This window comes from Python bivittatus, unplaced genomic scaffold (assembly GCF_059951505.1).
Source record: "Python bivittatus isolate LINGU-HERP-01145 unplaced genomic scaffold, Pbiv_v1 ctg000330_np1212, whole genome shotgun sequence".
Lineage (NCBI taxonomy): Eukaryota > Metazoa > Chordata > Lepidosauria > Squamata > Pythonidae > Python > Python bivittatus.
In genome coordinates this window covers 37,657,249-37,775,717 of record NW_028277058.1, presented here as the reverse complement: position 1 = coordinate 37,775,717, position 118,469 = coordinate 37,657,249, and the positions used below count along the sequence as shown (strand labels likewise).

Sequence of the window (118,469 nt, the reverse complement as noted above, 5' to 3'; positions counted from 1 at the left end):
ATGAGATCCTTGGGGAACCATTACTCAAAATTGCAAAATATCTACTTGTCATTATAGTGAAGCTTTTTAGACTTAAAAGGGAGAGAAAGAAACCATACCAGGCATTAGCCATGACTATGGCCAGGATAGTTATACTGCCAAGACAAAATAGGGGAAGGCAAGCCTTTCCCCATTTCCATCAAAACATGGGATAAATGTGCCCCAACACACCAGCATGATGTTTTCTGCTGTGTTCCTTATAGCAATGCCTTCAGCTCACCCCCACCCATACCTAAAGCAGTTTGAAATTGTCTTTAGCTGTTCCAGTGTTAAAATATTGTCCGCCCCCCCCCCCCCTTAAGCTGATAACAACAAGACATGGTAGTTTTGCTATGAGGAGAATCACACCACTTCACTGACCACTCAGTTGGTATCATAGACAGATGACCCACTAGGGGGTGGGATCAGCGTAGCATCTACTGATTGAACCACTTTAGGCTGGTGCGGATAAAACTCTTCCCCTCTGATCCTGGACAGTGTCTTCAGTCTGCTCTGAACATCAGGAGAGTCCAATTATTTCAAACTGGGCTGTCCCTCTGTACCCATCAGGTCTTCAGAGTGATCTGCAGACCTGGGTCAGTTTGAACAGTAGCTGACCAGCAATGGCAACTGAAGGTGGGGCAATGTGCAGTAGAAAAACAGAGCCTGCTCTCTCTCTCTCTGCTGCTTCATGCTATACATCTCTCACTACATATTTCAGCTTTTTTAAACATTGTGTTAGTGCTGGAATAGTGCTAGACCCTGTGAGAGGAAAAATGCGAGTAGCCTAAAACTTATTTTGATATAGATATATGTTGCTTAATCACATTTAATAATAAAAGCAAGGGCTAGCTTAGAGATGACCTGTGGGGGACTGACAGGAAATAATCCTTGCAAAACCAGAGCAAACTGTTAAATAAGCAGACTTGTTGATGGGAACAGATGTGACAGGGACAAAGGGAATGGGAAAGTGTGGTGAAATTAGCTCTGGGGACATCATGACAATCCTAAGAGTCATGATTGTGGTTTCCGGTTTTAAAGGATAAAAAGGATTGCAATTTGGGGGTCTGCACCCACACGGGTTAGGCTGTCCCAGTGACGGCCTGCTCCTGTCGGTCCACATTGCAGTGTGTATCTAAGTACTTACTTAGTACTTAGTATCAATACTTACTTAGTATCAATAACATACTAAGTACATACCTTGTATGTTATTGATTGCACTTTACTTTCTTGCTGAACTAACTTTTAATAAAGCTCTTAAGAAGAACTTAGAACTTTGAGGTGACTTGTTTTATGGTGTGTCTGTCTCCCGTGTTTAATGAGGTTTTTTCCCTGACAACCCTTACTCAGAATGAGTCCAACTATCAGCTGATAGTAAGGTTCCCTTTGGAGGTACCTGTACAAACCCAGAGTGAGTTTTGAAAGATGGCTAAACTATCCAACCTAGGCATTTGTTAAAATTTGTTTCCTCCAAACCTAAACTCCAGTCAATGTCAAGGAGATCAGTTGGTGGAAGGTGAGGGAAATCCCTGTCCTTAATATGCTCTATATACTATAGGTAAAGACTGCACCATTCATCAGCATTGTGCCTGTGACAGGACAGAGATTTCCAGTGGGGGCAGCACATTTTATGCCAGTCCAGTTTTCTCTAGCTCAAAATAATAATCCTTATGAGGGCTAAAAACAACTTGAGTGTAGCAGGAACAAACATCATAGGAAGTTTTCCTTGGCTCAGACCAACCAGTAGGCCTGTAGGCACACCTATTTAACAAAATTTCTCATTCCCACTCTCACATTTCATGCATAGTTTAATTTATATATTTGTGAATCATTTGTCCATAGTTTTGTAAAAAAAAAATCTAAGAGTTTGAAGGAAAGCTGTGCAAGGGAATTTCAATTGTTCAAAAATATAAATAAAAACACTGAAAACCCTTGAAGTTTCCCAGTTATTTTCCAAGCTCCTGTTGTTAATTCCAGCAATTTTGTATTTGGACACCTTTGTTATGGCGGATGAAATGGAAGATGGAAGTGGAGAGAAGGACTCACAGCTGAGAGATGAGGCACATGAAGATTCTCTCCAATGAGACTACAGACAAGGGATCACCTCTTGACCCACGACTGCTATATTGCTGTTTCTAAGCAGCATTTCCTAGTTCATAATAGAATTGCCCTGTGCCTGGATACAACAGCCCTGGCAATAGATATGATAAAATTGCAAACACCCAGTTATGATACTTGGTAATAAATGAGGGGGAAGCCCCCAGTACCCTGTTATAAGGATTGTACTTTCACCTAAGAAATGTTTATGTTTAGGCAATGTACAGGTAGTCCCCAGTTTAAGAACGAGTTCCGTTCCTAAGGACTGTCTTAAGTCAAATTTGTATGTAAGATGGAACAGTATTATTGTATAATACTGTATAAATAGTATTGTGTAATGAACTCAAATCATTGTGTATTTAAGTTGGATTTTGCTATAATAGGCCTCAAGACCTTCCCCAGTATACTTCAAGATTTTTGCCCCCCAGGAGGGCGGAGCTGGCGTCGCGGCGATACGGCGGGCGATCCTGGGCTCCCAGGATGGCAGCCGATATCTCCTCCCCCGGACGGTCCCGATGGACCTAAGCCGTCCCGTAGAGATGGCGATCGCAAAGGGCACGTCCCGCGGATCTCAGGGACGCCGCAAGTCCCAGATTGATCCGAGGAGAAGCTCTTGAAGCCGGCGGAGGAGAGCCAGCCAAAATGGCTGCGAAAGCCGGGGCAGCTCCAAAGGAAGAAGGAAGAGAAGGGTGTCAACTGGGTGAGATGGACTTTTACTATTTAACTATTCTTAGAGAACACCTTAAGTAACTTAAAGAGATTTTTAAAAGTGAAGAAAAGTGGAATAAGCGGCGAGATCGAGCCTTATAAAAAAAGGGGGGAATTTTTTTTTTCTTTTCAACTTTCCCTTTTTAGTGGAATTGGCAAGATGTTTTTTTCTTAAAAAAATATATATTTTTAACTGGATTGGCTTTTTCTTTTTAATACTCAATAACTCTTTATCTTAAGCCTTTTTTTTGACTAAGATTTCTTTATTGTTGTAAGAAATTTATACTTTTTGATTTTGAAATGGGGAAAGTGGAGTTAAGAGAAAGTAAATGAAAGAAAGTTACACTACCATCTAGAGGCTCAACATAGTGCTTTTCTTCTTCTATTGTGACGCATGCTCAAGGACCCTGTGCTTTCTAAAAAGATAGTGGGATGTGCATGTTTATACAGGTGCCATCCGTAACTATAAACAAGAAAGTGGAGTTGAAAGCGATTTTGAAAATATCAAGATGGAAAGTTTGAGCTAGTCACAAGAGCCCTGATTAGTGGCAGTAGCTCTTCTTTCTGCTAGAAGCTCTGCTTTGCTCTCCATTCCCCCCTCAGTTGGATTTTTTTTAAAGAGACTTAGTCTTTTCCCTCCTCTTCTTTTTTTTTTTTTCTCTTTTTTTTCTCTTGTTTTTTTTTCTCTTTTTTTTATTTTTGGCAAGAACAAAGATAAAGAATCCTTTGACTCAATGAAGGTTTATCAAGATAATAAACTATACGAGAAACACAATGCAGAAAAAGATCTTTAAACTATTGAGGATGACTATAAAAAACTGGAAGAAGAGCTGTAGAAATTCCCGCAAAAAAAAAAAAAAAAGATACTAAAGCTAAAATGGACTTAATTAAACATAAAACGGGATCAATGGAAAAGGAAGAAATAGTACAAGAAATCAGAAACATTAACCAGAATTATTGTGAGGCTTATAAACTGAGAATTAAAAGGGTTAATCAACTGATAAATGAAGAGGGACAGACTTGTTCTTGGCACTGAGGGTGAGAAAAAGATTATACAAGATTATAATGGAAAATCGTACTAAAAGAATGCACAAAAAGAAGAAGTAAAACAATATTGAAAGAAACTACTTCAGATGTTTAAAGAAAAAACGAGGGGAATACAACAATGATGGAACTGACAGAAGCTTCAAAAGCAGAATGTTTGAAAGGACATTTATTATTGCTTTCTCTTATCCAATAATATAGAAAAAGGAATAAACAGCTAGATATTTTGGGATATTGAATGAAAAGGGTGAACTCAAAATTATGCAAGCGCTGGAATAAAGTATAAATCTGAGATATATAGTTAAAAATTGTATTTGATTCTAAATGTTCTAAGAGATTAGACATTTATATATGGTTGAATATAGTAACATATAGATTTTAAACTAGAGATTTTTTTGTTGAAATATGTAGTGAAGAATCTGGTTAGAACTGTAACCCGGTTAGAACTGTAACTGATATTGTAACTGATACTGGTTAGAACTGTAACTTTTAAGAATTGGAAAAATTAAAAATTACTTATGCAGGAGGAAGTTATTGAAAATTATGAAATGTGCAGAGATGAGTTAAATTGAGATTTGAAATTAGAGTAAGAAGATAAGTAACTTGTTTTTATTAATGATTGGATGAGAAAATATAGTAATGTAATGGATTAGGAAACTTTATAATAGAAATTTGATATTAATTATTATATATATACACATATAATCGATAGATGAAAACGTATTACTAATCCTATTGAAAGTTAAAATTTCTTGTAATAAATGATTTTATAGATTAGCTATGAATGATTAATAATTGTTAATTGATAAGTATACAAGTATATTTTGAATAGATGATATGAGAATTTAAGATTATGAAAGGGGCACCAACGAGTTGGTAACTGGTTGACACACGCTATAAAATGGAAGATGCTTTTTTTTAATGCCTTTTTATGGTTTTGTTTGTCCATGTATGTTTTGTGTTTGTTGTAAAAATAAAAAAATATTAAATATTGAAGATTTTTGCCCCAGTAATATAGAACATGATGCTCAGCCTAGGATATAGAAAACGGATCGCTGATTCTTTCAAGATGTTTTGGATTACAACTCCCACAATCTTTTACTGGTGGTAATGTGGACTGAAGCTCAGATTACCTATGCTGCCTAGAAAAAGCTCAGCATGCAAAGCTTTTTAGCTGAGTTCCTACATTACTCTACTTGTACTTTGCTCAATTTGGCTAATCATGATATGTGTACCCTGCACTCTGATTTTTAAGTGATTATGACTGAAGCCAGCTATTGTGATATGGTCAGCAAACCAGGTTGAAACAAATCATGAACTTGGCAATGCTGTAGAGAACATCTGGATTAAAATAAATGGAGGAGCAAATAAACATAATCCTGCCATTGGGATCAATTAACACCCTCCCAAGTCCCAAGCAAGGAGGTGGGTTAGGGATAGCATCCTGCATGAATCCTGCCATTGTGAATTATCAGTCATAGTTCATTGCAGAAGTGTGTAACTTCTATCAGTTTGAGGGTCATGCCAGATTCAGCATAGCATTTTGAGTTTATATTACAGAAACGGCCAGGGCCAGGACTCAGCTGCATTCAGGTGTTTTAAAGGGTAACAGGATGCCTTAAACTTCTGTAAGGCTTAAGGCTCCCAATTTGCCCCTTAAGCCCACAATTTGTTTTTAAAAAGGGGTCAATAAAAAGGGTACACATTCACATGCGTTTTTGTACCTCTGTTTTACACCTCCAAACTCAACCAATTGTGGTTTAGTCAATACATCATGGATAAACCACCAATGACTCTACAATGTGTAAATCCTGCCAAAAATGGTGAAGAAATTTGGACCATACAGCTGAAAGGGAAAAAAACCCTAAATGTTTTCTTTTAGTACATATGACCCGCTTCCTCTTATTCAGTCATCCAAGTAATAGGCTTTCAAGTAATAATTCATCAGACTTTGATGATAATCCGTTTTAGAGGTGAAATGACATCTATATCCTGAGTTGCTGAAATGTACAAGAAGAGCATGGTTCTTTGCTGCCCCTAAAGTAAATGCCACAAAATAAGATTTCCAGTGTTTCTTTCAGCTGCTTCATCTAATTAACATGAAGACATTTTGCCTCTTGGTGGCTCATTGCTAAAAGCATAAAACTATTTTGTTTTGCAGCCTATTGTTTTCTAATTTTCTATTTAAATTTAGCCCATTGTAGGTTGGTTTATTTCTTTGTATGCCCTGTTTGAATGTAATATGTAGTTTCCAAAAACCATAGAAAATCTCAGTATTTTAGAACAATTATTTGGAGAAAATCATGTTTATTCACGTTAAAATTTTGACATAAGAGTCATCAGTGGGATTGCATTAAAGTACTCCTATTTTTTAATCCCAATGATTGCACTATATTCCTTGTCTCCTGAGGGTGCTCAGTCCCTTTTGACTAATTGGGGATTTCTCTCCAAAGATACCTCCCTTTTGTGTTTTGTACGTGTGTGTGTGCGCGTGCATGTCTGTCCATTTGTTGAGGGTGGGGGGAAGAGAATTTATGTGATATTTCTTTGGCAATATAAGGAGCCATAGTTGGAAAACAGAACGAAGGAACCAGTCCTTCATATACAGTGTTATGACTTCTCCTTCTCTGTGATATGGAGAACACTAACCAGGTAATAGCTGGATGTACACTTCTGTGCAACTATTAAATGAATAGAAGACATTTTCCTTTTTGTCATTTATATGAAGTCTCAGCTATAAATTGGCATGTATGTCTGAATTCCAGTAGCAATTGTAAGAATATTTTGCCACGTAGATTAGGTATTGAGGTGAAGAAAGTTGGAGGAAACCCCAACATGGAAGAAAGATTGTGCACTCACAACAAATTCCTATCCTGGATGTGCACTCAATTTTATATGCTGTTAGGAGGTGGCTACTATTTTTATTCTGAAATTGCCTTTTTGTTTTACTGTAGCTTTCTTAGGACTTATCATATCTGAGAGCTGTTTTCAACAGGCTACTGTTAAAATAAATAACATTATTGGTGCCCCAAATTAGTGTTTGCTTGACTAGCAATAAGCAGAGAAATTCCCAAAGAAAGAGTCCATGCCATAATTCTTGTTTAAAATATTTTTTAAACAATGATTGACAAAATACAAGGATCAAACCTGCATAATATGCTAAGCCAAAATCAAATCACTCATAGCTTACTAATTCGCAAGGACCTAGCTAAAGTTTTGCCATTAGTGGGGCTTAACTTTTTAACAGCCTATGATGTAGTCATTTACAATTTCTGAAATAATCTGTTTCCTAGTATTTCATCACAGAGATGCTTATTTTTCCTCTCTCCCTCCGTTATTGTAAGTTGCTTTAATACAGCAGGCTCTGGGTCAAGGTGACCCACTGCACACTTTACATGTCGGCTGTTCTCTGGCTGTTTCGATAGTGGAAAAGCCGTGTTTATATTAATTGCTACTAAGGATTTGGGATTGTTCTGTGTGAGCCCAAACAGCTGCATAGCCATAACAATTCTTTTGTCAGTTTTCAGATTCACGTGGTAAGACTGGTATGCTTTAACCTCTGAAAGCTTTCCCTGATCTGGTGCCACCCAGATGTGCTACAATTAGAAATCTTATCTTATAGCCATCTTTGCCCTTCCTTCATACTCAGATTTTTCTTGAACCTGTGCTGCTGCGTCTCTTGTTCTGGTTCTGATTTCAAGATGCTGTATATTCATGATGGTTTAGTTGCTAATACATTTTATAAATAGACCATCTGCCACTGGTCAATGCTCTCGGTCCTCTGCAGTTCTTATAATTTCTTCCAATTGTCATTAAAACCATCCAGACTCTGAGCAGTGGTGCAGCCATCCCTTCCTATACTCCAGGGGTGTCCATGGGAGCATGGTCAAAAAAAGTCAGGATGGCAGTCACAACAGTGTGATTAGAGCTCTACTTTTTTATGTGCATCACATGTCTCTTTTGAATCTGTATGCATATGTAAGTGCATGTTAGTATTTTTTAATCTGTGATGTGTTCATGGCTCCTCAGTTGACTACTTAAATTGGTTGTGTCAGTCTCATTATAGGATCTTTTAAAAAGATCCACATTCTGATTCTCATTTATCTGCAGGTTCATCAAATACACTTCCTCTACTGACTTTGGGCTTTTTCTCACCCAAGAGAGAGAGAGAGAGGTGTGTGTGATAAAAATCTAATAATAATAATAATCCTGCTATGCTTTTAATTGTGGCATTGTAAAAACTTCACCATTGCCTGCCATCCTTGACAGTCTTCGATCACTGGTGATACATCTCTCCCCAACAGTTAACCATTACAAAGATTAGTTTTGTAAAACATTGTAAAAATAGTTAGCCAAAAGAAACATTACATTGTAAACTGCCCAGAGTCGTTTAATGAGATGGGCGGTGACAAATTTGATAAATAAATAAATAAATAAAATTACTATTACAAGAAGTGATGCCCTGATGATTCTGGGTCATCAGGTTTTTGTTTTTGTGTTTTTAAGCCAGCTTAAACATACACAAAAACTGGGCTGGCTATTACCCTGCTGGTGATTCTGTGGGGCAGATCCAAAAACTACCCAGAACACTTATAGGCTCCAGATCTGAAAAAGAACCATGGATACAGTAATTGTGGCAGCACGTAACACTGTGGTGAGGAATGAAACACTTGGTGTTACTCCTACAATATTGTAGTTAGGATTGATTTTGAAATCAATAAACCAAGCAGTGACAGAGAACACGGTAAACAAAAATTAGAAAATTAGGGTTATGCCAAAACAGTGATGGAGATGGTCAAAAACTTTCCCTTTGGAAATTTGGAAGTTTTTTGGGGGGAAGGGATCAGAATCTCTGCCTAATTTACATTCTTTTTCTACCGTTTGAGGGAGGAACCTCAAAAACCAGGCTTTAGGGCAATCCCTTTATGCAGAGCTTCCTGTTTACAGCAGAGCTTAGCTAGGATGCAGAAGCAGACTTATTACAATTGTGATATTTCACCTCCCACCTCCAAGCCTGCCACTTGTGAACTAAAGTAAGGTTGGGATTACACATTATGTTAAACCATGAGATTTGCTTAATCCAGTATGAACCAGCCATACAATGTATGAATCCAGTCTAAGCTTCTATGTCTTAAGCAGCTTCCCACACTTTCAAATGAGCTTGAGAAGGAGATTCTTTGACAGAATCTCTTCCAAATCTTCATCTACTAAATTTTCAAATAGAGAGAGGTATAATAAGCAGACAATGCCAGTAGATGTATTTGTATACTATGATAAGAGAAAATGTGGTTTCCTCTTGGTTTAGCATATTGTGTGAACCCAGTTATCCATGGTTTATGGCTTAACATATTGGGTAAACTGAACAAACTATATCAATAAATTGTGTTTAAGTACATCACGGTATCATGCAATGCATAAACATACTATTATTGCCTCTTTCATCTATGCAACAAAACCCTCTAACGTATTCCAGCAAGTTTAAGTTTAAATGATATTGAGATATTCATAGGCATCCAATACAAGCTGTAACATAAAAATGACAAAACATACATCATGATGTCACAATACAAACCCCAGCCTTTTGTATGTGCATCCTACTGTCAGACACAACTACATATATCACATGGTTTGCGTTGTGATGTTGGGAAGTATATTTTATCATTCCCCCCTCCCCTCCATATGATTTTGGAGATGTTATATAATTCCTATTCTTTTCTTCAAACGATCAGAACAGCTTTTTACATGTTGCTCTGTCCCATTTACAACCTGATCAAACAAATTAAGAAGCAGTTCTCACTAAGAATTTCTTTGCCCCCATCAACTCCATTCTTTTCCAAATGCTGATGTTTACATGTTCCCAGCAAATGTATTAAAAGTCAAGAGTCCTTAATAATGGGTTTTCAATCACAAGCTAAAGGCAGGAAATTACATCAAGATTACAGCCTTTGAGCTCACAACCACAGGACACGATCACATTCTATTTCACTGCTGTTGATTCCAGTAAAGAAACAGCTCCAGGTTGAGACAAAAAGGGGCGGGGGGGGGGGGGGAGATAGAACTCAGCCTAAAGGCAGATAGGAATAAGTATCCCAAACTCATTCTGACAGTAAAACAGAATTTTATTGAAAAAATCAAATTCCTTCCCACCCTCCTTGTATAATGGAATAAAATTCATTGTATTCAGTGACAGCTCTAGCAAGGTCTGAGCCAATTCAGAACTAAACCATCCTCTGCTGAACATGATTCCCTTATCAAGCTGCTGCATTCAGGAAATCCAAGAAGTGTACCTCTCTTAAAGATATGCATCCAGTTACTTGTATCTGCCACAAACATTGTATATTTACCAAAAATAAAGTCATAAGAATGTACGAATCTCAAGAAACTAAAACAACCTTGGAATTCCAATGATGATGGAATGGCTACAGATTTCTTCCTTTTTAATTGCTGTTGGCTGGTTGGAGTCAAAACACACTGTTAGGACATAACAACAGCCTTGAGGGTTTTTTCTCTGATGAACTAGCACTTATTCAGCAAATTTATGGCTGCAGAAGAGTTTTTGAACTTCAGAGTAAGGGTTTTTCCCCCCCCATTTTGAACACCAGAATGAAAAGGCAGGCATTTCCCCATAAAAGATGCAGAATTTCCAAAACCTGCTCAGCCAAAGCCAAGTACAATGGCATCATTAAGAAAGCATCATCTGTTCAAAGTATTCATAGGCACTGGGGAAAAACTCTTCTCTCTGCCCATCTACATTATCCTAGATGTGGTTTGTGGCCTAATTTAACATAACTAACCATAATCAGAAATGACTACAATCCTCACATTCAACCCACTTCCTTTCCCAAGTGAGCAGTGAGACATATTTTGATTTAAAGCAGAATGACTTGTTACAGTACCTGAATCTGGCATGAGCTGTAAATCAACTTTATGTCCTTGTAAGAAGAAAAATGGCATATGAAAGTAAGCTAGTATGTCACCCAATGTAATCCACATTATTTTCCTCCTTTTTTTCTTCTGAAACAGATAATTTCAAGAACCAGTGATAAAAAGAAAGTGCCCCAAGGAAAGGGCACAATAAGAATATTCAGCTGATCATCGAGCAAGTAATTGCAGCACCCTAAAGGAATCACTCTTGGGCCCAACTCCTGCAAATGCCTTTTTATGCTGGCAGGCTAAGACATCCAAAGACTTTTAACTGCTCTTGCTCTGCCTCTTTAATATAAGTAATATAAGCAAGAGAAACTTGGGCAGAGAGTAGACATATTTACTACCAGCCTCTTTCTATGACCCAAAATGCAGGAAATAGAATTAGCATAAAGGAAGTTTCTGCCACTGAATGTTTTATGTATGTGCATGTGTGTACACATGTGTATGATATCCATAAAGTCTTTGTTTTTTCCCCCAGCAGTGGACATAGGCAGCATTGCTGGCCCTTCGGCCTTTTCTCCATTTGAAATATTCCCACCCTGCTTTTTTAAATCCATTGCCAACTAGGATACAGTTTGTCACCTTCTACAAAGGTTCATTGATGTGTTGCATAAATACTGGGTATTAAAAGCAGAGCAATTGCTAATAGCTGTCATTTCCCCAAATGCACTCAGAGCAGACTGAAGCAGCCACTTGCAGGACTTCAAAGATACTTCCTGAGGGCAGTGTCCTTAAAGAGGGGCAGCTCCACTACAGTTCCATTAGCTGACAGAAAGTTCCTGACTCTTAAACAAGAATACTGTAATGAAGATGCCCTTGAAGGCAGCACAGCAAAAATCCTTGTCCCAAAGAATGGATATTGAAGGTAGTCACTGATGTCCAATGGTCTCAGACGTTCAACATAGATACAGCAGGAAAAGGATGCTTGATACTGGCAACAACAACTCTGCAGTCCTGAAGTTGAGCCCCAGCTATCTTTTCTTCCAAGGCTTCTCCTTTGGTGTGAGAGGACAATAGAAAAGGCTGTTACCTCTGATCTATCTTCTGCTTCTGCAAGCTGAGTGAGGTGAAACTGGCTAAGAGGTCAGTAACTTCATCCACCTGCCAGGGAAACATATGAAATGATACAGAACCTGAAGGAAAAGGATCCAGCAAAGATGGGCAGCTTACAGCCCAACCCCTTTTTGCAGCAGCCGAAGTCCCCCAACCAAATTGTTCTGCTGAAATTCAGCAGCAGCAAACCTTCCAATAATGGCAATAGCAAATGGAATAAAATTGGCTCTTTAATTCCCATGTAGGCTTTTAGCACACCTGTAAAATGTAACTCACTCCACAAAAGGAAAAATGGGTTAAAAATCCTGTCTCCACTAGGGATGAAATAATGTAGCTATCTCACTTACTGAAACAGTCAAAATACAGTTAAAATAAGTACTGTCTTTAAAATCAGACACTCTCCAACAATACTGACGCATTCTGAATTTATGCTAAATTCAACTGATGTATTTTACCAGTAACTAAAAATATTTCATAGTGATGATATGAAACATAGTTTTGGGATCTCCCAGTTTCTCAAGTTGTAGAAGTGCTTTGCTCATCAAATATGCAAACTTTTCTTTGGTCACTCACCTGTTCTTTTGTGCTAGTCATCTGTAGCCTGGTGCAAAGGTCATCCAATTGTTCCCGCTGTTCATGACGCCCAAGACGGTCAAGATATTCCCGCAACATCTGGATGATCTAAAACAAACAGCATGGGAGATATGAGGTTTGCAGTGAACAATGAAGAAAATTCAGGCTTCTAGTTAAAAGACCAGTTTTGAAGCAAATCTGTAGAGCCACTATAAGCTTTTAATAAAGTGGAAGGACAGAGTCAACTGTAAATTAACTGACTGGGAGAAAAAAGTTAGAGCCGAAGCATAAACATAACCCTAAATGAACGGCAACTGATTTTTCACTGAGACTCAAGGTGCTTTGTTTTTTTTTAAAGCAATAGTGTTATTATTTATTTATTTGTTTGTTTGTTTGTTCAATTTATATAGCCACCCATCTCACATATGTGACTCTTGGCAGCTCACAAAGTTAAAACACAAAAAGCAATACAAAAAAATAACAAAATCATACAACAAAAAACATTAAAACAAATAAAAAACAATAAAAATGTTGGCCTACAACTCCCATCAACTCAATCAAAAATGACCAGTGATGAGCTCCAGGTAATCCAACAGCCTTCATGCCATAAAGGCAGCGGATTAGAAATGAGGTTAACCCACAGCCTTATCAGGGGCATTCAGGGGGCAGGGGTGGGGTGGGCAAAAAAGTTATAATAGTGACCACATTTCTGCAATCAAAGTCCCACCCATTTTTTTGCATGTAATCCATGTGTGATGTATATAGAAATCTATTGTTAGATCAGACTTCATCTCTATTTTATATGCATGTGGATGCTGACAACAGTAGCCAGAAAGCTACACTGCTACAGCAAACACTTCCAAATCCCATAACATTTGAGATCCACATGAATAGAAGACCCAAACTTTGCAATGACTGTTATACAAATCCACTTAGTGTGCTTATATCAGAATGTAATATTTCAAATACACTGCCATAAATTTTGGACTGCAGGTGGGAAGGACTATAATAGAAATGAGGCCTCAGTGTGACCAAATGCAGATTCTAAAGTTATTGTAGCTATAAAGACCTAGAAGGTAAATAAAATAAAAGGTAAATAAAAAACTGTGTATGTTTGTGATTAAATATATTTTTGGGAGTAGCTTGGCTCTCTCCAGTCTGGTGACTTCATGAAATTACCAGCAATATATCCTGAGACTTTCAGAGGCCCAAAAATTTAGAAGTGTATAGAAGAAAATACCCTATGCTGGCTGTAGAAGGCCACATGTCAGCAACAAGTAGTCACAGATAACATAGGGGAGGGGGGAATAATCCTTTCTTTTCTATCTGCCACCCTCTATACTTTCTCTCCTTTCTTTTTTCACAATCTGCCAGGAAAGTACAGAATGTACTTGCAAGAGAATTTCCAAAGATATCTGATAATTACCTCTTGACCTAAAACTAAAACTTCTCAAAGATTACATTCATTTTTGTTTGGAATCATCAAGACCTCTGTCATATATTATCCAACTGATCTGAGGGGCCAATTACATCTTAAATTGCAGTCCTCTAAGCCACAAGTGTTTTTCCCTTCCTAGTCTAGCTTGTGACTGAGGTTTACACACCTTTGCCTTTGTCTCAGAATCCACTGATACCAAACTCTCATGCCCACATACACTCTTCAGTCCCAACTGTCTTCTGTGGGGCCCAGAACCAACTGTTAAATATCAAACACCTGGCAGCTCCTCAAACCCAGAATAACTTTTGTGTACCTGCTTTACTTCAAGGCGCACAACTTCCAAGCTCTGTGAGAGGCCCTCCTGTAGGATGTTCAACTTCGACCTGGCCAAGTGCAGAGGGGTTCTTCCAGCTCGATCCAGGGCATCCACTCGAGCTCCTGAAATATGCCCATGCGGAGCAAGAAAAACATGTTGAAAGAGCACCACAGAAGAGAGGGCAGCTTTAGAGTTGCCAAAACAAAATGTTACCTCCACGGAGCAGCATGGTAATGACAGGAACATGGTTCGTGCAGGCAGCTGGGGAGGGGAAATATAAAACACAGAACTAAGTAGTGCTTTAGAGTAAAACTGTGAGGATACACTGTATCTGATCAGAATCACAACTTCACTAATACGGTAAAGACTGTATTTCCAACAAGATCCCTTTGCAAATGTACAAGTATATTATACTAGATAAGAATGCAAACTGAGAAATCTAATCTCATGTCAGCCTCACGTCATGCCATTAAACAAGTCAATGTAGTCTCAGCAAATCCTATCTGTGCTAGAAGAAATACTATAGTGTAAGTTAAGAATATTGTAGAACCTAAAAAAACTAAACAGAGTACCACAAGATGCTTTGGAGCAGGTGTGGGTACACTGTCAATGCCTCTTTAACTCAAAAGTATATTTTCTTGAGATTATGTGGCTACTCTGCAAGCTCAGGAACAGACGTAGCTTCTTTACGGAGGCATCCACGGGGCAGTGTGTGTACCTCAAGCCCACTTTGAAGCACCTTCTCTGACTACAGAGCCACAGCACATCATTTCTATTGTCCTGGGCCAGGAGCATGAAACCCTGTGCACCCTACTCAATTCAACATCAATCTGATGAAGGAGCACTTCTGAGTATGTTCTCAAGCCAACAAAGAGGTGCCATCTAGTTCAAATGTAACTATCTTGTTATTCAGAACATCATGAGGTCACGCAGTTTGCTAAAATCAAGATATGTCTGCAATATTTACTAAGGAAATTACCTGAGCACAAAAAAAGAAGAAAGAAAATTAACCTTATTGTTTTGAAGGTGCTTACAAACTTTATTATGATCTGCTCTAGAATATACTGAGGTATTAGTGCCTGACTGACTGGTTTAGGGCTTCCCTAACTTGTTACCTGCTATTGTTTTGCCATCTTCATCAAGCAGATAGCTGTTTTCTTTTTTTAATTTTAGCTTATCTAAAGAGGTTTTTCTTGTTTTTCTTAGTATCCTTTGCCAACCTCAGCCTATTCTGAAGTTTAGTTTTCCTGACATTATAGCTACAATACCATACTACCTGTCTGTCCCTTGGCCTTCTTTCTATCTCCTGTATTTCTACGGTATGTTTCTATTACATACATATGTTTTCAGATCTTCGCTAAGATAAGGTAGGCACATTGGTTTTTTTGCTGTCTAGCATTTTTTTCCTTACATGAATTGCATATGATTGTGCTTTAATATCCCAATTTAAGCTCTCTCACCTAGTTTGCATTCCTTTGCCCATTAGCATCTCTGGCTATGCAATCCTACTTATCCTTACAGGTAGTTCTTGGGTTACGACCATCGTTCAGTGACTGTTCAAAGTTACAACGGCACTGAACAAATGGTACTTACGAATGGTCCTCAAAGTTCGAGTCACTGCAGCACCCCAGCAGTCACATGATCACAATTTGAGTGCTTGGCAACCGGCTTGCACTTATGACAGTTGCAGCATACCAGTCATGTTATCACCATTTGCGACCTTCCCTGCCAGCTTCCCACAGGCAAAGTCAATGGGGAAGCTGGCAGCAAAGGTCACAAGTCACTCCCGTAAGTTGCTTCCCCCACTTTTTCTCCTAAGGAGTCCCGCTATGGAGTATGAAATCCCACCTGCCTGCACTCTGTAGCTCATACCTGCCTGCACTCTGTAGCACACACCTGCCTACAACAGTCCCTGCATGTGGCCCCCGCCGGCCCATCCGCAACCCCCACCAACCCACCTGCGGCCTCCACTGACTTGCTCGTGTTCCGTGGCACCCACCCACAGCATCCCCGACCTGCCCACGGCACCCCCACCCCTCTACAGCACCTGCACACACTCCCGCACTCCTTGCCTGGGACTTCCACCTCTTCCCGTTTAATGACCCACACGGTCCTGGTGTTAAAACAGCAGCCAGGACTGCCATCACTAAGCGGTGCAGTCACATGACATCATGCTTTATGACCACATCGCTTAGCAATGGCAATCCTGGTCCCCATTGCCATCATAACCCAAGGACTACCTGTATGCTGAGATTATTGAAATCCACTTTTTTGAAACACAAGATATGCAATTGCTTACACCCAGATATAATTTCCCTTAAAATAAAAAATTCTAGAATGCACTTATATAAATTACCACAGTAAACTTTATTCTAGACCTGAAAAGTAAGCATTATGCTTCCTGGATTGCAGACGTGGGCCTAGTTCCAAAGACAAAAGTTTGCATATGGCCACTCTCAGCTGAGGTGATATTTGAATGGGCAATTTCCTGGTTTATTCTTCATTTTCTTTTCTACTCCATGAATCCCAGGCTAATGCTGTCTGAAGTTGCAGGAAATCTAGTTTCAACAAATTTCTTCAGGAAAAAAAAAGACCACATTGACACATTCAGATGAATAATGCTTACCCAAATGCAAGGGAGTGTTCCCCAATCCATCTCGCTGGTTTGGATCAGCACCATGGTCTAAAAGCAACTGCACTAAAACACAAAGAGCAGTATCTCAAGTTTACTTTGAAAACCATATAGAAACATCCCACGTGTTAGCCCAGGGGTCATCTATTTTTACAGAATTCATTCATCTATAGCAACTCTTGGAGAGGGATAGCAATCGGTCCTACCCATGTCTCACCAAAATTGATCTCTTTTCCTAAGTGCTTTACTGGAACAGCTCTCTATAATAAGATATTGCCTTTATGTCCCTTGAAACAGTCAAGCTTGCACATGAAGTGCTACTGGATGGATCTCTGTGCCCCGTTGCCCCATGATCACATCACCAAAAATTGCCAGCAAAATGACTGAACTGCCACAGCACAATTTCAGCTAATCTTCCACTTTTGGGGGCTGTTCAAAAGTAAAGGGATGTCCACAGTGAGGGTCACTGGCTTCAAAATTGGTAGGCATGACCAGGTGATCAAAGCTCCACCCCCTTTTAACATGCATTGCATGCACTGTATACACATAAAAAGGGCCAAGGCTTTGCTTGCCTTGTAGTACCCGCCATTTTGAAACCACAACCATCACTGCAGACACCCCCAGAAGATAGTTTGCCAGTCAAAATATTACCTCTCTCATCTACCCCTTAATCACCCCAACTCCAAGAACATGCCAATAAAATTTAAGTATATCTTATCTAATAATATCACAGATTAATTCACTGGCATCCAGGGGCACTTTGGAAGGTAGGTAAAGTTGAGTTATAGACCCTCATATCTCAAACATTACCCATCTTTGAAGTCAAAAACCATCTTAGGCTTTGCTCAACTCTTGGTAGCCAAAATGACCAAGGCCAAATTGGGCTGATATTAGCTTAGCTGAATCTGTCCTATATCCAAGCCCTATTCAACCTAGGATGGGAGAGAAAAGTTTTAATTAAGGATGTTGGTGTCATCCTAATTTGCAGGTGCTATCTATGTTCTTGATTTTTTTCTATTCTTAATTTTTTAACCAAATATTTCAAGGGTCACACCTAAAGCTCATTTATAAAGCCACAGCACCTCCCTGAATTATTCTAGACATCTGGCAATCCTGTACAATCCTGTGTTTTAGAAAGTATGCTTCATAATGATATCTCCACTTCTAACTTCATGCTATCCTGTAATCATCTGTGTCCATTACTTATGCCCAGTTTCCTTCCATGTGCTAGGAGCAGTGGACTGCCCTGTTGAAATTTGCAAATAATAATGCTTTTGAAAATAATCATCGATGTCTCCCTGTGAACTGGCATCTAAAGGGAGAGTCCCCCATCATTTCAATTGGCTTACCAATACGATCATTTCCATTGCAAGAAGCAAAGTGCAGTGCTGTGCGACCTTTGTCATCAGCAGCACAGGGGTCTGCCCCATCTTCTAGAAGCTGCAACACTGGTGCCACCAAATAAGAAAGATAAGGCAGCATTAATAGCCCTGAAGGTTTAATTGGATAAAAGCCACCATCCGCATCCTAGCTTAAAATGCAATAAACTGTTGCACATCTTTCAAAGAATGTTACTTAATGCTGGAAGTTTATTTTAACATAAATAAATAAATAAATAAATAAGATACATGCACAAGCTCATTCAGATCTTTTCAATAGCCATTCTTGCCAAGCAATTAGCATCAGTAACAGTTACTTCCTTTCAAGCTTAAAGTGAAATAGCAAAATAAAGCATACATAAAGAGAATCTGTACGTACTAATTGTTTCTGGACAGAATATTTTTTTCCAAAAGCAACATTCTATATTTGTATTTAAATTTTTCATTAAAGAGGTATAAATGTGCATTTATATCTCTTTTAATGAAAACTTTAAATGCAAATTTTAATTCCATATCTGGACTTCAGTTAGTTAGGATATTGTTATCTCCCACAACTACACCTCTATTTACATTTTGCTTTCTTACTCTGAACATTCCTCAGCTGAAAGAAAAAAATGACACATGATGCCCACTGTTCAAATATATCTCACTGCACACCTCAGACAAAGTTAAGCCTAAAGATCTTCTGATTTCAAATAAGGTTTAGAGAGAGGAGGACATTTAATATAGGTTAGCAAGTTCCACAGAAACCGCATGAGATACAAATGTTTCATGTTCCTGGAATGCAGCCTTCTAGTAAATGTAGTCATCTGATAATCCTGACTGGCAATCAGAAATGGTATGCCAAGGAATGTGGTAGTGGCATACAGGCAAGTGAGAAGAGCACAGGTGGAGGGATAGCTAGCACAGCACTGAAATGTAGTCCTCCACATTTTTTCTAGCCAACATTTCCATAAACTAGTTACTTCGGGGGATTATTTACAAAGCTCCACCAGTGGATTCATCCCATGTACCAAGATGTTATGATAAAATAGAACTGGTTAGGGAAGACTTAACTGAAACTAGGAGACAACAGAAGATAACATCTGGGAAGAAAAAAAGCTCACACCTTACTACCAGACCCATTTTCAGGCCTACTTGAATTTCCTCCAAGCTAGTGAATTTTTTTTTGTAAAGCTTACATTCCAGTGGGATCCTCAAGAATGTAATACTCTATGTTGAACACTATCATCCAACATGTGCATCATTGTCTTTATCATGCAAAGAATTGTTCCTGTTTATAGCCTGTCATCTATTAAGACCCATATTTCTCCAACAGAGCCTATGTAGGGGGAAATACATGGACCTATACATTGAATTCTGACCAATGCACTCTTACCTGTTTCTAAATCATTTGAATTAGCAGCTTCTCTCAACCTTTTTAAAGCTGTGGAAAAAGAGAGAATTATTTCCTTCACAGTTTAATTTTATAAAAAAACAAAACAAACAAAAACCACATCAGGTTTGGTTAAACAATTTTTTTTTGTGACTCTTTTGTGCACAATCCACGCCTTCTCCTCAAGGCGGATCTTTTACTGGGGGAAGGCAGCATTGCTATAAGCACTCACAAGTGCAATATTTTATATCTAGGGAAGTGCGATATTACCTCTAGCTAGTGGACTCATAATTATTCAGGTGGCATGGACATTTAAGAATAAATGTCCTGCTTTATGATGCTGTATCTTTTCTACAAATTTTCAAAGACTTCTGTAGTTCACTTTCTGTAGGAATTTTTGTACCTCTTAAAATTTATTTTAGAAATGCAAACAGCAGCAAAGCAGATCTTCTCCTTCCCTTGGCATATAGGGTAGATAGTCTTTTCCAGGCAGGGCACCACAGGCTGGTTGGCCACAGGAGGCCTTTCAATGACGTTCCTGGATAGGGCAGAGCCAAATAATTTTGGCTTCTCTTTTCCATAATTTGAGGGTTTTGGCTGTTTTTGACTGAAAGGATTTTCCAAGAATTAATGATCCTTTATATATGGAAAGAGAAGAGCACCACTCTACAAGATTTTCCCAATTTGCTTCTCCTCAGGAATTTATAGTAAGGTGAACAAATTTTGTCCACATTTCTGCTGCTATTTATCCAGAATACATAAAACAGAACAGAACAAAAAAACCTTCTCAGGCTGCCAGTTATTTTCCTGGCAGCAAGCTGCAAGTAATACAGTTATACTGGACTGCTTTGGTCACATTTATTCATCACAATTCTGCTAATCCTTAACATATAACATGACAAAAGCCACCCCATTTTATTCACAACTTAAACAACTAGATGCATTCTTTTAATACAAAATCAGGAATTCTGGTCACTTCAGGTCTAACCAGTGCGATTATTTCAAATGTACGTCATTGAGCCACATTTGTATCTCATTTTTCTCTGCTTTCTTTCACACCATTTTAAGATCAACGGCAACCCAGACCAGTGCCTTCCAGATGTGTGGAATGATCACACTATTCAGGCCAGTACTATTCATTTATCTACAACATTTGTAAGCAATCCAATCAAACACACTCTGGGCAGCACGCAACAAAGAAAAACAACATGGTTAATCAGACCCCATTAAAACTAAACATAATCATACCATCCACAGTAGTACACTTAATCCCTCTATGAGCTTTGGCTTGTTGAAATAAGCCAAGCATCCCTCTGGGACAGTGTGTTCCAAAACATGGGAGCTCTTACCGAAAAATCCTGTCTTCCCACCTGACAATAAAGCATGTTGTTGAACAACTATTATAAACACAACTGGAATAGATCAGGTTGCGGAAGGCTGCCTTGGACTATCACATGAACAATAGTGAGTGTCCACGCCTAAGCGTGTTTACTTGAATGCTTAGTTCCTTATCCGCATCTGCTTGACAGCAAACTCCATTCCAGCCCGCTGTCTTTTCCTTCAGAGTACAGTAAAGCATGGAAGAGCTGCCAGTCCTGCTACCCAAATTCCTGACAAAGCCACAGACTGAGGCTTCCCCGTGCCCCCTCGGACTGCTGCTCCCAGACCATTTAGCCAGACGGTTCCTACGAGCGCAGGGTCTGGGGAGGAGAGCGAGGGCCGGTCTTCGGTCGCGCGCTAAGAGCAGAGGGCCCTCCCGCCTGGCCCCGCAGCCGGCCCCTCACCGTGAATCTCCTTGCCCAGCGGGCCCACCTTGCGGTGTAGCCGGGCGTCTCTGCGGCGGCGACTGATGATCTTGCACACGCGGTGTTCCCTCTGCCACGGCAGCTGCAAGTAGCCCAAGGCAGCCGGATCCGGGGGCTCGGGGACGGTCCGCAAGGCGACGCCAAGCCCCGCCAGGGAAAACAAGTTCGCGGCATCGGCGGGGCTGGCGTCCCCCGGACCGCCGCCTTCCATCGCTGCGGTCACCTCGCCTCCAAGCGTCCACTTAAGTGGGCCCAGAAATCGGCAGCTCGCTGACGGGAGGCGGGGAAATTCGCGTAACCATAGAAATGGAAGGAAGGGAACGAGGCCAGCAGCAGCCAATAAGAGTAGTCGGACGCTAAAAGCGACGGACTAAGAATGACGGGAAAGGAGTGCGCTCCCCCCACCCCCCGAAAAAGTTTCGTTCTCTTCCTTAAAGGCGAGAGCTCGGTCTGCAGCGAAGTGGTATAGTCCTCCGTGCGCGTTCATGGAAAGGGCGAAGGCGTTCTGCCTACAGTCAGCGAATGTTACTGGCCAAAGGTGATGTCCAGTCCAACACATCCGGAGGGCACCACGCTGGGGAGGTTATAAGCATTATAGACTAGAATAAAACGCATTTTCAAATATACATCCTTACATAGCCAAAACAGCACTACTTACAAGAGAGAGATGGTGGGGGGTGGGAGGCATCTGAATGTGGAAAAAGAAAAGGGAGAAGGGCAGGTGGACATCCCAAATAGAAGGAAAGAATGGTGCTACTCCTTCAGGGGAAGGAAGCGAAAGCATGTCCTGCAAAAGAGGGCCTTTAACTACCATCCTGAACAGAAGTGCAAAATGCATACCAACGTTTTGCTAGAAATCCCATTTTTGTAAACAGTAGGATAATACTACACTACTTGTGCAACTCTTGAGAAATGCAATAAGGTTAAATATACAATGCAATAAAAGTAGAAAATAAAGACAACATTTCAGAGGGCAAGATCATTGCTTACTTGACCGCAAAAATAAAACAACAGCAAAGCACACTGTCAAGGCTGTAAATTATACAAACCCATTTGCCAGGGATTAAATCTTGGTGATGAGAGGGGGCATTATTTCCAGACAGGTCTCCAGTTTAAATGAGGAGTAAGCCACGTGCTAGATTTTAATGTCTACACCTTGTCCAAACTAAAATAAAAGGATTATATAAGGATTCAAGGACAGTTTGTTGTTATAAATATAGTGTTAAGCATTGACAAGTAAATCCTACAGGACAGAAACTCAGTAGGTGTAACTTTTGGTGTTATGTCTTCTGTTAAATTTGCAGTATTACCTGTAGTTCTTTTTTCCTATCAAGAGTACTGGAGCATTCTCAGGAAGCAAGTATTCTGTAATCCTTTTGCTCCTCTTTGGTGGCAGAGAAAATGCTTTTATAGAAATAGTGCCACAAAAGTGCCTCAACTTTAGCTAAACTTTGTTTGTAGTGTGTATTTGTGTTTGTAGTGTGTATAATGATATCTTATGTATTTTCACCATTATTGCTTGGAAATGATGGATTTATTGAGCTGCAATTGTGAATCAGAAGCCTGTAACTTAGATCAACCAAAGGCTAGTTTCCTTTCATGATACCATATCTTATTGGATACCAAGAAGCATAGAAAAATTGATTTTGATTAAGTGCCATCTAGTTGTTGTCCGCTCCTAGCAACCACGTAAGTAGATTTTCTCCATGACAATTTGCCCCTAACCTGGTCTTTCAGGACTTCCAAAGTATAGAACTGATAGCCAGTTCATAGCCAATGATTATCCAGTCACCATTATTCCTTAAATCAGTGTATCTCGACCTTGGGAACTTTAAGATGTGGGGACTTCAACTCCCAGAATTCCCCAGCCAGCATGCATCTTAAAGTTCCCAAGGTTGAGAAATGCTGCCTTAAATTCTTATGGTTGCTCTGCTCTGGTGATAATGCAACTTTTGCCAAGGCTTGAGCGTAGTGATTTGAAAGCAGGGTAATAGTTACATGAAATTGTATGCATATATCTATACAGACCTCACCTCAAAAACACATAAAATCAAATTCCTAGTTAATTAAACAGCATTGATTGCACTTATTTAGGTGGATTAGCCAAATTTGTTTTATTATATAATGCATGTTTTATGAAAAGAAGATGGAAACTCCAGGTTTGGAGGCAATATTCTTGTGTAGTAGTTATTAACCCAGCTTTCAAACCTGGTGCTGTACACATTTGTCAAATCCCATCAATTCTTGCCACTAAGAACCAGGAGAAATTTATGGCACTCCTACCCGGCTTGCAGTCTTGCAACTGCGTGATCAATGTTGAAAGTCAGATATTGCTTTGGAAAGAGTCTTTTGATTTGATCTAACAGGTATCTGTTATTGAATACATTTATAGCCCGCATTTCTTCCATAACAGAATTAACAGTACCAAATACGGGTTTTCTAAGCATGGTTGCTGCAAGACGTATAACAGACGTACATTGGATGTAGCATGTTTACTTATTCATTGTAACGACAGATCAACACGGTCCCCCTTACCTCTACGCTATTTTAAGTTATCCGCCATAAACGGACCACTTATACCGGCGACTTCCGGTTTACGGGGGAAGTTCCGCAAATTTGGTGGCCGGAAGACTTTCTTTGACGCAACGCGCTCAGCCTCGTCGGCTGTTTGACGGTGTGCGTTTTCTGTTTTCGTGATCCAAAGCGCGCCATGTCCTATCCGATGGAAGATTACGATGAGGTACAAGCTTCGCGTATTTATTCACGGAGATCTTGATTGGCGCGTGGCAATTGGGACCTTTCTGGATGGTTTGCTTGGCGTTTTCGGATAAAGAAGAGGGGCGGGTGCCGCCGTTCAGTGGAAGGCGGGGGGGGGGGCGGCTAGGCCGTTCTCACTAAAAGCAAAACACAGGAGGGTCTGTTTCCCAGTCGGGTGGGTGTTCACATTTGAGGGGCCAACGATTAAGCATGTTGCATCGTGTTGTATGTGCCAGATTCAAGCCTCCCATTTCAACGCTCTCTTTTCGCAGGGCTCTTACGATCCATACGCTTATCCAGGGGATTATGATTTGCACACAGGTGAGTCCGTATACTCTCATGTTGATGGACGTGACACTGACAGCTTATCTTCCTGGAGGCAGAGGATACTATCATAAGTGTTTCTTGTGCTACATAAATGATGGCAGTACTGTTCAGAAGTGCTTTGAGTTCAGCTCACTTCTTTATCTAATTTCTACAAAAATAGAAAACTATGTACTTTATGAAAGTTTTGATATTTGTCTGTTACTGAAAGGAAGTACTTTGCTCTGTATTCAGTTTGGTAATTCATGCATACATTTTTAATTTTTCCCTGTTTGCTTCTTCATGAATTGCTTTTAATTTGTAGTCATTCATAGGCTAACATGTGAAAAAATTGATTGGAGACCAGATGTAATGGCAAAACCATTTCTTGAGGGCCTTTCGGAAGGCCTACTTTTGTTCTATTTTCTGGTTTAATTCTTTTTTTCTGACCTCTGTTGTCTTGTTTAGTAATATTCATCTTTGTTGGTGTCCACAGTAAACCCTAATGATACCAAAATGTTGACATGGGCTACGATGTTATCATGCAAATGCTGCCATTATGTATTTGCATCATGATATCTGATGCAAGTATGAAAATAACAGCATTGCATGGATGACATTATCATAAGTATGTTATCATTCCTCTTCTCCCTTCCTGGCATATGCCCACGTTCACATTTGAAGAACTTTAATAGGTAAAATTGATGTGAAGGGTTTAAAAATGGGGATTCTAAAACAGAGATGCATGCCTTTAAATGCTAGATGCAAAATGTTGCTATTCTGTATCTTCCTGATATTTTGCTTTGACAAGATAGTTGTTATATCTTGTATTTCATAGGAGATCCAAAACAGGATTTAGCCTATGAACGGCAATATGAACAGCAAACCTATCAGGTGATTCCAGAAGTGATAAAAAATTTTATCCAGTACTTCCATAAGACTGTTTCAGATCTGATTGACCAGAAAGTGTATGAGCTTCAGGCCAGTCGCATATCTAGTGATGTCATTGATCAGAAGGTGTATGAGATCCAAGACATCTATGAAAACAGGTATGATTTCATTTGCTGCAGAAAAGGGTGAGGATTACCAATGTGGCTGATTTTCATTATAGTCCGATCAATTACATTAAAAGAGAGATAAAATATTAATGAATAAGTGATACATAGCTGCACATTTGTGAATGTATCATGGGAAATAATTTGAGGATTATGCAGGTAGTTCTGTCAACGCAATGGCATATGCCACTGAAAAATCTTGTTCTTTAGCATCTTTCTTACACTTTTCTAGTAGAAATCTTTACATATGTAGACTTGGTAAAAAGTGAAAGGTCATATAAACTGTAGTAGTTTATTATATAAGTTTATTATACTCAGTCATGCCATTATTTTCTAAACATTGATGTGTGTTGCAGTTGGACCAAACTAACAGAAAGGTTCTTTAAAAACACTCCATGGCCAGAAGCAGAGGCTATCGCACCACAGGTTGGAAATGGTAAGAATTTTTAACAGAAACTTTAATTCTGACTTTTGTCCTGCATTGGAAGAGGTTTTTTTTTTTTTTGGAACCGGTACATTTTAAAGAAAACAGGTTGAGGATTGCATTGAACTCTCTTAATTCCAAATATTCCTTTAATCTAACAGGACTTGTCACGTGCGATCTGATTTGATCTACATTTCCAGCATTTATATGATAAGCCTAAAAATGAGTTTCAACAGAAGACTTTTTATTCTTTTTTATGATAGCAATACCTGACTTGTTTTTTTGTACTGAAATTGTGAGATTCATAACAAATTTAAGATAGAAGGAAGAGGTAGTATAAAAAAATCTTTTGTCCTCAAACTTTTGCCTCCTACCATACTGTAATGCAATCTTGATATCATCATAGTTTCAACAAGTTAGAGAGCATCTGTTGTCAGAAGAAATCCCCTGTCTTGACCATTTTCCCTGCTTGCATTTTTAACAATAACAGTTGATGCTTGAAGATTTTTATGGTATAGTACTGTAATTTTTAATAGATAATATGACTAGTTTTTCTGCCTTCTATCAAAATAAGAATAGCCTGTTTTTATTATAGTTGCAGTCCATGGGTCCCAATGGCAGTGTAGAACCAAAAATACGTTCTGGTGCCCTTGTGAAATGCACCAATACTGAGACATCTCAGATTGCTCAGTAGCAAGAGGGACTGTATTCAGATGAAAATGTGCTTGTAATATATTCTAGCATATTGTATTCATTAACTTTCAGACAGCATATGAAGTTTTATTTGCCGGAGCATCATGCTATTGATATACTTTTGTAGCATATTTTGTGACTTGTATTGTTCTTTATAGGAATTTTTGATATATTTAATTGTTTTAACCTGTGTCAAATACTTTGAAAGACCAACTGAATGGAAAAATCAGAGGCAAATACTTTAAATAAAATGATTTATAGCTTTTCTTTCATCGTAGATGCTGTGTTCCTGATTTTGTACAAGGAGTTGTATTACAGACACATCTATGCTAAAGTCAGCGTGAGTATCAGGTTTAGATTGTCCTTAATGAAAAGTACATTTACTTGTTCATTTGCTCTGTTTACTCAGAACTCTGAGATCATATACTTGTTCAGTTCATGAAAGCCAGACAACTATTTACTATTTCTGTTCTTTATTTATTGCAGGGTGGCCCAACCCTGGAACAAAGATTTGAGTCTTATTACAATTACTGCAATCTCTTCAACTATATTCTTAGTGAGTCCCTAAGATATAATCATATATGTATAATTCTTTGTGTTGTGGAAGGGATAATAAGAATATATATTCTATATTTAGAGTAAAATTTAGTCAGTTTAGTATCCTAGTATATAACCTTTCTTTCTCAAGTGTGCTTTTGGTTCTTGAAATCTTCTGAAGCTGACTCTTTTTGTTAGTATCCTTAAATCTTTGTTTGTTTGTTTTTAAAGAAAAATCCACTTTTCCTGTTCTGATTTTGTACAGCTCTCTTTGGCTTCTCCTCTTCCCTTTTGCATTTTGTTCTGCTAAGAACAGGGCCTTGTACAATGTGGTGTTTATTTAGGATGCCTAGAAAACAATACAAGTATGCTAAATTAAACCAAGAAGCAACAGTGCCTGCTGTAGTTAAATTGGTAAATATCTCATTTTCTTTAAGTAATGATGGGATCTACTTTGGATTAAAAGTAACTCTGTCCATTGGGAAATGCAAACAAGTTACTGATTTTTCTCTAAAAATTGGTAAATAAATTGCATTCTGAAGTGGGCCTTGGTGCAGTGCAAAATGGTATAAAGTTAGGCTTGTAACCTGACTTTGGAACTTTGCATAGTCAGTCCAATATTTCCTCTTTTCCTTATCCTCTTATTGATAACATGGGGTGGGAATGAAAACATATAGATTCCCTTTGTCAGGTACTATTAATTCTATACAAATGTTCCTCTCTAGATGCAGATGGCCCAGCTCCTCTAGAACTACCCAATCAGTGGCTCTGGGATATTATAGATGAATTTATCTATCAGGTATAAAAATATATTGTTCTCTTACGCCTATTCTGCATGACTTTTTTTTTTTTTTAACAGTGATGAAAATCCACAAGAAAGATTGCTAGAATCAGATACTAAGTGCACAGGCAGTATGCACAAAACTTCCCAAAGCAGTAGGACTTCCAATTGCTTTGCAGTTGGAACGTTTATATCTTGCTATTTGGGTCTTAGAACATTACAGATATCCAGTGATATATGTACATGGAACAAGGTGTTTATTTCTATATTGATATATAAGATTGCAATTTGTATAGAATTTTGTGTGTCTGATAGAATTTAAACTCTGTTTAGAGCCAGCTCTCTTTGAATAGACTGTAGATATTTTGGATAGGAAAATGCCTATTGTTTGGATAATATTTTTGCAATGAGTTGCAATTTTCGTCAGTGTTCTCACACTATTTGTCTTTCCTCCTATAGATTCTTACAGTTGCAGTTTGGTTTTTGGTTACCATTGAGAAAACTTGTGGGTGGTTTTTTTCCTTATTGGTGGGGAGTAGGCTTTCATTTGTAAAATAGTATATAGTTTGGTCTTATTGCAATACAGCATTAACATTTACACCCATTAATACATTGCTGTTCCTTTCTCTCTCCTGCCTTTTGGTAATTCCAATGTATTCAGTCATTCAATTTGATTCTGGTTGTGTAAAAAAAAAAAAGTATCCAGGGAGGAAAATAATACGAGCCTCATTTTCTCTTGCATCTTCTATATCCTTGTAAAGTTTCAGTCCTACAGTCAGTATCGCTGCAAGACTGCCAAGAAATCTGAAGAAGAAATTGATTTCTTGCGTTTAAATCCTAAGATCTGGAATGTGCACAGTGTTCTCAATGTGTTGTATTCCATAGTGGACAAATCCAACATCAACAGGCAACTGGAAGTCTATACTAGTGGAGGTAAGGAAGTAAATACTTAAAAACGAGTGGGCTTTTTGAGTTTCAGCCTGACTGCAGACTGAGCAAAAACGCAACGTAGGTCTCTGTGTATCTTTAGATATAATAATGAGGGGTGTGCAGTATAATACATAATAAAATGTTCTGACTGTGGAATGGCCTACTTGGAAGTTTCCTGAATACTCAAGACAGAATGGCATGCTTTGGGAATAATAATATTCTGTGATAAAAAATTTGAATATCCCTACAGTTAGCCCCAGTTTTAATGGCTTTATTGTGGCTTGGTTCCCTCTTAACAGAAAACCGGGACTATAAGATTAAGAGACGTAGTTCCTTGTTATCTGTGTGATATATGCAACTTAATCAAATGTTCTTGCTAGTTTTGTCCAGTTCACATTATTTACATAGGGCAAAATAATCTGAAGAGTAATGTTTGAGTTTAGCTGGTGGACAGAAGAAAATTTGCGGTATGAATATATTAATCTTCAAAATTATATATGGCTTATAATCATATGTTTATAAAGCAGTCTTTATTATATTTATTCAGAAATAAGATTTTTATGTGATTTACTTCCCATAAAATAGGCTCAAGACTGCAGCATTAAGCCATAATTTTTTGCATATACAGTTGAAGTTAAGTCCAACATAGGTCAGTCTATTAATTCTTTAACATGCATAGAAAAAGGATAGTATCAGGAAAATTTGGTAGTGTGATTGCACATTAGTATCTCAAGTAAAGGTTTTTAAATAAGAACAAAAAAGGGACAGTTACTTCATATTGATTAACGTGGGCAACATGGATGTTAATTTAGACTGGAAGAGCTGGTATTCTTGATATCTCAGTGAAATTAGTAATATCTTAAAATTTGTGGGCAAATTCCTGTAAGGGTCTTTGAGTCATTCTGGTTCCTGATCTAGTGTAGTTACACCAGGAGATTTTGTTTTCTGAAAGCAAACACAACATATAGTATCAGCAAAATCAGGATAAAAATTACAGTTTATGTACGGCATAATCTTTCAAGCAAAACAAGAAATTGATGATACGCAGAATGAATTTTGGAATGATAGGAAAACTGTATTATCACAGTTTCTTGCAAGATTGCCTCTAAAAACTTCTTAGATGTTGCCAAATGTATTTTGGTCTTTTTTTCCCCCAATGACTATCTACAAACTTGAGTCATAGTTCCAAGATCAGTCTGAAGAGTATAATATTTATTTGCTTAATCAATTTATATGGCTTCCCAACTTACAAATTATGATTCTGGATGGCTAATGTAGGATAAAAACCAGAAACATAAACCAACACAATTTTTTTAAACAACAGAGAATATGATATGACTAAGGCAAACCCACAATCATTCAGTATCCCAACTGTTACAGATTAGCTCATTCAGCACCATGACCCAGTGCCTGTGGGAAAAGCCAGGTCTTTTTAAGGCTTTATGGAAGACCAACAGGGCTGGGGCCATATGAAACTTGGGGGGCATGCTGTTCCAGAGGGCAGGCACCATGATTGAGAAGCATGCCTCCTGGGTCCCACCAAGTAATGCTGTTTTATGGAAGTAACCCAGAGCATTGTATTGTCGAAGGCTTTCTCTCTTTCAGAGAGAACTGCTCCTGTCTGTGCTCCTGCACTCTGAAGATGCCGGTCACAGGTGCTGGCGAAATGTTAGGAAACAAAACTGCCAGAACACGGCCACACAGCCCGGAAGACCCACACCAGTCATAACCCAGAGCATGCCTACCCTATTGAATCTTGTGAGACAAGAAGAGACAATAGGACAATATTTAAACTTACACTATCAGTGCTCAGTTTCTTAATTATTATAATAATTATCTAGTAATTTATTCATACGGAATGTCTAGCAATTTCATTCTGATTATGAGTCTCCAGCTATTTCATTCTGAACACAAATCAAGCTGGCAGATTGGAAATTGCATTTTTATTTGCTGTTCTGTTTAGAGTTCACATATATATTTTCAAATTCTTTTTTCCCTTAGGTGACCCTGAGAGTGTTGCTGGAGAATATGGTCGTCATTCTCTGTATAAGATGTTGGGCTATTTTAGTCTTGTGGGTCTGCTGCGCCTCCATTCACTGCTGGGTGATTACTATCAAGCCATCAAGGTTCTGGAAAACATTGAACTTAACAAGAAGGTAATAGAGCCACCTTTGTGTTAAGAAATGCTCTTTTTTTTTTTAAGGAAGGCCTTTATCTTCTGGAATATTTATTTATTTATTTACACTGATTTATATGGCCCTCCATCTCACCAATACAGCTCTGGGCAGCTATATTTATATAAATATTTATATGACTATTTATTTTTAGTAATGAAACTGGCTCTGGTTTTCAGAAATAATGTTACAGCTGATGAGATCCAGATTCTTGTTATATGTGCCAAGTACAGAATCTTTGTTCAGAAGGATGTTAAATGTTCTACAAAAAGATTTTTATGTAAACAGTGGATGTCAAGTCATTTGTCTTCAGTTCAGTTGAGCCTGGTGAATGTCTCAAAACTCTGTATGGTGAGAATTCCAGCTTATGTTTTCTTAGTACTGAAAAGAGATGTGTAGTCTCTTTAAAAGATTCTGTTGTTTTTCTGTTCTCAGGCATTTAAATACTAAGTCATACATTACTGTTCAGGTTTTGCATTTCATATGATATGGTACTTTTCAAGCTATAATCTATATTAACACTAATATAATATAATATAATTTAGAAGATTAAGGCATATTCCAATAATACGGTCTACAAATATGGCTTCTTTTCTTCTCTGGTATCTGTTAGCTGGGCTTGTCCCCTCATGTACTACCTTTTCCCAAACCTGCTATTGCCCCGATTCCAAATCAATCATATAGGTTGTGTATACAAAGAAGCTAATATGAAGAAAACCAGTAATATATAATCTATATTTGGGCTATGTTTTAGCTGAAAATAAACAACCCCTGTGATTTCACACAGGGTTGCCATAGTTCCTCTTGATAGCTACTTGCACCTTTAAACCACTCCTGTCAAGAGTCATATCACACATCTGGATAGTACAAAATTGGGGAAGGTTGTAATATGAAATCTCTACAATGGTGAAACTATTAATATTGTACCTTTTAACCACAGAAAAAAATATGTATCTTTCCTCTTTTGCAAGCTAGCTGAAAATATTATTTAAAAAACAAAACTATGATCAAGTTCGGGTTAAAATGCTGAATAAATTTGCTTTAAAAATCATACACTCGTTTAAATAGAGTAAAATAACATCTTGTTGCTCAAGTTTAAGGTACCCTGTATCTCTTCATTGTGTTTGCTGCAAGAAACTAATAGGCCTATCTCTCTGAAAGTTATAGGAATAAAATACTATGTTAAGGCTGAATAAGGATAATATGGAGGTGCTCTGCTGCAATGCTTCAGGGACACTATAGAGATTACCTTTGCTTCTACTCATGTGATCTTTCACTTATAGATTGAAGGAATTTAGAGCAAAGTTCTTACATCACAGCCTTTGGAATGAAGCTGTTTTCTCTTTGTAGTGACAAAAGTTCTTTCCTGACTCCTCATTTACTGTACAATGTTTCCTTTTTACCTTCTCTTCCTAGAGTATGTATTCACGAGTGCCTGAATGCCAAGTCACCACCTATTACTATGTTGGCTTTGCATACTTCATGATGCGACGTTACCAAGATGCAATCCGTGTCTTTGCTAATATTCTCCTGTATATTCAGCGGACCAAGAGTATGTTCCAGAGAACAACCTACAAATATGAAATGGTAAAATGCACTCAGGCTACTACCCTCCTTTCTAACAGCTGTTCTTGAAAATTCTTTCCTAACCTATTTGCTAACAGTGCCATTTCTTCCCAGACCTTTCAGCACAAATCTATCAGTATCTATTTCACTGATATCAAGGAGCATGTTGTGGACTACATTACCCATCTTTCAGCTTTCAGTGAAAGTCAATCTGTTTAAAAATTTGCAAGTGCTTTACAGTATAAATTGAGCCTTATTTACCTTCCTGGCACCAATAGCTCCCTCCAGATGCATCTAGTATGTAACTGATGAAATCTTTGAAGAGATTGTTTATCCTTTGTTCCTTTTCATTTGCCCTAGATATGTCAAACTTCAGCCTTCACTTTCAGACACCTTTGATAATTTGGTCTTGCCTATTTCCCTAGTCTGCTGTTGTACTGCTGATGTCTTCACTCCTTCCCACCCTTTCATGGAATTGATGCTCTTTTCAAAATTGGTTTCTACAAAACAGCCTCCTTATTATGAACTGTCCAAACCTTTGTATTCTTTGTTAATGTATCTTGTCTGGTGACCTTTCCACTCTGCTGTTTTGGCAGTGTATGCGTATGGTAGCATAATACTCAATTCCTCCTATTCTTGCTGCTGCTTTTTTAAATCTGGTCGTTTCAGGTCTGCTAGATTGTTTCCTTATTGGTTTGGTCTTCAAAATTAATTTTCAAAGAACTGGGCACTCTTTGGGATTTTGTTTTTGAGCATGAAAGATAATCTCTATATATATTGGTTTAAGGCATTGAAGAGATACTTTTCTGAGGCATTGTCTGCACTGTTTCTGGGCTGTTCTCTTAAGTTTTCACTGTACCATTTTCTTTGCTTGGTTTAATGTACCAATACTTTATTACCCATTTGCTTATTAAACATTTCACATACTGTGCCTCACATGCAGCCATATGAAGTAACTCATAGTATGTCAGTTTTGGAGCATTCTTGAAAGGAAATAAAGGGGCAAAAATAGGGAAGAGACTTAAAAATAGTGGCTTGTTTAAAGCCATCAAAAGCATATAGATTTCAAAGCACTTCTTAAAAAACATTTTCTTTATATGAATGAACAAGCTACTCCAGTTATCAAAAGGGCTTGGGCCATTCATCAAAGAAATGCAGAGATAGAATGATGCCACTGTCTGTGTTTAGGGAGCTTAATGGCTCAGGGCAGCTTTCACTTTCCAGTTGTGTGTCACTCTAATTTTTGCTTGTGTAGTTTTTGCTTACCAATGCTACCTATGAATTCATAACAGAAGTGAGAGTTCAATGATGTGACCTTTTTCCACCTGGTCAATAGCCACTGCACCATATATATTCTTACATGTAAAGAGAATTTATATTGAATGTTTCTCACAGGAATTGTTTATTTTTCAGATTAACAAGCAAAATGAGCAGATGCATGCTCTTCTGGCCATTGCTCTCGCCATGTATCCAATGCGTATTGATGAAAGCATTCACCTGCAGCTCAGGGAGAAGTATGGAGACAAGATGCTACGGATGCAAAAGGGAGACCCCCAGGTATACGAGGAGCTCTTCAGCTATGCTTGTCCCAAGTTTGTCTCGCCCGTGGTACCCAACTACGACAATGTGCATCCCAATTATCACAAGGAGCCATACCTGCAGCAGCTGAAGGTCTTTGCTGATGAAGTCCAGCAGCAAGCCCAGCTGTCCACCATCCGCAGTTTCCTAAAACTGTACACAACTATGCCTGTGACCAAACTGGCTGGCTTCCTGGACCTCACAGAGCAGGAATTCTGCATCCAGTTGCTGGTCTTCAAACACAAAATGAAAAACCTGGTCTGGACAAGTGGCATCTCTGCCTTGGATGGAGAGTTCCAGTCAGCTTCTGAGGTGGACTTCTACATCGACAAGGTCTGTCAATTGACTTTCTCCATCCCTTCTGGCAGTGGTACATAATATCTGACCTTGATGCTCTTTAGATGTACTGAGCTCCAGTCATCAGGATAGCTGGAATGCATCATCATCAAACTCATTCACATCTTGTTTTGGGTTGGAGTTGCTTTATACATTGGAGATGAATCTATGTTGGAAACTGATGTAAAAAGTAGATTTCCCACCCTTCCCTTGCCTTGAATATTTCTCAGGGGCTGTACAACAGTAGAGGTGGGGCCCAAGCCTTTCTCTGAAGCCCTTCCCTTATGAAACCAGATCACTAGGCCACCTCTCTGAGGGGCATGGGCTTCAGGTACGAACCCCCAAACAGGCTAAATCCAGCCTAAGAGAATAGCAGGTAACATGACAAGTCTGTTTTCATTTTCATGAGAGCAAGTTCTTATTATCTGGACAGGCATTCTCATGTTTTAGCATAATGCAGGGCAGTATGAAAATAAAACCCTAATCCCAGCCTAGAACAGACATACTGTAATGCCCAGCAGTTGTCTCCTAGCAAAGTCCTGATGTGTTACTAACTTTAACTTGTCTCTTGGCAGGACATGATCCATATTGCAGATACAAAAGTTGCTCGACGCTATGGGGATTTCTTCATCCGTCAGATTCATAAGTTTGAAGAGGTAAGTTAGTGGCTGAATGCGCAGGAGAAACTTATTAACAAATAAATGAAATAGCTTCCAAAAACCTGGTGGCTATGAAACTGTTGACTTATACTTTATTGCTCTAGCTTGGGCTTTTTTCCATATAGGGGTGGTCAAATATTAAAAGACCATCAGTTGTTCTAAACAGCATTTATATGCAACCCAGAAATGAAGAAATCACTGGTGTTGCTGCCCTCTTTCTGTGGGAGAAGGGAGATGTCCAAAAAGATCACATGCATCTTCCTCTGAATCCTGCTGCCCAATGAACATAATGTGGCTGCTTTAGCTTTCCTGAAGAGGTCACTGTATCACCCAGAAATCCATCCAAGGGGATTAAAGACTGTGTGTGTGTGTGTGCGCGCACTGTGAAATGGTCATCCCATGTTCCTCTTTTTTAAAATACTGAAATGGCTTGGTACCTCTGTACATGTCATTTAACATGGAATCATGATGGGAAAATTGAGGGAATGCTAGATGAGACAGATGAGCATCATGTAAAGCAGCCTTGTAATTAAGGCAAAGATTCTCAGACTGCTGGGAGTTGGCAAAGTCTCTTCTGGAGGGGGAGGAAAGCTTTTTTTCCAAACACCTGCTTTGTTTTTATTCTGGATAGAAGAGCAAGAATGGAGAGCTTCAACCCTTCTCTGCCATCTGAATGTTCACCGGCATTCAGTTCCTGATTACTTGCAACCACCAAATCATGTTAAATGCAAGGTTTACTCATTGTGTGGTGCACTTTATCATTATTACTTTAAAATATAACAATAAAGATACCAGCTGGCTTCATAAAAAGGTGTATGCGTACGAAGCATCAGTTAATAACTATGCTTTCCAGATGTCTCATTTAATCTTAGCCATAGTAGACATCAGATTGTTTTGAGTAAGCATAACAGTAATTATGTTGAAAAGTAGGGTTCAAGGGATCCCTAATGCACAAAGAGTTTGCCCTTATAAGAATGAAGAATCAGAGTCAGTGGAAGATGTTCTCCCAGACTGCAGCTTTTATGCAGGGACTTGCCAAAATTTGATCCAGCTTATATTACACATAATGCTGGGCAGATCTAATTTTGAACATGCTAATTTTGGGCTGTCTAATGGAGATCACACGATGACTCTTACAATAGCCAATCATTTTTCTGCAGTGGCAATCAGACAAAGGGCTTAGTCAGAAATGGCTGAATTATTCTGAATATATTGCCTATAGTTGAGCTATATTAAATATTTATGGTCTATTTTTCCTGTAATACATACTTTCTGTTCCATTTCATGTTGGTTTTCTTGATCACAAAAATCTTACTACTATATACATGCATGCCCATCAGGCTGTTCCCTTTCAGGGTAAACAGCATTGTGTAATGAGCAGAAGGGAATAAGAAATAATAAACCAAAGAAATTAAAGATCTAAAATAAGAGAAAGGAAGCAGCTGATTTTAATTTACACAACACCTTTACTGCATCTCTCCATACCTTTCTACACACTCTCAAACCATCCCTGTTTTCATCATACTTATACATTGCCTTTTGTTATTTAAACTTCTGATGTTTTTGGAAGATTTCATTAATTCCATCTCAGTCTTTCCCTTCCTCTTAATCAATTTGTTATTTTTCACCTATTCTGCAATTTGATCCTCATTCATTTTTTCTGTATGACTAAACCAACTCAACAAACTTCTTTCATATTGGTCACTTACAGTCTACCTTCTTTTTGTGTTCATTCGTTTCTCACTCCATTTCCTTGCTTTATCATATGCATTTAGGTTTGAAAACTGCAAGGACTCGTCCAAGCAGTCACTGTAGAGTCAGTAATGACTGAGTGCAGATTAAAAAAACAAACAAACATTCCCACTGTATTTAACTTTGTTTCTCTTGACATATCCAAATCTCACTTCCGTATAACAAAGTGGGCAGAAGCATGCTTTTATATTCTTGTTATTTCTGACAAACACAAACTCCTTGCAATAGATTACATATAACTCACTACCATTATCCCAGCATTCACACATCTTAAAATTTCTCCATCCATTTTCCTATGTAAGCATTTTATTAAGATACACAAATTCATCTACTTGTTCTAGTTTTTCCCCCCATTTATGTATAAAGTGTATATATATAATTTGCAATTGCTCACTGTTTTCCCTGTAAAATATTGCTTTCATTTAATTTTGCTGCACCGTACAATTTAACACTTAATGTAATTATTCAAGTTCTCAGCCAACAACGTGGCAATAGAAGTGTGTTTGTGTATTCATATATATTCCAAATCAACAACTCTCTAACATCACCACAAGCATTTCTTACACATTTATTTACAGATATATTAAACAATCAAGGGCAAATCACGCCCTTACTCCATGATACAAAACATACCGTAATTCAGGCCTTAGTCACTTTATTGGGCTTCTTTTCTAATATAACAGATGTGGAATAATCTTTCTTTCTCACCTTCATATATATCTCAATCACCTGCTTAAGTCTTTTTGGCACATCTCCTGTACAGTAGTTTCCTGCATCCCACCAACTAGGAGGTATATTGTAGTGTATCTACCCAGAATAAGTAAATTGACGTGGGGGGAGAATTGATGAAGGAGAGAATATGGAAGTACCTGGAAATGCATAATATAGAATAAAAGTTTGGAGAAATGGTACAGAAGATGAAATAATGTAGTGGTAATGAGGTTTCTGAAAGCAATCCCAAGAGCAAAAAGATTTGAGAGAACAATCTGGAGCAATGAATACAAATTCTGTGCAACCACTTTCCATCCTAGCTATGAACCTCCAAAATTCAACAACATGAATCTTCTTTTTCTGTTTTTTTTTTAAAAGGACATTGAATAGTCATTTTCCAGGAATGATGATTTCTAAGCAATTTTGTCAGTATAGACTTGGGACAAAATTGTTAAAGTCATTTGCAGCTTGTGTAATTTGCAGATGTCCGTCTGTTTTTGCAAACTTGTAGGTGGTCTGACCTCAAATCTCTCCACCTTAGTAAAGTCTGCATGTGGGCTAGATTTAATTTACTCACTCAGCTGTACTCAGCATTCTTGGTAGGGTGTGCAGACGCTTGGAAAATGTATAATTGGGGCAATGACACTGAAGTGCTTGACTGTGTGAGTATTTCTCCCCCCGCAAATTGTAATTAGATGTCTGTCTCTTTCAGTTGAATCGTACCCTGAAGAAGATGGGCCAGAGACCTTGAAACTCATCTTGAATCAGCTATTTGCCCTATTTTAAGAGGGCAAGCCTGGGAGAAATATGAGCTAAGAATTCTGGAATTTTCTGTAATCTCCGCAATTTACTTGGATAGCAGATGGCTATGCTCATGCAAAAAACTAGAAAGTCTAATTAAATAAATGAAATCCGTTTGTGTCTCCTGAGTTAGTTTATTTGTCCCTTTGGGGGAAAAGTAGCTAATCTTTGGCTTCGTTTGATTTGATTCTTTTGATTCTTGGTTTAGGCTGTGGGGCCTGCCCACTTTCATTCTGTGGGAAATGTTTCTGGATAACTGGCAGAGCGTATGCAAGGACTCAGGCACAGCTATTCACCCCTGTTTTGAAAGGTGATCTGTATATATGTTGATTTCAAAACAAAAATGTGAATCTGTCCTTTCTTCTATTGCTTTAGAATGTAAAAAAAGCACAATACCCTGCATTGCTGAAAGGAAAAGAGAATTTGCTATATGTCCAAATGATTTCTGTGAGAGCGTAGATTTCATCCCGCTAAGGTTGAGTGCCTTCAGAGTATCCTCCAGATCTTTATAATGCACTCTTTTTTTTTTTTTTTTTAATGTAAAGCACAGGTACAGTAAAGGTGAAGATTCTGAATCAGGCTCAGCTCTTGGTGACTTCAGAGACATACCCATGCATGATTTTTGACAAGATCTCTGCGTTCTGTTTTTTTTTTTAACGTCCCAAACTAGTGTACACCCCAGCAGATAGTGAAGTTGACATCACCTAGCATCCAATTTTTTTTTTCATTTATGATGAAAATTCTGTCCCTTTTTAAAAATTTGATATTGGAAAATACAGCAAACCAACCTTCAGAGTCTGTTTATATGAAATAGAAGAAATTATGGCTACAGTCCTGTGTTTGTTTGGAAAACATTCTCTTGAGCTTGGTAGTGTTCAGAAGGTATATATAGGATTGGGCTGCACAAAGGATAAGCCTGTCTGCTTACATTGCATCTTATGTTAGGAGTTTTCAGTGTGTGACTGAGAGCAGCACATGTTGTGGAATGCTTCTGACAGCAATGAAACAATATTGCTAAAAAAAATATCGACAATTTCTTTGTGCCAGACTCCTTCCAGCTTTCCTACTGAGGGTAAATACATGAAATTAGGACTGCCAATTCTTTCATCTGTACACTCAATGCGAAGCTAGCTAACGCCTTTTGGGAAATATTTGTGTCTTACAATAGGCATGTTGTGAAGTGCTGAGTTCATACAAAAACTACAAATCTGCAAACTTCTTCCTGATGAGGAGCCTGCTGCAAAGTAGCAAAACGGACTTACTCCACAGTTTGATATCCAGAGAATCTGTATCTTTTACTTCTCCTTTGAAACACTGCTATGGATTTATTGACTTTTCCGGTGGTGGTTTCATTGTGCTCTGCTCTCATTCTTAATACTTCTGTTTCTATATTTTAGTTTCTATATTTATTCTTGCCAGAAAAGGGGACGAAAATCAATAATAGAAAAACAATGTCTTATGAACAATGTTCTATAAAAAAATTATCAAACTTACTTTTGCTAAAACATAGTTGGAGAAGATGAAAACTTAGAGCATTTTGTAAAAGTCCTTGATGCAGGTGCATTAGACATTAGGCGGCTGGAGATTTGTGTATTATGGAAGTCCTGTTAACAAGAATACATAGACAAATTTCAAAAGTTTACATTTTTAGGACTTTGTAAATGTTAACATGATTCTCAAATATCAAAATGAGTTGTTCTAAAAAAAAGCTTTGTCAGCTGTTCATATTGGATCCAAAACATATGTTATGGGCCTCTGGTAGCATCCATTTGGAAGCAAACAAGAATCCTCCCTATTTTTTGTAAAAATGTTGAGGTGGAAAGGTAGAACCATGCTTCCTTGCTAGAGATTCCACCTTACAGAAAACATTGTGTTAACTGATTTTGGCAGCAGACAGTGTAACTTTCTTAGTCATAACAAGCTGAATATTTCCTAACTGTCTGAAAATAATATTGAAGAATTCTGTGCTTTGCAGTCTCATGTAGCCACACATATTTAAGTCCCTGAAATTTCAGTGGAACTTGTTTTGTTATAAATAGCAGTGGAATGTAGATGCACAATTCTAATAACTATATGTATTCAGAAGTCAGATGCACATATTTCAATGGAATCTGTAGCCTGGTCTTGACTTCTGGTGGAGGCATGGCGAGCTAAATGTGTCTCCATGGAGAATGGAGATGATGACTGTGGCAAAGACCGAAGAAACGGTGAGTATACTAGTTCTTTGGAACCTCTCTGGACAAGGAGAGGATGGGAGATCACCCACATGCTCTGGAGGGCTGCTCCTCACGAGGAGACCACAGGACAGCGGTCTCCCGCAGGTTCGAATGCTAGGAGATGAACGAATCAATCATCAAGCTCACAACCACAGTGGAGCCTTTTAAAGGGCACTAGGTTTGCTAACCTCCTCATTCTAATCACTTTAGGAAATTGCTTATCTAACCATATTAAAGGTATTAGAGATCTTCTGAATGACAAATTTAAAAAGCCACTAGGTGAGTCTATCTTCACTGCTGAACAAAAGAAAAATTAACTATAAGTTTAAGAACTTAAAGAATTTGAAATAAATGGCAAAATGCTAAATAAGATTTTGAACCAAGAAAGTTATAAATGAATTAAGGGTCCAGACAAATTTGGAATATTGAAATGTTTCCTGTAAAATTTTGGGACTAGCTATATAAAATAAACAACTTTTTGTGGGAACCAAAATTATTTTGTCTACTGTAAGTCATAACAGAGATTAGAGACTTTATGATTCAAATTGGACACTAGAGGGGACTAAAGATTCCAGGCAAAAAGCAAAAAAAGCCTGCCTTTGGTTTTGATTAGAATTGGGATCTATAGTATAAAACAAAACACTATAACATTTGAAATATTAAAGGAGATCTTTGAAGAATGGGGCTAGAAGGTAGTAGCCACAATATCAACAATATCATTAACAATGTCTGCTTCTATGGATAGACTATGTCTAAAGGATGTTAATGAAGGAGTGCCAGATGTGAAACAAATCTTGCTAGATGCAGAAATAGTAGAATCAGAAATATTGGATTAAAAAAAAGTGGATTTCAATGCAGAAAAGGCATTTAAAGTGGTAATACAAGTGGCAGGCTAAGAGAATTACCCAGATAAGGACTCTTTACTGGATATACAAAAGCTGGCTGAAGTTTTAAAAGTAAAGGGGAATACAAATGATAAATCAAGAGAATGACCTGCATAATTTTTTTATTGGGTTTATAAAAGAGGCTTGTTAAAGCCTCGAAGAAGCCTATGCGATGGGACAAAGAAGAATTGAAGAGAGATCAAATCCTACAACAGTATTTGAATGAACTAAAGAGTAAGATTTTCAGAAGTAAAAGGAAGGAATATAAAGTTGGTTTATTTGATCAAGGTTAAAATGAGACATGTTTTTATGAAATTCTGGCAACCCTTTATGGACTTTTTGCTGACATCAGGACTGAAAAGTTGATGTCTTAAGGATCTCCTTATAGATAAGGGATGGGTTATGGGAAGAAGAGATATCTATTTGTAACCTTATAGGGGCTTACCCCTATAAAGAGTTTATCCCTACAAGAGCTACCAAACTTGTTTATACTTCTTGTGATAAAGACTGGAAGTGACTTCTTTATATATTTTTCTTTTTCTTTATTTCTTTTTTTAATTTTTCCTTCCATTTTTTACTCTTTCCTTTCTCTCTCTAAGTTTAGTTTGTATTAGTTTTTATTACTGTAATTAAAATCTTCAATAAAAATTATATATAAAAAAAGGAATTTGAAGCCTGGTCTTGCATGTATTTACTTGGAAATAAAAAGCCTGATTTTACATATGCTTATATAGAAGCAATTGTTTTGTTCAGCGGAATTCTTCAGGAACAGAAATGCGGTTTTTAGGGGTTTTTTTGCAAAAGATCTTTGTCCAGCCACTTGTATGGAAATAAAATATATTATAATGAGGATTAGATGGCAAAGGCTTTAAGAGTAACCTGGCTGTGTATGATCTCAGTTCTAAGTGTATAAATTCTTCAATCTTTTGCAGCTTTTTTGTCACTGATAGTACTTTTACCAGTATATATTGTAGCATTGGGTATGGTATAGTGGATAGAACCTTGAACTTAAATTGGAAATCCCTGAATTCAAATATCTACTCAGCCATAAATCTTTATGGGTGATTTTTAGCTGGTCCCTATTTCTCAGTCTGTTTTACCTTTACCAGTCCTGTTTTAGCTTTGTTTTTGGATTAATATGAATTGTTATCCTTAACTGCTTTGAGGATGAATAAGACTTGTAGAATGCCATGGGCCCACTTTTATTAAAAGCTGTTGGTTATGTACCTCTTCAGAAATAAGAATCACTCTCTGCATCAGACAACAGGACTACCAAATCCAGATTTCTGTTCCCATGGTGGTCAACTAGATGGCTATTGGAAGTTCATGAGGATAACAGTATTCTTCCCCAGCAGTTAGTGTTAACAAGTACGCCATGTCTGATATTAGAGGAAAAACAAAGCCACTATAAATAGCTATTTTGATAAATTTATCTGCCATTAGTTCATCAAATCCTCTCTTAAAGCCAGCCAAGGTTGCAGTTATTTCTGTAGTTTAACTGTACACTGGGAAGTATTTTTCATGTCAGTGTCATGCTGTTCTTCAATTTTTTACCTATTCTGTCCACCTGTTTTAGTATTTTATAGATCTGTAGGTTTGCTTCAAACAGCCAGAAGATAAGAATCTCCCCAGGCGTTTTTTTGTTATCCAGATGCTTCCAGCGGCATTCTCAAATCCAGCCTAGGTTCAGAATTGTGCATTATCTTTTGGCAACCATGATCAAATAGTACAGGAAGCGGTCTTTGCATTTGCACCTGTTACCATTCCCTGCACAGTTCCTGAGAATGCAAATATCACGTGCTGCACATTTATGCCAGATCACACTTCGGTTAAGTGACAAAAGATGCGGGTGGATTCACTTCATCACAGTTGACCTTCTGAAAAGACCTTCTGGCCAGTTGCTCTTTGTAGCAAGAGCAAGGACAGGCTGTTTCAGTCTGTGCCTGGCACCAGCTGAACCTAAAAGAATTCAGAGCATGCAGCCACATCAACAGAGAGCCCAATTGTTGAAATGCTGGTGAAGTTTCTGTATAGCCACATTGTTTTTAAATCTTGGCTCCAGGCTCAACTGCCATAATAAATTCTGAGTTGATGTAGCTCAATGATAAAACACTCTCAGAACTCTAACTGCTGAAATCATGAAATAAACTTGGTTGCTACAAGTGATTAGTTTCACATTTCTTGACAGTTAGATACTGCTTTACACTGACCAGATCCAGTGTAAAGTTGGTGCTGACCAAGCAAAACGACCTATCTATACAACATACCATGATTTAAGTGGGCTCCTTGACCCATTTGCATCTAGTATTAATTTGCTATTGCGGTGAGTATTCTGGTCTTAGAGTCATGTCATGGAAGCACCTAATGAAAAATAGCTTTTTTCAAACAAGATGCCAAGCATACAGAATACTATGCTGATATATTTCTTGTACACAATGTTCTATTTCAGTTGACATAAAATCCTGTACATTTGATCAAAGGCATACTTCCTTATAGATGTGGCATCTCTAAAAGTCTCAGTATGAGGATATAGGCATCAATCTGGCTGTCAGCACCTCTCTCTGTGTACCAAGCTCTGCCCTATCCGATTTCAGGGTTTTTTTTTAAAAGAAAGATTCAATGTAAAAAATAAATGGGAAACTAATGATTGCGCAGCAAGGCAGTAACTCAAGCATAATTTGTATTTTCAACAATTCCTTTAGGTCTTACATAGTGCTCAGAGGCACTCATAAAATAAAGTGATAGATAATTTCAGCCTGATGCTTTGTTTGAAAGTGAGCCCACCTACCCAGAAAAAAGACAACATTAACTAAGAGTGGATGGCTTAGTATAGAGTAACCTCACCAGTTTGCTTTCTGGTGGATTTGCTTTCTGGTGGATTCTGGTGTTTTGTGATTAACAGCCATTATGGTAGCCATTCTGTGAGAGATTCCTCATTAATCCATGGTTATTTTAACCATAGTTTGTTGAAAAATCCATAATGGCTGGGTTCATACTGGCTGACAAATAGTAATGCCTGAGTTTACATTATAGGCTAAACCAAAGCCAGATAAGCCATGCTATAGATTGGCATTATGCAAAATCCTGGCCTGTGCATAGCTAGATTCAAAGTCAGTCAATAGATGGACTAAGTAGACCGTAAGCAATCCAGGAGCGGTTGTGCCTGTGTTTTCTCACTTCTGCTATTTGAAAAGGCAGGCGTTTTGTTTGCCATTTCTAACCTATTATGGGAGTTGTTTACCTTAGTTTGATTCTGAATGCTGCTGGCATCCCGCAGCTTTTGGAATCTCCAAACCTAGTCTTAACATGATTTCACCCTTCCCAATATTATTCTGCAGAGTAAAATGCCTTTGAAAATCTCCCTCTACCTTCTTTGCTAGCTTCAAGTAATGAGATTCATGACTAATTTAAAAATACTTTGGATTTTTAATGGATAGTTAAACTGGGCTTTGCTACCACCAGGTGCAACGAGAAACACCAATTTAGATGGTTTTGATGGGATTAGAAATAGACATGCGCAGGTGGTTATCAGTGCCTATTAGGCTTTATGATTATTTAGTACCAGTTTACTACTTTAGTAGCATGTGTTAAATACTACATGCTAGAAAACAACAAGTGAAGAGGGAAATCACTTCCTTTCTGCATTTGCAAACTTCCTGAATGCGTCTGGTTGGCCACAATCTGATACTGAGGGCTGGACTAGAAATGCTGTTGGTCTGATCCAGTATGACTCTTTTTTATCTTATTTTGAAGACAGTGGGCATTCAGCCAATTCAAAAAGGCCAAGCGAGCCTTGTAAGGCCAGGTGGAGAAGAGCAGTGCTATCCATGTGAAAAGGCTGTTCTGTCTACAGAACTCTGGTTCACGGAGATAAACATATTCTGAAGCCTGGCCAAGGTTTAGCTCACTTCAACAGGTTTGCCCATCTCCTCAGCCACCATGAAGGGTCAGACTAGAAATTTGCTTTTAAAATGAAAAACTTTCTATCTGTCATAGCCTGGAGACAAAAAGTTGTCTAAGATATTTTTCATAGAGACAGGATCGGAGTGTTTCAGCCTGAACCCTGACAATGAATTGCTATCTGACTTTGGCTGACTTGTAGACAAGTTTTCCATCTCTAACTTCAGACTTGTTTGCATTGGTGGCAACTCTCACCTGATAATTATGAAATACACAATACACTGTAATAATTCTGGCAATATTTCACAGAGCACAGCATATAGATTAGATGAGTATGGGGGGAGCAGAGGAATGCACAGGGCTTTGAAGCCTATTGTATGAATGTTTATCATCCGTTTTTGTTTTTCCAAGATTAGCGCAAGCCAAAAGAAATGGTGTGCTCTGTGCTACCATGCTCTTCGCACATCTCATCTCAAAATTATGCAGCATATGTTGTGTGTCTGAATAATATCCTTGATCAAACCTTGATCTTATTACAAACAGATTAAAAGTAAAGAGATAAAGTGAAGAACTTTCATTTTGTGTGATTTCCAGCATCTTCAGATAGTTAGGGAAAAAGACCATGCAGTGCTGCTTCTTCTGATTGGCTGCCTTTTCTTCCTTGTTAATGCTTTGCTCTTAGGGATTTATTTTTTTAATACCTCAATAAAACGGTACGCTTTCATGATAACTGAAAATAGATGAACTTCTTTTTCCCTCCTCCCAGCCATTTGTCATGTTCTTTTCCTGCCCAGCCCTAAAGTACAGCTGCAGCTGGAAAACATGTCTGCATTCAGTTTCTTCGTTTGCTGTTTTCCCATGCTCAGCATCAGAAGAGTTCACACCCTACAGCAACAGTTTAAGAAGTTTCATGGCTGAACAAAACCGAAACTGTCAATAAATGTTAATAACCTAATCAAAAATTATATGAATTAGCATACAGTAAGATTTAAAAATCGAGTCGTGATTTAGACAAAGGCCTAATGATAAAGGAATTTTATCCCACTACTGTAGCAGGGGAAAATAATATTACCAAAATTTACAGGCAGACCTGGGAGAGTGGGAACTTGACCGCCTCTAATCCACACTCAGGCAGCCTGTAGACATCTTAAGCAGCAGGAGCAGCCATTACAGCTGGAGGACCCCATGAATGGAAGTGAATCAGGAAGACGCTGTTTCCTCACTAATGAATTAAAGCGTCTTCCAACATTGGTCGATTCTTGCAGAGGTAGCTCTGCAGCTCTGTCCTAAGAGCTGTCCTAAATCCTGTTATTTCAGTACAATGATGTTACAAGTGGGGATCCTGCCAAAGGACAGCTTCCTGCCCTTACAGAATTCATAGCTAGATGGTACAGCAGGACTATGAGCTCAGGCAATGCAGCTCCGTGCCCTCCAAGGTCCCTCTCAATGCTCCTCGTTCTTAGGAAAGATCTACATGAAGAAGCTAAGAAAGGTCCTTCTGTGGAGTGTTTGGAATATGGAAACCAACTCCTGAGCTGAGGAAGCCACAAACTCTGAAAACATATGACAACTGCAAGCCTAACCAGAGCAAAGGGAAAAGCTCCTGCCATGGTCACAGCACAACATCTGCAACAACACCCTACAGAAGCTTGCGATATTCCGAATTCTTCAGAATATTATTTCTATTGTTTGGACCTTAGATGCCACCTGAAGCCATTCTATCTGATGGCTTTACAAGCTATTGCAATATTTGTAGCCGCTCCTGTAAAAATGGTTAATTGTAGCACTGCAAGGCAATTGATAGTTGAGAGCCAAACATTTCTGTGTGCATATGTAAAGGTAAAGTTGATGCTTTGCTTTGGCTAGAACAGCTCTAACAAAAATCACACCCATCCACAGCTACCTTGTGGAACTCATAATTCCAGTCTTCCTTGTTTGACTAGTCTATGCAGTTTGATAGTTTCAGGTAAAGTGTTTGATGTCCCAAACCACACAGAATTGCTACCACACTTTTATGGAAACTTTGGTGTAATTCTGTCCACCAGAGTCATGATAATGTATTGTTATTTGCTAATTTTTTTAAAACACACCTTCACTTTTAATGGGTTACAGTGACACTTATAATGAAGTCCCTGCTTTGAACAACACCCCCCCCACCTCCTTTTCAGTTGGTCCTGAGATACTCTCATCCTTGACATCCCAATACTGAACTTTTATACTGGAGGAAAAGCCTTCATAATACAGTGATTATTGGAGGAGACAAGGGATTACTACAAGGCAGTGCTTATTAAGAACCTTCCTTCCTGCCTCCACAATTTTCAGATGCAGGATATTCCTTCTTTCCTTCCTCCAGATCTATTATCTCTACAGGCTGGATCCTCAACCCTTTGTTCTTTTCCTTCTTGTCCAGCTGCCCTCCCACCCTTCCTGTTACAGATAGGCTGCTTTTCAGCCTCTTTCTTCTTTCCTGCTGAAAACAACACTAAGGCAACCAGTAACAACCCCCAAACCAATTCAAAACTTTCTAAGGCAAAGAAGAAGGCTTGCACAGAGCCTATACTGGGCTCAATCCCTTCCACAAAGCCTGCAGCAGCCCCATTGTCCTGTTAGCCCCTCCTGATTGCTCATTGCTATTCTCCAGTACTATTTAAATGCTGTTTCCTCAATGATTGCTAGATTCCCCTCTAATTTCTGTTGCCCATTCCTCTATTGAGTGCTTTATGTGAGAAAACCAGAACAGACAGTCAAGAGTGGATGGATACTAAATAAATGTAGACTGGATATAAGCATGTATGAGCAATGCAAAGGAAACCTGTTGAGGAGGTTTGGTCATATAGAGACTAAATGAGAATCAAATTCAGAAACTAGAAACCTAGAGCCTGAGTTCTAGGCCTCCCTTAGGGGAAGACAGCTGGGTGACTTTGGGCTCATCACTCTCTCCCAACCTAACCCCCTCACAAGGTTGTTGTTGTGGGGGAAATAGGAGGTGGGGTCATTAAGTATATTTGCCACCTTGAGTGTGTGTGTGTGTGTGATCAGTGTCTGCAGCAAAATTTCACAACTGACTGTAAGTAGTGTCATGACTGAGTTGGCAAAAGTATTTATTGGAAACTTTGCCAGAGGTTTGGATTTGAATGTCACAAGAACAGCTGGGACCATTAGGTTGAGAAGGTTTTGGAAGATGAGCAGGTTAAGATCTTATGGGACTTTAAAATCCAAACAGACAGGCATCTTGTTCATAACGTGCCTGATATAACAGTCATTGAAAAGAAGTAAGTCTGGTTCATTGATGTTGCTATACCGGGTGATGCGAGGATTAAGAAAAAGCAATCTGAAAAAATTATGAAATACCGGGACTTGCAGATCGAATTTGAATGCTTGTGGAAAAAGAAATCCGCGGTTATACCAATTGTGACTGGAGTCCTTGGAGCAATACCTAAAAGACTCCCTCAATATTTGGAAATTTTGAATTTATTGGACCTGAACACCCTAATTTTACAAAAAAGATACTCTGCTTGGAACTGCCTATATCCTCAGACGTCACCTTAATAATTCTTAGGTCCTTGGTTAGGACTTGAATTATTTTCACCAGTCTTTGACTGTGAACCTAATTGTAGATTACCCATAACAACAACAATAAATTGCATATAGGAAGGAAGGGGAAGAATGAGGAAATCACAGTTCAATTAATTGCAAAAGGCAGCTTTACTTGGAACAGCTTACATCCTGTGACGATACCTTGAACACCATCAAACAACAACATCTGCCTATCCCAGGTCCTTGGGGAGGACTCGATAGGTGAATAAAAATGCCAAATCCAGTCTAAACAGCTGGCTGACTGTGCGACCAACAATAATAATAAATTGCATGTAGGAAGGAAGGGGAAGAACGAGGAAATCATAGTTTGATGATATTGGGAAGATCCTGAAAAAACAGTGAGCTATTTAAAGAACAAAAGGCTTTGTATAAATCTGAATGGATGTGATGGCAGCAAAGATGGTTATAGGTATTTGCTATTGTTGAAATCCATATTTGCTCTATATGTGTAATTTTTTAATACTATTTAATATGCCAGTTCCTCTTGGAGACTTCCTGAAGGACAACCTACAGAATTAATAATAGGGACATCTGTTGTGGGGGGGGGGGAGATGCCAAAAAAAATCAAGATGGTGACTATATCTATGCAATCAAAGCCTCAGCTCTTTATGTGTGACATGTGTGGGGCATGTAAAAAAGCCATGACCACCATCTTGATTATTTTGACACCCTTCCCTGCATTCAGCTCTGATTAATATGATTGATACGTTTTTGAATCCATGCCATACAGTTGTGCTTAAAATATGGTAAAATGTGACCACACAGATTAGGGAACACCTGCAGAGGTATGCAAGCTTTTGGGGCAACTGAGTATCCCTTGATATTAAAGGGTTTACAAAAGTGTGCATTTCAAAAGGTGGGCAAGGGCAGAGGAAAGTTGCATTTTAATTATAATTAAATGCCTTAGTAGGCACACAAGTAATTATATATTTGTATTATATGATAGGGCTGCATCCAAAACATTAGAGGGTGCACATATTAGGTACCCCTGGATCTAGGGCGAAGAAAGCTTTGGAACCAATTCTGCAATTTGAATTTATAAATAGTAGTAATTTCCTTACTGCTCTTTTCATTCCCAAATCCTCAACAGCTGGGCATTTCCACCTGGGGAATTCTGTAACAGTTTGAAATACGGTTTAAAAAGTGAAAATGGTGATAGTATTGACGTGCCTGCAGTTTGAGAGCTATTTATTGTCTTGATTTCTGACTTGAAACGCTAAGAACTAGCAGTGAAAATTCCCAAGCTTTCCTGACTGGTTTCTCCTGCAGCAATAAACCCTTCTCAATTTCACTCCACGGAAGGGAGTGGCATGGTGCAAGCAATAAAATCCTCCCAAACCTGGTGTTTGCATGCACCTTCAACTGGCAAGGCAGGAAAAACAATGTCAATTTCACCCCATCTCTTTTTGCTTGGGCTACTGAGGGGAGCTGCATGGAAGTAACTAACTGTTTCAAAGTTGACTGCGGTCCTGGACCAGTACAGCATGGAAGCAAATATTCGTTTCAATGGGAAATAAGCATTACGTCTTAAAACAAACCAATAAAAATGTGTGTAGCACTTGTAATCAAAAGTGCTGATCGTTACAGATGAGCCAGAAATAAATCACCATAGCTCTTTGGTGACACTGCTGACGCGGAAACACAACTGGCTGCATTATGAATAGGATTGGGGGCACACTCCACTGTTTCCTATAGAGCCATTTCATTTCTTTCTAATGTCACTGCACATAATTCAACCTCTTTCTTAAAACTGTATGAAAACATGCCTATGTAAGCATGTACACACCCATCCACACCCTCTACCAAGTAATGATAACATTTCCTACTTTTCCCCTGGATAGCATAGTATTTAGTATGGATAGCATAGTATTTAGGAGTAACTGACAGTAAGTAGTCGAGAGATTGCCATTAATCTATGTGAAAACAGCAAAACCTCAAATTCAAGTGATCAATATTTCAGATTACTAGATTATTTAATAGAATAATTTAAATAACATGAAAGCATCAAAAGTGTTTGTCTGCCATTAGCACTTTTTACCCAGAACCCCTGCATAGTTTCCCCTTGTATCTGCAAGAAAAAAAAAGGATTTAGGGTTTATATTTATCTCAGATTAATCTAACCGTGTGTTTGTACATTTGATAGTGTGCACATTTTGTTCAGGGAAGGGCATCTTGGTGAGAGGTGGGAGCCAATATATAGATTTGGAATTTTAAAATTTTATCCATGGGTTCCCACCCAGTTATGCACAATGGGGAGATAACCTGGACTGAGTTTGGCCTGATGCTGCCTGCTCTGGTAGTGAATCTCTCTTGCTTGGATGCTGGGGATCTCCAGCCCTGAAAGTAAGAACAACCCCGTTTGCTGGACCAGGCCAAACGCCCTTTGGCACAGCACCCTGTTTCCGCGAAGGCCAAGAGCAGGAGATCAAGGTCGTCGTAGTTCCCCTACTGCTTCTGAACATGGAGGCTCCACTGAGCGACCGTAAAGGGCAGCCCCGAACTAGCGACCCCCGCAGCTTCGCGAGGCGGCCGCAGGGTGACTCTCCCCGGGCCTCCGTTCGCGCACGGCCGCCTTCGCCCGTCCCGGGGCTGGTCGATGACTAACAGCAACGTGCTGCGCGGGGATCATCATGGGCGGAGAAGGGACAGGTCTGAGCAGAGACCGACGGTGCTGCTGGGCGGGAGAGGAAGGAGGCGCCCCCCGGGGGTAGGAGGGGAGCGGGGAACCGCCAGAGAACCCGAGCGGGGAACGGCGGAGCTTAGCCTCTTCGCCCAGGCACCGGCCCGGGAGCCGCGCTAGCTCGGAGGCTCGGCCGCGCCACCTTCCGTTGGCTCGCCCCGGAGGCGCGCTCAGCCCGGGCAGCTCTCCGCTCCGTCCATGCCGCTTTCCCGGGCAGAGGCTCCCTGAGCCGGGCTCCCTCTTCTCTTCCGCCGCCCCGATGTCGGGCCCCCGCAGCGCCTTGCAGGCCTGGTGCCGCCGCCAGTGCGAGGGCTACCCCGGCGTGGAGATCCGAGACCTCAGCAGCTCCTTCCGGGATGGCCTGGCCTTTTGCGCCATCCTCCATAGGAACCGGCCTGATTTGCTGTGAGTACCGGGCGACCGCCTCTTGTTCCCCACCCCTTACTCTCCGCATACGTGCGGGAATAGGCCCAGCAGCCCCGAGCTCGCCTGGACCACCAGCCGCTCGAGGAGCAACTTCACCCCCGCTCCCTAGGGGGGAAACCAGCGCGTCCCTCCTGGGGATTTTAAGAGGGAGAAGGTGGGCTACTCCCTAGAAACCTCCGCTGGAAAGAGAAGCCCTCTCGACCTGAAGTCGTCCTAAAGTAGTACTTAGAGCCGTAGAGAGACCCCCACCCTGAGTAGAATAAGGGGCAACCCAGCTGTTCATACCTCCCATAGCAAAGGCACCAACTTGCACCCTTCTACTCCATAGCCCCTGGTCCTGAACAATGACTGTCTCCAACTCTGGGCAATCAGTAGTGCAATGCAATTGGGAATTCATTGTGTAAAAAGAGCTGGGGCCATTCAGATGTCTGGGGGGGGGAGGGGGGATCCACTCTCTAATTCTGAAATTTCCTGAAGTAGTGCGAATATTCAATTGTGAATACAGCTAAAAGGGTATAAAACCAGTTCCTGATTTTTTGGCTGAAAATTTGATGGTCCCCTTAATAAACATTTTCTTTCTGCTGCAAATCAAAGGATAACCAAAGCTCATATTTTAATAACTGTAATCTTATCTGTCTATAGTAATGAAATTGATGTGCCTGCTTTCATGACAAAAGTTCTATGAAGCTGAGTTTTACACTTTTCAGACTCATCCTCAAGTCAATTTCAGTCTTCCTCCTTGCTTCTGTATTTGAGATGGCTGGTGCCAAGAAATGGAAATCTCATCCTATAATAGAATGGTATTTTTAACAACACAGACTCTTTTACTCAGGCTGATCAATAACCTGGCCTGTGTCAAAATAGCCCACAGTCTTTATCACCAGAAAAATCAAGTGTAGAAGCAACTACAGCTATTCTCAGCCAGACCACAGGCAGGTTCAAACATGTCAGTAACACTATGGGAAGAGAAAGTAGTTTGACTATGGCAGCACAAGCTTGCAAGATAACATTACAAAAGAGAAGCATTAATGTTTGCATGCAGGAAATTCTCTTCCATATAGTCAAAAAGAAGGGGGTTCCCACATTCTTCTCTTATATATTATTTGGCCATATGTGCTAGAGTCTTACAGCAGACGCTCCAAAATCGTATTTCACAGAGCTTTATACAGTACACCCTGATGTGGACAATATCCATTGAAATGGAAGAAAAATGTGATCCAATTTGTGTCTGTATTGATTTCTGTGTTGTATATAATGGAGGTGGAGTTAAATTTGTTTATTTACTAGATATTTAAACCATTGCAATCGTATGACTCGGTTTATAGAGAATAAAACTTCCACAATACAACAGTATAATTATTATAAATATAACCATAAAACAACACTTAACATTTATTCAAAACTGGAGTAATATATAACAGTTCCTATGGTGCTATTCTAACTAGTTAAAAAAAGCCCTCCAGGAGAGCTCTGTTTTCATGTTGATTTTTTCTGATCAGAATAAGTGCTTGGGAGACAAAACTGGGGCAGTTTCTTTGGAAGACCTCCTCATCTTTAATTCTGAGAGCGTTCCTGGGAAATCATAATTAAGCCTGGGCTGCTTTCAAACAATATGAGTTAATGAATTAACCTATTTTCTTTATTTGTACAAGACATGGAACCATAAACTAAATTAATTGGGTGAGTTTATGCAACAAACCAGGCTAAAGAAATGAACTAAGCTTAAAACCAGCTTTGTACATTGTGCAAATGTCAACATCAAGTCCTTAGCTGATGGTTAAGTATATTGTGTAAATGCAGTTACTGAGTCCCCATCCAATTTATCTGTGGGGGAAAGAAAACACTGCAAATTATTTAGGGATATTTGTCTACCTTTCATATCTGTTAATATTTCTTCTCCTGTCTACCTACCCCTATGTAGTGCTATGATACAATTACAGAATTATAGAGTTAGAAAGCATAGTTAAAATCACCAAATTCAAGCTCTTGCTTAGTGCTTTTATCTTACAACTGGGTAATTTTTAAAAGTGTTACAAATTAGTAGTAGAAAGACCAATCAATAACTATCATCATCATCATCATCATCATCATCATCATCATCATCATCATCACATTTCTATGCCATCAGTTATTTCTAGAAGGTTTATAATTATTGGCTGTGATAGCTAAGAATAGAACTATATTTAGTACATTTATGCATCCATATGGAAGTACTGTGGTAGCAGCCTTTTTCAACCTGATGCCCTCCAGATACACTGGGACTGCAACTGCTAGAATTCTGGCAGGGAATTATTGAAGTCCAACACCTGGCGAACCACCAGATTGTGGAAAGCTAGACTAGATTAGTTTTGAAATTGATGAATAACTGATAGGTACCTGGTGATAGTCATTCAACAGTTTTAAAATATATGTGACAGATGTTGAGGGCCTATGAAGCAGCTGTCCAATAAGTACAAGGCCTGGTGTGGCCTTGAAGCAAGTTCCTCCAAAGAGATGGATTCAGCAGGGAGCCCATTAAGCGCAAGTTATTGCTCAGAAATATCCAAGCCATAAATCTCTGCTCTTGCAGATGGCCTAAGTAAGCACTTCTTAGTTAACAGGAGTGAACTGAGTTGCCAATTTGACACATAGGGCCTTACAAGGACATGGCATGTTAAGAAATGATTTTCCAAGGAACATCTGAAGGGAGTATTGAATCATTTTAACTACTTCAGCATGTCTTGATTTGGAAGCTAGAGGATCAAAGGATGGAAAGAAATGGTAAAAAAATCACTCCATTGGTAGATCAAAAGAAACCTTCTTTCACCTAAGCTTTATTTTATCAGAGTCTTCAGTGAGCTGGTCTGCGTAATAAAATCCTGCCTGATGCCGGCCATGGGAAGTCTTAGTCATACAACCCTTCTCCCTTCTGAGATTTGTGATTTATATGTTCTCAACTCTGAAGTAGAAATTTAATTTTCTTCAATGAAAAAGTAGGTTTTCAGGATGCTGAATTCTGCTTTCATGGACATTTTACTTTTTTTTTTTTTTTTAATGAACTCAGTCTTATTTGTGGTACTGAAACTCCCTATCTGTTATTTCGATTTTGGTTAGGGAGAGTATGTTGGATCCTCTTTGTTGCCAGAAGCGCTACCTCCTCTTTGTATGTGCTATGCAAAGATGGACAGAGGCCCACTCACTACCAGAAATTATCCTCGTCCTTTTTTGTTCAGAATAGCAAATTCTTCCTTGAGGACCAGTTTCTCAAACTTTAGGTCTGTGAGTCATATATTGGCTAGATTTGCCGCTTAAGCTGCCTAATGTATTGCTGTCTGCTATCAAATATTGGTACTGATTCCATTTTTGGTTCATTTAAATTTTCTTTGGAGCTTTCACAGTGATGCATCAGGTCTGCTGTGTTTGGATATACTTTTGCACTGAGTCACTTCTATATTTTGTGTACTTAAGTGGGGAATGAAGATGGATATGGAAATGATTTGTGTAAATTTGTAATATAGTCTATCTGAAGAATTATGCTTTAAAGTGCTGAGCTCAGCATAGTGGTTTCTAGTAAGAAGCCTGGATTCCTGTTGCCGATAAAAAGGCCAGAAATCTGTAAAAAATGAACTATAACAGTTTAGGAGTGTGGCTTGATATGTTAGATTACTGTCCCTTCTTCCCTCTTCAGAATGGCTTTCCAGGAAGACTTGTTGTGAATGGGTTGCAGTCAAATATAACCTACTTTTCCAATCTCTCAATGTACTGTATATTAATTCAGCTTTATGCCTAGCCCCTTCTTGGCTCCATGTTAAGTCTTTACCATTATGTGGAAATTTGACTTTATCCTGTGGGGGAAATCATACTGTAGGGATTCTACTGTAATAGAGTAATAGCAAAACTCTTAGAAGAAGGCTTCCAGGAAGCACACAGTGCTTACCACAGTGTGGCAAAGTATGTGATATAACTGGAATTATGGAGGAAAAAGCAGTGCTCAATTTAATTTGCCTTTTATTATATAATTGTAAGATTGTTTATATTCATACATAGCTAGCATAATTCACATAACTAGGTTCACATTGCTCTAATCCATGGTTTGTTTATCCATGGTTTATAGACTACCATATCTGAATTGTAGAACTACAGAAGACAACTACAAGTTGGCAGCAAAGAGATATGGAAAACATTAACTCTTTACTGATATCTACTAGTAATCTGGACTTTTGCTTACCAGCTATAATGGATTATTGCATAAAATCATAATACTTAGCCAGAACCAAAGAAAGCATGCTATGTGGATGTGGCCAGTGTTGACCATTCAATTGCTGCTGTACTTTGAGAAAACCTAGTGCTAATTGGAATTGCTTTAGTGGATTTATTGATCAAGTCACCTATTTTGTGAAGATTGTACATTCCTTAAACAGTGCCCCTTCTCAAGTCCTGTTATGTTGCCTAATTGTGGGAAGTTGTTCCTGGGAGGGATAAGTGAAAAACACTGGGAGTGTATGCCCAGAGTATATACTTCCAGGACGATCACCCAAGGAGTGACAGTCATCCCAATTGCCCAGTTAAAGTAAGCAGGGTACCTATATCAGGCAGCAAGTAGGAAGATGCTGGAGGTAGATAATCACTTTAGTGACAACGGCAAAAGCATTGTTTCATACTGCACAGGAGAAGGCAATAGTACAGCAAACCACTCCTGTATGTATCAAAAAACCCCACACAGACAATATAAAGTGATGGATGATATGGTGCCAGATGATGGGTCCTTCAAGTTGGATGGCTAGCCCCATAGTAGCCAGCTCTCCACAGCCTGATTTTCCATCTTCTTGGATCTTCCTTTTTTAGTATTGTTTTAAATTTTGGATGTATTATATGTTTTAGATATATTTATAGTTTTAATATTTTCTGTAAGTCACCCAGAGTCCCCTATTGTGGGGGAGATGAGCGGGGGAGAAATCCAATCATCATCATCATCATCATCATCATCATCTACTGAGGAAGAGCTGAGGATCTTTAGATGTACTAATAGTATTTGTGATACAGCTGCAATAAAGCCTTCAGGACATCTAGTTGCTGATGTTGCCATTCAGGAAAAGAAAATCTGAAGCTGTAAAGACAGAATTATAGTGGGAACATGCAACATAAGAAACATGAACATGTGAAAGCACAACACAATGAAAGATTAAATGAATCTACTACATGTTGACATCTGAGGCATCAGCAAATTGAAATGGACTAAAAATGGATACTTTCAATCAGAAAATCATACTGTTTACTACTCAGGACATAAACAAAGAAAGAATGGCATTGCTTTCATAGTCAGGAAGATATAGCAAAGACAGTACTTGGGTACAATGCAGTCAATGACTAAATAGTATCAGTTAGACTTTGTGGACAATCCTTTAATATGATAGTTATCCAAGTTTACATTTTAATCACTGATGCAGAAGAAAAGGAGATTCACAAGTTTTATGGTCAAAGTCAATCGAAATTGACAGAACGTGTGTCAGGACCAGCTCTAACTCCAGGGAATCTGAGGAGGTGTCTTAGAGCAGCAGGGAGACACCTGGGGCTGATTTGGCTACAGAGCATTCTGAGCAGCTGGAAGCAGCAGAGCATGAAGATCCTGATCTAGGATCTCCTCCTAGCCCTAAGGGTGAGTGAAGGGCAGAACAGATGAGATCTGCACAGTTCCTCGTGAGGTAAGGATGTTCCCACTGGTGATTGCTTCCACCTGGAGGAGGTTCTATTTTAGAGCCACTGCTAGCAAGCAATCCCTTGTTGGGAACAACCGCCTGGCTGCATCTTGTGAAAACCTGTGCCTTTGTATGTCAAGCTTTTGGATTGCCTTCTGATGATGACTCTGCACTCTGCTCTGGACTCATATGCTTGGACTTCCCCTCAGGCAAGCTGCTTAGAGAAGTCATGACTTGCATTTGAGTTATGCAAGTGATTACACACCCTGTTTGTGCTGCCTGTATTTCCCTTCCCAGTAAAACTGTTACAGCTTATTCTGTGCTGCTTGTCTTTGGAGACTGGAAAGCCAAAGTGGGAAATATTAAGGAGGAAAATATAGTTGAACTGCAGGGCCTAGGAAACTGAAATGAAGCAGGAGAACAACTTAATCGTTCCTGCCAATCCACTGATTTTATTTTCATTGCTACATAGTCTTTAGATAGCCAAAACAACACCCATATGCATGGACATCACCAGATAGAATACCCAGAAATCAAATTGACTATGTTATTGGTACAAGGAGATAGGAAAACTCAGTTAAAACAGCAAAGATGTGGTCAGGGGCTGATCATGGAACAAGTCATGAACTACTCATGTGAAAGTTCCAAGTCAAGCTAATGTAGAAGAGCAGAGTCAAACAGTTTCCACAAAATGATCTTGAATATATATGTCACCATTTTCAAGGAAAATATCAGGAATTTGAAGTCCTGAACCTTATTGATACAGAACCAGAGGAACTGTGTAGTGAAATCGAAGTTGTTAAGGGTGAATGAGAAAAGAGACTGCCATTGATCAAGAAACAGAAAGAAGCAAACTGGATGTCAGAAGAGATGGTGGAAATTGCCAAGAGAAGAGAAGCCAAAATCAAGGGGGGGAAAACACGATCTCATGAAGGAACTTAACAAAGAATTTCAGAAAGCTGTTAGAAAAGACAAACACAGTATTGCAAAGCTATTGAAGATGAAAACAGACATGGAGAAGCTGGGAAGGTCTTCCAAAAGATCTCTGAATGCAGAAGGAGACTTCAGCATTAAATTAGTATGCCATTGGATAGATAGTATCTTATTCCAAGAAGATCAGATAAGGATGGAAGGAATATACTGAAATTCTGTGCAGTAGATACGTTGGCATTTAATATATCTTAGAGGCTATTCCATACCTTACAAGGACTTCTAGTACTAGAAGATGAAGTTGGATAAGGACTCCAGTAATTACCAAGTGGAAGACTACAGGAATTGATGGACCATCTACAGAAATATGACATGCAACAGAAGAAAAATCAGTAAAGATTATAACCAAGCTATGCCAGAAATTTGAAGAATGACACAATGACCAAAACATTGGAAGAGGTGAGTCTATATACCAATGCCAAAGAAAAGAGACTTAACTGATTAGATTAAAGCCCTCCATGGAAAGGCAGATTTCAGACATTCAAATCTGGTTTTAGAAAAGGTCAAGGAACACGAGACATTATCGCTGATGCATACTGGATAATTGAGAAAGCCAAAGAATGCTGGTGATGTGTTCTTAATTTGGGGGGTGGTTGTTTTAACCTTGGATGATATAGATTATATTTTCTTGTTTTAGTTTTAATCTTTGTATGCTGTCCAGAGTCACTGTTGTGAGATGGGCAACTATATAAATCATATAAATAAATAGGAATATTTTTTAAAAGTAAATAATGTGCTTCATTAATTATAGAAAAGTCTTTGTATCAATCATGTCAAACTGTGGAATGTCCTTAAGAAAATGGGAATCCTAGGACATCTCATTGTCCTTATCCAAAAGCTATACACAGGTCAGGAAGCTACAATCTGGATGGAACATGGTGAAATAGACTGGTCCCAGGTTGGCAGTGGAGTGAGACAAGACTTTCTCCTTATTTATTCAACCTCTGTGCTGAATATATAGTGAAGGAGACTGGATTTGAAGAAGATAAGCATGGTTTTAAAATTGGAGGACGAAACATCAATAACCTGCGCTATAGTGATGATGTTGTTCTGATAAGTGTACATGTAAATGTTTTGGAAGTCTAATAATGAAAGTCAAGGAGCACAAGGAAGTAAGATTAAATATAAAGAAGGCCAAATAATGACTACAGATATAGGAACAAGCCTTAGAATTGACAATGAAGATATTGAAGTGGTAGATAGCTTCTGCCTTTTGGGATTGACAGTCAACAGTAAAGGAAATAGCAGTCAAAAATACGCTGCAGATTAGCACTTGGTACAGTAGCAATGAAGGCCTTGGGTATGCAGATGCCTTGACCATCTGTACCTACAAAGATCAGAATCTGTAAAAGAATTCAGAGATGACCTTGGGGTAAGTATGAAAGAACCAGTCTAGAGCTCTTACTCAAGGTACTAACAACAGGCTCAGATTATCATATTTTGAACACACTATGCAAAGATCCAGCTCTCTTGAGAAGTCCATAATGCTGGGAAATGTGGAAGGAAAGAGAAGGACAACCAATAGAGGGTGAATGGACTCAGTTACAGTGGCAATGGATGCTTTGTTAGAAGATCTGAAAGGCCAGGTTGGGGACAGATCATCCTGGGAGAAAGTATATCTGTGTGGTTACTAAGAGTTAACACTGACTAGAAAAGACATAATAAAATCAATCAGCAAGCAGTGCTGATCATAAACGCAGAGTGAAGTCATACCAAAGTCTAATATCGAGGCTAATTTCTGGGATCATAAAATAAGGCTTAAGGAAATATATGTTTTTACCCCTCCAGTTGTTAAGCTCTGCAGCATACCTATAAGAATGGTACAGATGCTGCAGTGTTGTGTGTAATGATCATTAGTAGATGCAGCCTCAAATTTAAGTTATTCTCACTAAGTTTCCATAATAAGTAAACACGATAAACAAATAAAAAGAAGATAAATGAAGTCTGATCCTGCATATGTGTGGGTGGGAAATAACCAACAAAAGTCACTTTCAACTATACATGCAACTATTATTTGATTTTCAGGTCCTGTTGCCTTCATTGTGTACATCCTAGCAAAATGAGATTTAATCAGCTTCCCCCTCTCCAAATATGTTGGGCTATAGTTGTCACCCCTGACCAACGTGACCATCTATTGGATTATTGCTCATAAACCCTCTCTTAACATGGCCTTGTTGATTAAACATTTAAGGGAAATTATATTCCAGCATTTCTGAGGAACATTTGGTGAGGGAGACTGACTTAAACTACAGACAAATATCATGTTAGCCAAGGAACAAAATCAAAATAAAATGTATGTACCCATGAATTAAATAAATTTTGCCTGAGTTCACATATTCATCCATACAGTACAAGGAAAGGTGACTTAGTTTCGTTCTTAACCAATCTGTGGTTTTCAACTTTACCTTGGTTTCAGATGTGCAGAGATGCTCAGTATAAATTTAAAAAAAAAAAAAAATCTCTGATCACTGAACAGATGATGCTACTGTAACCGATGAGGTGTATGCATAGCAACTCAGCTATTTGTAGACCATGTCCTAACTTGTAGATTTTCTTCTGTTGTAAATAACAACTGACTATTCCTGAACCTGTTAGTAAGTTCATAGAAGAGGAGGCAAAACTTTAGAGAAACATCTACTGGCAGGGCTGAAGAAAATTCATGGGATTCAGTCATGGTGTTGTCCCAAAGCAGACAGACAAGAAAAGCGTGTTTGTAAGATAGAAATTGATGGCATTGAAGATTTGCACTTTTGCATTAAAACATATGAATGAGATTGGTGCATTTCAAATGTAAATGTCACATGAATAGATACTGTCATGTGCTTATAATAATCTGCTTTTGTTCTCCCTCCCCCCTTTATTTTTCCAATTGTTTGTTGTTGAATGAGGAAGGAAATCTAGCCACAGGTTTTGCAGTAGCAAAACAAAAAACTAGGGATCATAAAGAGGGTATCAAATATGTGTTGAATTAAGAAGTATTTCCTCTTGACAGCATGGAGAGCATGCTTGAGATTCTGCTTTCTAGAAGCACAACTGCATAGAGATTTAGGAATGATAAAAAAACCCACTTGAGAATGTGTACATGCTGAGGTATTCTCTTATGTATCGCAAAAACATCTCTTTCATTTGTAAAAAAATTACACCGGTTGCATTCTGTTTTTCTTGAGTTTAGCTTCACTATCAGCACAACTTAACAATAACTATTCACACTTTCAGTGATTTTCTCACATAATGGGAACGCATGCAAGGAAACTATGTGCCAAAGAATTGAGAAAATGGGGTGTGTCAGTGTAACTTTGTTTTGAACCTAGATTTTGAGGTGAACCCATTGGGAACTTATTTTTGGCAAGTTGTAAAGACACAGAGCTGTAAAACAAAAGCATCCTGATTAGCAAACTTCATTTGCTAATCAGGATGCTTTTGTGCAAGATCCTTTTTTAAAAAGGCACTTTTATTGTGGTTGTTTTAAAGTTGGAGTTTCCTTTCTTCTGTGATTTTGAAAAGTCTACAATGTGAAACTTTTTCAACTGTATTATCAAGGAATGAGCTACAAAGGTTCTGTCCTCTGAAAATTTTACTTCACTAGTAGTCGTTGCTGAGAAATATTGCCACCCTGATCTATATAACATGGTGTGCTTGTTCTATGACATCTCTTTTATTTTCAATTTGCAGGGACTTTAATTCCCTCTCCAAAGAAAATGTGTATGAGAACAATCGTTTGGTAAGTCCTTGCCTCAGTCTTCATTGTTTCTTACTTGCTTTATAGTCCCTTTTTCTAACTGTAGTTGATATGTCAGCTGTGAAACTTAGGTATGCACACACCAGTTACATTAGATGAATGTCATGCATGCTATGTAATGACTCAGAAACCAGCTGGTGAAAAAAGCTATTTTTTTGTTAGGATGAATTCAGCCTTGTCTGACAGGGTGTTATCCAGATGTTTTGATTTATAACTCCCAATATTTCTAGATAGCATGGCTATTAACCAGTTCTGAAGTTGTAATTCCAATGAATCTGGAAATCATCACATTTGGGAAAGCTGCAGCAAAGACATTTTATAGGGGTGACAAAGGGAAAGAGTGCCTTTATGTTTTTTGAACCAAGGATAGAATCAGAGGCAATAAAGAGAGACTATATAAGAGAAACAGCAGGAATAAAGTGTCAGTTCTGAAAAGACGGGAGGAGAACATTCAATGTTGAGTTTTGTGTGTTATTTATTTCTACACTTTCATCAAATATTCATTAAGTGCAGACTTTTCCAATATGTATCTCTGCCAGTGACAGTACTTGATTGACTTTGTGCAGGCTCAGAAGCTAAGCAGGTCCTGGCTGGTCAGTTCCTGGCTGGGAGTTTTCCAGGGAATACCAGAGCTATGGACTTGACTGGGAAGTTGAAAAAAAAACTCTGGGAAAAAACAGTGGCAACACAGTTCCATATTGCTGCCAAGAAAACTACTTGGATATGTGCATGAAGTCCACTTGGAGTGGAACTCACCTTGAGAAGATTTTACCTTTTCCCAACCTGGTGCCCTCAGCTGGCTGTGCTTGATGGAAGTTACAAACCAACACTTAAATTGGCTTATTCTTGTTGACTTACATTTCTTTAATTTAAACCCTTTGGCTATTCTTATGTAAGCTTATTTCTAACTTTCATCACCACAACCTTATTAGAAGTTGGCATCAGGGAAGAGGGGTTAGGGTACTGATAGTTTTCCAGCAGGCCATTAGTCCATAGGTCATGGTAAGTCTCATCACTTCATAGTCCAGTTGTTCTGCTAGCAAGGATCTTCAATGGTTAGAATTTTTTTCCCTTAAAAAGAAATGTCTTTGCTTTCTAAAGGTGTTTAATCCTGTGCACAGTAGTAGTAGATTTTATATTTGTACAGCAAACTTGGCAGATGCAAGTCTGCAACTCAGTATAATGGGCTTGTCATGACAGTGAAAGAATGTACTTAGATTTTGCCTATGTGGCCTGTGTAAATTATCCAATGACTGTAAATAATAATTTACGCTAGGAAAAACAGTGCTGATGTAATTGTAAAGTTATGACTAGAAATAGGCTAGTTGAGATGTAATCCTTGGTGGTTCTAATCTGATGGAAAATGAGCGAGGAAAACAGTATTACCACTTTTTGAGTGTATAGATATGGATGCACACTTTTTCAAGACTTCAGTTAAGATATTGCTTTGTTTTTTCACATTACCAAGTTTATGGCATCAGGTTTTCACATCTTTTAACATTTTGTGTAAATGGTCATATATGGGCTCTTGATGGAAACATCTCCTAGTTATGCTTTTCTGTGTGATGGGCATTTTCATAGATGGAAATTATATGCATCTGTTTTTAAGGGTTTTTTTTTTACAGTTTAGTGCTGTCATTTTTAATTCATTGTAAGCTGTTTTGTCTCAGAAAAAGAAGGATAAAAATATCTGTAATTATAAAATAACCATAAATTATAAATACATCCCATTGTGAATTTTGTGTAAAAGCAGTTAAGCTTTGGCATTTTTAGATTGAGGAGCACTGATTGATTCAAGGTCACCAGTTACTGTGGTTCAGCTAAGAACTAGTCAACAGTCCAACCTTCTGTCTAGTGGATTATATTAGAAGCAAATACTATATCATCATTATCTCTTTTATTTCTGCTTCATTCATTGTCCCTGGCAATTGCTTATGACTGGAAATACTTACTTTGCCTTGGTAATTTTATTTGTCCATTAGGCTGGTATCACCATAACTTCTTTTTAATTAAAGCATGTTTATTTGTATATTTTCTGAAAGCAATTTTTTGTGTGCTCAACAATTAGAGGGGGGTTGAACAGGAATTTTTGTGCTGGAAAGGGAAGGGATATTGTAGTGTGTATAACAGCAGCTCAGAGGAGGCAAAAGAGCCTGCCACAAAATATACTAAAAGCAGAGCATACTGTCTTCCATCACTTTTTTGTTTTTGTTTGTTTTATCTATATTACCTTTTCATTCATTTATTTAATGCTTTTGTGTTCCATCAAGGCAGTATTTGTGATTTTCTCTCTCCATTTTATTCACGCTGAAATAAATCAGGCTGAAAGCAGATAACTTGCCCCAGGGTATATGATTAGCTTTGTAGCTGAATGGGAATTTGAAGCTGAGTCTTCTTAATCTTAACTTGATACACTATTACATCATTACTGTCTTTTTAATGTTGGGTCAGTCTCTTTCACTCCAACTACAGCAAAACATATGTGGAAACAGATATACTGTAAATGTACAATTCTGTGATATAACATGGACTAAAAAGGTGGTATAAGAACTAGGGTTGTGCAGAAGAACATTCCATTACAAAACATTCCACTCTCAAACACACTCCATTCTCAATATTCCATGAAGTTGTGATCCTAACATGGAGGGTTTGAGTTCATAACAGGCCATTTTGAATATTCTGGAATGGCATGACCTGTTCCTTGCTTACTAACAGGAAAAGTTGGAAGCTCCTCTCTTACACTGAAGTGATTTTTAAGATGATAAATCAGTGATGATTTATGGGCTTGGGAGTCTTATTTTGCCTATGAATAGTGTCCTTGGATCATACTCTAAATGTGATGGGGCTAGGATAAAATCAAGTTTGATTTAATTTAAGTGTAGTGAAAATTAAATTAATTATATGCAATCACCATTCCTCCCCGTATACTTAATATTTTTTTTCTAGTCACAGTAAAAATCCATTGGCAACTGTTGAAAGGGCTCCCAGGTCTGCACCCAAACCTTTGGGAGACATTGGGCTAGAAATAATGGGGAAGTAGAATCTGTAGAATTGGGAGTGATAGACATCCAAAAAGTGGGGGGGGGAGGTTAAGAGAACAGGAGCAGCAAGCTGGCACTTACCACTGTTCTTTGATGGCTAGAAGATTGTATCAGGATATCTTAGTTTTTGAGTCTGCAGTGGATGCTGAGTGCACATTCCTGCTAGATAATTAGGGGTAAAAAAGTTATTTTGAAACAAAGGACCAATAAAGTTTCTGAAGGAATGTGCACTAACCTGATATATTTGTCAAGAAAGACCTCTTCTATAGTGTACAAACAGTGGAAAAAAACAAGTGTAGTTCATTCTCTTCAGCCTCAGGTGCCACGTGGGTCATCCTTCTCACTGTAGTGGACATTTTTCTCTTCCTTTGTTCTCACCTCATGTTGACCCACTAGCATACACCTGCCTCTGTGTCAGCTTCCATTGACTAACTATTCTCCCTTGGTTGCTTTGGCAGGCATTTGAGGTGGCTGAACAGGAACTGGGGATCCCTGCCTTGCTGGATCCCAATGATATGGTCTCCATGAGAGTGCCTGACTGCCTCAGTATCATGACATATGTGTCCCAGTATTACAACCATTTTAACAACCCCAGTCAAGGTGAGAGCTTCAAAAGGACATTTATACCAGGGATAATTCTACATTGAGGAGGAAAAGCTCCTTTATTTCCTTTGATGTGGCAGAACTAGTTTCCTAACCCACCCTAGAAGCTATGGACTTTCCAGAAGTCCATAAAGATATTTGCCAATGGCAAGCATCCCTCAGTAAACAGGATGAAACTTTGAAAAGCTCTAGAGTTTGGGGTTTGGGTGTTTGTGTGGAGTGTGAGTAATAAGACCATAATCAACTGAATTTCCCCTCCGAAAAATTCCGTCAGTGACACTTCTTCCTTATGGCAATAAAAAATCATGAGTACATGTTCCAAAAACTTGGCTATCCTTTTATGACCTTGCCTAATGTTAGGGTTGGCTATGGGCAGTTTCAGGGAGGTCTTCCTTCCAAGTATGTCTGAAATACAGTGGACTATAGAAAGTCTCTGTCACCACTTTCCTTTGGACTTTGGCCCTAGAGTTGTAGGTAGAATATTGCTCTTGAACTCGTAATGCAACTTAAGTGTGCTCTGACCATTTTTAGATTTCACCCTTATCAGGGATCTCCAAATATTGCAATATTGCCACCAAGCTCTTTCCTTCACCCAATTCCCTTCACACAAGGCTTTTCAAAAGAGGCAGAAATTTCTTCATTTTTCTCAGTACACAGAGAAAGTAAAGCATTGTAGGAGAGAACTAAGTGCAAGTAAGGATTTAGAGAAAGGATGTGTGCTTCTGGATCATCAGAAGACATGGTATGCATGCCTCTGGCAAAATAATTTGTAGTTATACTGTATGTACTGGAGGATGTTTAAGGCAACTTCTCCAATCTAACTTAAAAATACCAGGAATTAGCCCAACTGACTAGAAAAAAGTTGCTCCATATTTTATCTTTTCTGATTCATCTGTTGCCTTCACAGATTAATTCCCTTTTTCTCTTATTTTTGCAGCCAGAGTCTCTATGCCTATGAAGCATCCAGCTGTTGTCTCCTCACCTACTGTGTCAGTTCACACACCTTTGGCTGTACTTGAAACTACATCTACATCCCAGGTACTCAGTCTGATCAAACTGGAAACTCCTTTAATCTCTTCCGTGTCTCCAGTCTGCTTCAAGCATTTGCTTCTGAATCAGTGTTCTTTAAGAAGGAGCAATTTGCAATGCCTGATTTAACAACATCCTCTTCTGTCTTTTTTACTGTTAAGGGTTTCTTGATCACCTGTAGTCTTTTTGTGGGTTTTATGATTATACTTACAGTCCTCCTTCATCACGCCATGTATGATGTACCAATAAGGGCTTGATAAATGCTTATGCTACCTGTCTGGGACTAGGGCTTCATGTGTTTGAGTTGCAATAACTGCCACTTAGCATACCTTAAAGTATTTACAAAATCTGTAACCCTATTTAATTTATTTCATCTTGAAATAACAATAAAACACTGATAAACATTCCTCTTTTTTTTGTGTGTGTGGTCCTGGAGCTGGGGTAAAAACGTTTGCCAGAGACAAATAGTAGCTATGTTGAGCTTGGTCTGTATGTTTTATACATTTCAAACCAGAATTCAGTTACATGCGGAGGTGCTGCATCAGACTGCCTCAAACTGGGGCTGCAGAATGATAATGTTCTTCATTGATTTGGCTATCTCCAGGAAGCAGTGCCTACAGGACCTACTGTTTCTTTTTTCCCCAATAAATCCTTGGTCTGAGACTTTCACCAGTAACAGTTCCATAGGACCAAGCCAGAGAGAAACACAAACGAGTCTGAAGCAGCCAGAAGAAGGAATGGATGTCTGTAAAGAAGCAGCCTTTTTAATAGTTTACATTATTAGTTTGGTTGCTTAGTCCCCATAGTTTGCTGCCCAGAGAAGCATGGTTTTTTAAAGAAATGTTCACTGAGTGAAATGTAATGACACCTGTGATTTAGAAATATGCTTAAGGGCTTCATGGTTGTGAAGAACATTGTATGTAAAGAAGCAGATATTGCTGTTATGTTGCATGCAGGAACCAAAAGTGGGATATAATGTTTGTGTATAGGATATCCCTAATTATTTTGCTTTCTTTTAAAAATGTAAAGTCACCTTTTTAGCGCAAAACATGTCCCAAGGTGACTGATACACACACAAAGAAACAAAGCATAAATCAAACCAACATTAATACTCACCAAGGTTAAAATGACAGAAAGTTAAAACTGCCATTCCAAAATGCTAAAAGCCCAGTTATCATTGGAACCCTGAACAAAATAGTCACTCTTGGCTGGGTAAATAAGTTTTGAGAGTTTTCTTAAAAGCTGCCATGATTGCCAGATGGCATCAAGTCATTTTATAAGTATTTTATAAGTGTCATTTTGAGGCCTTCTCCCATGCCTTTGCCAACCTAGCAGTTTTGAGAGAAGGTTAAAGAAAGATTGTTCTTTTTTGGTCTTTCATGTCCTTTAACCCAAAGGCCAGCTCTTGGTCTCAAGTGCATAAATCACAGTTCATGGAGACTTTCTTATCCCAATTCTTGTTATCTCAGGACAGTGTTACTGAAAGCCTGGCAGAGCATTCCTCGCAGACTACCCTTAGCAGCACTTGTGCAGCTTGCCAGCAGCACGTTCACCTGGTTCAGCGCTATTTGGCCGAGGGCAAACTTTACCACCGTCAGTGCTTCAGGTGAGCTTTTCCTATTGCAGTCCACTGAAAATGAATATTGTCACTCATCTGGAGTCCTATAGACAAAGTCTATAGTTTAGTTGTGCCAGGACAGTTTAGAATACCTCTTGGTTTTTTAATCATGAGCCCATGTTATCTTCATAGTTTGTTTTGTTACCATGTAATTTAGGAATATAAAGTGCAGTACTGTGAGATTTAATGGTGTCATTTCCAGCTTTATGAGACTGACTTGTTGAGTTGCAAACAGAAGGCCCATAATCCTCAGGCTTGACCTCTTTTAAGCCGTTGTGGGGTAGCACAGTGGTTAAGTAATTGAACTTAGACCGGAGAGTTCACTACTGACTGCGGACCAATTGTTCTCTCTCAGCCTGGTTCACATCACAGGATTGTTGTTGTGGGGATAAAATTAGGGGAAACATGCCAACGTACCCTCTTAACATCATCTTGAGCGGCAAGACATAAATGCAATACAGGGAATAAAATTTTAAAAGCTAGCTTTCCATGTTACTCATGTTGGGGAATAATTGTGGATTTTAATTTCTACAAGCGGGATTCTGCCTCTTCACCAAGAGCAGATACGGGAAGTTAGGGTGGGATGTGCTACTTCAGTAAAGAGAAGCTCTCAAGGAAGGGTGAGATGGAGGCTTACAGTATATCCATGCAAAGTATTTGGGTTTAAGAACAGAAATATTGTCACTGCTGTTAGTTGGTCTTAATGTGGGCATTGTTGGTGGTGGCAGTTTTGGATCTACTTTATGCAAAGATTTTCAGTCCTCCAGGCTGGGACCTGAATTTACAATAGCCTGGAGTTGGCATAGTTTTTTTTCTTTTACAGGTTTCAGTGGGATTGAACAATAGATAAAAATGAAACTTAGTTGGGAGGGGGAAGCAGCAAAATGCTGCCTGTTCCTGTGCTACTTGCATTGGAGTGTATGGCAAAATTTTTAACACCCACCTGCTCTTGTTGCTTAAAAGTGGGGATGATGGAACTGATAAAAATGATAGGTGATTTTGCCCAGAGTCTTAGAGTGAATCTATAGCAAAATTGTGGATTGAATTTTATTTTCCTTGGGTGCTCCTGTGATCAAAAGACTGTATCTTCTCTTTGCCTTCTCTTTCTGATTGTGGACTCACATCTCTGGCAGATGCAAGGAATGCTCCAGCACGTTGATTCCTGGATCCTACAAACCTGGACCTGAATTGGGCACATTTGTGTGTACCCAGCATCGTGGTAAGCTGGGCAAACTGAGTGGAAGGACTGAGCACCAGCTAACTCCAGAACTTCTGCTTGGAAAGGGAAGTACAGAAGCTGGGACAGTGAGTAATGAGATGGAAGAAGAGAATGGCATATCAGAAGGTCACTCATCAGCCATGGAAGAGATGGGCAAAATGGGGGAAAGAACTGTTGATGAAGTGGGCACAGAGCTTGAGATACCTTACACCCAACCAAAGAATGCAGTGCCCACTTCCACTTCCACTTCCGGCTCTTGCTTGCAGATGCCACCCAAGCCTCCTGTACCAACCAAGCCACCAACACTTATCCAAGAAAAAGTTAGCCTGCAACACGGACAGCTCAAAGAGCCTCGGCCTACCCCTGCTCCTCGGAGGAGCACAGACCCAGCAAGTTTGTCACCACCGAGCTCCCATCCTGTCCCAAGGCCCAGAGCCAATATGCAGAATGAGAATTCCAGTGAGCCACCATCTGGTTTGGTCAATGGTAAGGAAACATGGACACAGGAAGTAATTAAAACCATTTAACTGGACTCCTTGAAATCCTTTATGTTGAGGCCATGCCAAAGTAAGAAAAATGTGCATCTTTTATAGAAACAAATAATGCTGACCTGTATGTATATTTATGGATTTTTTTAGCAGCAGGAATTATATCAATATCTTACTATTTTTTTTCCTAAAAAGTCTTATGCTAGAATGCATCAGTGGTTCATTTGGTTTTGTATTGCTTGCTCCAGATACCCCGACTGGTGCCTTCCATGCATTTTGGGTAACAAATCCTAATATGATCATGCTGGTTTGGGATTATAAGAACAGTAATGCAACACATTTGAGAGAGACAGATTAGGGAAATCTGGCCTACTTTAGTATATAATAAATGTACTTTATTATATAATTAACATAACATAATTTAATAATTCTCTGCAGTCTGAAGTCCTAATGGAAAACCTGATGATGACTAGGAAAGCTTGATATATGAAATACGTAGAAAGATCACGGAGAAGACAGATGGCTATTCCTTGGGTATCCCTAATTTGGTGCCTTCCCATCAGTTGGACAAGAATGTCCATCATTCCCTACCAGCAGTGGCCATGCTGGCTGGGGTGATGTGCATTATAGTACTGTATCTCTGGATCTCTGGATAGGGCAGCATGTGCCAGAGAATTGTAGCAGAGTAGAGAAATAAGAGGATGTGCATCTTCCTCCTAAAAATCTTCCCCTTTAATATCTGTACCACAAAATGCTGAATAGATGCGTAGCCAAACTTTCATCCATAGGCATAAAGGCAAGACATAGATTGGTTTTGGAAGCGGCTTCTAGAGGGTAACACATAACTATGTCTTCTTCATTTCTGGATTAGGTAGACTTCCTGAGCCCAGCCCTCCAGTTCCAAAGCCCAGAGGCAGACCTACTTCCTCAGACAGGTATGTTCTTTTCTTGCAAATCACACTATGAGGGGGAAATAAACTTGCCTCGAATTTCCTTTTTTCTGCCTGTACAGAGTGATGAGTTTTTATACACAACAGAAGGGCTCATTCAAAACTCGTCTTCTGAGGAAGTGATTGCTATCTGTTGAGGAAGGAATTCTGGGGTATCTCATCAGTGGCTTCCCAATCAAGGCAATTCAAAATACCAATTATACAGGATAAATGACAGTATATGCAGTATTATTTTACAATATACTGTACTTGATCTTTTTTACTCCTTCCACACATACACCTAGTGTCCTAATTTCAGTGTACAGTTGTGTGACTCTCTTAAAAGCAATAAAAAGTTTGCATAATGTGGTGGATTGCCGCAGAGAGCAAGGCTATCAGAAAGGAGGGGGTGCATTCCAGGAAGGGAAAGGAGACCAAAGACAACACAGCCCGCAGCGGGAGTGTGGGAAGCATAAGAGCTTCAAGATAGCCACTCCCTAGAATCTCCCAGGGTATATCCACTAAGGTATTGGGTATTGGGTATAGGGTATTGCAGTAGTATAGATTTAGTCTGACAGGATTCTGTCTATATGGTGTAAGCAAATAAAGGAACTTAACTCAACTGGACTGTTTCACCATTGTTCTTGGGTTGGGCCTGACACATAATAATTTGCCTTGAAAATCCATAAGCTTCTTTTGTAATTTTTTAAAGCAACAATTAATAATTTTCCGTAGGGAATGAACAATGACAAGGCTGAGCTCTGTATCTTTAGTCTTTGGTGACTTGATTTGTTCCTTTCTTGCAGAGATGGAAAGACATTTCTCTGTCTTGATTTGTAGCAAGAGAATGCAAAAGTGTGGCCCAGCAGAAAGATGATGGATGGATGGATGGATGGATGGATGGATGGATGGATGGATGGATGGAAGGAATGCCAAGGTTGAACATATTCTTTACTGCAAGGGGGAAAGTCACTTTTTCCAATATGTATAAACTGTGCAAACTGAACAAATATATATTTAATTGCACCTTTGGTGGTAAAGTGTCTCACCCTGATTGGCTGTGCTGCTGTAATGACAGGGAATATTTATGTTATGGCCCTTCCTGATGAGATAGACTCTGAATTGGAGGACCAGAATTTGACAGGCTTTGCCATTGCAACTCAGATATCTGTAGTTGAGGCTCAGAAAGAATACAACTGTTGGAAGATGAGTCTACCAGTTCTGAGCAGGCAGGTAATCAGCTATTTAGTGCAGAAGGCCAAGTCACCTAATGTAGAGCCCAAGATGGCAAAAAATCTCAACTCTTGCACACGCAGAAAGCTCAAGCGAGTAGAACAGAGACATTCAGTGAGGCTCCTTGAAAAAAAGCATGATTTAGGAAACGAGGCACACCCAAGTGTTTAAGTGCTATAAAAGAAGGGCTGTGGAGTCTTGCATTCCTATGCTGATGAAAGATTTATAGCTGCCATGAAGAATTCTGACCTAAGTCTAACCTCTTGCATCTGAAATTAGTAGCACAGGACAATTTACTAGGGGCATATATAAAATGGAAAAAACATTTTGTTTTGCACTTGGAAGAAAACAGTCACATTTGGAGCAGCTTGATTGTTTCATGTTTCAGTGAAACAAAACTCAAAATGTTTCAGGTGTTTTGTCCGTAGGAAAGAATGGGAATCTAAAACAAATTCCTTCCTCCCTTGTTTTTCACTTGAGGGTCACAAGAATAGATAGACAATCCATGATGACTGCTACTGGCCAGCCAGCTTGCAGAACAATTGGCCAAAGAGATTGTTTTTAAACCATTTGTAAAAAAAAATTGTGAACTATATGGAAGCAATTTGTTTCCTATGCTGGTGTTCACAGAATCTATTCTTTGCAGTTGCTAACTGAAAGGATGTGAGAAGAGATTAGGCTCTGCGTTGTTGTTTTTATATATAATTTTTATTGAAGAAAAATTGTGTACAGAATTAAACACTACAGAAACATAAAGAGAAAATTAGAAAAGAGAAAAAGATACAAAAAGATAGAAGGAAAAGTGAAAAACAGTAAAAATCAAAGAAAAAGAAAAAAATAGAAAAAGAAAAATATTTTAAAAAGCAACTTCCGATCTTCTTTGCAGCAGTTACAAACATGGTTAATACCATATTCTCCCCCCCAGGTTACATAACATGATTACCTTCTTCCTATAAACAACCCTTTTTAATCAGTAAATCCTGAAATCATGAACTCATTTTTGTCCATTTTCAGCAAAACGACCATAAAGGGTTTCCAGGCTAAAAGTATTGTTCTTCCCCTAATCAAACAGGTCAATTTAGCCATTTCAGCAAGCTCTACCATCACAGTCCACTCCTCCATTGTGGGTATTTCTGTATTTTTCCATCTTTGTGCATATAGTAGCCTCACTGCATTACCATATATAAAACTAATCATTCAGGAGCCTTTTCTAGTTGGCTATCCATAAGTCCTACTAAAAATGGCTCTGGTTTCAACTAAATATTAAGTTTTAAAATTCTCTGCCTCATTGTATATATTTGTATCCAGTATTTTTTTCTGTGTTGTTTTAAGAGAAGATGCTTAGCTCCCATATTCCTTCCAATTCCTCTTGCAGGGCAGGGCCAGGGCAGGGCAGGGCGATTGCCTAAAAGTCAGACAGCAAGCAGAAAATTTCAGACAGCCTGGTGATACAAATGGGGGTTCTTTGAAAAATGTTTTAAAGGAAATCCATTAATGTAGACTGCTTAAGCCTTGCAGACAGTCATCAACATTAACAATTTTAACTTATTTATTTGAGGGGCTGCCAAAGCCAAAAAAAAAAAAAGGCTGCTGTTTCTTGTTGGTGAATTGAGCTTCATAAACTGAATACAACTTCAGAGAAGAGAGGTCCCACCAGGAAGACACAAAACCCTTCTCTGCCTGACTACATCCTAAAACAGTCAGCAGCAGAGAACAAAAAAACAATCATAAGCCACAAACACATCCTTGCTTAGCAAAAGAAATTTTATTTTTACAATTGGTCAAGTGGACAGAGCTGAAGCAAACACACCAAACAATGCATTCAAATGGTTTTGCTATAAAATGTTCTATACAAGAACATGAACAGAGTATATATATACCCACCAGTCAGCAAAACTGAATCTGATAGTACTTGACAGGTTGGCCATCACATTTTGACCTAGTGTTGCTGACCATGAAGGCACAGTTGAGGTTGAATATGCATATAGAGCCCCCTCAACTTTGTTGTTCATGGCTGCATTCACCTTTGAGCTACATCCAGCAGTTAAGCATAAAGCAGCCCCTAAATACGTCTGGATTCTGGGTTAGGGAATCTGCTGAAGCTTAGACTGGCAGATGACGCCTCATTCTTGTTCCACTATTAGTGCATGTTGTAGGAGTCATAAGACACCTCTACCTCACATAATTTCCATCACTCCCTCCCTATATCACTAATACAGGGAGTACCACCTGCCCGCTGAAGTAGTGAATGAAATATTTAGGGGTAATTGGTGGAATAGGCCTCCTTGTATGATAGGTTCTACCAACCTCAAAGGCTGCTCATCTGAGAACCATGATCTGCATGATAGCATATGTCAGATCTGATGCCTTTGGACCATCCTGCTACTTGCACCTAATGACTACCTTGGTCATTATAAAATTACCTGGCTCTGCTTAGAGAAGGTGCCAACAGCATAGGTTCCCTACTGCTGCTACAGATAAGGAGTAGATGATGCCTAAGTAGATGTTTGAGCATCCCCAAGGTCAAAAGATGTTCAGTAGACTTCATCTTGCTGATCCATGCCTTGAAGTGGTATGGACTGGATTAAAGAGAGAGACAGTCCTGCTTCTCTTGAGCCTCACTGTTAGGGAAGTGGGCTTATTTAAAGACAAAATTCTGTTTAAAATTAAAATAAAGAACTGTATGTGTATGTGCATAGCAAACCTCAGTGTACTATCATTAGTAGTGTGCACGCAACAGCTAATTAGAAGAATTAAATTCCCCCCTGTAAGCAAGCCAGCCTTACTTGGAGTGGGAAGAGGGGGAGGTTGGTGCTGGAAAATATGGGACACATTTAAAACTCAAAAATAGGTTGAATTGAAAAGCAAGGAGAAATGAGGTGAAGAAATCCTCGTGTCTTTCTCCTTCCCTTTAATATTCCCCCCTGCACTGCTGTAAAACTAAAAATTTTTAAAAATGCATACTTAAGCTAAAATGGGATGGAAGAAATAGGGAATACAAGCAGGCCAAATATATAGTCCTCAACAGTGAGAGCAATCCAGTTGCAAGTGCCTTGCAGCAATTCCTGTTTTTTCTCTCTAGTCTCTTGCCAGTAATAGTCAGTTCCAGAATGGTTCCTTTAGTGCACTGTGTGCTCCTTAAATGCTTGCAGTTTTGCTCCAAAATTCCACCAGATTTCTCCACCTACCTTGAACCAATAGCAGTAGATATATGATGCTGTACTTGCCCAGGCAGGGACATTTTAAAGGTAGCACTTAGTTGCAAAAGAACATTCCATTCATGTTACCTAGAACAGCATGCAACACCTGAAAAAATGCTGTTCCAAAAAAGGGGCATTTTGTTTTTTATTGAGAGAAAAACAGCATGTTTTAATCCATGCTTAAAACACTCAGAGCTTGTGTTTTGTTCCAAGCTCAAAACACTCAAAACAGCTGCCTCTAGATCAGAACAATTTGTGCCCGGAATATGCCCCTAAACTTTACTTGCTTACTGAACTAAACAATTTTCAGCTCAGGGAAAGAAAATTATTTAGCATTGGAGTTAAAACCTCACTTTAGACAGGTAATAGATTAAGAAATGGTCATAGAGCATAGAAAGGAAAAGATCCTTGAGGCTCAAGACAACGTAGAGAGAATCTGAAGGAAGTACTCACAGATTGAGTTCTGAGAAATGAAGAAATGTAGCTCTGAGGAGACTCAGAAAGCAGGGCTGTAAATTGTTGGCAGGAGACAAAGTGGCAAGAGGTTTGCTTTTGCAAATGATTCTAACTTTGGAACTGCATATGTTGTTGAACTATAGCATTCACCATCCTCAGTCAACTTCTCCAGTGGTCAGGGATGGTGAGTATTGTAGTTCACAACATCTGGAGATCCAAAGTTATGAAAGGCTGATCTAAACCCTGATAAGAGGTTCTGCTACTTGTACCCACACTACAGAATGGTTGAAGGCTAAAATCTGCAGGGACATGTGAGTGTTGAGCTTTATATACACATTTGAATTAACCAGGCAGTTATTTCACAGCAGGCTTTTAGTCTGAGCTACTTTACTGTCAAGTTCTTTGGCAGCTGCCTGAAACCAAAGTAATTCTTTCCAAGCAAGCTTCTCACAGAGTCTTCTTTAGCATGATTTATTGAGATGAAGGGGATAGGGTTACAAGATTTCAGCAACTGAACTATTTCCCATTTAGAAAACAGTTTATCCAGTAATACATTAAGGTGTAGACCTTTTTTTAGTTTCTTTCTAGCAGCCTTCCTGTTATTCTTTGGGAGCTGGGTTTTTTCATTGATCATGGGAAAGCTTGCAGCTGGCCATTTACATAACTGTCTACTGAATCTTTATCAATGTGGGAACTAACCATAACATTTACTTAAATTCATTTTGTTTCTATTACCTCTGAAGAAGAGTTAAAAGCATGCATAGATAGAGAAGAAATCCATTTTGTTCCTCTGAAACAATTACTACTGTTGTTGTTATCCATGCTTTTTAAAATGTGTACTTGCAACCTGCAGGATAAAAGCTTATAAAATAAAAATGAAAGCAAAAATAACATTGCAGGAATAATTATTTGTGTTTAGCTATTTCTCTGTTGCCTTTCTTTGGTAGCATAGCACACTTGCAGAATATATAGTCTTGTACATACCAGAAGGTGCATCTTGTTTTCTCCCAAGTGGACACAGGAACACATCTATCTATCCTCCCCCACTCAGGGAGAACTTTCTAGGTGCTGGGATTCTAGTCTTCCCTTTCATCCTTCCTTATGCTCTACCTTTTTTTCCCCCCCTCCAACCAGAGCTGGTGAATTGTTAAGGCCAAGAGACCCTCCATGGATTGCATTGGTCCAGGCAGAGCCCAAGAAGAAGCTGGCTCCTCTCCCACCAAGCAGTAGCAAGGAAAGCTCACCAGCGGCCTTGGAAGAGGATGAAGGTAGAGAAGAAGGAGGAAAAACACACGTCAGAGAAGACAGGCCTGTTCTGGAGGAGCCAAAGCCTTATAACCCCTTTGAAGATGAAGAGGATGAGAAGGAAGTTGTCATACCACAGAACATGCAAAAGCAAGAGCAAAGGGAGGGCAATGGTGGTTCCAAGCCTGCTCATCCCTGGTACGGCATTACTCCCACAAGCAGCCCCAAGACAAAGAAACGACCAGCTCCAAGAGCACCCAGTGCCTCCCCACTTGGTGAGTTTCTTCAGCTTGCTTTAGAATGGAAAAAATGCCTCTGGATATATATCCTGACTTATCCAGCATGTAAATGCCTTCTTCTTTTCACAATATGGGTCACAGATGATTTGACCTTTCAGTTGCATCCAAAACAAATGCAGTTATCTAGTCCTCCTCCAGTTATTTTTGAAGGACTAAGGAAATGGCAGAGAGCTCTTATTGAAAATTTTCTCCCCTCTCCTCCATTTCTGTTCTGATCCTTAGTGAAGGACCTTTAAGATGAGAGCTTCCCCTCCATCATTCAGTCTTGAAAATTTGTTTCCATTCTTCGCCTAAGGACAAGATGTTGGGTGCCATATTATCTCTGCTACATCCACTTTTTTCCTCCTATTTTTTTTAAAGGTGTGTTATGCATGAAGCCTGACTGATCTGCAGCTTGAAGACTGGGAAGGATTTGCCTAGATTTTTTTTCTAGGCATTTTTCTTTCTTCCCTCTTCCCTCTGCTTTTACACACTATAATTTGGATGGCACATAGCAGTGGTGCTTGACCTGAATCTCAGGATCCTGTGCAGTCTTCAAAAACCTGAGGGGAACCCTTCCAACATTGCTGCTGAAATGTAACGTTATGCAGTAGAAGAGGGAAATTATTACATATCTTAATAATAAAATTAACTGAATATAACACATTTAATTTAAATTAAGAATTTAAATCTTTCCACCAACTTTTTTGCCCAGGCCCCATCTACTTTTGGAATGGGGTTTCTGGAGCATAGTCTTTGTTTTGGAAAAGGTTGCACATCCTTGACTTAAGACCAGTGGGACAAAAGGGTGGGGGCTTGAGGCATGGTTCTCTTCTCTCACTAGGGTTTACACTACAGGACTTCCATTTTTAAATGGACCTGACTAGCCAAAAGGTTCTTCATACTACCTCCAAACTCTGTCTTTCCTATTACAGCTCACCATCCCATCTCCAGGCTTTCTCACTCAGAGCCATCTTCTTCCACGCCGTCCCCAGCCCTCAGCTTGGAGAGTATCACATCTGAGTGTTTGGCCAAGGCTGCTGATAACCTGGATGATGCCTCTGTGCCAAAGAGCTCCTCTGAGCCTACAGTCCATGCTCCAGCTGCTTCCATCCTTTCCCACTCGGACTCCCCACTTATCAGTGTCCCTTCTGGCGAGGGCCCTGCAGTTCTGCCCGGCTGTTCTACTGATTCCTCCTTATCATCATCCAGTGATTTGACTGGCTATGGCGATGAGGCACAAGGTGGACATTTACAGACTGCCAGAAGTTGCTCAGCTGGGAACTTGAAAACCAGCCCTGGGCAAGTCTCTCCTAAGCCTCCAGCTGGAGCTACTCCCACACCCATCCTCTTGGCATCAGATTTCAGCAGCGGGTCTGCCAGGAACTCTCCTTCACCCAAAGCACAGCCAAAGGTAGGTTGGAGGCATATGTGGAAGTTGTCTGTCCTTCCCTTCCCTTCCCTTCCCTTCCCTTCCCTTCCCTTCCCTTCCCTTCCCTTCCCTTCCCTTCCCTTCCCTTCCCTTCCCTTCCCTTCCCTTCCCTTCCCTTCCCTTCCCTTCCCTTCCCTTCCCTTCCCTTCCCTTCCCTTCCCTTCCTATCCCATCTGTTCCTCCCTACAAAAGCTGTACATCATCATGCATTTCTTTCCAGGAAACGTACGGGATTTGTTGTCTATAAAGCATTCAGTCAGTTCCATCTTCGTCCATGAAATACTTTTTTGGTCTCTTGACATCACTTAGTCAGGGTCAATGGTGTTTGGTTAGGAAGTTCTGTTCAGAGGTAGTTGTGAAGGATGTAGGTTCTAAATGTTTTATTAATTATGGCATAAATGACAAAACTGGCCATTTTTAAAATTCTTATTCTGTTTGCTTTTCATCACAAACTGGTTTTCTGCAGAGGATTAAGGAACTGGGCTGATTTGGAGAGTAAAATTTGGTCTCACTTAGATTGTTGAGGATACACTTGACACTGCCTTCACCAAGAAGTTCATTTTATTTGCTTCCAAATTATTTCCCCTAAATAATAATGGGACAAATTATGTAAACTAGAGGAGACAAAGTCTTCCCTACAGAGAAGGACCATAGCTCAATAGTGGAGCACATGCTTTGCATACTAAGGATTGTATTTTCTGGTAGGGCTGGGAAAATCCAACATAACACCTGGGAAAACCAGTCAGTGATAATAAAACTGAACTAGATGGACCAATGTTCCTGTAAGTAATGGTACTTTTAGGTCTTTGTGCAGTGATTCCATACCATCTTAAGAAAGAGTCTGTATCTCTTACTTAAGAGAAACAAACAAACCAAAGACATTGCTCAACCATTCAGTCCCGGAACCAAATTCTGCTGTCCAAATTCAATCTACCATTCAATTAAATGGGAGGGCTAGAAGAACTTTAGTCTTAAATTTTGATAAGAAGTTGCCAGTTAGATTGTAAAAGATGGATTAGACAAGTGCAACTTCCTACAATTGTTCTTGGTTCTTAATGGTGACAGAAAATGCTGTCTAATTCTTCAGTACGTCCACAGTGTTTGTGACTTCTTATATAGCACCTGATTTTCCTTTCTCAGAAATCTCATACTGATCTTGATGTAAAAAGACCTGGACAAGACACTCATTTGTGGCTAGTTGACCTGGAGGGAAGAATTCCTCACTTTTTGAAGGAGAGACACTCTTTGGCTATGCATTTGGAATGTTTCCATTAAAGAACGAAGGTGAAACACAGAATCATCCCTTGGCTCATAAGATGAGTTTTTATATACTGTTTTATGTGTTTGTACCTAGTCATCCTGTAAAGAGAATCCCTTCAACCGGAAGCCATCACCAGCTGCTTCCCCCTCTGTTAAGAAAGCTTCAAAGGGACCCAAACCAGCAAGGCCTCCTGCTCCTGGACATGGTTTCCCATTGATCAAACGGAAGGTAATTAGGATTGGGGAAAAATGGGGGAGTACTTCTGCATGGTGTTTTTTGAACTTCTATTTTTTACAGATGTTGGAGGAGGGTTACTAACCTCTAAAAGAGGGGTAGAATACTAAGGTAACTTTCCCCATCTTGGACATCCTTCAGATCATCTTCATTTCCCAGAATTTTCATCAATGGTCATTGTGGGTGGCAAATTTTGGGAGCTGAACTCCACACATCTGAAAGGGGCCCAGCATAAGAAGGCTGCTAAGAGATGCTGTAAGGAAGTGCTATTCCTATGTAATGATAGTGGCTTCTTCTGAAAGCTGCATTACAGTAAAAGTCACTGTCTCAGGTTCTAAAATTGTGGCCCTGGAACTTGGCTTGAAACATTCCAATCTCCAATTCCCTTTTTGTAATGATTTCCACATATTGTTATTGCCATAGTCAAAATTAGAGTTGCATGCATAAATTTAGGCATACTTGGTCAAATTGTATATTTCAGTGAATCCCTAAGTGAACAGAGGTTATATAGAGAGTAAGGAAGATGACCTTGATGGAGATGTGCAGGGTCTGTTGCCTTGACAAAAGGGGTTGAAACATTTTTAAAGCCAAAAATGAGATAACATCGGAAGCAGCTCAGGCAGACACCTCCCTGATTCACTGGAGTATAAGAAGGGGGAGGGAGAGAACAATCAGACTTGCAAGATTCCGGTATTATAGCCAATCTCAGTAAGCTTTAACTTTCTTGTGGAATTGATTTCCTGGTCTGGTCTACCTAGTGGCGCTGACAGGTTACCACAATCCCTACATGATTCATAGTTAAACATGATGTCTTTCTGAAAATGTGAATGCTTACTTACTATTTATGTACAGTTATTTACAGATGCAACATTTAAAAACAGTGAATATTACAGATATAGAAGTTTGGACACCCTTCCAGTTGATTCAGCATTATATTTTTAACTATAAAGTTGTTAGTAAAATCCCAAAGTTGATTGACTTGTAGGGCCTACTGTACAGTTGGCCAGATAAAGACAGGTGAACAAATACTTGAATCCTTCTAAACTCTCAGGTTGTGATTGCCTCTCTAAGCAGTTGTCTGAGTGTTTGAAAATAAAGATACAGTAATTCACTCTTACAAAGCTGGGAAAGACAGTTAAAAAAACAAGAACAATCGTATGAAATCACATCAATTTTATTACAGCCGTAAGGCCAGATACAATCAAAATATCTAATAATAGAAGTATAACCTTATTCTATTACATATTCTATAATAGAAAAACAATAGGTGTAATAGGTTCTAAAATAATTAAGAACAGATATACCAAAATAAATCAAATCAAATACTATTATAAGAAATTCCAAACCTAACTAATGGTGCAGCATATCTTACAGATAGTAGCACAAAACTGAGCAACTTGGGAGGATATTTTTGAGTCCTTGTCCAAAGGAAGTAACATTGAATAGAAATCACACTCCCTACCTGGAAATCACCACATGGGCATAACTGAAGGTGCATAGGGGTACCCTTAAAACATCCGAAAAGGACTACTGAGGGCAAAGCATCCAACCTGGCTAAGGTGAAATTTCAGAATTGCAATGTATGATGAATAGGAGGCTGGAACTAACCCTGTTGGAAGGAAATGATGGACCTAGGTGAGGCAAAGCCGGATAAAGAATTAACATTTACATCTAATGGGAAAAATTTGAAACGATGCTAAGTATGGTCTCATCTTAAATAGCAATAGTGGGATAGTAAACTGATTAAAAGATAGCAAAATCCACTTTTGGTTTTGAACAGTTGGAAGCCATTCAGTGGCACATAGATCTATCGGTCTGTATTGACAGTGAAGACGTTGCCCTAGGGAGGTTTCAGTTGCTCTCCTAGAATCCCAACGTCTAGTATTGAGACTGTTCAGGGAGATACCAAGAGCAGTCTGTTGTGTCTGAAGTGAATGGTTTAGCTTGCCGGGAATTTCGTATTTTGTATCCAGAAAGGTGTTAGCATATATAAAGTCACCACTATTTAGCTTGTCAGAGATAAGGATTTATTAATACAATCATTTGACAGTTGCACAGTTTTGTCAGTTTGTTTAACGACTTGCCCTTTATCAGAGCACATGCCGGGAATGTATTGCTTTGCTGGAGCTTCTGCATAAGCCTTATTGGGAATGGTAGGCCTGGCTTCGTATTTTTTGAACAAAAGCCTCAAAATCTTTTTTCAGCAAGTCCAGGTCATATTTTATAGCTGATAGCTGCATAAATAATGAGATAACAGTTTGTGCTGTAAGAAGGCATTGCTTTGCCATAAACTCCATTGAATTTTCCCATGGGAGCCTCTCCAAATTCTGATTTTTTATCTTATTTTTAAATATTTTTATTTCCCTTGAAGTTATCAGGTTAGCTAGCAAGTTGTTCTGGAGACATACAATGGGAGATCAGGAAGAAATCCAAATTTTTATTTAGCTCTTCTCTGACAGGTAGTGAGAGATCTAACAACTGTTGTTTTTCCAGTTTTGTTTGAAAGTCCCATTCAAGTGATTCAAGGGCTGCGAATTTGTTGGAGGTGGGAGGGAAATTCGTTTTACTTTCAGATTCCTTTTGTATAAAATGGTCTTACATCTTTGGTTGTTTAGCAGACTTTGATGAGGAGAGAGAGCCCAAACTGATGCCATGTCATTTCTTTCTTTTTCCCATGTTGTTCAAATCCACTTAGACTCTTTTGCTTGCACCTTTTGCCTCCATGATCGTCTCACCACAAAAAATTGTGAATACATTTAAAATAGTCTAATAAGTCCAGTAAAAATCTAATAAAATCTACAGAAACAATCATAATTCCCTTAGCAATTTCAATAGTGAGATAAATTGTTAAAAAATGGGAGTTACGTGTGCTATCAAGTTAGTTAGATAGTTCAACAAGTGATTTCTTCCATGGTCAGGAATGATGAAGCTGAGTTTATTAAAACTAGATATGAATAAAATAATATTTGCCTGGTAGTAGATTTGACTGACTTGAAAAAAGCAGAAAAAACTTTTAATAAAATCCACCAGCAGTATAGATATGTCAATTTAGCTAAATTAGCATTTTCCAAAGGATTTATAAAAATATATATGACCCCTAAAAATACAGTTGAGGTCAGTTTTTTTTAATCTATTTGTTTACTCTGTAAGGTATTAGAGATGTCCACTTTTTCCTCTAATTTTTGATATATGCTTAGAATCCTAAGCCTGTCCTATTAAACAGGATCCTATTATTTGTGGCTTTTTAAATATTTCATTAGAATTTTATTTTATGACCTCATATTTCGATTCTAGTCTTGATGCACTTGATTAAAGCATTTGGGCAAGTTGTAGGATACTCTTTTAATTGACCTGAACAGAGTTGATGCCAATAGGCAAGGATTTGTTTATCAACATCTTAAGAAGTTATAATTTTTGTACAGTATATGAACTGAATTTCTTAATAATTTAGCTATTCTTATTACATGTGATAATGATGAGTTTCTATAATTTCTACTTAAAGGATAATTATCATTTGCCTTTTGCCATATTTTGGCAATACTTAAAACTAGAACATTTGTTTATATTTTTATCAATAGTTTGAGCTTCAGAGACCCCTAAATAATTAGCACCAAATCTTATGAGACTAAAAAACCCACAATTAGACTTTATAGATACTTATTGATAAATTAGTTTGTTTTGCAAATAGTAAAGTCTGAATGAAACAAGGAATTGGAGATCCTCATTGTATCTAAGAGTGGGAGACTGTCTTAATGTCTGTATCAAAATATTCAATATACTACAGCTTATTCAACAACAACAACAACAAAAATCAGAATTATTAGGACTCCATTATGTTTGTAGAGAAAAGAGATGAGAAAATCCTACTGTTGGAGATACAGTGAGAATAATGCTTTAAAACGAACTTTTGCAGTATCCTAAAATTGTTTTACTCTGGAAACAAGTCATTGCACATATTATTCTGATTTTGAGACAGGTTTTATTATTTTTCGACATCCAGTATTTTTTTGGAATATCTAGTATTTTTTAATTACATGAAAATTGATGGCTGGACAACAGAAATTGATTCTCCGCACCTTTGTTATTGCTATAATTCTTCAATGTTAGAAAGATAAATTTGTGGCCCCAGTTACCCAGAAGATTGAAAACTTGATGTTATTTGCAACTTATGAATGAGTTGCTTACAGAGGTAGACTATACAGTATATGGTGATATTATGATTATTATTAAATATAGTTATCCTTTATCAAAACACGTGTGATATACACACGTGCACACATGCACACACACACACACGTAGTCTTCACTTAATACTACAATTGGGACCAGTAACTCTGTTGCTAAGTCACATAGTCATTAAGTGAAACATTACGTGACTGCACCTGCCTTATGACGTCAGTTCCACTGTGGTTGTTAAGTGAATCACCACAGGTTGTTAAGCACAATGTCATGTGACCACGCCTTGCGATTTACTGACAGCTTCCCTATTGACTTTGCTTGTTGGAAGCTGGCTGTGAAGGTCGCAAATGATGATCATGTGACCGTGAGATGCTGCAACAGTCATAAAGGTGCACTGGTTGCCAAGTGCCTGAATCGCGATCACGTAACTGTGGGGACAGTGGGACTGCCATAAGTTCGGTCGTAAACTTACTTTTTCAGTGCCATCGTAAATTTGAAGAGTCGCTACACAGGGCAATTGTTAATTGAGGACTACCTGTGTGTGTGTGTCTATTTGTGTGTATGTGTGTGTGTGTATGTGTAGGCATGCGTGTGTGCATGTGTGTCTATATATATATATATATATATATATATATATATACACACACACACACACACACACACACACACATACACATACATATACATATACATACATACATACATATATATATCCATCTACATATAGACAATGCCTGTTATTAGGCAAGAAGTCAGAAGGAATTTGGTATGGGGCATCTTCTGCCAAGTTCTGTCCTGCTTTTTGCCTCATTGTCAGTAACTGTATTTCCCTCTGCCTACTCTGGAACCAGCTGATACTTTCCATAAATCTTGTTTGGAATAAAATATATGCTTCCTTTTTCTTTCTTTTTTATAGGTTCAGTCAGACCAGTATGTTCCAGTGGAGGATATTTATGGTGAGATGGATAGCATTGAGCAGCAGCTGGATGAGTTAGAGCACCGAGGAGTTGAGCTGGAAAGAAAACTCCGTAGCATAGAGAATGGTAGGATAGCTGATGCTACTCATGAGGCTGGACAAGGAAAGGAAACGTGTCTTTCTGACCTCACTCTGTCCCTGTCTCTAACTGGCAGATGTCCCTGAAGATGGTTTACTGGTAGATTGGTTTAAGCTGATTCATGAGAAGCATATGCTGGTGCGTCGGGAGTCTGAACTTATCTATATGTGAGTACAAATAATTGACTTAAGCTGCAATCCCAAACATGCTTACTAATGAGCAAATCTACTGAGTTCAGTGAGATTTACTCTTGAATAAATATGCTATGAATTACATTTATTAGGTGGCAAGAAATCCAAAGGAGTCTGGTAGTACTTTTCCCAACTAATAAATTTTATTAAAAGTCATTAAGTATCCATAAGTTGCAGCTCACTTCATTTATGCATCTGATGATGTGAGCTGCAGCTCATGAAAGTTTATGTCGTAATAAAATTTATTAGTCAGAATAAATGCTACCACGTGCCTTTGGATTTTTTGCCACTATAGACTAATGTGACTCTCCTTCTACAGCGCCTACAGCGAGAAGCAATTTATTAGGTTGGTAGTTTGCTGCATATGGGGCACAGAACGGAAGCAAAATGGGCCAGCATTTTTTTTTTCATTTACTTATATTCCACAGATAGCCCTGGAAAATTCTGAAAGAACCTTTGAGAAATATAATCAGAAATAAAGTCAAATATAGTACAGAAATAGAAGTTACTTAACAGAATCAGGATGATTCAGGAAGCATTTCTTGTCTGGGCTCTTACCAAGATCTTCCGAGCTGAAAAAGTAGAACTGAACAATTTGATGCAATTTAGCCCATCACACCTGTACCTGATACTTTCTCAGCCCATGATGGAAGCACTCTTTCATTGTTAAGGAACTTTCCTGCCAAACTCCTTTGTGGCACCAGATATTGAATTGGCTTTCCCTTCTGTAGACAGTCCTGAAGGCTATTCCATACAAGTGAATGCTTGTCCACCAAATTCAGTATTGTTTCAAAGTGGTCAGTTGATTATCTGTGGGAAGCTCAGAAGCCCAGATATATGAGCATAAAACATTCAAAGTAGTTCTTTTGACCTTTGGAAAAGTGATCTACCTGAATTTCATTAAGTTCGCAATAGCAGCAAATTCTGTAATGACAGCAGAAGTGCAAATATGGGGACAGCTATAGCAGTATCTTTCTTACATAGCAGAATTTGTGTAAACATGCAGGGGGGGAAAGCATATTTTCTTTTACTGCAGGTTTGAGAGAGCTATGTTGGTCCTTAAAGATGGTATATCAGTTTTTACAATAATTAAGAAAATAATACATGCTCTGTTTCTTCTTTGAGTTTTAAGCAGCAGAACCTGGAGCAGCGTCAAGCTGATGTGGAGTATGAACTGCGATGTCTTCTCAATAAACCTGGCAAGTCTCAAAGGGCGTTGGCCTGCTGTTTGTTTTTTTAATTATCTTAAGTGAAACATGTTGTAGCTTTAGGAAATTATTTAAATCGTAAGCATCTGTTCTTTCACTGGGCTTGGCTCTTCCCTAATCCAGTATTGTCATGCATGGGCTCTGCTGGCTGGAGATGAGGAGAGTTATAGTTTAACACATCTGGGGGGAATTACATGGAGGAAGACTGAGCTGCACTTATGCTTTTTTGTGTTTTTTTGTTTCAACATATCTTGGCTGCCAGCAGGGAGTACTGTTCTATAAAAGGAGAGGCTCTGTTTCTACCAGCAGCTTTTGTGCATGCACTATATTCCTGTCCTAATAGCAAGAATCCAACAAAAGAGAAACTCCAAAAGTAGACTAAAAGTGTAATGACCTGTTGAAAGATGTCAGAACTTACTGATTCATGAATGGATTCAAATGTGTATTGATCCTTTAACAGAAATAATAATAATGATAACGATAATAATAATAATATCATCATCATCCAGTCTAAACATCTGGCTGACTGTGTGACCAACCATCATAATGCCCAAACAACAGAGGAACAAAAAATCGGCTTCTAACTGACAAGATGGTTTGGAAAACTGCAAGAGAAGGAAGACCAACTTGAATGTAGCTTGGATTGATTACAAGAAGGCATTTGACTCCCTGCCACATGATTGGAGAATCAAGTGCCTAGAAATAACAGGAGTCAATAGAAACATCAGAAACTTTGTGCAACGATCAGTGGCACAGTGGAAGACACAGTTGCTGGTCAATGGTGATAGACTGGGAAACATTAATATCAAGAGAAGAATTTTTCAAGGAGACTCACCACTACTGGTTGTCATTGTATTGATTCCTCTGCCAACAATACTGAACAAGTCAGGCCATGGCTAACAGCCATCAAAAACATCTGCCACGCTATCCCACCTCCTTTACGTGGACAATCTGAAGCTGTATGGAAAAACACCTTCTGAAATAGAATTGCTGCTCAACATTGTCTGAAAATGCAGCCAAGACATTGCAGTGGAGTTTGGACTAGACAAATGTGCCACCCTTACCATCAGCAGGGGAAAAAACAGTGAAAACTGAAGGAATCAAGATGCCCTATGGAAATAACATCAAGAGTCTGGATGAAAAAGATCACTACAAATACCTGGGCATCCTTCAAGCTGACAACATCAAGCACACTGAAGTCAAGAAGAAGGTTAGGAGTAAATACCTCCTGAAAGTGAAAAAGATCTTAAAGTCCAAACTCAGTGGAGGAAATACCATCCTCCAATTGCCTTAATTTACACCTGGGCAATTCCAGTCATTAGATACACAGCTGGAATAGTGGACTAGACTCAAGCAGAACTAGAAACCCTTGATAGGAAGACCAGAAAAATAATGACAATGAATCATGCCCTCCATCCATGAAGCAACATCAATAGACTCTACTTACCAAGGAGCATAGGTGGGAGTGGAATGTTGCAAGTACACCAGACAATTGAAGAAGAAAAAACGGCATTGGAAAAATATCTGAAGGCTAGTGAAGAAGATGCACTGAAACTAGTACACCATGAAGGCTTACTGAATATCAAAGAGACCAGACTGGCTTATAAGAAAGACCAAATGAAGAACAGAAGAGACATGGCAAGACAAAGTATTACATGGCCAGTACACAAAAAAACTAGCAGGCAAAGCAGATAACAACAAGACCTGCTAATAGCTACGAGCAGGAAAGTTGAAGAAAGAGAGAGAGGGGCTAATTCTGGCAGCATAAGACCAACCCTTAATAACAAATGCATGCAAAGTCAGAATCAAGAAGACAGCAACAAACAGCAAATGGCACCTCTGCAAAGAAGCTGAAGAAACAGTGGACCACTTAATCAGCTGCTGCAAAAAGATTGCACAGACTCACTACAAACAACAGCATGACAAAGTAGCAACAACGGTGCATTGGAATATCTGCAAGAAATACCATTTGCCTGCAAGCAAAAACTGGTGGGACCACGAAACAGACAAAGTAATAGAAAATGAAAAAGCTAAAGTGCTCTGGGACTTCAGAATTTAAACAGACAAGCACCTACCAAATAACACCCCAGACTTAACAACTGTTGTTAAGAAAGACAAAAAAGTCTGGATAGTGGACATTGCAATACCTGAAGACAGGAGAATAGAAGAGAAAGAAATAGAGAAAATCACAACATATAAAGACCTGCAAATAAAAGTAGAATGATTATGGCAGAAGAAAGCAAAGATAGTACCAATAGTTATAAGCACCTTGGGTGCAATCCCAAAACATCTGGAGCACCACTTGAACACCATCAGCATTGACAAAATCACCATCAGTCAATTGCAAAAGGCAGCTTTACTTGGAATAGCTTACATCCTACAATGATACCTTTAACATCATCAGGCAACATCATCTGCCTATCCCAGGTCCTTGGGAAGGACTTGATAGGTGGATAAAAATGCCAAATTCAGTCTAAACATCTGGCTGACTGTGCAGCCAACCATAATAATAATAATAATAATAATAATAATAATAATAATAATTTTATCCTGCCTTTTTAATATATTTTTGGTCAACTCACTGTTCATTCTCAGGCAAGAAAGTCAATGGCACATAAATATATGAACCTGCCTAGTATTAACTGATTGGCCTAACCAATCTAGTATAATTTGTTCTGATGGCCAGTGGATTTCCATAGAATCCTGGTGCTGTGTTTAGAAGAGGCCATTGTTTCTGGATAGCAAGATAGAAAAGCAAATTGCCCAGCCTTTCATATATTCTCAACACTTTATAGTATGTAGTAAAGAAGATGATATTGAGGGTCAAAAGCACTTTTCTCCTGTAACATTTCATAGAGCATAAGTTGTGTTTATTATATATAACTCGTTTCTCCCTTTCCTTCTGTTGGGTGCTAGAGAAAGACTGGACAGATGACGACCGGGTCAGGGAGAAGGTATTGATGCAAGAGCTTGTGACCATTATTGAACAACGGAATGCCATTGTAAACAGTCTGGATGAGGATCGGCAAAGGTAGCAGAAGGAAAAGCAAATGGCTGTAGTTTGTGGTTAATTGTAAATAACAGGCCTGGGAAATGTTGATTGTAGCACTGCAAAGCATAATTGCATATGTGACTCTTACCATTAATTCTTTGATAAGCAAAGCCAAGTGGTGCTAGTGCCTTGGGCAAAAGGGTAGTGTGTTAGTATATAGGAGAGGAGTGAGCGATCTGCAGCTCCAGGAGTCCCCTGCCACCATTGCCTACCATTTCAAGAAAGGATATATGCAGAAATTATAGTGAATGCCCTAAAATGGATTTAACACAATTAAAAACTCAAAAGAAAAAAAATCCAAACTCAGTAAAAAAAATTGAAAACCCAAGCACACATGCATGTTGTGATGCATTTTCCCCATTGTAGGCCTTTACCCACTTGAAAAATGTTAAATGCAGACCTTGGACACCAAATAGTAGCTCATCTCTGGTTTACGAGCATGATCGTTGTTCTAATCAGCTTCACTTTGGCTAAGTTGACTAAAACAGAATCTTGTTCTTTTGCTTGTTTTGCCAGGGAGGAAGAGGAGGATAAAATGTTGGAAGCCATGATTAAAAAGAAAGGTAAGAGAGGAATGAGGTCCAGTAATTAAAACTTCCCCAGTCTCGAATACAGTTGCTGTTGGCAGAATTTTCCACTGACATTGCTGCTCAATTGCTAGTTAAATCTGTTTGTCTCTACCCATACCAACCTCAGTTCTATCCTGACAAAAGCGTAATTGTATAATTAGATATAAAATACAAACCAAATACATCTGTGTAACTTATCTTATTTTCCACCAGTGTACAGATACAACTGTTTGTTTAATGATGGTTCGAAGTTACGATGGCCTTGGAAAAAGTGCTTTACAACCTGTACTCGCATTTACAACCATTGCAAACCATCGCACCAATCCTCATGGTCATGTGATCGCGATTTGTGACTTTTTTACAACGGTCATTAAGCGAATCACTGCAGTTAATTGAATCACATGGTTGTTAAGCGAATTCCAGCAAAAAACATCCATTGGGGAAACTGGAATTGCTTACAGACCACATGATTTGCTTAACGACCACAGTGATTTGCTTAGCAGCCATTGTAAAAATAGTTGTAAAATTGGGTCCAGTCTCATGGTCACTCACTTAACAACCACCCCACTTAATGACCAATTTTATGGTCCCTATTGTGGTCATTAAGCAAAGACCACCTGTATGTTATCAGTAAAGTGTACTTGCTTCTTGCAGATAGGAGGAATACAGTGGTACCCCAGTTCACGAACTGAATTCGATCCATGACTCTGGTCGCCAACCGATTTTGGTCGCCAACCGAATCAAATTTTCCCATAAGGTTCAATGTAAATAAGGTTAATCTATTCTGAACCATATGTATTTTTTTAAAAACCACAAAAATATGAAACAAAGTACAGTACAGTATGAAGAGAGTGAATGCTAACCTTGCTTGAGGCGACTTCTGGCATGGAGGACAGGAAGGCGGGTGGGGAGGCGGTTACTGTTTGGAGGGAGAGTCCCCCTCGCCTACAGGAAGCCACGACCATGTGTCACGGCAGGGAAAATGGCTGCGGATCCGCGAACGGAAGCAAAATTTTGCAAACGGTGCTGTTCGTGAACCGAATTGTTCGTGAACAGAAGCATTTGTGAACCGAGGTATTAGTGTATTAGGAGTGGGGAATATAAAGTGATTTGTCTCCATCCCAAATTGATTGGCAATATGTGATGTCGACACACTTCTCTGTTGTTAGGGAACATCTTTGCCAAAAAGGGCAGCACATTTGCTACCATGGACCAAAGGGCAGGGAAGTTATGCTGGCTTAGCTTCCTTCCTTTTGCAAGCACAAGGAACAGCAAATCCCTTTCATGTTAGGGATGAAAGAAGGCTGTGCCCGTTTCCTCCCAGAAGTGAAAGGAGGAGGTAAATTGAGGCATTGTACCAATGAATCCAAATCTGCCTTTCTCCCCCTGTGCCAGTAGAGGAGAGGGTAATCCCCCCTTTTCTTTGAAGCAAATACTTCAAGGAGAGAATGCAAGCCATGAAAAATTTTCAGGGACATACACTTGGTTTTGCTATTTAATACTGATCTTGCTAACTATGGAGCAGAAACAATTACAAGGCATAGAAGCCCTGCCCCAGAATATTGGAAATCCAGGCTCCTTCATAAATTGAGATTTTAATATATTTTCAAAACTTTTTCACAGTCATAAAAGCTAGAAACTTGCTCTGTAACAAGAACAATTCCTCTCAGGCACTTGAATTCAGTGTCAAGAGAATATTATCTCTTCCTCATCCTCCATGCACGCTGCCTGGGATTAATTCTGAGCATACTGTAATAATTCCAAACTCAGATTCTATCTTCATTCTCAGAGTGATGCAGATTTATTTATTTCAGGCATTCAATAATGCATGAAACAAGTTCAGTGTATGTGCACTCTTAATTTTCCAACTGAAAATCTTCCTTTCTTAATCCAATACAGGAGGGAAAAAATCTGAACACAACTGCAAATTCTGTAAACTTTGCTGGCCCTGATTGCAGAATGATCTAAGTTTTAGAAAACTTGCAGATAAACAGAAATCTGTTTATCTGCATTTGAATTAAACATTCAAAACTTGTACATGGATTTATGTTCTTAGATAATATCCATGCATAAGTTTTGAATGTTATAGTCACTAAATGTAGAATTTACATTCTACAGAATAATGATATTGAGGCATTTTCTGGATGTATTGCTTAAGCATCTGTATTCTAAGAAAGCCCTTCTACATATGTAGGTAAGACCTTAGGTTGGTTCAGTGCTTGTGAGGTAAGCCTAGGAAGGAACTGTTTCTGAAAACCAAGAGCTTCACAATTTTGTTCAGTTAGGCAAAGACAGATCAGGGGTCTGACTGGTTCTAAGGGAGGATCTTATGCTCCTAATCTCCCCTTCCCCTCTTCATTGCATTCCACTAATCCTAACTCTTTCTCTCTCCAGAATTTCACAAGGACTATGAGGCTGATAGCAAGAAAAAAGGGAAATTCAAACCAATGAAAGTGCTGAAGTTACTTGGAAATAAACATGAGTCGAAAAGCAGATCCCCCAAGGAAAAAAGCTAAAGCAGGTGGCAACTAGAAGAATGAGGAGGGCTGCTAGCCTCTTTGATTGCTCAGTCCCATTTAGCTGGGCATCTGGCAAGTAGGATGGCTTCCTGCTTTTGCCCATTTTTAAAAAAGTTGTGCCTTGCCATACACCAAAGCTGGCTTTTTCTTGGAAAAACTCAACCAACTTCCAGTAACAGGAGCTCATTTGCCTAGTAAAGGGGGAAGTATGGCAAGTCCTATGAGCACGTTACAGAGGGACAGACCTGGAGGAAGAAGCTGTTTGCCATTTGCTGCTTCAAGGTAGGGATGGGAGTGGACAAATGAAATAGCTTTAGACTTCCTCAGTTGTGCACCTATTATGATTAAAAGTTCCAAACAGTCAAGGATATGGTGTCTGTGGGGAAAGTTGCACTAATTGTCCTCCTTCTTTAACTGTGATAGTCACGTGTGCCTCATAGCTCTCTTTGTGGAGAAGGAAGAGAATCCCCATTGCAGTTTGGGAGCCCCTGGTTATCTCTTCTGAATTCCTTTTCTTATTCTTCTCCCCCTCTTTGATCATTCAAAAATGTTTGGGCTTTCAGGGCAAATTTTTGTTGTTGTTGTTGGCTTAAATTTTTAAAACTACATTGACCACAGACAACTCTGTATCATAAAGGCCTGTAAAAACAGCCAAAAATCTAACCAATGCTCTATTTCTAGAAGACTTCTCTGCCACCAAAGGAGATAACTATGCTGTGAATACCAATTCTCTTGGCAACCATTTAACAAACCACAGAGGAAAGGCTAAGATAGCTTTGGCCTCTGTAATATGTCAGACTGCAATTCCCAGCATGACCAACCATGCTGTCAGAGGGTGACATTTGTGCAGGTGTGAATGGGAAACACACTGGACCTTTTTAACCCTCTTAGTTGCTGCTGCTGCTACTTATATCCATCATACTCCTCAGGGGACACAGCAGGCTGGGGAAGATAACTCATTCCCTGCCAAACATTAGGGGCAGAAGAGGATGTCAAGCTGTATTCAACATCAACAAAGTACCACTGTAGTTCATTTCTTAGCCCCTCCCCCCCCCCACGTTTTATGTGCATGTTTTCTTTTTCTATGAGTGCAAAAGATCTTTTTAATTTTTGTAGCCAAACTCCCACCCCTCTATCTGACTTTCAGCTTTGTTTTAGTTTTGTGTATGTATGAGTTCAGAGGGGAGACATGTCTTTTTTCTCTTCTGGCTTCTCTGACTTGAGGGACTATTTATTGAGATATTTGTTTGGTCTGAGTTAAATACTGATAGTATCGTAGGTGTTGGTTTTGAGTTCTTATTAGCAAATTGCTGTGCTGCTTTATTCAAATGTGATGAATTGGTGAACAGTCCTTGGCTGTGATATTCAGCCTGGAGTGCCCTCTCTAACCTGGAGCCCTCCAGATGTGTTATACTATCATTTCCATCTTGTCAGCCAGTATGACATGTTAATGCTAGTTGGGGATGATGGATAATTCAACACATCTAGAAAGCAACAGTTAGGGAAAGCCTGGTACGGTATAGACCATTCCAAAACGGAACTGAATTCATTGGTGGTGTCAGCTCTGATTGGGACCACCTTCTCAGCCTCTAGAAGTGGACGGCAGCCACCATCAGATTCCTGCTCTCAGCTACAAGATCGTCCAATGCGGAACTCTCCCTTCTATAAAGCAAAACTAGTCAATCTTTTAAAATGTCATCAGATACATTCCATCAGAAATCACCAGATTCTAGTGAACATAATTACACTATGTTAACTGCAACCCCCACTGATGGGCACAGATGAAATCAATAATAAAACCAATAAAACCATCGTATTTTGTATCTGTTGTGTTTGTTTCTATATTTTGAGATGTCTTGGCAGAAAGGGAACACAATACATTACTGTATAGGAAATGAAAAATAGAAGATCACAAAATTCTCAAGACTTTTATTTCTTTTTTTGTGAGTAGAATAGTGTGCAGCTATCAAAAGTGAGCTGGGCCAGAGCAAAAAGTGCAGCAGTGAGAAATAAACTTCCCTTACTCTCACCCATCTACTGTAATATTAAAAGTCTCTTATTACCAACAAGTGACAGACATGTGAATAAACAATAATAGTTACTTAGCCATATTGAAGATGGTCCTATGTCTGTAATTTTACTGAAGAAGCATTCATCAAAAATAACTGCCTTGTAAAATGCTGATTCTCTTTCTCGTACTCTGATACAACAGTCACCATTATTTTATTAATAGATTTATATATGAGTAGTGAGAAACAGCAGTTTTGACTGGAAGCAGCATCCCTATGGATAGCAGATGCTTATATAAAATATTTTTGCTCTGTTCTAAGAGTTGTACTGTTCTAATTCTAAAAAGCAGCAGCACAAAAATATTAGAAACACACATGCTGTTTTCCAGAGATGAAATATATGGAAATCCTTCCCTCTTGCTTGTCAAGGCAAGCATGCTAATATCCATTCTAATCCCAGCTATCTATTGAACCTTTTTGCTTCTGGATCACATCCTTGAAAAGGCCTCTTGCTATTAAATACTAAAAAAGATTGTTCATTTTCTTCAGGATTCATACAGTATACCTGATGATTAAATATATTCTACAGTTACCTGCCACAAAAGAGTCAAAACTGTACCAGTAATATGTTCTTCATGTTCTCTTATGTCAGCACAAAAAGTAACGGTGAAGCAGTTACGTCCTGGGGAAAAAACTACTGGTCTTCTTGACCTGTGCTTGGACGGTCATGTTTGATGCCTATATTGAAAGACTTGGCCATTGCCTCTTTCAGTTCTGCAGTTCTCTGCTTGTCAATGATCTCCATTTCCTGGAGCTTCTGCAAAAAGCAGAGAAAGGAAAGATAGTAAGAATTCAATAAATTTTCATTTTGCAAGATAATGTGCAAATCTTACACAAGATGAAGATGTATTACCACCTCATCCACTATAACATTTTTCAATGGTTCTTCTTGCTTTAGCTATTCAAATACCCCTCTGCCAAATCTTTCTCCACCTTCTCAAAGTATTATCATGAACATATCCAATTTTCAAATGGAAAAAGTTGCATTCAAGTCTATAACGATCAGAATTACCACATACCTGTGATATTTCAGTATGGATAATTCCTTGATACACTTTGCTCTGTCCCAAAGCTTCCATCTCTGACAGGAAGTTTTGTCGATCTTGAATTTCATTCACCACTGAGCATGAAATCAAAGAAAAAAAGCAATGTGGAATGAAGGAGTAAGGGGCAGGAACATATTAGTTCTTCCTGAACTTCGTATCATTAATTTCCCATTTGTTTATTTTATTTAAGAGACCTACATAGCAGCCCATCTTATAATCCATAACCCTGGGAGGCTCACAGCAACAGTAACAACATAAAAAAATAATAAAAACCAACATTGGAAACATGCTACATTAATTATCTGTGTGCTATTTAAACTTGTTAATGACTATTGCTTCTTTAGGGGAAAAATTAGATGCACTGTGTTATAGGTTTGAAAGGGTTGTCCGCATATACAAAAAGGAACCCTTTTTTCACAGAATGCACTAATAATGTCTGGAAGGTTAGTTGATCCAGAGCATCCAGGAGATGTATGCCACTGAATATTAATTCTGAGAGATGAAAACAAGCCCTTTAAGAGAGCTTAAAGTAGACCAAATGGCTCTTTGCAATAGGGAACTTATGTTTTTATGAGCTAGGTACAGTTGACTTTAGCTGACTTAGTTTCTTCATATTATAGGCAGATAGACTGCATATGCCATGATGTGAAAGACTATGGTTTATTGAATTAAAACACATTTTGCCCAACACTCTGCACCATAAATCATGGTTTATAAACCAGAGTAGGTGAGCTGTTGTGGCAGGAACATCTTAACAGAGTCTACCTATACTATATGACTACCCTGCTCTTGATTAGCTCTGGTTTGTATATATGTTGCTGAGACTGACCTATAGAAATCTCTTAAGCCAACTGTTAACCTGAAATACTGTTGCATCAGATGGTTTGGTGTCATCATGGGGAGTAGTCTGTACCACTACAGGTATTCCTTCAGTGACTGTTCAAAGTTATGACAGTGCTGAACAATGGTGGTTTTGACTGGTCCTCGGAGTTATGGCCATCCCACAACCCCCCCGTGGTTATGTGAATGTGATCTGGGCACTTGGCAACCCATTTGCACTTACAACCAGTTGCCAAGCACCATGCGATCGCATGATTGGCATTTGCAACCTTCCCTGCCGGCTTCCCCAGAAAATCAGTCGGGAAGCTGGTAGGGCAGGTTGCAAGTTGCTGGAGTGCCCCCACCTTTGCACTCTCCTCAGCCCTTCTGCACTTGCAACGTGCTGGCCACTCTCACACCCCCATGTACCCTCCCTGACTCTCACCCCTGTACACCCACCCTGGCCTGCGCAGCATCTCTCGCACACCTCTGTGCACCCACTCCGACCCACGTGACTCCTGTGCACTGCCACACCCCCCCACACACCCTCCCTGACTCACGTGGCACTTCTTGTGCACCCTCTTGCACCGTCCCTGACTCTACCCCCATGCACCCCCTCACTCACTCCCCCTCCTGGCAGCAGTCACCTGCCTGCCTGCTGGCCTGGGACTTGCAACTTTCTGCCAGCTTCCCCACTGACTTTGGTTGTGGGAAGCTGGCAGGAAGTGGCCTTACCTAATGACCATGGGATTCTATTAACAATGGCAACTGGACTGCAGGGATTGCCGTCACTAAGCAATGAGATTGCACTTTATGACTGCATCGCTTAGTGATGGAAATTCTGGTCCCAACTGTCATTGTAAATCGAGGATTATCGGTATGCCAAAGTAATGGTTCTGCAGTACTGCATTAGTGGGATAAGAGTTGTACTTCTGTTGCTTCATTGTGGAAGTATGAGGAATCTTTTCCAAAGACAACTTAGCACTTTAAGTCACTGATTTGACAGTGCTCAGAATCTAAAGATATGGGACAAGACAGAGGAGGGAATAGATGTCTTCTCTTTATCTCTACCAGCTGCAAACAGGCAGTATTCACAGAACATGCTTTAATCATATTAGGTGAATTCTTAAAAACTGCATTCACACATCCTACACTTGGTTAGAGTTAAATTAGTTTTTGGTGATTGGCATACTGTATGAACATAGCATGTTTGCTTAGTTTATGGTTCAGTGTATTATGCAAACTCAGAAAGTGCATTAACATTATACATAATCCTAATATTATTATTGTTGGTCGCACAGTCAGCCAGCTGTTTAGACTGGATTTGGCATTTTTATCCACCTATCGAGTCCTTCCCAAGGATCTGGGATAGGCAGATGTTGTTGTTTGATGGCGTTCAAGGTAGCATCGCAGGATATAAACTGTTCCAAGTAAAGCTGCCTTTTGCAATTGACTGATGGTGATTTTGTCAAAGCTGATGGTGTTCAAGTGGTGCTCCAGATGTTTTGGGATTGCACCCAAGGTGCCTATTACTGTTGGTACTATCTTTGTTTTCTTTTACCATAGTTGTTCTACTTCTATTCCCAGGTCTTTATATTTTGTGATCTTCTCCAGTTCTTTCTCTTCTATTCTGCTGTCTCCAGGTATTGCCATGTCCACTATCCAGACTTTTTTGTCTTTCTTATCAACAATTCTTAAGTCTGGGGTGTTATGTGGCAGGTGCTTGTCTGTTTGAACTCTAAAGTCCCAGAGCACTTTAGTTTCTTCATTTTCAATTACTTTATCTGTTTTGTGGTCCCACCAGTTCTTGCTTGTAGGTTGTTGTTATTGTTGTTATCCTGCCTACGTGTGTGTGTGTGTGCGTGTGTGTGTGTGTAAGTGTTGGCTGAGTTCCCACAACAGGATGAACTACAACCAACCCCATTTTATCCTAGGCTAATGTGTTGTATGAACCCAGCCAGAGTGTATCAGGTCACTGCTTTTAATTAAGGAGATCCACTTACATTCATCAAACCGGTCCTGCTCTGGTACTATTTCTTCCACCTTGACTGATTTATTCTGAGTTTTCTTCTCTACTTTGTCCTTTCCTGTTGCAAAGATGTTTTGCAGTCTTTCTTTCTCCTTCTCCAGGTCTCCTGTAGATACAAAAGAAATATTACTACGGTTTATGAAAATATTGATCAGGATTCCTGGAGGGGATACTTTACTCTCCCCACCCCCAATTGGGGAGAGGGGACCATGGACCTGTTTGCATTTGGATTGCTGAAGCCGGATGCTGGGAAATTTGCAATTTGATTCAAACCTCAGGCATTTATATATTGGTGGTTTTAATACAAAAACATAAAGAACAGACTATGTTCAAAAGAAGATAACTTTCAAATGTCTAAGCAAATGAGTACATTTTAACCTGATACCCAAATGCTAGCAGTTGGGACTGCTTAAGTGGAGAGGATTCTAGAGATGGGACTTCCCAACACAGGACACCCCCTTATTATGTTCTTTTTGTCACACATTTCTCTTTGAAGAGTAGCACTAATCTGGCAGATCACTGAGAATATCTATCCTTTCAACATTCTATAGGTAGTCCTCATTTAGCTACTGCAACTCAGTGGTTAAGCAAAGTGGTCGCTAAGTGAAAAATCATGTGACTCTGACTGTGCCTACAGTTTTACTTCAGTTCTCCTTTGCTTTACAGTGTCAGAAGGATATGAACCCACACAGGTGGATGAACCCAAATGAGGGGGAAAGTTTCCGGAACTCAACTCATGAGGAAGCTGGGTAAAGGGGCAAATCTTATAGTCATTTTTCCCCACTTTGGAATGCTAACCTCAGCACTGGGATAATTAACAAGAAGAGAATTCATCTTTGTATCTACATTCATTGGAGAGGAAGGGATTACAAGACAGTAACCAGGCACACAATGGGGAACACACATTGAAAGAAATGTGCTAGCGCCGGCTGTTTGCCTAGCATGCTTAGGAGACAAACAAAAGCCTTTAGTGTGACACTTATTAGGGTCTTGTCAATTTCAGGCAGCAGCTGCCCAGGCCCAGGTTTCTAATCAAGTAATTAAGGTCACAGCTGAGTTTGTTAACTTGCCATTAGCACTTTTTAGAGACCCCCTGCATTGGGAAGAAAAGCAGCTCAGGAAGATATAGTTTGTTTAGGCAATCTCTCTACTCTGCGGGAGGGGAAACAGGTCAGGCACAGGATGATGCATACTATCTGTCTGTAATGGTGAACACGTGATTGAGAGAGATGCTGTGAAGGTCGTAAATGTGGGCATTGGTTGCAAAGTTACTTTTTCATCATTGTAACAGCAAACGGTCGCTGTTCGAGGCAGTTGCTAAACAAAGACTACCTGTAAATAATGATCAGTGTAATCACTGTTATTTAACTCTCCATTCCTGAATTTATCATTTGCAAATGTCTGCTTGCTTACGGGTGGCTTGAGGCTTGAATTTTTCTCTGACATATGCATTTCCTGCACGACAGATTTCTGCAGGCCGGAGGTGAGGTCTAGGGGGATTGGTGGTCAGAAAAACCTTTGTTGATACAGGCTTTGGAAACTCTGGTTCTCTGCTGGATGTTGGATAACAGCGTATGGGCAAAGCATCACCACCTAAGAAAAAGGGGTAGAGATTGGTAGGAAAGTAAGTAAATGTAAGGTTGATGGTATGTGTGTACCATTTTAAATATATATAGTAAAGTCTCCTTTCAGTCAAGCTCAGTCCCTGGCAGCTTCTTGGAAACCTCCATGTAGTATTCTTGGCTGTGTCTAGACTTGAACCCAAGGTTAAATTACTAGGTATAACTATGTGTTCCAGTTTAATTTTTCAGGAGGGATTCTGTAAATTGGCTTGCTTGTGAATACACAAAGAAAAACGTATGCTTTAATAGGAATTATTTGTGTGCTTTAATATGAATTCAGAATTACTTAAGATTAAAATAGCCCCTGAACCTACCTCTATAATACACGCTGAAATTCCCACATTTTTACATAAGATTCCTTATGATTCTAGAGAGCTGGATAGAACTAGAGTCTGTTAAGTAGTCATCAACTGTGACTTATTTCACTAATGTTCTGTTCACTTCCTGAGTTTATATAAATTTCCTTTGCAAGGGGATAATTTGTTTCTTTAGCTGGAGATGATCATGTGGCTGAATTTAGAAATCTAAAAACCAGTAATAAAAAGCTTTGCAGCCTTTAAAGAGAAAGCTAAATTTAGGCATACTTAACGTTTCATGCAATTTACAAGATGGCGCTGCTGGAAGCAAGTAAGCTTGGATTCTTGCATCATCACTGAAACAGAAAAAGTATCTATAAAGATCATCATCAATAACATCACTACCTTTGCAGAAGTAGATTTAACACAAACAGTACCTACATAGAAAAAAGGAATCCCAAACCTTGGGAATGGACCCACAAATGCTAAAAAGCTGCAATCCAATCTATCTATGGCAGCCTTTTTTCCAGTCTGATGTCTTCCTGTTCTTTTTTGGATATAAATATAATTGAAGGGCATCCACTTGTAGAATGTTGATCTGTAGCATAATTAATGTTAAAAAAAACTTTTTCAGAATATCATATCCAATTAAAACAATGGATTTTCCTCTACAAAATAAATATTTTTTCTTCTTCTTCTGGAATACAGAAATCCAAAGTGAAGTTTTTTTCTGGATTTTTCACTTTACAAGTAGCATTCAAAAGGCCATATTTTTCTGTCACTGGCTTTCAGCTTAGAACTTTATCAGCATGACCACATTTTATGATTAGCTGCTATGGAGAAAGGTATGCAAGAATTCATACCTCATATTAAGGAAGAAATTCAACACAGGCTTTTTCCTACAGTCACTAGTTAATAAAGTTATCACAAGACTAAGGGTCCTTAACTTACATCCTCAATTTGCACATAAAATAATTAAGTAATGGTTTTAAAATGCAGCAAGATAATAAGCAGGAGTGGGGAGCATTACTTCCTGGGATACTTTTCTGCTTAGCCTGCTAATTACCTTTTAACAGCTCTTGGGTTTCCTGGCTATATTCCTTCACAGTGGGAACATGCCAAAATCCAGTGCCTTTTGCCACAGCAGGCCTGATCCTCTCTTGGGAAGCCATTGTAATACCTTGAAAGAAACTGATGAAGAGATCTACAGTTATTAAGATCACATCTCAAATGCATATTCTGTCTTCATTTCTCCTCGTGATTCCATCACCAATGTTCATTTGTCGTATTTATTTGAAAATCTTTTAAAAAACTGCAGTACGGGTTCCAAGGAACACTGTATGTTCTGAATTTCTCTTAACAAGCTGTGAGTGACAACACATACTTTTTAAAGCTATGCAGCACTTCTAATTTTAAGTAAAAAGGTATTTTCAGAGCATGCAGGATATGAATATTGAACTTGTCTGCACCTCCTTAAAGTTGCTATATCTTTTCCCAGGATTGTATGTTCGCCCTTGGCAAGTGCTGTGTGATTCCAGAACACTCCAATCACTTCATCTGGTAAACTAGTAGAAGACCTTTTTGAAAAGCTCAAGACAGCATGCTCATTTGAATTCCCTTCTGCTATTTTATTTTCATTATCTCCTGTGTCAGTGTAATTTTCTTCTATTTGAAAAAATGCCAATGTTGCATATAATCTCAAAAACCATTTATATTGACATCAGAATTAACTGAACACTATATTGAAGTAATATATCTTCAAATGGAAAGGCAAAATATATCACTTGCAAAGTAGAAGATTTCTGCAAATAGTAGTCTTTTCATGTTTCATAAATTAATATAAACACAGTTTATAATGACAATACATTCTTTGCTGGCTCACCATTATCTTAATATCTGTACATCACCCAGAGTTGCTTGAACAATTGAGGCAGCGGAAGGGAGGGAGGGAGGGAGGGAGGGAGGGTTGATTAAATTTGCAAGGACAATGGCCCAGTGAAAGGATTCAGTGGATTTTTTTAGACAGGCAGTCCTGTCTTTCTTTGAGCTCTTGTACACAAGTTTGTATCATCAGAGATATTATTTAGCTACTTGGTTTTCTGTCAGTCTTTTTTTTAATGTTTTCAATTATCCCAAGCATCCAAGTGTCCACTAAGTACTCTTGCCTTCATGTTTTGCGTCCTAAATATTTAAGCTTTAGCTTCATTATTAGTCCTTCTATGGACAGTCTGTTTTGTTGTCAACTATTACAGTACAGAATCATTTGTTTGTGAAGCTCTTGGTAGCCCACATCAACAGAAAGCAAGATTCTCTGATTTTTTTTTAAATAATATATGCTGAAGAGAATAGGATAAATTCTCTTTCATAAATTTCAGCAACTAGATAGCTTTCATTTTTAGAACCCAATTCCTCAAGTAGTTAAGGTAGAGACTTTTTCAGTCTTTTACTAAGGGCCTCTGCATAAACTGGCATGGAGACTATTCTCTTAACTGATAAGAGAGAAACATCTAGGAGGCTAGGATATGAAAATAGGCTCTGAATACAAAGTATTTTCAACAATTTTTCTCTAGTACCACAATTCAAAGGCATACACTTTTCTCTTACAGTCTTTGATGAGTCAACTTTCATAGCCATAAGGTACTATTGACAAAAATTTAGCCTTTACCATATGTATCTTTGTTGCCAGTGTGATGTCTCTGCCATTTTTTTGTCTACATTTGTTGTAGCCTTTCTCTTAAGTAGCATACATCTGTGTATTTAATGGTTACAGTGACCATCCCTGTGATTTTTTTAAAATTTTCAACTTCTTATCCAGCTTTTTACATTGAGTTGGCATTGTCTGTTGACAGATGTTTTGTTTTTTAAATTTAATACTGAATAGCAGCCTGGCTTCTGCACTCCCTCTTTTCACCCTGAACAACAGATTCCTTAAATCCTCCTTTCTTCCAGTTGTCAAAGTGGTATGGAAACTTCAAATATTGAATTAATTTGAATGGAGCCCCCTCCCTATGGGTACAGCTATCATTTCTGGGTAGCAAAAATCTAGACAACCACTAGTTTTTGCTGCCAGCTCAGGATTTTTGCAGCCCAAATACAGTAGCTCTAATGTCAGGAGCCTTGTACAAGTGTCCCTTTTGTACTACCCCCCCCCCAAGCCTTGTCTTGGTAGCACAATCGAAGGAGTCTCATAAACTGGCACTACGTGAATGGCAGGTGAAGCTGCAGAATAGATTATCTTTCTTGCCTTCTAGAGCAGACCGCTTCTTACTCGTTCCAACTCCATATACATCTGTATGTATGGGCTGCAAGTAGAAAATCCAAAATGGACGTTTCAAAGGCAAAATCTCGAGGCATTTGCGCTACATCACGATCGCAACAATTGCAACCCCATCTTATTCCAGCCTAATAACGTAACTGACGTCACGGTGCAATTTAACGCCTCGTAGTGGAGATGCGACCCAGCAACTAAAAGGACGCGTGGAATCGTGCCTCTCTCGGCTTGCAGGCACCCACCTCAGCTATCCCCACGGTAGCCGATCTTCCGACCGATCACAACCCGCTTTTCTGGAGGGATAGCAATATGGGCTGAGGAGCGAGAGAGGTTTGCAAAGGAAAAATCTTTCACATTTTCCTTCTCCGCATTGGCGGCTCCCGTCACCATGACAACCACATCCGACGCTCGCTTCCGCTAACGTCAGAACTGACCTCGGAAGTGCTCGTGGTAGCATGGGAAGGTTGCTTGCCTCTTCTCTTGCGTGTCTGCTGGTGGGAACATCCTCGGGCTCTTCACGCGCCCCGTGGGAGTCTGCACTGAACGAGGGAAGGCCTCAGCATGTCGGACAACGAGGATAAGTAAGCGCGTGAATACGAAACGAACCTTCCAGCCTTTTGCCCAAATTTGGCATCCCCGGGGCGTTGAGCTCCCTCTGATTTCCATGGCCGGGGCGAGGGAGGAAGGAAGGGTTGGTTAGCCAGTCCATCTGAAGTTGGGAAAGCAGCCTCCTGGAACTGCTGCGAATCGAGCTGTGAGACACTGATTCAACTCTTCGTGACTTAAGGAGGAATACTAATATTTCAGCTATTGTTATTATTTTCCTGTATTGCTATGATTAGTATTAGTTCTGCTTTTGTTATTAAAATATTTATCCCACTTTCACTGTTGAACCAGTCCCAAGGTGATGGTTACCCATGCAATGACTCTGTGGGGTTGATAGGTAATAGTGACCTAGGCCCCATGGAAAAGGAGAAATCTGAGCCCAAGTCCTAGTCTTACTCCAATAATTGCACCACACTGACTTTTCCAAAAATATTTTTGACCAGCATAGGATATTCTTTCTCCGCTTCTCACTGAAACCAGAGAGTAATTGCACAGTGCATATATAAGAGTCATGCTGGATCTGGCTAAAACTCTGTCTACTCTAGCATGATTTATTCTGAGATACTAGACAGCTCACACTTTCAATATGCCTTTCAGTACATATGGCAGCTGAAGTACTATCAAGGACCCTTTCTGTCTTATAATTCTGTTTGTTCTTTTTTAGTCTAGCCTAAATCAACTGTCAACGTAGTATTGGGATACAACTAGCCAAAACTGACTTTTAAATGTATTAATATGTGTATTAATTTTAATTAAATATATACTTTTGCTCAAACTTTTCACAGTGAGCTGGTGGAAGGTTTTTGGGAATAGAATGCATTCTCTACATCATGCATGTTATATAGTAGCAGGCATGCCAATGGATCCCCTAACTCATGTTTTGTACATTGTATGGTTTGGTCCTAAATTTCTTAGAACTATAAGTAGAAAGGAATCAGTAGGTCATATTAGTTCCCAAAGCTGCAACTTTGGAAAGTCCTAATAGCTAGCTATTGCTTATCACCAAGTACATTCAGGAAACATAATTGCTTCAGTTTCCCAGTTCATGCCTGTTGATTTAGAGACAATTAAAAGAACAAGAATGTTTCTTTTTTCTGGCTTGTGCCACTGCATTTGGAAGAACAAAGCCGAAAGACAGATTTCTTCCACTTCTGATTTCTCTGTGATCTATTCACAGCCTGTTCTATAAACCTGGGATTTCCTGGTGATCTTCCATCTACATATGAATCAAGTCCAGTCCTACATCATTTTTGTCAAGATAGCTAATTTAGGTGTTGACATCAGCTGTGACATTTAGGTTGCAATGCTTGTAGAAACAAGCAAGTGAGTACTTTAGGGATGAAGGGTTTTGCTAGAGAATTGCCCATAAAACATTAATACATTTCTCTTATCAGTTTTGATGGAGATGATTTTGATGATGTGGAAGAAGATGAAGGACTTGATGATCTGGAAAATGTTGAGGAGGTAAGTGACTTCAGCTTATGATACTTAAGCCAGCCTTCTTCAATCTGGTGTGTGATTTGATGGAAAGATATATACATTTTTGGGTTAAATAAATAACTTTTAGATGTATTAGACTTCAACTTTTTCATTCTTAGCCAGCACAGCTAATACTTCTGCAAGGTTATATTTAAGTATGTTTGTTTTTTTTTTTTGGTCTGCGCTCAGTCATTGCTGACTCTGCAGTGACTGCTTGGACGAGTCCTTGCAGTTTTCAAGGCAATTGTTTTTCAGAAGTGGTTTGCCAGAGCCTCCTTCCTAGAGCAGAGCCCAGCTGGCGAGCGCAGGAGGCGGGGTTTCCGTTGCTTCGCGCCCTTTTTGGGCACACGCGGTTTTTTGCGCTTACTGGCAACTGCTCCCAACTCCTTTTTGCAAGGCGCCACCAGCATTTTTCCTCCCACCGGAGTGAGAGTACCCATTTGTCTACTCACGTGAGTTTTCGACCTGTTGGGTTGACAGGAACTGGGGAGGAAACAGGAGCTCACCCTGTTTAACGCAAAGGCTGGACTCGAGCCGCTGAAGCGTCGACCATTTCTGGCCAGCAACTTTCAGCGTCATTAAGCCACTGCGCCACCGCGTATGTATTGTCAGGGTATAAAGGAATATAGAACTGATTTTGGGGAAGTAATGAGAGAGCTGTTTAAGAGGGGAAAGAAGGAGACAACTGTTGGGGACATTGAGAAAAGATTACACAGTCCTTAGAGGGAAGCATGAGAAAGAAACTCAAAATAAGCCCACCTTGATTTTGTTTAGTATAAGATGGGATAGAGAGAAACTTGGACAAACTTTTAAGATTTATGTCAGCCCTTTGAGGTAGGTCAGGTCAAGAAACTGGCAGAGATTCCAGGAATGTTCTTTATCATAGTAAGGTAGAATAACAGAATCTTGAAAGATTTGGTCATTTGGACTGTGGAATCTTTTCTCAAAGTCCCTTCTAATGGTGCTATCTTATCTCCCCCAAGGTCTGCTCTACATTCCTTTACCCAAGGCATATATTTTGTTTCCTTGACTAGAAGCTAAAGACAGTGAATAGGAGATAAATTTATACCGGTAACCTAGATCTATAAAGTCCCAATGCTTAAGTGCCATGAGATGTGAACTTTAGAAAATGGGTTAGAAAATGTATGAATTCATAGGTAAAGATTAAAAGATATTCAAAGACAATTCAAAGATAATTCATAATAAAGAGAATTATAGATTTATCTGTAATTCATATCTCTTTATAATTCAAAGATAATTCATAATTCAATCTTATTCAAAGACAAAACTTACCATCATGTATCAGATACTTTTACCTAATAGCATTCTTGTTGTAGAACCTTATTTAATATTTTCCATTCATATTTTCTGTTACTTTCAATTTCACAACTACACAGATGACATATTTTAGCATGTATAGCTGTGTGAATGTGGCTACAGTTGCTTTGTATTATTCCACAGGAGGGTCAGGAAAATGTGGAAATCTTGCCATCTGGAGAGCGACAACAGGCAAATCAAAAGCGGATCACTACTCCTTACATGACCAAATACGAGCGGGCCAGAGTTCTTGGTACCCGTGCCCTCCAGATAGCGTAAATATATATAAATATATGTATATTCATACTTATTTAGTTATTTATCTTTTTATACTAATGATTGTCTGAGGGCTTTTCCAGCCTTCAGCTGTTTGTCTCCAATGCATAATGAAATCTCTGCAGATTTCCACCCCTTCTTCCACTTTGCCACAGTGATGGCTCGATATTCTATCTAGACCTCAGTTAACACAGCCCCTGGTTGGTGGATTCCTCTGCTTCTTTTCCCTCCTGCCCACGCTAGAAAAACAGGCATCTGTTGCTTTCCCTTCTGTGGGCATGTCTTTTGAGGACTGGTGGCACACACTGGTGAACTGGAATGGGGACATTTGTGTAGGATGGAATGAAGCACAGCAGGTGCACCATCACACAGCACCAAAAAATGCAGGTGTCTGTCACCTTCTCAGCAGGCTAGTGATGGCCCTAGGATGACATCATCTATTGCTGCCTTCATGAAACAGTGAGTGGACTGTCCTCTTGCTGGGATAAACAGGAAGTTTGGATCCAGCTTAAATCTTTCAGTGTACAATAAAAACAAAAAAATAAAGGTATTAAAGTAGAAAATTAAAATTATCAGTTCAAATCTTTTCAGAAAGATATGTCTTTAATGCAAAAAGGTCATTCCCCACAAATGAGTAGGAGGTGGATCCCAGAGACCCAGCAGTTGCAAAGAAGGCTGATCCTCAAGTTGCCTTAAGGCAAAGTTGAAACAACTATAGGCAAACCTCCTCAGAGGACTGCAGTGACTTTGCATATCTTAATATAATTTAAGGTATGTATTCTTGCATGTATCTGCAATTGGGGCTGCACTGGATGTGTACTTCGGATTAGATAGGAGGAAAACCTCTTTTTACTTTTTAAAGAAATGTTTTTCCTTTGCTTAAATAATTTATTAATGCCAGTTGCTGCATCAGTGAACTATTTTGCTATAGGCTCATGCAAAATCTGGGCCTATAGCAGCTTCCAATAGCTGGAGCTATACTTCAGAAATGGCTCTTTGGCAGAGAATGCATTTAAATTATTAGTCAAGTATCATTAGAAATAGAGCATTGGTTGTTTTAAATGTTATGATGGTGTACGTGGCTTTCAGAGTTCATACAGGCAAATATATGAACAATGGGAGAGGGAATGCTGCTAGGAGAATGTTCCTATCCTGCATCCAAGAATTGGGCAATAGAATGGTTAGAGAAGGAAAACTTTAGGATGAGTAACTGAAAACAAGAGGTCCATATATAGGACTTCACTTTGGGGTCACACAATGTCTTTCTTTTCCACATTCTGAAGGTGCTAGACAGGAAAGTTTTACTTTCTTTGCTGAAAACTAAATATTTAGAAGAATTGGCCAGTAAAAGCAGATAGATGTATCATTATCCAATATGTTCCCATTATTGCTCCAGAAAGGAATGTAGTACTCTTGAGCATTTTTGAAACAACTTAACAGGTTTAACAAGGCAAAACCTTACAGGTTGTCCTCACTTACCAACTGCATGTTCAGAGACCTTTTGAAGTTACGATAGCACTGAAAAAGTAGGTTTATGAACAGAGCTCAAACTTACGATGGTCACATTGTCCCTGCAGTCATGTGATTGCAATTTGAGTGCTTGGCAACCAGTGTGTGTTTGCAATGGTTGCAGCATCCCCTGGTCACGTGATCGCCATTTGTAACCATCACAGCCAGCTTCTGACAAGCGAAATCATTGGAGAAGCTGGCAGTAAATCGCAAGTCACAGTGACATGATGTCTTACCTAATGACTATGGGTGATTCACTTAATGACTGCAGCCAGAGCTGATGTCGTAAGTTGGGTGCAGTCACATGATATTTCACTTTATGACCACGTCACTTAGCAATGGAGTTGCCAGTCCCAATTGGGGTCAGTAAGTGAGGACTACCTATATATTATAAGGTTACATGCCCCTAGCTCCTTATATCCCTTAGTTCTGTAGAAATCGCATGATAGAGAGTTGCTTTGAGAAGCCAACTGAGACTAGTTTGCTAGATGTATATAACAATAAAGTCCATGTGTGACAATTAAGTCTCCCCTTATTTTTATTTTTGTATTTTAAATATTTTTATTCTATTTTCATGCCCAAAATAGCTACACTTTCCCAACTTCTGTATACAATTTACAATTAATTTACAATTAATTTGAACATTTTATTATTGAAATATTGAAATATATCTACCAAATAACAAAGAGCCAGTTTGGTGTAGTGGTTAAGGTACCAGGCTAGAAACTGGGAGATGGTGAGTTCTTGTCCTACCTTAGGCACAAAGCCAGCTGGGTGACCTTGGGCCAGTCACTCTCTCTCAGCCCTAGGAAGCAGGCAGTGGCAAACCACTTTTGAAAAACCTTGCCAAGAAAACTGCAAGGACTATCCAGGCAGTTGCCAGGAGTCAAGACTGACTTGAAAGCGCAAACAAAATAAAGCAAAATGATGATATTTAAAATGTCAGAAAGCAGAAATTATAGCACAGGTTCAGAAGAGTAAAAACTCCAGGCAAATTAGAAGTTTGACAAGAAAACAAATGGTGTATCTTACTCTCATCTAACTGGATAGCTTTTAATATCTACTGCTTACCCCTGTTGCAGCAGCAGTTCTTAAATCTTTTCTTCCCCTCAGCATGTGTGCCCCAGTGATGGTAGAGCTTGAAGGAGAAACAGATCCCTTGCTGATTGCAATGAAAGAACTAAAGTAAGTTGAGAAGATTTATCCATGTGCAGGTGTGCATAAACTGTCCCATCTCTAATTGGATTTAGGCATTCTGTTTTAATGGACAATCAAGGCAAAAGAGGTTGTATGGTGAACATGCTAGTTTTGCTCTTCCTGTTGTCCTTCTGGTTGTCCTTCTTAAGGTTGAGGGAATTACTTCTACAGCCTAAAAGCTTGCTTACATGTATTGGTTCCACATACAGTTTAAAACCATGATTTTTAGGACACTGAATTATGTGAGGAGTCTCTCCAAATAGAAAAGGTTTACTGCTACAGCTGTTTGTCCTACAACTTGTAGGTGACAAAAAGAGCAATTATGGGGGGGGGGAGAGTTAGTTAATTCACCTTCATTTGTTGTTTTTGTGCACAAGTAAAATATCTGAATAGAGCTTCTGTTGCCCAATAAGAGAAAGACTTATATAAAATTATTCTTGACTTGATGTAAAAAAGAGTGTTCCATTTTGTAGGTGCCTTTATATTTCTAAGTAGAGGTAATACTGTTGTTATTTGCATAGGAATAAAATACTAATTATAAAAAAATAGTATTTTTATAATTTATTTTTTGTAACATTCTCAGTATTGTAATTTTTCCAGGTGCATTACATAAAAGGTTTTGAATAGTTTTATGGTTTGTTGCCCTGCCATGTCTGTTTTTTCCCATAGAAATATAATCAATAGATGTTTTCCCTTTTCTCACCATTGAAATGTTTCTGATTGTTTTTTTGAAACAAGACCAGTACTAATCAGTATTCAGAGCTTAAATAGATAATTAATAATTTGGTTTCTTTTTTTTTAAGCATTTATAAGCTTCACTGGTAGAGAGCTATAATGTCAGATGTTACATTATGTAGAAACTGGAAAAAAGTGCCAGTGAACTGTACTCCTGTTATAATAGCTTTGCCATTCCTGAGTTCCCATTACAGCAGTGCTTCCCAAACCTGGGTAAATTACCCAAAATTGGGTAAAAGTGGTTTTTGTTTAGGTAACAACACATGAACCCGTTACCCATCACAACAGGGACGTTTAAATTGACTTAAAGATTGCTACATGTACTAAAATATATTTGAAAATCTCCCAAAGTATTCCTGTTAAGATGAAAATCGATGGAATTACCAGTGGTAATTTGTTGAAATGGCATAAAGGTCATTCAGTGATACTGTTTTTATAATACAGGTAGTCTTCGAGTTATGACCATTCGTTCAGTGACCGTTCAAAGTTACAGTGGTGCTGAAGGAAGGGACTTACGGCCGGTCCTCAAACTTCCGGCTGTTGCAGCACCCCTGCGATCACATGAACAAAATTCGGGTGCTTGGCAACCAATTGCAGCATCCCGTGATCACGTGATCACCATTTGAAACCTTCCCTTCTGGTTTCCCACAAGCAAAGTCAATGGGGAAGCTGGAAGGGGAGGTTGCAAGTTCCTTGGGTAAGTCTCCCCCACTGACCGGCCTTTCTTCGCTCACACGCACCACACCCTCTTTCCCCCCCTCGCTCGCACACACCCACCAGCACCCTCCTTCTAATAAGCAGTTTTGGGTAATGAAGGAAAAAGTTTGGGAAGCGCTGCATTACAGCAAGAAAGACAATAAGCCAGTACTTCTTCTTTCTTCACATTTGGCTCACACTGTGCACGTAATGCAAGATTTGTACCTTATTTCATGGAAATGAGTTTATAAGCCCAAATATTAATTTAACTAAACTTGTTTTAACGTTTATTTGAGCTGTGTGGAAGCTGTAACTAGTACCGCCAATGCAAAAACATAATATGAGAATTTCCATCAAAATTCTATACTGCTTATGGCTTCAGAACCACTATAATGAACTCCTGTAACTTTTTAAAAAGATGTTTGTGCTTTTTATTTTTCATGTATTGAAGATTATAAGCCTGATGTCCTGGACAAATTCCAAGCTGGCTAATTACATTGCTGACCTAAAAAGTCTTATTTAGATTAAACTGGATTTAAATTTCTTTCCTTCTGGATCCAAGTTGTTCAGTTTGCCAAGAGATTTTAATAGTTTATGTATTCCACTCAGAGCATTTCTGCGGTTGATGGAATTACACTGTATGAACGCTTTACACACAGTTAAACAATGTGTAGTAGAAAGGGCCATTTGTGTGACCCCAGTATGGTCTTTGTACAGTACAGTCGTCTCCCTGTCTCTTAGGAAATTTCCATGGAAAATTGAGATCCAGAAGTCCAACACTCAGATTATCTCCTGCTTAATTTCAGGAAGTAGGAAGGAACAGTTAATGATTTTCTGGGGGAGAATTTTTAGATTTGTTTTTGGAAGCTTTCAAATGTTTTATTACTTCAGTGGAGCTCCACTGAATAAGAATGATTTAGGTGAAGTGTCCTTGACTACAAATTTATGTTTTCCTCCTCCAGAGCTCGGAAGATTCCTATAATTATCCGCAGGTACCTTCCAGACGGAAGTTATGAAGACTGGGGTGTAGATGAACTAATTATCACAGATTAAATCTCTTCTTTTCTGTGCTCCAACTCCAATTTTTATGGAATACACACATGTATATATAGTTTTTGTGTAAATAAATACTAAAATCCCACTGTAAATGTCTTGGATGTTTCCCTTTTACACAGAATAATGGTAAGGAAAACTGATCGTTTGCCTGTTTTGCTCTCTTTCTTTCTCTCTTTTTAGTGCTTTTACAGGTCAGTCTTCCATTGTTTTGAAGACCCAGTGGATTTCGTTCTGTTGTTGCCTTTGCAGAGCAAAGTGAGGTACCTGCTGCCTTTGAAATGCTATATATGTAAACTAGGAGTGGGGCGCAAGAGAAGTTTCCTCAGTGTTGTATCTCATCATCATGTTATACGCAAGTGATTTTAAAGTGATCCTGCAGCTGCCAAGCTTCCAGATGCCCTTTAAGACAACTGAAAGACCCCTTTGCCTTCGACCTACGCTTTTTTCCAGGGGCCTGTAGTAGAGGAGGCATTTCTGTTGCTTGCTAACAAACAGACATGCCTTTGTGCCCGGGAACAAGTTGCCTTGGAAACCCCCAATTTCCCCTCTGATCAAGGCTGGCTCTCTGGGCTTCTCAGGAGTATCACAGAGCAACTCTCATCAAATCTTCCATTGTTTCTTTTCCTGCCCTGACTTCTTATCTATCAACAGGATCCCCTTACAGTGGGCTGTTCTACAGCAAAAAGCATCGTTGCCTTGATGAGCTACCTAGTGAGAGTCAGCTTGACATCTGTAATCTATGCTTTATGGTACCTGTGTATCAGTCCACTTCTTTCCCACCCTATCAGTCATAGCCTTACTGTAAGTGCACGTTCGTGTTGTGAAGAATTATATGCATTCCTAAAATGGCAGGAGAAGTTTTAAACTTACATAAAGAAGCAATCTGTATTGTAAAATAAACCTCCAAATCTGTTGTGTCACTCTAAAGGTAAAAGACAACATTTTAAAAATATTTATTCTTGCAATGATAGGTAAACAATTTGTATACTTCTAAAGAAATCTTTGCTTTCTGCAACAAACTTTTTTTTTTTGAACCTTATAGACCAAATGTATGGTCAGCCTTTATTATTTCTAAAAAAAATCAGTAGAGATTTTTTTTTAATATAACCTACAAAGGCTTTGTAAGCATCATTCCTATAACTTATGTGTGTTGTCCAAAAAAGCTTTTCTTAAGATGCAGATTACCTTGCTTTTGGCCCTTGATGCAAACCTCTCCTTAATGCAGGGTTTCTTAAAATGCAATTTCTTATAATGCAAGCTCTTTTTAAAAATATCACGACTGCTTTTTGTATGCAGCGTTCAATCCCATACACTTGTTTCAGATGTGGGTTTTTGTAAGTTTTGGGAGAGAAACTAAAGCTAACCAGACTCTGATGACAGCCTTCCTGCTGGAATATCCAGATATTCTCCCACTGGAATCTCTGTCAAAATTCTTTTATGACTCTACTTTATGCCCAGCACACTGCTGCTGAAGGGGCACATAGGTCTTGCCCCAGATCTGAGCTGATTTTTCCAGTGAGTTTGTGAAATTAGGGCAAAGGGTGCATGCAGTCCTATGGCTTCAGATTACCTATTCTTCCCTTTCTGTGCGTATATACACATACACACATGCACATATACACAGGTATATGCAAATGAAATGTAAAGATGGGAATAGTTATTTTTTTTTTAAAGGGAGTTGTTTTAGAAAGAACTTTGTGAAATGGAAGTTAACAGAATATAAACTATCAACAGAAAAGGGCACTGAAACCACGAGGAATGTGTTGTGTTTGCTCACAACTATGCCAATAATAGGTTAATCTGCAGAGTTATAACTTACAAATCTCCTTGGCCTCCCCACTCCCTCTGGCGTTTAATCACGTTTGTGTGATGAAATTTCAGTAATGAAATGTGTCTTTGTGTGATAGTTTTGGCATCCACAATGGAGCGCAGGAGTCGTTCTCCTGGTCCTCTTTTTTTTTTTTTTTTTAAAAAGCTTCTTTGTTTTAATACTCTTCCTTCCCCATCCCCCTAGCTCAATCCTTGCATCTACATCAGATACAGTTAAAGGGATAGCAAGGGCTCTAGGCCAGCTCCCGCCAGACTGGTAGGGGAATGAGCAGTCCCTTTGTGTCCAGTGTGGAAACTGGTAGATGCTGGATCGTACTTTTGTTCTTAAGATAGAAACATGGCAGTTGGCATTAATTCCTGCAATTTATTGGCTAAGAAAGCACATCACCTCTTCATAACCAGCCTTCCTTCTGTGGAAGTTTAGGGAGCACTTCAAGTAAGCTGGAAGGATCTCTTTCCACCAGCTTTACTTTTGTCCCTTAGGTGTGGTTCTTTATACCCTTCAGCTGTGGCAATCTCCCTATTGGTCATATAGATCATATATTTCCAGGTCTTAGCTGTGCTCCCCTAGAGCTATTACAAAAGTTCTTTTGGCTATCCCCCCCAACTTTGGTGATGAGTTTTCCCATTAGTTTTTTCTTTATTCTCAATCAGCTTCCTCCAAACTGGGCATTCTCCTGATGTGTGAACTTTAGCTCTTAGAATTTTCAGCAAAGGCTATGCCAGCTGGAGAATTGTGAATGTTGACTCACCTATTTTTGGGAGGACGCTAGGGTGAAGACAACCACTCATCTTTGCCTTTGCTTGTATTTCCAAAGGGCAGCTGTTTTAATTTAGAGTATTGCATCAAAAACCAGAACTCTTTAGTAGGGTTTGTTTCAAGGGGTAAATTTGTAGAACAAGAGAGGGCCTTTTGAGTGGTGACCCCCTCTCTTTGGACTACTGTCTCCACTGATTTTCACTTTGTGCTAGTGCTGGTATCATTTCCTTCAGATATAAACTTACTATTTGCACAGGCATTTCAAAATCTTAAAATGGAGTCAAACATACTTGCTTTAGTATTTTTTTACTGTATTGTTATTTGTTTTATTATTTTACCATATTGCATTAGTAGCTTTTTTTACTCTTTTTGCCTTTCCAGTATATCAGTGTTTCTCAACCTCAGCAACTTTAAGATGTATGGACTTCAACTCCCAGAATTCCCCCAGCCAGCATGTATATCATTCTTTCAGTGCTTTCACGCTTAAATAATTATCTACCATCAAAAGTTTTTGCCAGAGTAAGCCAAGCTTCACCCTTTTCTGTGAGTCAGTTCCCTCTTATCGAATATAAAGATGTCCACATAGAAGAAGTTGGGTTCTGCTCTTTCTCATTCCAGAATGCAGGACACAGAATAATGGGTTGAAGTTAATAGGAAGGCAGATGCCTTTTCTATCAGTAACAGCAGTTCAGCAAAGAAACATGCTATTTAGAGAAGGTGGATTCCTCTTCACTGAATGTATTTAAATGAAGATTGGAAACCATCTGTCTGGGATGCTTTAATTTGGATTCCTTCACTGGAGGTTGGACTCAGAGGGTCCATGTACTCCATTCCAATTCTGTGATTCTATTATTCTAGTCTTCAGGATTTGTAGTAAGATAATGAAGAAAGAAGCTATGGCTGTTCTTACCTAAAATTAAGGATATCTTAAGTTAGTTCATTGGTCAACTGAAGAAAGGTAATTGTATTGATCTTACCACTTTCCTATTGACTTTCTCTTGTTACTTCCCTTTACCTAGGGATGCTCAACGAAGATTGCTTAGTGATCATTGAGTCATTTGGTTAAATAACTACTAGTGCCATGGGGGATGGAGAGATTTTGCAATGGCTCCTTTAATATGGTTAATATTATCCTCTCCTGTTTGTGTGTTTTTTTATAGTTTTTATAGTTTTAATGATTGTTTTTATATGTATTTACGGGTTTTTAATTGAGTGTAGTACGCTGCCCAGAGTCACTCTTCTGTGAGATGGGTGTCTATATAATTATGATCAATCAATCAATAAATGTATGGCACAAGTTCTGGGCAGACATTTAAACAGAGTCCAAGAGCCAAAAATTTCCATCAAAGACAGTAGAGATAATGTCAGGCCAAATGCACAAGCCACCCACCACTACATTTTTCATGTACCCTGACACAGAATAAGTCAAAATGCACCCTGCTATGCAAAATATGACAGTTTCTGATTTTTAGGTGTCTTCTGGCTATGTATCTCCTTTTCTTACCTTGTACCCCTTGGTTTGGTACGATGATATTTCAGACTGAAAAATGTAACTTCTATTCACTATCTTGGAAATCTTGTGGAATGGTACCTACTTAAGAAATCAGGAGGGATCAGTTGGTTTCAAGGATACTGTGGAAGCTTGAAAGTCCATTTTTGTAATTTCCAATAGAAATGGCAATAATGGAGATGAAAGAAATTGCTAAAGCGATTTCACAGAGGAGTATATGTAGAGGTAGAAATATTTTTTTGCTGGCTGATGAGGAAGGCACACTCTTTCTCCCAGGTAAGAGTTGCAAGTCAAGTGTGATGTTGAATTAGATGGGAAAACTGAATTAGAATAAAATTATTCTAATCTCACTGTCAAAATACATTTAGAATTTGAAATTACACAGTAAACATGTTCAGCTGCATCACAAAAAGAACCCCTGATTAATGTGATGCAATTAATTTATAGAATGTATTCCCACAAAAACAATAAGTCCCTTTTCAGAAGGATTAGATACAGTTCTGTGGAATGGACCTATCAACTGCAATTATCCTTGGAAATTAAAGATGTCACCCCATATTCAGAGGCAACTGACTTTAGATTAGCAGATGCAGTGAAAGAGCTAGAAAACATGACTATCATCCCCATCACGCCCTGCTTGTGAACATCGCAATTGGATTTAACAGACAACCATGGAGCTGGAAAAATACAGTAAAAAAGTATGCTTGGAATTTTTAATTAGAAAGACCAACCATCCTCACCTGGTCCACTGCTGTGTGAAAAAAATGGGAATTGTAGT

General features: G+C 39.0%; 5 protein-coding genes across 11 annotated transcripts; 3 read left to right on the top strand and 2 right to left on the bottom strand.

The window, feature by feature from the left end:
- Positions 1–6,961: 6,961 nt before the first annotated feature.
- ANKRD54 (ankyrin repeat domain 54) lies at positions 6,962–21,785 on the bottom strand. Its single transcript, XM_007434400.3, has 8 exons — positions 21,345–21,785; positions 19,564–19,611; positions 18,156–18,254; positions 16,801–16,872; positions 14,388–14,435; positions 14,172–14,296; positions 12,421–12,528; positions 6,962–11,895 (listed from the first exon to the last, which is right to left on the bottom strand). The coding sequence occupies exons 1-8, from the start codon at positions 21,574–21,576 to the stop codon at positions 11,821–11,823; spliced, it is 807 nt and encodes a 268-aa protein (XP_007434462.1). The 5' UTR covers positions 21,577–21,785; the 3' UTR covers positions 6,962–11,820.
- A 1,960-nt stretch (positions 21,786–23,745) lies between these two features.
- On the top strand, positions 23,746–38,536 carry EIF3L (eukaryotic translation initiation factor 3 subunit L). Of its 2 annotated transcripts, XM_007434402.3 has the most exons (13): positions 23,746–24,105; positions 24,395–24,443; positions 25,264–25,474; positions 25,837–25,916; positions 26,876–26,937; positions 27,084–27,153; positions 27,860–27,933; positions 28,677–28,848; positions 30,847–31,001; positions 32,436–32,606; positions 33,999–34,496; positions 35,075–35,155; positions 38,334–38,536. In XM_007434402.3, exons 1-13 carry the CDS (start codon positions 24,076–24,078, stop codon positions 38,370–38,372), a joined length of 1,692 nt encoding a protein of 563 aa, XP_007434464.1. In that variant the 5' UTR covers positions 23,746–24,075; the 3' UTR covers positions 38,373–38,536. The 2 variants fall into 2 exon arrangements, with proteins under 2 accessions (XP_007434464.1, XP_087997174.1); XM_088141048.1 differs by lacking the exons at positions 23,746–24,105; positions 24,395–24,443; positions 25,837–25,916 and having other exon boundaries at positions 25,265–25,474.
- A 12,927-nt stretch (positions 38,537–51,463) lies between these two features.
- MICALL1 (MICAL like 1) lies at positions 51,464–95,381 on the top strand. 2 transcript variants are annotated; one of them, XM_007434403.3, is made up of 16 exons: positions 51,464–52,104; positions 62,463–62,511; positions 66,029–66,170; positions 67,111–67,211; positions 68,672–68,808; positions 69,954–70,525; positions 71,399–71,462; positions 77,480–77,865; positions 78,804–79,282; positions 80,655–80,789; positions 85,891–86,017; positions 86,106–86,196; positions 87,346–87,419; positions 90,345–90,459; positions 90,997–91,043; positions 93,444–95,381. In XM_007434403.3, exons 1-16 carry the CDS (start codon positions 51,959–51,961, stop codon positions 93,563–93,565), a joined length of 2,787 nt encoding a protein of 928 aa, XP_007434465.1. In that variant the 5' UTR covers positions 51,464–51,958; the 3' UTR covers positions 93,566–95,381. The 2 variants fall into 2 exon arrangements, with proteins under 2 accessions (XP_007434465.1, XP_087997170.1); XM_088141044.1 differs by lacking the exon at positions 66,029–66,170 and having other exon boundaries at positions 52,015–52,104.
- Positions 95,382–95,433: 52 nt separating this feature from the next.
- Positions 95,434–105,290, bottom strand: CUNH22orf23 (chromosome unknown C22orf23 homolog). Of its 4 annotated transcripts, none has more exons than XM_088141046.1 (8): positions 105,155–105,257; positions 104,694–104,751; positions 102,516–102,640; positions 101,743–101,805; positions 100,945–101,124; positions 99,506–99,637; positions 96,657–96,757; positions 95,434–96,394 (listed from the first exon to the last, which is right to left on the bottom strand). In XM_088141046.1, the coding sequence occupies exons 3-8, from the start codon at positions 102,619–102,621 to the stop codon at positions 96,272–96,274; spliced, it is 705 nt and encodes a 234-aa protein (XP_087997172.1). In that variant the 5' UTR covers positions 102,622–102,640; positions 104,694–104,751; positions 105,155–105,257; the 3' UTR covers positions 95,434–96,271. The 4 variants fall into 4 exon arrangements, with proteins under 4 accessions (XP_087997172.1, XP_087997171.1, XP_025026413.1 ...); XM_088141045.1 differs by lacking the exon at positions 105,155–105,257 and adding an exon at positions 104,963–105,148; XM_025170645.2 differs by lacking the exon at positions 104,694–104,751 and having other exon boundaries at positions 105,155–105,290.
- POLR2F (RNA polymerase II, I and III subunit F) lies at positions 105,162–114,503 on the top strand. 2 transcript variants are annotated; one of them, XM_088141047.1, is made up of 5 exons: positions 105,162–105,301; positions 106,721–106,790; positions 108,267–108,397; positions 111,021–111,092; positions 113,772–114,503. In XM_088141047.1, the coding sequence occupies exons 1-5, from the start codon at positions 105,282–105,284 to the stop codon at positions 113,848–113,850; spliced, it is 372 nt and encodes a 123-aa protein (XP_087997173.1). In that variant the 5' UTR covers positions 105,162–105,281; the 3' UTR covers positions 113,851–114,503. The 2 variants fall into 2 exon arrangements, with proteins under 2 accessions (XP_087997173.1, XP_007434468.1); XM_007434406.4 differs by lacking the exon at positions 113,772–114,503 and adding an exon at positions 113,498–113,686.
- Positions 114,504–118,469: the final 3,966 nt, after the last annotated feature.

Excerpts from the sequence above, each read along its gene's own strand:
- EIF3L (XM_007434402.3), top strand. The coding sequence starts at position 24,076 with ATGTCCTATCCGATGGAAGATTACGATGAG. Across the intron at positions 27,154-27,859 it reads TCTCTTCAACTATATTCTTA|ATGCAGATGGCCCAGCTCCT; the intron begins GTGAGTCCCTAA and ends GTTCCTCTCTAG. Across the intron at positions 27,934-28,676 it reads TAGATGAATTTATCTATCAG|TTTCAGTCCTACAGTCAGTA; the intron begins GTATAAAAATAT and ends ATCCTTGTAAAG.
- POLR2F (XM_007434406.4), top strand. The coding sequence starts at position 105,282 with ATGTCGGACAACGAGGATAA. Across the intron at positions 105,302-106,720 it reads ATGTCGGACAACGAGGATAA|TTTTGATGGAGATGATTTTG; the intron begins GTAAGCGCGTGA and ends TTCTCTTATCAG. Across the intron at positions 108,398-111,020 it reads ACCCGTGCCCTCCAGATAGC|CATGTGTGCCCCAGTGATGG; the intron begins GTAAATATATAT and ends TCTTCCCCTCAG.
- MICALL1 (XM_007434403.3), top strand. The coding sequence starts at position 51,959 with ATGTCGGGCCCCCGCAGCGCCTTGCAGGCCTGGTGCCGCCGCCAGTGC. Across the intron at positions 86,018-86,105 it reads ACTCCGTAGCATAGAGAATG|ATGTCCCTGAAGATGGTTTA; the intron begins GTAGGATAGCTG and ends TCTAACTGGCAG. Across the intron at positions 91,044-93,443 it reads AGCCATGATTAAAAAGAAAG|AATTTCACAAGGACTATGAG; the intron begins GTAAGAGAGGAA and ends TTCTCTCTCCAG.
- CUNH22orf23 (XM_025170645.2), bottom strand. The coding sequence starts at position 105,177 with ATGCTACCACGAGCACTTCCGAG. Across the intron at positions 99,638-100,944 it reads ATTCAAGCCTCAAGCCACCC|GAGACCTGGAGAAGGAGAAA; the intron begins GTAAGCAAGCAG and ends TTGTATCTACAG. Across the intron at positions 96,395-96,656 it reads TCCATACTGAAATATCACAG|AAGCTCCAGGAAATGGAGAT; the intron begins GTATGTGGTAAT and ends TGCTTTTTGCAG.
- ANKRD54 (XM_007434400.3), bottom strand. The coding sequence starts at position 21,576 with ATGGAAGGCGGCGGTCCGGGGGACGCCAGCCCCGCCGATGCCGCGAAC. Across the intron at positions 16,873-18,155 it reads CAATGGAAATGATCGTATTG|TGCAGTTGCTTTTAGACCAT; the intron begins GTAAGCCAATTG and ends TTTGTGTTTTAG. Across the intron at positions 14,436-16,800 it reads GAACACTCCCTTGCATTTGG|CTGCCTGCACGAACCATGTT; the intron begins GTAAGCATTATT and ends TCCCCTCCCCAG.